This window comes from Brassica napus, chromosome A10 (assembly GCF_020379485.1).
Source record: "Brassica napus cultivar Da-Ae chromosome A10, Da-Ae, whole genome shotgun sequence".
Lineage (NCBI taxonomy): Eukaryota > Viridiplantae > Streptophyta > Magnoliopsida > Brassicales > Brassicaceae > Brassica > Brassica napus.
The window spans coordinates 10,255,928-10,395,880 of NC_063443.1; the positions used below are offsets into that span (position 1 = coordinate 10,255,928).

The 139,953-nt window shown below is 34.9% G+C and overlaps 20 protein-coding genes and 1 pseudogene across 23 annotated transcripts in view; 13 read left to right on the forward strand and 8 right to left on the reverse strand.

The window, feature by feature from the left end:
- The first annotated feature begins 2,803 nt into the window (after positions 1 to 2,803).
- On the forward strand, positions 2,804 to 4,650 carry LOC106397287 (protein NOI4). Its single transcript, XM_013837871.3, has 3 exons — positions 2,804 to 3,055; positions 3,984 to 4,178; positions 4,255 to 4,650. Exons 1-3 carry the CDS (start codon positions 3,050 to 3,052, stop codon positions 4,297 to 4,299), a joined length of 246 nt encoding a protein of 81 aa, XP_013693325.1. The 5' UTR covers positions 2,804 to 3,049; the 3' UTR covers positions 4,300 to 4,650.
- Positions 4,651 to 13,893: 9,243 nt separating this feature from the next.
- On the forward strand, positions 13,894 to 16,769 carry LOC106401955 (WEB family protein At5g55860). The gene is made up of 3 exons (XM_013842580.3): positions 13,894 to 14,189; positions 14,512 to 14,726; positions 14,792 to 16,769. The coding sequence occupies exons 2-3, from the start codon at positions 14,544 to 14,546 to the stop codon at positions 16,568 to 16,570; spliced, it is 1,962 nt and encodes a 653-aa protein (XP_013698034.1). The 5' UTR covers positions 13,894 to 14,189; positions 14,512 to 14,543; the 3' UTR covers positions 16,571 to 16,769.
- A 1,257-nt stretch (positions 16,770 to 18,026) lies between these two features.
- Positions 18,027 to 19,956, forward strand: LOC106400889 (altered inheritance of mitochondria protein 32-like). Its single transcript, XM_013841291.3, has 5 exons — positions 18,027 to 18,454; positions 18,701 to 18,786; positions 18,876 to 19,181; positions 19,273 to 19,356; positions 19,437 to 19,956. Exons 1-5 carry the CDS (start codon positions 18,128 to 18,130, stop codon positions 19,804 to 19,806), a joined length of 1,173 nt encoding a protein of 390 aa, XP_013696745.1. The 5' UTR covers positions 18,027 to 18,127; the 3' UTR covers positions 19,807 to 19,956.
- Positions 19,944 to 22,504, reverse strand: LOC106400888 (serine/threonine-protein kinase D6PK). The gene is made up of 3 exons (XM_013841290.3): positions 22,255 to 22,504; positions 21,078 to 21,817; positions 19,944 to 21,002 (listed from the first exon to the last, which is right to left on the reverse strand). Exons 2-3 carry the CDS (start codon positions 21,710 to 21,712, stop codon positions 20,135 to 20,137), a joined length of 1,503 nt encoding a protein of 500 aa, XP_013696744.1. The 5' UTR covers positions 21,713 to 21,817; positions 22,255 to 22,504; the 3' UTR covers positions 19,944 to 20,134.
- A 3,548-nt stretch (positions 22,505 to 26,052) lies between these two features.
- LOC106400887 (25S rRNA (cytosine-C(5))-methyltransferase NOP2A-like) lies at positions 26,053 to 30,393 on the reverse strand. 2 transcript variants are annotated; one of them, XM_048742863.1, is made up of 17 exons: positions 29,757 to 30,392; positions 29,613 to 29,676; positions 29,397 to 29,530; positions 29,213 to 29,296; positions 29,055 to 29,129; positions 28,910 to 28,981; positions 28,749 to 28,822; positions 28,604 to 28,656; positions 28,418 to 28,502; positions 27,739 to 27,763; positions 27,545 to 27,613; positions 27,392 to 27,466; positions 27,197 to 27,289; positions 27,021 to 27,100; positions 26,827 to 26,926; positions 26,420 to 26,697; positions 26,053 to 26,309 (listed from the first exon to the last, which is right to left on the reverse strand). In XM_048742863.1, exons 1-17 carry the CDS (start codon positions 30,315 to 30,317, stop codon positions 26,261 to 26,263), a joined length of 1,971 nt encoding a protein of 656 aa, XP_048598820.1. In that variant the 5' UTR covers positions 30,318 to 30,392; the 3' UTR covers positions 26,053 to 26,260. The 2 variants fall into 2 exon arrangements, with proteins under 2 accessions (XP_048598820.1, XP_048598819.1); XM_048742862.1 differs by having other exon boundaries at positions 27,021 to 27,289; positions 29,757 to 30,393.
- A 325-nt stretch (positions 30,394 to 30,718) lies between these two features.
- Positions 30,719 to 32,593, reverse strand: LOC106397381 (ER membrane protein complex subunit 8/9 homolog). Its single transcript, XM_013837965.3, has 5 exons — positions 32,214 to 32,593; positions 31,783 to 31,929; positions 31,634 to 31,693; positions 31,081 to 31,247; positions 30,719 to 30,988 (listed from the first exon to the last, which is right to left on the reverse strand). Exons 1-5 carry the CDS (start codon positions 32,427 to 32,429, stop codon positions 30,958 to 30,960), a joined length of 621 nt encoding a protein of 206 aa, XP_013693419.1. The 5' UTR covers positions 32,430 to 32,593; the 3' UTR covers positions 30,719 to 30,957.
- Positions 32,594 to 32,623: 30 nt separating this feature from the next.
- Positions 32,624 to 35,220, reverse strand: LOC106397598 (nucleotide-sugar uncharacterized transporter 2). Its single transcript, XM_013838215.3, has 7 exons — positions 34,792 to 35,220; positions 34,434 to 34,585; positions 34,152 to 34,360; positions 33,965 to 34,058; positions 33,725 to 33,891; positions 33,469 to 33,639; positions 32,624 to 33,179 (listed from the first exon to the last, which is right to left on the reverse strand). Exons 1-7 carry the CDS (start codon positions 34,868 to 34,870, stop codon positions 32,855 to 32,857), a joined length of 1,197 nt encoding a protein of 398 aa, XP_013693669.1. The 5' UTR covers positions 34,871 to 35,220; the 3' UTR covers positions 32,624 to 32,854.
- Positions 35,221 to 35,416: 196 nt separating this feature from the next.
- On the forward strand, positions 35,417 to 39,054 carry LOC125579162 (annotated as a pseudogene).
- Positions 39,055 to 49,248: 10,194 nt separating this feature from the next.
- On the forward strand, positions 49,249 to 51,762 carry LOC106371368 (transmembrane protein 245). Its single transcript, XM_013811435.3, has 2 exons — positions 49,249 to 51,258; positions 51,334 to 51,762. Exons 1-2 carry the CDS (start codon positions 49,399 to 49,401, stop codon positions 51,427 to 51,429), a joined length of 1,956 nt encoding a protein of 651 aa, XP_013666889.2. The 5' UTR covers positions 49,249 to 49,398; the 3' UTR covers positions 51,430 to 51,762.
- A 1,417-nt stretch (positions 51,763 to 53,179) lies between these two features.
- On the reverse strand, positions 53,180 to 55,948 carry LOC106370285. 2 transcript variants are annotated; one of them, XM_022687439.2, is made up of 8 exons: positions 55,774 to 55,948; positions 55,604 to 55,690; positions 55,108 to 55,147; positions 54,959 to 55,002; positions 54,676 to 54,837; positions 54,540 to 54,593; positions 53,743 to 53,880; positions 53,180 to 53,662 (listed from the first exon to the last, which is right to left on the reverse strand). In XM_022687439.2, the coding sequence occupies exons 1-8, from the start codon at positions 55,867 to 55,869 to the stop codon at positions 53,267 to 53,269; spliced, it is 1,017 nt and encodes a 338-aa protein (XP_022543160.2). In that variant the 5' UTR covers positions 55,870 to 55,948; the 3' UTR covers positions 53,180 to 53,266. The 2 variants fall into 2 exon arrangements, with proteins under 2 accessions (XP_022543160.2, XP_013665777.2); XM_013810323.3 differs by having other exon boundaries at positions 54,959 to 55,147; positions 55,774 to 55,946.
- A 6,717-nt stretch (positions 55,949 to 62,665) lies between these two features.
- LOC106369586 lies at positions 62,666 to 65,036 on the forward strand. Its single transcript, XM_013809723.3, has one exon. It carries the CDS (start codon positions 63,147 to 63,149, stop codon positions 64,131 to 64,133), a length of 987 nt encoding a protein of 328 aa, XP_013665177.1. The 5' UTR covers positions 62,666 to 63,146; the 3' UTR covers positions 64,134 to 65,036.
- Positions 65,037 to 66,040: 1,004 nt separating this feature from the next.
- On the forward strand, positions 66,041 to 70,491 carry LOC106369585. The gene has a single exon (XM_048742864.1). The coding sequence runs from the start codon at positions 68,347 to 68,349 to the stop codon at positions 69,319 to 69,321; it is 975 nt and encodes a 324-aa protein (XP_048598821.1). The 5' UTR covers positions 66,041 to 68,346; the 3' UTR covers positions 69,322 to 70,491.
- Positions 70,492 to 75,412: 4,921 nt separating this feature from the next.
- On the forward strand, positions 75,413 to 77,805 carry LOC106371367 (E3 ubiquitin-protein ligase At4g11680-like). 2 transcript variants are annotated; one of them, XM_013811434.3, is made up of 4 exons: positions 75,413 to 75,966; positions 76,179 to 76,698; positions 76,780 to 77,134; positions 77,328 to 77,805. In XM_013811434.3, the coding sequence occupies exons 2-4, from the start codon at positions 76,211 to 76,213 to the stop codon at positions 77,469 to 77,471; spliced, it is 987 nt and encodes a 328-aa protein (XP_013666888.2). In that variant the 5' UTR covers positions 75,413 to 75,966; positions 76,179 to 76,210; the 3' UTR covers positions 77,472 to 77,805. The 2 variants fall into 2 exon arrangements, with proteins under 2 accessions (XP_013666888.2, XP_013666884.2); XM_013811430.3 differs by having other exon boundaries at positions 75,432 to 75,966; positions 77,325 to 77,805.
- Positions 77,806 to 102,619: 24,814 nt separating this feature from the next.
- Positions 102,620 to 106,318, forward strand: LOC106371366 (leucine-rich repeat receptor-like serine/threonine-protein kinase RGI4). The gene is made up of 2 exons (XM_022687440.2): positions 102,620 to 105,556; positions 105,639 to 106,318. Exons 1-2 carry the CDS (start codon positions 102,757 to 102,759, stop codon positions 106,100 to 106,102), a joined length of 3,264 nt encoding a protein of 1,087 aa, XP_022543161.2. The 5' UTR covers positions 102,620 to 102,756; the 3' UTR covers positions 106,103 to 106,318.
- A 2,244-nt stretch (positions 106,319 to 108,562) lies between these two features.
- Positions 108,563 to 113,241, reverse strand: LOC106371365 (uridine kinase-like protein 4). Its single transcript, XM_013811429.3, has 15 exons — positions 112,190 to 113,241; positions 111,688 to 111,856; positions 111,504 to 111,595; positions 111,190 to 111,259; positions 110,840 to 110,952; positions 110,516 to 110,612; positions 110,353 to 110,432; positions 110,078 to 110,272; positions 109,899 to 109,982; positions 109,747 to 109,807; positions 109,583 to 109,643; positions 109,388 to 109,481; positions 109,235 to 109,307; positions 109,047 to 109,129; positions 108,563 to 108,954 (listed from the first exon to the last, which is right to left on the reverse strand). The coding sequence occupies exons 2-15, from the start codon at positions 111,839 to 111,841 to the stop codon at positions 108,805 to 108,807; spliced, it is 1,407 nt and encodes a 468-aa protein (XP_013666883.1). The 5' UTR covers positions 111,842 to 111,856; positions 112,190 to 113,241; the 3' UTR covers positions 108,563 to 108,804.
- A 1,374-nt stretch (positions 113,242 to 114,615) lies between these two features.
- On the reverse strand, positions 114,616 to 116,052 carry LOC106370284 (NDR1/HIN1-like protein 10). Its single transcript, XM_013810321.3, has one exon. The coding sequence runs from the start codon at positions 115,676 to 115,678 to the stop codon at positions 114,833 to 114,835; it is 846 nt and encodes a 281-aa protein (XP_013665775.1). The 5' UTR covers positions 115,679 to 116,052; the 3' UTR covers positions 114,616 to 114,832.
- Positions 116,053 to 119,351: 3,299 nt separating this feature from the next.
- On the forward strand, positions 119,352 to 122,831 carry LOC106369582 (uncharacterized protein At4g26485-like). The gene is made up of 2 exons (XM_022688226.2): positions 119,352 to 120,935; positions 121,305 to 122,831. The coding sequence occupies exons 1-2, from the start codon at positions 120,785 to 120,787 to the stop codon at positions 121,895 to 121,897; spliced, it is 744 nt and encodes a 247-aa protein (XP_022543947.2). The 5' UTR covers positions 119,352 to 120,784; the 3' UTR covers positions 121,898 to 122,831.
- Positions 122,832 to 127,316: 4,485 nt separating this feature from the next.
- LOC106370283 (nicotianamine synthase 2) lies at positions 127,317 to 130,419 on the reverse strand. The gene has a single exon (XM_013810320.3). It carries the CDS (start codon positions 128,490 to 128,492, stop codon positions 127,530 to 127,532), a length of 963 nt encoding a protein of 320 aa, XP_013665774.1. The 5' UTR covers positions 128,493 to 130,419; the 3' UTR covers positions 127,317 to 127,529.
- Positions 130,420 to 130,554: 135 nt separating this feature from the next.
- Positions 130,555 to 132,760, forward strand: LOC106371363 (cold shock protein 1). The gene is made up of 3 exons (XM_013811427.3): positions 130,555 to 131,041; positions 131,185 to 131,382; positions 131,816 to 132,760. The coding sequence occupies exons 1-3, from the start codon at positions 130,661 to 130,663 to the stop codon at positions 132,482 to 132,484; spliced, it is 1,248 nt and encodes a 415-aa protein (XP_013666881.2). The 5' UTR covers positions 130,555 to 130,660; the 3' UTR covers positions 132,485 to 132,760.
- Positions 132,761 to 133,094: 334 nt separating this feature from the next.
- LOC106371362 (L-arabinokinase-like) lies at positions 133,095 to 138,583 on the forward strand. The gene is made up of 28 exons (XM_013811425.3): positions 133,095 to 133,378; positions 133,462 to 133,569; positions 133,670 to 133,738; positions 133,821 to 133,904; positions 134,004 to 134,080; positions 134,210 to 134,276; positions 134,349 to 134,406; positions 134,505 to 134,572; positions 134,648 to 134,710; positions 134,784 to 134,837; positions 134,927 to 135,029; positions 135,104 to 135,213; positions 135,318 to 135,437; positions 135,522 to 135,578; positions 135,639 to 135,790; positions 135,867 to 136,017; positions 136,102 to 136,185; positions 136,262 to 136,378; positions 136,449 to 136,582; positions 136,665 to 136,746; positions 136,829 to 136,916; positions 136,995 to 137,134; positions 137,221 to 137,297; positions 137,366 to 137,536; positions 137,618 to 137,783; positions 137,890 to 137,961; positions 138,030 to 138,233; positions 138,336 to 138,583. The coding sequence occupies exons 1-28, from the start codon at positions 133,262 to 133,264 to the stop codon at positions 138,459 to 138,461; spliced, it is 2,919 nt and encodes a 972-aa protein (XP_013666879.2). The 5' UTR covers positions 133,095 to 133,261; the 3' UTR covers positions 138,462 to 138,583.
- Positions 138,584 to 138,702: 119 nt separating this feature from the next.
- LOC106371361 (cytochrome c oxidase assembly protein COX15) overlaps positions 138,703 to 139,953 on the forward strand; it is a 2,178-nt gene continuing 927 nt past the window's right edge. The window contains exons 1-4 of the mRNA XM_013811424.3: positions 138,703 to 139,089; positions 139,170 to 139,468; positions 139,563 to 139,788; positions 139,877 to 139,953. The exon at positions 139,877 to 139,953 is cut by the window's right edge and continues 169 nt beyond it. Coding sequence (XP_013666878.2) covers positions 138,916 to 139,089; positions 139,170 to 139,468; positions 139,563 to 139,788; positions 139,877 to 139,953 — 776 coding nt within the window. The 5' untranslated portion in view covers positions 138,703 to 138,915. The remainder of the gene's footprint in view (positions 139,090 to 139,169; positions 139,469 to 139,562; positions 139,789 to 139,876) is intronic.

Consider the following 139,953-nt stretch of genomic DNA (forward strand, 5'->3'; position numbering starts at 1 on the left):
TATATATAATTCTTTACATATATGTATATATATGCATATAACATATCGAATTATATATATATATATTCCTAAAAATATTGGTATTTGTGATTTACTTCTTTTTGGATATTGTATTTTAGTATTTGATTTGTTTCGTAGAGTTTCGAATTTGAAACTAAAACGGATAACAAATCAAATCAAAATTTATGAATATTTTGCTCAACTTTATCCGTTAACAATAAAAATAATATATATATAGTTTGGCTTTTGATTCGTCATCTATTTTTATTCGAACCGAAAAATCCAGAGTTTTATTGGAACCATATATGTGAGTTTTATATTTTTTAAAACGCAAAGTATATAGTGTGAACATATTTATGATTATAATGTAAACACGTTAGCATAATTATTATCAAATCATTGTGAAACTGTCACGTGTCTATTATAATATGAATGCATTTATTACATTGCTTCTTTTTTATTACCTAAGGGATAATTATTAAAATATACCAAATCTGTATAGTTTATTGTTGTAGCTTATGTAACTACAGATGTACAAGAAACCTAAAGCTAGTGGATTAAGTGGTAGCTGATTGGTGGCGGATCGAGTATAATTTTGTCAAAATAACAATCGTTGTTAGGAACAAAAAAGTTATTTACTCATTTCCATAAAATTAACATAAAGTAATCATATTTATCAACATAAATAGGCCAGTTGATAAATTCTACTGCAATGAACAACTAGTGTCATTATTTTGACAAAATTATTTCTGACATCTTGTAAAACTCATGATGTTTATATAAAAAAGGATTAGCGTATTGATTTTCTTCTTTGGCAAACAATCCAAATTAATATTAATATTAGCATATGCTTATCAATCCATAGATTGTCCATAGATTGTCCGTTAGTCTTCTAACAATGTTTATGACATTCATATCAATTTGCGTTTATATCAAATATTGTACAGAAATTGGTTGCAACCCTTCAGGAATAAACAAAGGAACGTACGGATGCATGTCACAACTTTTACTAAACACATAATTATAAAAATATACCAAATACTGTATAGTTTATTGTTATAGCTTATGTAACTAAAGCGATACAAGAAACCTAAAGCTAGTGGATTAAGTATAATTTTGTCAAAATATAATTTTAAGGGGTAGGTGATTGATGGCGGATTTTAAGTATAATTTTGTCAAAATAACAATCGTTGTTAGGAACAAAAATATTATTTACTCATTTCCATTAAAATTAACATAAAGTAATCATATTTTATCAACACAAATAGGCCAGTTGATAAATTCTAGTACAATGAACAACTAGTGTCATTATTTTATTTTTATTTTTTTTTTTTTTTGGCTCAACAACAACATTTCATTTCACCAATTCTTAGTACAAAGCTTATGACCACACAAGATTTCTACCACATATACAATGAAGTAGTCTAGTTTCACCCTGATTCACTACTTGGAACCAACGCAACCTAACATCCTTCATTGTATTTTTCAACCACAGTGGGATGAAATCACTCCACGACCCGAAGCAATCCACCCCTTCAACCACCTAAAATTCAACCTCATGGTACAACAATGTTTACTAACACAACCGGAACTAAGAACAACCCCCGAACCAATTAAAAACAAACTAAATGATCCTAAAGCTTGGCTTCAAAGTACATGGTCACTTAGCTTCTTCACCATAGGTGCATTATCGAGGGAGTCTCATCCTGTTGGTCTTCAATCACTGTGACCCTCAGCCTAAAACGGACACGAGATCCGAATGAAAGTCGGGTTTCAGCTACAAAAGGGCGGGTTGGTGTACCTAATACGAGCTTTTAGAGAATCGGTGCCATCCATTGGTTGTAGCTTTCTGCTCTGGGGAATAGAAACCACCACCACGAAACGCCGCTAATGTAATCTCATGTTGTGTACCTTGTCCGCGTGAGTCGTGATTCGTGTGATCTCTGAGAACCGGTACTTATACCTGGAGATCCTTCTCTGTCAGCTCACCATCACAAACCTTCTCCTTTTATCTCACCGTCGTGAGGGACCATAGATCCACGGTGGAGGAGACGTCTCCCGAGGCCACGCGCCGTCGCTGAACCGGAGTCACCGGAGATCTAGAAAGGGGAAAATCAGATCTGGTTTCTCCGTAAGCCCTAAAAGCCGACTCCTTTCCACACCACCGTCAAGTTGGTCTCGCCGCTACTCCAGAGACCGGATCTCACCACCGTTTGTCTCAAGAAGAAAACTTAAGGTGGATTTGCCGAGCCAGAGCATCGAGCATCTCGACCAGCGTCAAGTGGGGGGAAGGGAGCAAAAGAAAAAAAGAAAAAAAAAAGGGAAAGAGGGGGTCTCCGGCTCCGGAATAAACCGGGCCGGAGTTAGGGTTCGTCGTTAGAGAGAAGCGAGAGCTTTTGTTTTTAGAGAGAGGCACTAGTGTCATTATTTTGACAATCATTTCAAAAATCTTGTAAAAGTGATGTTTATATAAAAAGGATAAGTCTGTTGATTTTATTCTTTGGCAAATATGCTTATAATCTTTTCCAGAAAAAAAATGAAATATGCTGATAATCCATATAGTTTTGAAAATTTGTATATAAGATAAGAAGAATAATTACGAATAAAAGATTATTGAAAAATTAAAGGATACGGAAACGGAACAAAACAGTGCCAGCAAATCACTTGCTATTGCATCGGTCTGAACCAACATATATGCTCAAAATTAACAGCCGTTAGAGCCAGCTCATCTTTCCGTTTAAGAAACCTAAAGACGTCGCGTCACTGGGACTAACTCCGTTTATATAAAAAGAGAAAGAGAGAAGAAGAAGGAAACAAAAGTATAGAAAGAAAGAAAAAAATCTGAAAAAAATCAGAAAGAGAGAAAGAGGAAAAAGAAAAGTCTTTCTCTTTTTTTTCTTCTTCTCCCAGATTCTCTCTCTCCTCCTGCGATCGTATTTTCTCTCACTTTCATTGGTTTTCTCGGCGGCTCCATCTCCTCTTTTTTTTTTCTCAGAATCGTTCGGTTCCATCTTTCTTGGGATAAATCTTCCTCCTCTCTGCAGACGCCATGTCGGTACGTTTAACATCTCTATCTCCGTATTCGATTTGAAGAGTTTGGAGAATTTAGTTTCATTTCTTAAGTTAGATGCTGTGTTTCATTTTGATCGGAGGGTTTTTGTTTTTTTGTTTTTTGCTTTTCTCTGTTCCTTCAGCTGAACAGTTTTGTCGGAATCGTCGATGGTGTTCGGTAAATAGATGTGATATTATGATTCTGATGAGCTTTTGTCTTGTTGCTGGTAACTCTTATCCTGGATCTCGCTTTTTTCACTTTTAAAGTTTCGATCTTTGGCTTCTATTCAATCTGAATTTGATTGATTTAAGCTCAGTGATTTCTCTTTTAGCTTAGATTTTGATGGGTTCTGATTTTGGATTTGAGATCAATTATGGTGAAGTTGGTTTTTGTAATTCTCCCAGATTAGTTCTGGACATGTGAATATTGTGTGTGACATGTTTTTTTAAGGACAGGCAGAAGATCTTTTTATGCCTTGTGAATTTGTATTTACTTGTATTAAAGTTGAATTTTTCTTATGGTCAGTTTCGGTACCCTTTTTGAGTTATGGTGTATAATGTTGGCTAGAAAATGGAAACTTTGACTAGTTTGGGCTATTACACAAACCTTTTTCATTACTTAACTCCTTGTTCCGTATGTGCTTTTATCTTTGTCTCTTCTCCTTTGTGTTTGCTCCCACCTGTGACTGTTGCTTACACAATGGGAAAAGGCTAACTAGTAATCCTTTATCAATGAATGTTGTTCTTCTTTTTCAAGAGTTTAGAGTTTACTCTCAATGTAGAAATGTCATGCACTTGAACAACATGTGAATATACGTTCACAGTTCATCTGACTGGGTCAAAGACTCAAAAGGGATTGAGTTTGAGATTTTTAACTTATTTTTCTTGATGTTTTGGTTTCTCACCATTGTGTGTTTCACCACATGGAACAGGACAAAGGTCGTCCCTTGCCGAAGTTTGGAGAATGGGATGTGAACGACCCAGCATCAGCTGAAGGTTTCACAGTGATATTCAACAAAGCTAGGGATGAGAAAAAGACAGGTGGCAAACCCGGATCACCCGGTAAATCCACTGAAGGTCATGCTAAGTCCGGAGGAGGAGGAGGAGATCCTAGTAAACCTCAGCCTGTAAGTTTCTTCCTCTTCTTTTTTAGTCTTCTCTTTATCGATCCATCGTCACACAATACTGTCTCTTTGGTTTCAGAAAAAATGGCTCTGCTGCATGCAATCTCCTGCTGTGGACTCTTGATTGGCACAAAGATGGATTTGTTTGCTGCGCGTAAAAAAAGAGAGTCACGTTGCTTAGACATCTAAAGCAATGTTCTTTTTTTTGTTTTATTGTCTTTCTTGAAGTACCCACAACAACAACAAAAAAAGTTTCTAAGATGAGTTTGGACTTTGGAGCCACCCCCTTTAGTATCACGATTATGATTCCTTCTTCTTCTTTGAAGTTGTTTGTTCTTCTATATAAAATGTTGTAAAATCGTGTTGTCACTTTTATTGGAAAACCAGAAAGGAAAAGAAAAGAAAACATAGTAATTGTGTATGTAATGATTCTTATGGGTCGTTTTTGGGTTTAATTTTATGCTGTCTTTTTCCTTGTGTGTTTTGCCTTTTTATTACACCAAATCAAACCAATTATTATGTTATATTCATTTGCCATTAAAATATGTAGATGCAGAGTGAAAATTTTGCAAACCCTTTGTTTAAAATCGCACACAGAATATAACACAAACATGAATCCAACACACATGGGATTTTGGGTAGATTATGGGCTTTTGGTTAGCTCATGCTGGGTAATTAAGCTAAAGCCTTCATCCTCTGAATCTTATAAAACAAAAGACGTGAAACGTTTTCTACCAAGAGTAGTTTTTTCATCAAATCGTTGCAATAAATTTGAGTTTTGCTTCTTGCGGTCCAAGTGAAGATAAAAAGAAAGAAAAGGGTCCATCAAATTTTGTGATGATCAATCAACACTATCAAGAGTGGTACTCAATTCCCAAGAAAAAGGTCAAAAACGGGAACAGAAATCTAAAAGGTTTAGTTTACAATCAATTTACTGATATATGTGATTCATCTGTATCTTTATTCTCATTTATTCTGTGCATACCGTGTGTGTGTACACGTACATAATGCATGAAAGATGTATTTAAAAAGTCGAGAGCAAATCCAACTATCGAAGAAAGAAAGAAAGTGAAGATATGTCGGCATCTGACAAGAAGAAGTCGTCGGTCCCGTCGTCCCATGTTACCCTCAAAGTTAAAAGTCAGGTACTTGAATATATATTATTACTCGTACATGTAGATGTTACAACCATTAGATAACATGGATTAACCATCATTGTCACTATTTTACGTTAGTACATAAGGGTTTAAAAAGAAAAAAAATTATCTTAGTTGTATTATTTAACCGGCTTTGAAAGATGGATCAAATGAGGGGAAATCGGCCAATTCCTACATCAACAAGGACCAACGGTCCCGATCAGTACATAAACATGTTACCTGTGCGAAAACATACATCAACTACTAAAAAGTTTAATTTTCATACGCAAATTTTCAAAATTTAGTTTTATCATACATTGACTTAATTTCCGTTAGTCAAACGTTGAGTTGTCGTTAACCAGTAACAGAAAATCGGCTAATTCCTACATCAACAATGATCAATGGTCCAGATCAATACATAAACACTTCACCTGTACAAAAACATACATCAACTAATACAAAATTTAAATTCAATACATGAACTTTCGAAATCTGTTTTTAACATACATTAAAGCTTGACATGCGCGTCCGTGCGAATATTTGTTGTTAATTTTTTTATAAATTGTTTAGTGACATTCCTAAATATATAAATTTTTGTTAATTATTATGTGCCTATACATAAAAACCAAAGCCATCCGGATCTGAAAGACCCTATTCGAATCTCACCCAAAATTTTATAATACCCGAACAAAGCATAATTTCAAAACCTAAAAAAATTTGATATCCGAAAGAACCAATCCATACCCAACCGTATACTTGATATCCATATCTTAATGAAGTAGTTAAGAAGTATAAAAAAATGTAAAAGATATAATAAAACACTTAAAAATAGGTAAGTTCTGTTTTATATTTTTATAAGACATGCTGTCAAATTATTTGAAAAAAATGCAATTAATGAAGTAGTTAAGTTGAGTGAAAATAAGGAAAGAAAAGATGTAATAAATCTGTTGAAAATAATGTTAGTTTTATTTTGTAATTAAATTTAATAAAATAGATTTACCTAATTTCTACTAGTCAAATAATACCGAAAATAAATGGTATGTCATGTATTGATTAAGTAAAGTTTTTTATTGTATTATGTGATAATTAAACCATAGTACGTAGTAATTGACAGAGAGAAATGAAAATGTTTAGCTTATCGAAGAAATTCTCTTTTCTTTTTGTTCAATTTTGTCTTCTTTCATTTTTTTGGTGTTAGTGTTTTCTGTTGTCGTAAAAGTTGAAGAAAAAATTAAAGAGAAAAACTAACTAATAAATTACACACAAAAAAAATCGTTTGACATACATGATTTATTTTTCTCATTCAATTACCGCGTAATACAGTTTAATTACCACATAATACATTAAAAACCTTACTTAATCAATACGTGACAGACAATTTATCTTCGATATTATTTGACTAGTTGAAGTTAGGTAAATATCAAGTTTTAACGTATGTTAAAACCAGATTTCAAAAGTTCATGTATTGAATTTGAATTTTGTATTAGTTGATGTATGTTTTTGCACAAGTAAAGTGTTTATGTATTGATATGTATCATTGGTCCCTGTTGTTGTAGGAATTAGCCGGTTTTCTATTACCGGTTAACGACAACTCAACGTTTGACTAACGGAAATTAGGTCAATGTATGATAAAACCAAATTTTGAAAGTTCATGTATGAAAATTAAATTTTGTACTAGTTGATGTATGTTTTCGCACAGGTAACATGTTTATTAACATGTATAACATTTAAAAAAAAAATGTTGTATATAAAATATAATAGGATGATGTAGATGTGTACTTCCGGATTAAGAGGAACGTTGAGCTCCGTGAGATGATGGAAGCCTTTTCCCACAAAGTTGGAAAACAAATGTCTGCCTTAGTCTTTCTTTTCGATGGAATTCGTATCAAACCCAATCAAACTCCCAAAGAGGTATTTATTATTGATATGAGATTTGATCTTCGTTTATGAATAATTACTCTATATATATATATATATATATATATTGAGAAAAGAAATGAATTTGCAGCTTGACCTTGAAGAAGGAGATGAAATCGACGCACTTGACCACCAGACAGGAGGGCTCAGCTTTTGTGCGATACCAGAACTATCTTAGTTATTAGTACGGTTCACACAATATTTATATTTATTTTAGTATTTTCATCTATCTATCAATACAAAAGTTGGATTCTGATCAACGTTAAAGTGGAGTAATTTATGGATGAATGTGCTTTTTGATATACAAATTCATACAAAGGAGATTGGTGGATATGTTATATCTTCGAATTAAATGTGATATACAAAAAAAGAGTACAAGAACAAATCATTGTCAATATGATCATCCTTACATTGGCCCCCCGTTATGACTAGTCAATATATTAACAAAATGTAAGTTACAAAAAAAATATGTTAACAAAATGTATATAATTAGATCTATTTTATAGCCTTACATTTCATCTAGTTCAAGTGCCAAAATTGTTTATCTGCCCATCAAGCTCCACGCAATTTTGTTTTTCCTCTGAATTTTACGAATTTTCTCTTAATTATATGGATTGAGCCATACATATGAATAATGATAGATAATTTAAAACAAAGACTTGATACTTTTGGACTATATATATTTTTATTGTTACCAACTTGTAATTTTCTGTATTGGACTGGACACACTTTCAAATCCACTAATGAATATACTAGTATCTATACTATTAAAACTGAAATATATTTTGAAATTTCTCCTTGATTTTTTATAGTATTTACAGCAGTGCTACTGTCTTTAAATTTTAATTAAACTTGAATAATATTTTTATTTATTGCCAAAATCAAAGCTAGGTAAATGTAACCTTTTCTTACCTTAAATACAAATGTCTACCAAAACAATAGATTGCTCTATTATGACTAAATCATTCAACCTTATACAATAAACAAACGCATTTATGAATAAATCACTCGACCTTATTTAAGTTCATTTACTTAAATACATAATACAAACATCCCCTATATATATATTAAGAGAGCTAGGAGCATTACAACTTTTTTGGTTGTCACATGTCATTACCACACTAATTCTTATAATCTTTAGAGAAATATGTTAGTCGATATAAATATAATGATTTTTTTATTAAACTAACCATAAATTAATTATTAATGTTCTCAATTATTTTCTTAAATAAAAACTACAAAATTTCTTAATATGGTTAAGGTATATATATGACAATTAATGATTTTAAATAATAAAAATTTGATACAATTTAGTGCACCTTTTATCGTTTTTGTTTACCTTTAAATTATTAAAATATAAATTAACAATCAAATTAATCATATAATTAAAATTTAAATTTTTCCGAATATATTGTGTTTTGAAAATTTTAAAAAGTCTCACATTAATTTTTTTATGCTCCATGGTTTTTTTTTACGACAAGAAGCAATTGATTACAAATCATATAAGTAGGAAATGTCTTTTAATAAATATCATGATTAAAATATACATATATTAATATATTTTAAATTAAACTATATACAATAGAAAATACATAAATATTTTAATTTTGAAATTTTCTTTAAACAATTTTTTTTATAAAAGTTTTTAACAAATAATGACAACTTAATATTTAAATTTAAAAATTTGTATAGAATGTTTTTAAAAATGATAAATTATTAAAAATTTTAAACATTACACAATGAAACAAATGAGTAGAATGCATCATTTAACATATATCAATATTAAAAATATACTATATATCTATGTATATATTATTTAAATTTAATTATATACAATATAAAATAGAAAAAGTAATTGTTTTGATTAATAAAATGTATTTATGTATTTGCACCAATTTAATTATATATGTAATAGTTACTAATTATATATATATATATATATATCCAATATATTATTTTATAATATATAAAATAACATATAATACATAAAAATAATTTGAATATACAATGTTCATCCCGCGCAAGGCGCAGATCTTAACCTAGTATTAAACTATACGTAAGCACTAGCACATCTATATATACTATACAATAAATATCTTCCATACTATCATCTTCATTCAGAAGACCAGGTTGTATCATACATGTAAATAAATTAGTTGAACATTGAGCTGTATTATATTTTAAAAATATTCAAGAAAGCTTTATCATCTACTATATATTTCATGTAACTGAACTTTATATAATGTTACCACCATGAAATGTTTCACATATATGTATATTTTAGATATTAATATCTTGATTTATATGAAATATAATTAAAAACTCATAGTTATAAATATCAAAATACTTACTCAATAATTTTAATGTGATAACAGTCCTACAATTTTGTTTATAAAATCTATCATTAAAAATAATTTTAAATCAGTTGTTTATCAAATACAAGACATAACAAAAAAAAAAGAAACCAAACAAAAATGTTTTTTATCCTATTAAATTTTATCAGTTATTTATAAAATCTATGTAATTATATTTAGTTGTAAATTTATCAATGTTCTAAGAACATTACTTATAAAAGGAACTATAAACATAAACTGGTTTATCCTACTAATTTTTATCTGAAATATTCAAAATTATCTGATTTTTTTTATCAAAAATCCTAAAAATGTGATTTTAACATGAACTATTAAAAATTATCTGAAACAAAAAATCGAACCAAAACCAAATTGAACTAAAAATTTTATCGCGTACCTAACCTTGTTATCCTAACCAAACCAAAATCAAATTTGAATTCATAAATAACTTAACGGTTCCTATATCTCTTGAAAAAGTTGAAAAAAACAACATAACCAAAACTGAACTAAAAAAACCGGAACTAAACCTAGAGACGACAAAGACGGAACGTCCATACATAAATATATAAGAGAACAACCAGGCGGATTAACAAATTTGTCAACAGAAAAATAATCCTACACTTTCAAAACGCGGATCAAAATCTAGTATTCAATTAAGAACATATCCCTCTAGGCTCTTAAAGGCAGAATGTATAAAGTTAAATGGAATCAGGAGTTATGCTAATTCACAAAGTTAAATAAAGTAAACTACAAATTTACTCACAGTCAGAAGATTTACTAACTTAAATTAGAGTAATAGGTTAACAGATGACCAACCAGAAAACATATTGAAAGCAAAATATAGTGCTTGGTTGAGAACATAGTCCCCTAGGCTCTTAAAGGCAGAATGTATAAAGTTAAATGAAATCTTTAGAGGAATTATGTTAATTCATAAAGTTAAATAAAGTAAACTAGAAATTTACTCACCATCACAAGATTTACGAACGTAAATTAGAGTAGTAGGTTAACAAATGACCAACCAGAAAACATATTTATTGTGTATGTAATGATTCTCATCGGCTGGTTTTTGGAATTAAAATTTATGGTGTCTTTTTGTTTATTTTAAAATATATAAAAATATTGTTCGACCTTAATTATTATACACTATGTTGGGACGAGGTTCTTTTTGTTTTGCCTTTTCTTACATCAAACAAATTATTTTTTCATCCGGATTTTTTTATTTACATCAAACAAATATATAAACGAAAAAATTTACTTTACAACTACAAACACATACTCCCTCCGTTCCATGTTCGTGTTGTTTTCTCTTGTGTTTTGCCTTTTTTTTACATCAAACATATTTCAAGTTCAAATGATGAGGAAAAACACAAAATTATTATTTTGAAAGGAAAATTTTACTTTACAACGAGAATTAAACTGAAACGGAGAGAGTACGTGTTTTTCTTCGTCATTTGCCACGAAAAATTTGCAAACCCGTCGCTCAAGTTGCTCTTACTCGCACACACAAGAGAAAACAACACGAACATGAATCCAAACCTGTGGAAGTTGGTATGTCGATGGGGCATGTATTGGGCTTATGCTGGATATAGACCGATAAATATAGTAAGGGTATAAGTGTAAATAAGAGTAGAGTTACCTTAGTATTGTACAAGTATAAATACATGTAAATGACGTATTCTAAATCAATAAGACTCATATTCTATACTGGATACGAAGCTAAGACCTTAGTCTATACTGGAGGGAGACCTTTTATGTGATCCTCTGAATCTTAACAAAAGATGTGAAACGTTTCTATCAAGTGTAGATTCTATAATTTTCAACAAATTGTTGCAATAACTTTGAGTTTTTGCCTCTTTCGGTCAAAGTGAGACTAAAAAAAGGGTGTGCGTCAAATTTTGTGATGATCAACAACTATCAAGAATGGTACTCATCAATTCCCAATAAGAAAAATCAAACGGGAACAGAAAACAAAAAGGTTAAAATTTCAGTATAAATTAATCATGTGATTCATCTGTATCAATATCCTCATTTATTATGTGCGTACCGTGTGTGTATATATACGTACACAATGCATGAAAGTTACATCTAAACAGTTAAATAAGCGCAATCCAACCATCGGAGAAAGAAACAAAGAAAGTGAGAATATGTCGGCGTCCGTCAAGAAGAAATCGTCGAACCATGTTACCGTCAAAGTCAAAACTCAGGTACTTGAACAAATTATTCCTACATGATAAATGTAACAACCATTAGATTACATATGGATTAACAATGACTGAGTATTACTGTACGAGTAGACATTAGAGTTTTCTAAAAAAAATTTATCCGTAAGTTGTCACTTCCACAATTAATACTTTTCGAAAACGAAAATTGTTCATTTCCGTAACAAATCTTAGTAGTACTGTAGTATTATTTAACCGGCCTAGAAATTAGAATGATGGATCAAATGAGTATATATTAACATTTAAAAAAAAATTGTTGTAAATAAAATATAACAGGATGATGTAGATGTGTACTTCCGGATTAAGAAGGACGTTGGGCTCCGTAAGATGATGGAAGCTTTTTCAGTGAAAAAAGGAGAAGATATGTCTGCCTTTGCCTTTCTTTTCGATGGAGTTCATATCAAACCCGATCAAACTCCCAATGAGGTACTTATTATCAACATATGATTACTATTTTTTTCTTATGAATATTTTAATTACTCCATATATATATTGAGAGAAAAGAAAAGAGTTTGCAGCTTGAGCTTGAAGACGGAGATGAAATTCAGGCGTTTCTTCACCAAATAGCTGGAGTGCTCAGCTTCTGTGCGCCATCACCACTATCTTAGTTATTATTCATGGGTTATTATTAGTAGTAAGTAGTAACTGGTACGGTTCACACAATATTTATAATATTATGATCTTTCTTTTAATGATTTTCACCTATTTTCCAATATAAAAGTTGGTTATAAACTTATGATCAATGCTAAAAATGAATAATGGCGGAGTAATTTATGGTTGAATGCGATTTTTTTTTATGGAGTTCATACAAAGGACAGGTGGAAATGTTATATTTTCGTATTAAATGTGCTATACTACAGTCTACGTACACGAGTAAAAGAACAAATCGTTGTCAATATGATCATCCTTGGAGACCTTGGCCCCAGTCCTGACTAGTCAAATATATTAGCAAAATGTATATAATTAGATCTATTTTTTAGCCTTACATGTCGTCTAGCTCACGTGCCAAAATAGACTTATTCGCCCATCAAGCTCCACGCAATTTTGTTTTCCCTCTGAATTTACTAATTTTCTCTTAGTTATATGGATTGGGCACTGGCCATACCATACCAACGATGATAGATATCTTTTAAACTAAATACTTGATACTTTTGGAGAATAATTTTTTCGAGTTACCAACTAGTAATTTTTTTTGTATTTGACACACTTTAAATCCACTAATTTCGTAGCAAATACTGGTCGATTAAGAACATAGGTCCCTAGGCTCTGTAAGGAATAATGTGTAAAGTTAAATGGAATCTTGAGAGGAATGATGCTAATGCATAAAGTTAAATAAAGTAAACTAGAGATTTACTCGCCGTCACAAGAGTAAATAAGAGCTCTGTTCGAAAACGCGGACGCCTAGCCGATTAGTCGGCCGACTAGACGCTCGGCGGAACCAAACCGCGGCGATTTCACCAAATCGGTTCAACAAATCGTTAAACCGATTAATCAATAAACTAACCAATTAATCGCTAAAAAATCGGATTAAAACCGATTTAAAACGCCTAATAGTTAGACTTTGTTGACAAATTTTGGGCCTTAAAACGAAAGCCTATTTGTCCGTGAATTGAGTAGACTTTGTCCCTGTATTTATAAAGGACATCAACACCTCTCTTCCTCATTGTTAACCGATGTGGGACAAGTTAAGTTTTTTTTTTTTCAAAATCGTACATGTAAAAAGAATGGAAAAGAAATGTTGCTGGAGAATCGAACACACTACCTCTTAAGATTACATAAACGTCACAAGCCGCTGGACTGTGACGCTTCTACGTCCATCTGTCACATATATTTGTATATATAAGCATGTATTAAAACTATTATTATCATGTTTATTACATAAACATATTATAAATACATTAAATTGTATTAAAACCTAGGCTCCGATTAATCTCCGTTTAATCCCCGATTTTTTGATAACTCGCTAGGCCCGGTGTTGCCGCCCGACTAGCGTCTAGCGTAGTTTCGAACATGGAATAAGAGTATTAGGTTAACCGGTGACCAACCAGAAGCTGCCAAATGTCAACCGAATACACTTCCCCTCTCTCCTCTCTGTCTCTTTCTATTTCTCTCTCATCGCCACTGACTTTGCTCCTCTCTGATTAAACAGAGGAAGAAATTCAAACTTCATCTCTTCCAAAGCTCTAATCTTTTCTTTTCCCTTTCCTTTCCTTCTCATAGACGTCGAGACTAGAAGATATCTTTTTTTTTTCTCTGATCAAACGTGTTTTATTTTTGGTCTCGGTCGTCTTCTCTCTCCCAGAGCAAATCATTCATTTAGATTCTTTTCTTTATTTTCTTGGCGCGTCTCTGGGTTTTCATCTTCCGTCTCAGACAACGAGAAAAGATCAGGTACTAATTCGATCGTCGCTTCAGAGGTTGTATGTAGAGAAGCTCCATCATTTTTTCGATTAGCATCTTTTGATTATTGATTGATTAGGGATCTGTGCTGATTAGATTTGAACAGATCATTTAAAAAAGGGAAAATCTTTAGTCTTTTATTATAATCTTTCCCTTAATAACCTCTTGTTAGGGTTATGTGTACTGTTGATATTGCTTAATTAGTGGAATCATCCCTTAATCAACGGAGAACTGTGTGTGTGTCTCTCTCTCTCTCTCTCTTGTCTGTGTTATTTATTAGGTGGTGAGTCTTGGTTCTTCTCTGTCTTTGTAGCTTTATAAAGAGAGAGAGAGAGAGCATGCAAAATGGTTGCTAAGAAAGGACGTAGAGACTCTTCAGATTCTTCCCCTTCTGTGGAGGTTGGAGAGATAGACACAAGCTCTCCTTTTCAATCTGTTAAGGATGCTGTTAGTCTCTTCGGTCGTGAAGCTGCCTTTTCCGCTGAAAAGCAGCCTCTCCTTCGAAAAGCTAGTCCCCAATCCGCTGAGGTAAACAAACACTTTCTTCAGCTTTGATTCCCAAACAAGTTCTGAGTTGTGTTGTGGTTTTGCAGAAAGTTTTGGTGAAGCAAACAGAGCTTCACTTGGCGCAGAAAGAGTTGAACAAGTTAAAGGACCAGCTTAAGAGTGCTGAGACAATCAGAGAGCAAGCCTTGAGTGAGCTCGAGTGGGCTAAGAGAACTGTTGACGAGCTTACTCGCAAGCTTGATGCGGTTAATGAGTCGAGAGATTCTGCTAATAAAGTGACTGAAGCTGCTAAGAGTCTGATCAAAGAAGCGAAACCAGAGAATGTTTCTGTGTCTAGCAGTGATGATGCTGAGGGTTTGGATATGGAACAGTATGGGAAGGTGTGCAAGGAGCTTGATACCGCAAAGCAAGAGCTGAGAAAGATCCGTCAGGTTTCTAATGAGGTTTCTGAAACAAAGACTGTTGCTTTGACCAAAGAAGAGGAAGCTAAGGAAGTGACTAAAGTTTATTCTGAGAAGATCGAGTTGCTTAGAAAGGAGATCGCAGCTGTTAATGAATCAGTTGAACAGACCAAGCTTGCTTGTTCTCAAGCTCAGAAAGAACAGTCTGAGATTTTTGCAGAGAAGGAGATTCAGCACCAATCCTATAAAGCTGGCATGGAAGAGTCTGCCAAGAAGCTGCTCGCTTTGAAGAGCGAGTTTGATCCTGAGTTTGCTAAAAAGCTTGAAGCGCAGTTGACTGAAACATACAACGAGATCGATGAGTTGCAGAAGCAAATGGAGACTGCGAAAGCATCTGATACGGAGTCTGTTAATGGTGTGAGTTTGGAGTTGAAAGAAGCAAAGGGTTTACTAGAGAAGTTGGTTGGAGAAGAGAAGTCTTTGCAAGAGTCAGTGGAGTCTCTCAAAGCAGAACTAGAGAAAGTGAAGACAGAGCGCAGTGAAGTTGAAGGCAAGGAGGCTGAGATCGAAACTGTGGCTGGAGATCTTAATCTGAAGCTTAGCAAAAGCAAGAGTGAGCTTGAAGAATGCGTTGCAGAGGAAGGTAAAGCAAAGGCTGCTTTGGAAGATATGATGTCAACCTTGAATCAGATCACTTCTGAGACAGAAGCTTCTCGAAGAGAAGCTGACGCAATGAGAAACAAAGCCGAGGAGCTGAAGAAGGAAGCAGAAACGGCGCATCTCGCGCTTGAGGAGACAGAGCTGAACTTGAGGGTGGCCCTAGATGAAGCTGAAGAAGCAAAAACTGCAGAGGCAAAGGCCCTTGAACAGATAAAGTCCATGTCTGAAAAAACCAACGCTGCACGCAACTCCACGTCATCCGAGTCTGGACCTCAGAGCATCACGCTGTCTCAGGATGAGTTCAAGTCTTTGAGCAAGAGAGCTGAGGTATCTGATAAGTTAGCGGATATGAAAGTGGCGGCTGCGCTGGCTCAGGTGGAAGCAGTGAGAGCTAGCGAAAACGAGACGCTGAAGAAGTTGGAGACGACGCAAGAGGAGATCGAGAAGCTAAAGACTGCAACGGAGGAGGCACTGAAGAAAGCAGCTATGGCTGATGCCGCAAAGAAAGCGGTCGAAGGAGAGCTCAGGAGGTGGCGGGAAAGAGATCAGAAGAAAGCAGAGGAAGCAGCGTCGAGGATTCTTGCGGAGGCTGAGGCCAGGATGTCTGTTGAATCATCACCGCAGCATCTCTACTACAAAGACACGAAACAGAAACCTGTTCACAAGAAGAAGCTGGAGAAGACGAGAACTAGTGTGGTGTCAAAGAAAGTGTTGATGCCGAATCTAAGTGGAATCTTTAGTAGAAAGAAGAATCAAGCGGAGTGGGGTTCTCCTTCTTACCTCCCTGGAGAGAAACCCTTTTGACTGTATTGCTTCTTTTTTTTTTTTTAAAGATTTGAGAACTTTTGTTATTGTGAGCAATGAGAAAATTGTGTGCTAAAAGGTTGTTGTGGTTTGAGTCTTTGAGATCAGAGAGGCAGTTGCAGCTTTTTGGTCTGTAATGTGAGAGAAACTGGTGTGTTGCTGTAAATTTGGATCAAATCTATATAGTTTTTTTTCTCTTTTTGTGATTTGTAAATGTTTTTTTTTTTAGTTTCTTACATCTACAACTTTGAGATAAAGGTGAAAGAAAAAACATTTAACAATACTGACGAGGTTGGTCGATCTCAAGAATTTTGTCGACCAGATGGGTCAGCATTCGGTGCCTGTCACAAAGCGACGGATGCTTTCTTGAGCGTGAAGACTGTTTTAGTTAGTGTTCTGATGATGAGGAACCCAAAATTTTATCCCAAAACAAATCATTCTAAACATATTTACATATCCTTTTCTGAACAAATATATATTTACATATCATTTTAACAATTTTTTAATTGCTTTATTAAAAGTTTAAAACTGATTTGAAACATATTATTTTCTCTGTTTCTTAAAAACTGTCATTTTAACATTTTTTTTTTGTTACATAAAAGTATCATTTTAGATTTTTAATTTAAATCATATTTATTTTTAATTTAATATTAATTATAAACTGCATTGATCTTATAAATAATTTTATTTATTTTAAATACTATTAGTTAAATATGTGTAACTCATAGGAAGTTAAATGCATTTAATCATTTTAAAATGTCAAAGTTTAACAAACTTTAGATAATCACCAATGTGGCTGCTTTAGAGATGCAAGAGTAACTTTGTATGTCATCACTGTCGTAGATCTGTTTTGGAAATCAACGGTGACGTTTATCATCAAATTAATCCAAATTATCTGCATAATATGTTGCTGAGAATATATATCAGTGATATCACTAATTTAAAGACTCTTTCTTTTGTATTCTTTACAACATGAGATATGCGCTTGCATTTGAACTACCAAAAATTAAACTTTGTAATTTTTTGAAAGATCTAGCATCTACCTGTTATTCATAAAACAAACAAAAAAATCTAAAGTAGACAAACTCGAACAAAAAATGTTTAAATTAGACAAAATCATCAATCTTCTATATTAAAAGAAACTATGTTAGAGTTGGATTCAACTTCCAAAAAGAAGAATCATATTATAAACATAAGAAAAAAGTGGTTTACTATCCAAGAAGTGGTAACAAAGTTGCTGATAGAATAGCGAAGGAGACTGTTACGTTTTCTACTGTCCTTAAGTTGAGTTGAAAAAAAAAACGAACCACGACCCGACCAAAAATCCGAAACTGCGGAGGTTTGAGTTCTTTTTTTTTTTCAAATCACATTTGGTCGGTCTATCTAATTAAATTGCAAGGGAAAAAAACAAATGAAAGTGTCGAAACATGGTGTCACCGCCGTGTCAGCGATAATTAATACACACTTAAAACTAATTTTTATTTATCTTTAATAACTTTCTTCTCCAAACTTTCAGTTCCGATCTCTCCACAAAAAAGATACGAACTTTAATTTCAAATGGGAAGCGGAAGAAGAAGATACATGGACGACGACCCTTTAGCCTCCTCCTCCTCTCCCATCACCGTATCCAACCCCCTCGACAGCTTTCTCGGCGAATCGACCTCTCGCTCTGGAAGCTTCGAAAGTGAGAGCATCAGCGAAGCAGAAGCCGATTTTGGACCCGAGAAACTCGCCGGGACCGTAGAGTTCTACGAGAGACATGTCTTCTTGTGCTACAAAAAGCCCTCCTTTTGGCCGGCCAGGATCGAGGCCTCCGAGTTCGATCGGTTGCCGAGGCTTCTCTCTTCCGTCGTGTCTGCGAGGAAGTGTGATATGAAGAAAGAGGTGAACTTTCTTAGCCCCTTTGAACGGGCTCCTTTTGAATGTTAATCCCATAACTACTTAGGTTTGCTCATAGTTGTAGTTTGATCCATTGGTTTGTTGTGATTCTAGTCATGAGTTCAGTGAGTTGTGAAAGTTGTTGCTCCTAACTCCATTTGCTATTCTCTGTTTATTTTGATGCTAAAGTTTACAATGTGTTATTTCATCAGTTATGAGTTATCTTTTGTTCTTTCTTCCGTTAATTTGCAGACTCTACTCACAATATGTGAGGGCCATGATGGGACTGAGACATCTAATGGGGATGTGTTGATCTTTCCGGATATGATTAGATACAGGTAACTTGTATAATTTTTTTTATGTGCAATGATTCTTGATTTAAAAAAAGGCAAACTCATTTTGATATTTTCAATGTTGAATGTTGCAGAAGGTTGACTCATTTTGATGTGGACACATTTGTTGAAGAGGTGCTTGTGAAGGATGTTGTGTGGCTGCCTGGGAATCCTGAACCTCTGAGTGGCTCATATGTCTTTGTATGTTGTCATGGATCCAGAGACCGGCGTTGTGGGGTTTGTGGACCCTCTCTGGTTAGTAGATTCAGAGAAGAAATTGAAATGTGTGGTCTTGAAGGTGAAGTTTCGGTCAGCCCTTGTTCCCACATTGGTGGTCACAAATACACTGGAGATGTTATCATCTATGGATCAAACATTAACCAGAGAGTCACAGGAAACTGGTAAGTAAAGAACACCATATTTAAAATAAATAAAAAAAGATTGAGTTGTGTTACTGTTTCTGTGAGTTTTAAGTGATTCTTGTTCTGTTAGGTATGGGTTAGTGACTCTAGAAGATGTACCTCAACTGCTGGAGCAACATATTTACAGAGGCCAAATCCTAGACCGCCTTTGGAGGTAACATAGGCTCTCTTTATTGACTTAGTCTCTATACATTTTTTTTTGGTGTTTGAACACTTTAACTTATTGGTTTATAGGGGTGAAATGGGTCTGTTAGAAGAAGATCAGAAGATAACTCAAGAACAAAGGTTCCAAGAACGAAATGCTGAAAAGATCAACAACGGGGAGGTGTCCCTCGTTGTCCAACAAAATGGGAATTCATCTTGGTGTTTAGAGGAGGAGAATCACACTGAGAATAATACCTCGGAAAAAGAAATCTCTGTTAAAAGTGCATCTTCTCGGGTAAGTAGCAGCAAGAATGGATCTTCCTGCGGATTCAAGGTTTGTGCTGCGATGTCAATGTGGTTGGAGAATTGGGAGAAAGAAGATACATATGCTGCTTTATCTGTTGTTTGTGCTGCTGCATCTGTGGCTATTGCCTATAACTGCTACAAGCAATTGAAATGAAACCGTTTGTTATATATTTTTGGAACGGTTATTATTATTATCTCAGCCCATTAGAATGATCCTCTTCGTCTGTATAGAGTTGGTAGAGGATGGCTTATGTAAGAACTGTCTGTTGATAATATATTAGACATCTCTGGTTTGGATTCTTAATGGTTTGTGTCTCTTAACATTTAGCTTACGAAGATGGTACAGATACTGTCTAAGATGTTTGAAGAATGATACAAATCTCAGAAGCTTGTTCAGAAAAGAAAAAGACAAGAGAAATAACACACGTTTCAAATAAACTAAACAAGAAACAATAGGAGAATCATCAAATTGGGGACACAGATCAGAAGAAATCAAACTCAAGATAATTGCTCTGGTCAGATCTCACGCTTGTAGATGCAGCAGAAGCCGGTGTAGCAGGAGCATGTTGTTTCACCGGTTCAAGATCAACCGGTTTAGGAACCTCAGGTGGAGTGGCACACCGAACCAGAGCCCAATTCACTCCTTCAAAGAAAGGATGTTGCTTCATCTCCGTCGCTCCACGCTTGTAAGCTAACCTATGCTGTGGCTCCTTCACAAGCAAACTCCTTATCAAATCTCTAGCTGCAAAGCTAACCACCGGAGACTCAGGGAACCTCAAAGGCTGACCAACCACATTGAAGAGCGTTGCTCTATTCCCTGAGCCTTTAAACGGTGTTTTACCAAACAACAACTCATAAAGAAAGATCCCAAAAGTCCACCAGTCAACCGCGCTTCCATGTCCTTCACCTTTGATGATCTCTGGAGCTAAGTACTCGTGTGTCCCCACAAACGACATGGAACGAGCGCTTGTTGGCTCTGCAACGAGCTCCGGTAAGGGAGTAACTTGGTGGTTACCGTTATCTGTTTTGGCTTTCTTGTCTTTCTTGGACTTAGATGAGAAGAACCGAGGACCAAAGCAAGATGTAGGAGCCATTGAGATGCAAGATGGCTGCTGGATGCAAGCGGGTTGCTGCGAGCAAGAAACTGAGTTCTTTGACAAGCCTTCGGATCCAAGATTGGTTGATCTGACTATCGAGAGACTCACAGTACATCTCAGGGAGAGATCAAAATCCGAAAGCATCACGTGTCCATCATCTCTCACAAGAACATTCTCAGGCTTTAGATCACGGTAAATGATACCCAGCATGTGTAGATACTCCATTGCAAGAAGCACCTCCGCTACATAGAACCTGACATCATTAAAACAAAGTCAACACACACACAGAAGAGCTGTTTCGTAGATGTAAAGAAAGTCTGATTCTTACTTTGCAGCTTGCTCGGTGAAGCGTTTCCCAGGCTGTCTCTGTCTCAGCGTATGCAAGTCACCTCCAGGGCAAAACTCCATAACCAAACAAGAGAACTTCTCAGTTTCAAAATGACTGTAGAGTGTGGGAAGAAACGGGTGATCAAGACACTGCAGTATCTCTCTCTCGGTCTGAGCTCTAAGAAGCTTTTTCCTGCTAGCCAAAGCTGTTTTGTCCATAACCTTCATGGCAAAGTAACACCTCGTCCCGTTCAACTCAGCGAGATGGACAGTTCCGATATCACCACATCCTAACCTCTTCAAGAGCCTAAAATGGTTCAATCCCAAACCGCCGTGTTTGGTTCTAACGGCTTGAATAGCTTCCCACCTCACATCGTTGGCCTTGTGAGGCTTGTTGATGCTGCTGCTGAAGCTGCTACAAGTGCTCTCGTCGCTTATGTCACTGCTAGTGCTCGGTCTACACGTGCTGCTCTTCCCGCTCTCTCCTTGCTCGCTGGTCTTGTTGTTGTTAGCGGTTTTGGTGTCAGTGCTTGGATCGGCGAAAGACAAGGTGGAAGAGACTTGATCTGCTAAAGTACTAACTGACATACTTTGACTGGAACTGGTAAGTGATCCTTCTGGAGTTTTGGAGGCCATGGAGGAAAAACTAAACAGAGCCAAAGCTTGGTTTGTGATTTGATTTGAGTAACGTTTGTTGACTCTACTAATCAATATTGCCCACAGACTTCCATCAAAGCTGACCTGTAGCATCAGTTGAAAAAAAGCAAGCTTGTTACTAAAAAATCATGAGACTAGTGATCATGGATCTTACTAAATATGCACAAGTAAGATCTATAAAGAGAAGGAATTTGAGATGTTATGGATCTTGAATTCATCTCCAAACTGAGAGTCAATTGAATCAAAATCAAGCCTGAAACTATTCAAGCTCTCTTGGTTCAGGTTTAACTTTAACTAAACCAAAATCAGATTAAAAATCGAGACTTTTTCAATGCAAAAAGGTGAAGTTTTTTTCTTTTCTCTCTCAAGGGTTGGTTGGTTACACAGATCTCGTTAAAGTAAGAACAGCCAAATAAAAACCTTTTGGATCTACCAAGAATCAGATAATCTAACCCAGAAAAAAAAAAGAATAGAGCTTTAGAGAGATAGAGAGAGAGAGGAAAAAGGCATTAAATTGTTACCTGAAAAGTTCGGATTTTTGAGTGACAGAGAAGCCCTTTTCTCCAGAAGGAGTAAGCAGGAGAATAGTCAGTGTTGATGTAAAGATAGAGAGAAATGAACACATCTCCTTGCTTCCATGGAAACAGGGATAGATAGAAGAGAGTTCTGTGAAAGAGAAGAGAGAGAGAGAGAGAGAGAGAGTTTGGTCAAAGAAAAAGTTAGAATACTTTTTTATTTTAATATTTTTTTAGGGATTCAATTATTTCAAGGTTTTCTCCAAAATGGAAGACAAATGTTTACATCAATGATCCCCTCGTGAGCTGTAATAGTTTGAGCCTTTTTAGACACAAAATAAAATTTCATAAAGATTATCATCTATTCTTTGATAAAAAAAATAAGATTATTATCTATTTTTACAAATTTGTTACAAGAAGAAACATAGAAATGGATAGTTTGTAATTAAAGTTTTTGTTTACGTGATATAAATTTTGACATTTTTCGCATGTTATTTTGTAAGTATGATACTGATTTCACAAGGAAAAAATCGCTTATGTGTTTGGAAAGTGTAGCTCTATCGCTTGCCAATTTAAATTAAGATCTGTATTTTAGAATCTGAATTTTGGATACATTTGCCTGACTTAGCATTTCATATATCCTTCCAATAAATGTACAAAGAGATATTATAAATCTGTATTTATTATAGTTTCCACAAATAGTTATACACTCCAAAAAAATAAATGTCTATGTAATCTTAGTGAAATCTCACTAATAATACATGCCTGAATGATATGTATAAAAATGTGTAGAGCGAATATATAATTATAAATTTCACCATCATCATTTTATAAAGCTAAGGAGTTCTAACTTAACGATGCCCAAAAAGGGTTGAAGCAATTTCTGATTTATTTCAATATCAATCTAAGATTGCATGCCCCATGGTTTCTTGAATACTTTACCAATGAATCGAGCAGAAACAATGTTTTTTGTGGATATAGTTCAACAGGATGTTGACAAAACAGAAGATTGCTCAGCATAAAGAAACACAAGTAGGTATAATTTGTTCAATTTAGCTATCTCAATAATTCATTTTTAATATGTATACTAGATTTTAATCTGCGTTTTGAAAATGCGGGATAAGTTTTTGATGAAAATTTTATATAATCGTTATTTTCTCTTTATTTAAAGTAGGTATGGATATAAAATCCGTAATCCGAAGTCCCAACCGAACTCAAACCAAAAAATCTAATCCATACCGATCCGGATCCGAAATGTATGAAATATTATACGCTAGTAAAAAACATATCCGAATCCAAAATGTTATTAGCCAAACTCAAACGGATAATCCGAAAAAACCTGAAAATATCCAAAAACCGATCCGAATGTCAAAATTAATCACAAATAAAAATATTTGACACATAAATATGTACTTCAAATATTCAGTTCTAAGCTTATTTTGAAATGATATATAAAACAAGTATTTAATTTTTAAATGAGTACCTTAAATATCTAGTTTTATATAAATAAGTATTTATTTCTTATGTTTTGTTTATAAAGTTTGGATTAAACTTCGAATATATCCAAAACAAACCAATATAACGCAAATCCGAACTATATATTGTCATTTTATGGATTTTTGGATGTGATACAAATTAGAACCAAAATTGATGTATTATATCCCAACTCGTAAGTGTTAATATAAATTGAATTCATTATTTTAAAAACATTAGATTAGTTATTTATTTGTTTAATTTTAGTATAGGGTATATAATTAATAATAAGAGTAAATTTCATGTTTACCATTTTCAAGGTACCATTCTTCATTTTAACCACCATTAAAGAAACATTTTCAAAAATACATTCTTCATTAAGTGGCAAAAGATTCTTATACCATTGTTCTCTGTATATAATAAATAATTATTTAAATAAGATATATATGTATATATATATATTTTGATGTTTTCGAATTATACTTTTTTAAATTCGACCTTTTTTATAAATTTATTTTTTTGAACTTTTTTCAAATTTTTGTTTTTCTTTTTGAAAATCAAAAATTATGTTTGAAACTTTTTCAAAAAAAATACTTTTTTTTAACTATTTATTAGAATCTTAAATTTCACACTCCAAAAATCTTACCACCCCTCAAATTTAAATCCTAACTCTCGATTAGTTAACTCTAGAGATATAAATGTCTTTTATCTTTCGTTAAAATTTGTGTGTTCACTAAAGTCAACCAAAATAATTCCCTATGATGAGCGTGCTTTTATAACGTGTACATGTATATATTTTTTCCCAATTTACTTATGTGGTAAGATACTGTAATGTTATATCGAGTTAATCACTGTTTAATTATAGTTTATATCCACTCTGCTTTATACTTTATACTTTAATTAGTACAACCCAAATGTCAGAACACAGTCCACATGATTTTGTTTGGCGTCAAGAAAATAAAAATACAAAATAATTGTCCACCTGATTTAATTATATCCACTTTCGTTAAAACATAACCTATCTTATGTTTTTAAAAAAACATAACCCATCTTTTTCGCTTCAAAAAATGTTGTTTATGCTGTTCAAAAAATGTTCTTTTGAACAGCAGACTAAAAATGTTCTTTCGAATATAATTAAATCACCAAGAAAGTAAACAAATCGTATTGAATTATTCATGCCATTACAATACAAAAAGAATTTGTTTGATTGATTCATATAATCGACCGGTTAGATATCTTTTATGATTTGAAGTATTTTTGTATAAGAAAATAAATCTGAGTAAAACAATTTTTTATTATTAAAAACCACAAAAGAGAGTTAAGGATTAATAAAGGTGATATTAATACTGAGAGGTCCCAAAAACAAGATCTGAGTATCTGACAGAGATAGATGAAGAATGGGTTGTCATGTTCGCCAACACAAGTCCCACTTCGGAAAGAGATGTGATGAATCTCTCTTAAGTCTCTAACTACTTACAAGTTACAACCAATCAACAGCTCACTAGACAAATCCCTAATTTTAATCATCTTCCTGTAAAACCAAAAGCAAAACGATAATGAACTAAAAATCAGAGCCTTTTTCAACTTTCAATATATTGTTGTTGTATACGATTGTACAATTTGATTTCAGTTTGTTCTTACAGAAACTAAAACCAAGTAACACAATTTGTACTTGAAATTGGATCGGCTTGATTTGCCATGAAGTCTAATTCATTTATATTAATTAGGGGCGGACATTTCGGTTTAATTACGGGTTTGGTTTGGATTATTTGGGTCTAAAAAAACTTGAACCAAAATCAACTCAAATTAGTATGGTTTGGGTTAATAAAACCAAACCGAACCGAACCATTTTGGTTGATAAAATTTTGAACCAAATGGATTAGACATATACTTTGATTTGGTTTGAATCGATTTGGGTTCGATTGGATCGGTTTGGTTCGGTTTGGTTTTTTCTGCCTACGCCTAATATTAACGCCATGATAAGTTATCGGATAATTTTAATTTCAGCTTAGGCAGCATTTTAAATTCTTAAATATTACTCTTTCCGTTCTAAAATGATTTATATTTTAAAAAAATATTTTGTTTCTAAAAGATCAATATTTTACATTTTCAATGTATGTATTAATGTCAAAGTGTAAATTTCAAAAACAATAATTGTGTTTACTAAATTTTGATTAGTTAAAAATCATAAAAATAGCTAAACATGAAAATTAATATATTTATTATCAAAATTTTACGTATTTTTTTAGGAGTAATTAATACTGTAATATAACTGGTTCGGTATTCCGGTTACGCCGACTAAAGTGTTAGAAAGATGGGGAACTTGGTGACTGGCTCAAGACTCCAACTCAACTTCACTGACTCTTCGTAAACAAAACTTTTGGACATAAAAGATCTTTCCATTGGAGTCTAAGAGAGTGTAGCTCTCTCTGGCTTCTAGTTTTTAATGTTACACAAATAATTCGTGAAATAATAAATGAAAACAACAAGCCAATATATGGCACCTTAAACTTCACCATGATAGATAGTGTTTGTTGAATTATTGCTTCTCCTTCGACTTCTCTCTCATTGCTTTCCTTTTCTCTTCCCTGCACATGTGTTTAATAAAAACATTGTGAAGCAAGAAATCTAAGACAGCCCAAAGCGTTTTCTTCGTTCAGTTAATGGTTTTTGACAAGAGGTGAGAAAACTTTCTTACCTAGCTTGAGAAATCTCCATCCTCATTTCAGTTCTGTTCTTCCTTTGCTTCTTTATTTTAGGTGGATCCTCACCTTTTTTAGATTTTGATTTCTTGCCTTTTTTGCTCTCCTTTGATTTTGCAAGTCCCTCCTTGCTTTCTTTAGTTTTCTTGGGTTTCTCCATCTCTTCCATGGCCTCAGCTTCATCATCATCACTGGGCACATCAGCTTCATCTACAGTTCCTAACGCCTCGTCATCATCTTCTGAAGCTTGTTTCATGTTACTCATTTTCTTTAGCTGTACAAAGAAAAACAAGCGCAAAACATGAAAACTTGTAGATTTATCAATCTCGGTTTATTAAATATAAAACTTAAGAGTAATGACAAAGACACGGTCGATATCATTTACAGGGTTAAAAGTGAGTACCTTTGCAACAAAGAATCCATCCATGTTGTGTACATGAGGATAAAAACGTTTGGTCTTGTTTAAAGATGGATGAAATCGATGTTCTCTAAATCTTACAAATCTGATGAAGACATGGACAAAGATTTCGAAACGTTAACACAGTATCATTGTAAAGTTCCTTTACATATCTCAATAGATGGAACTTTGTACATTACCCGTCTTGGCCGAAGTCGAGTCCAGTTTTAACGAGTTGAACACTCCTCTTTTTGAGAGCATAATCGATGACAGCTTCGTTCTGCGCAATTTTGTTTTCATGCAACATAAAAAAATAAGAGGATGCATAAAGACATAAGGGAGACAAACATGGGCGGGAACATATCAGGACACTAACCTCAGCAACCATAAGTGAACATGTTGAGTACACAATAAATCCACCGGTTTTGGAAGTGGCATCCACCATATCAATAGCAGCAAGTAAAAGTTGCTGCCGGTAAAAAAAGAGAGGTTATATTAGCTTTTCTTTGAGAATGTAAAATTTGTTTGTTCAGATATATTTGACGTTTGCCAAGAGAAGGTACTGTCATACCTTTTGCAAGTGAGCAAATTTCTTAATTTCCTCCAGAGATTTGGAAACTTTAACTGATTCATCTTTCGAAATGACCTGTATGCGTAGCAGAGAAGAGAACATTTAGTTATAAATATCTAGAGCTTAACAGAGACTAAGCTCGAAGTTTCTTACCCCAGTTCCACTGCAAGGTGCATCCAACAGTACTCTATCAACCGACTTCTCACCTAACACCTTGGGTAGCTGAAAGCAACAAGTGTAATAATTCTAGTCTTGTCAGTATGTAGATGTTATGAAGAAGTATCATAAATTCAACGATCTCGACTTTCTATGAAGTTAATGAAATAATAAATGCTCAAGAAGCTAACCTCTCTTCCATCATAGTTACAGACTGTGTTTAAAAAGGCGATCGCCTTTTGCGCAAAGGCGCAAGGCGCAGTAAGGCGACGGTCCCACCGCCATAGACCTTTAAGGCGAGGCTAAGTCCGTAAGGCGCTCGCCATACTGCGCCTTTGGCTTAACTACAATGCGCCTTAAGCGCTTCGAAAGCGTGCTTTGTAGTTTCTATTAAAAACTACTTTCACCAAACCCTTAAAACATCTTGAAAACCATGTAACAACTACTCTGACCAACCCTTTAAAGACCCTTACAACATGAAGCTTAGATTTTTAGTTTTCAAGTTCTCTGTTTTAGTTATTGGATTTTATCAATGAGTATATAGGTGACTGTATTAGTGTGTATATGACTAACTGGTATAGCTGACTATATTAGATTGTACACGACTCTAACTGTCTGAACTACTCTATAACTATCTTTTGTACATAACCATACAGTTATAGTGTGTAGAGCTACCACGTACACATGCTTCTAACCTAGGAAAACTATCAATGCATTTCTAAGTTCCTCTGTAGCTCTATACTACTATTATATGTTTGAATGTGTACTATCTATAAGGCGAGCGCCTTGGACCGCCATGGCGCAAGGCGCATGGCTCCAACCTCATCGCCTTAGAGCGCCATGCGCCTTTTAAAACACAGGTTACAGACTATGGTATTTGTGACGCCCATGCGGTGCAGATTGGCAGTCAACGACTTGAGCCTAGGTACTTTCATCTCGTTCGCAAATATCAAGCCTGGTTACAGCATTTACAAAATTAATCATTATAAACAGTGTTTAATCAGCCTGAATCTGGGGAAAGGGGATAAGAAGCACAAGAAATCAATGAAGACATACCGGTATTTTTCATTAGAGCAGCAACGTATGTAGTTTTACCACCAGGAGCAGCACTGCAACATAAAAAAAAAATGAAACATTCACACAATAAGCGCGAGAACAAAACTCAGATTCGTCCACAATTTAATAGGTGACAGTAACTTACGCTACATCCACAATACGCTCATTCTCTTGAGGGGCAAGGGCCATCACTGGCAAAAACGAACTAGCACCTTGAAGCTACAATTTCAACCAAGTACAGACTTACGCAAACAATTTACATTAACCATTAATGGTGAACAGAGAAGAGAACAGAAGATCACTAACCATGTAGAATCCAGACAAATACTCAGGGGTTGCACCGATTGGCACTTGTGAATCATAAACAACAAGTCCGACCTGCAATTTTTATCACATATTAATGATGGAACATTACTAAAACAGGGTTATGGATGGGTCAAGATTGAATTACTTTTGACCACTTGCTTAGTGGGTCAAGATTGACTCCTCTGTTCAGAAGCACATCAGCAAGATCCCTTCTTCGAGTCTAAAACAAAACAATCATTTCGATCGAACAATAGAGCTCAAAAGTCATAAGCTATAACCAAGCAACACACAAACCAAGTTCACCTTAAGTGTGTTTGTCCGGATAGATGTAGGCCTTTGCTTTTCAAAGGCTTCAACTAATTCCATAAGTTCAACAGGAGGAAACAGCTGCAAGCAAGAGAGATATCCCAACAAAATATCCATAAGTGAAGAGTACTGGGAACAAACATCAAATGAAAGAGATGAGAGAGACTAGAAAGAGAGTAACCTCAAACAAAGCTCCAATAAGAAAACTGTTGTAGCCATAATAAGAAGCAATATCAGATTTGAGCTGTTCAACACAATCTTTCCTGCTGGCTCCATTTGGCCTCAAGACGCTAAAGTTTGACAGAGCTCTAACAACTGAAAAACATAAAAAAAAAAATCAAAACTTTGCAACACCATTCAACAGCAACAAAGAAACAAACTTTGGAAAGTTACTCACTCTCTTTAATTCTACTTTGAAGTAGAGGTAGATCTGGTGGCCCACGAGCCTCTTCTTCAAGTTCCTAAACAATGAAAGACAGGTTCTGTTAGATATTGCCTCATTCCCACAACTAGTGTTGTAATCAAACACAGAGCATTAAACCTCTTCAGTTGGTAACCGAAACGCATCGTCTCCAGCTTCCTTGTTGAAATCAAGGAGCTCAGCCTTAGCGTCTTCCTCCTCCTTTGCTTCTTCCTCATCAATAAGTTTAGACTCCTTCTCAATATCGCCTTCGTCGGAGTCAGAATCCGAACCCGAACCCGAATCCGAATGCTCCTCTTCATCGCCGCTACCTTCCAGAAAGTCATCACCCAAGAGCTCCTCACCGTCGTCGTCGTTCTCTTCTCCATCGTCATCGGAGAAAAACCCGGAAGAGCCTAACCCTTCTTCCTCTCCATCATCAGATTCTACATCGGTAGAGGCTGCTGCATCATCGGAAACTTCTTCGTCGTCGTCTTCGCTAGGATCTTCCTCCACGACGACTTCCTTCTTCTGCTTCTTCAGCGGAGGTGTCTTCTGGGACTTGGCTCCTCCCTTCTTCAACGCCAGAGCTTGGGGCTTCTCCGCCTTCCTCTTCAACGCCAGGGCTTGGGGCTTCTCCGCTCTCTTCAACGGAGGGGTTTGAGATTTCGCCACCCTCTTCTTGCTACGAGTGAGAACCATCGCACAAAAATTAGGGTTTGGGTTTTTCTCGCGGCGAGGGTTTAACACACAGGTAGGTGATGAATTTTGGAGTAGCAGCAACTAGCACCCCATATATTGTTTTTGTGTTTACGGCATATATTAATGGGCCTTGATCCAGATAATATTAGGCCCAATTGTAATAATGTTAGCTCGGAGGTTGGGGTTTGGAGTTGCCAAGGCTGTGCATTACTCTGGTCATGGACCACCGTTGGGGTTGTGTTCAAGTTCAACTACTACATCTTCAGGATTTTTAAAAGTTGGTGGCCAAAAGGATTAATGTTGATAATATGGTTAAGCTATGCAGGCAATGTAAAGCACTAGATTTGATTTCATGTTCTATTAGATTTAATTATGTACTTCGTATGTTTAAGTACAACAGCTAACAAAGCAGAGCTTTCATTCCAAGTTTCCAACTATATAACCAAAAGTGGAACAACCAAATAGAAAAAAACTGGATCACGAGAACAAGACTCAAAAGACATCATTCAAGTGATAAACTCGTGTTTAAGATATAAAATTGTAAACAAGGGTCTCTTGAGAACTTTTTTGTTTTTGTTTCTCAACTGAAGATGGAAGCAAAACTCTAATTAACTAACATCGCATCGCATACCCGTCGTCTTCAGTTGAAAAGTCCAGGGTTTAACCAGTCCCTGCCATTAAAGTGAAATATATGTGAGATGTTAACATCGTGTACACAAAAGGTTGTAGCTTTTTCTTTCCTCGGTTTGTGTATCTAACTTACTTGGTGATATCATCCAGATGATCATCAACATCAGTGACGTCCTTCCATTTCTCAGATGAAATGTAATCTGACAAAACTACATTGGCCGAAGGCTCTTTCAAGAGTAGCTTGCTTCCTCCATCTGTTCCAACCACTCTCCAGTTCTTGGATCCGTCTTTCACACAAAGCTAGCATGTAATATATGGACAAAAGTATTACTACAAATTGAAAAAGTGACCTAGTAACTGCAGCAAAAGTAAATTCCATCAAGCAGAAGGTAGCAAAAGAAAAGGGACAACACGAGTTTGATGTCAAGAAGGTTGCTAGCTCAATTCAAGTAGATAGTCTGGATATGTTAGTCAACTAGTATCGTCATTTTTTATATCTTAACGTTGACAGTATAGGTTTAGGATGCAGTCAAACTAAAAATCAATGCAACGATGAGATGAGAGCCGGACTACCAATAAGTTGTTAGCAAATACTTAAAAATCGACCTTCTCAGTTTTTCAATATTCTATTTCTCTCTTAAGCTAATGGTAATAAGTCTATCGACAGTGTATTTTTAAATACCAACCTGCATCACAGGGCTTCGATCTTTACCCTTTGATAAGGCTTCAAGCTTTTTGTTGTTCAACTACAAAACAGCATAATAAAATGGCTACTTTAGTTAGTGATTCAAGTAGAAACTGCTGCAGTTAGAATGTAAAGGGACAAGAAATTCACCAAGAGAATAGGTGCAGGAGGGAAATAGCGAGAGATGTGATCACCAATGTTCTTAGCCACACCACAGAGCTCTACATCATCGAACCTCTCGTTGGCGTGAAAGTAGCCAACAATACTCAAACCTTGAGCCACGTAATGCTCCTCTATCTAAAACACATCCCAAACAGCAAACATATACACATCTCTCAAACACAGATACAGAAACAGTGTTGTGCTTCTCGTTAAACCCAAACAATCCAAGATCTAAAACTTTTCTATGTTAAAATAGAAACAAGACTGACAATCCAAGTAACAGACATAACAGCAAGAGTGAAACTAATAATAACAAATGCAGCTACTGTTTCATTTAGTAATTAGATATCCAAACTCAATTTTTTTTTTCAATAGTTCAATTGCAAAGCCGATTCAAATCATAAGAAGAAGATGGTGACCATGATGAGGGAGATCTCGAGAGGAGGAAGGAGGGCGAGGTTAGAGTGAAAGAGCGGCACTGAATCGGAGATCTCCACGACTCCTTCGTCCTTAGGGCTGATTCGACCGACGAGGACTCCGTTGACCGCCGCCGTCTTGTGACGCAGCGAGTGGAGAACGAGTTTGATGTAAGCGTTCTGTGAGATCTCATACTTCAATTCCCCGTTACTTCCCATAGTTAACTCGATCCCAGACTCAGTCCTTCAAATCCCACTCGCGGCGATTGGATTACTGGAAGAGACCACGTTCTGAGATCAACTTCGTTTGTTAGCGATAGTGGAACTTGATCGGATCCGCACAAAACCGGGTCTGGGTCCCCTCGAACCGGATTTACCCAACTTTCTTAAATTTTCAATTAAGTTTTTTAAAATGATAGAAAAGGTCAGAAAGTTTATTTCAATAAGATTACTGAGTTAGGGAACTTTCAAAATAAGCACCCTCTATTTCATTATTGTGAACATATACCCCCCAATCAAATCTTCATATTTTGATCTGTATTTGATTATTTACTATAATTCAATTAGATAGCAAAATTAATATGCTGGAACTTCAAATCGAATTTTACAAGCTAAACCCTGAACTTCTAAAAAAGGAACATAATCTATACGATATTTGCAGTTGTCGTCTTCGAGAGATCTAGCTCAACAGAAAGTAGGGCTACTCCGCTCTCTCTTCCCACGTCGTCACTGTCGGCTTTAGGTTTCGAAACGGCTGTGTTTTGCTTCGGAAGCAGCTTGCTCGAGCTGTAGTCGATTGATTTCCCCGGAAGATTTAGCCACGTGTATACAGACATGCCGGCAAGAGCTGCAACAGCGCCGCAAATGCTTATGAATCCGGGGTCAGAGCCAAAGATAACGTAGCCTCCAAGCAAGATAACACATGTCTTGAATTGCCCTAATACTACATGGGACGTTGCCGAGGTTGCCCTGTTACAAATAAAACCAACTTAGCCTACAAGAGTACTACAGAGGTAGAGGCATATAAACTTAATTTAGCTAAACCAAAGTTTAATAAATTGGAACATAATTGATGTTTTAGCACCGGTTCACAACTTTTAGGCTCATCCCTTCCGGTTTAGGTAAGGACTATGAACCGGTTTAGGTTCATTAGGTTTTTGTGCTCTGTTCATAAATGATGATGACGGCAAAATGAAGCACAGGCAAACTATTAAACTCAAGTTTATCTTTATAGCTAAGCAACGAACAAAAGACTAACCCGAGAGCGAGTGCACCAGACCACTGGAGAAGAAAGCCAAGAAGGGCCGAGACGAGGATCGCAGAAGAGTTACCCCAATCCCATTTGAACAGCAAAACTCCAGGTGGGTCAAGCCATGGCATGAGAGCCAATAAGAAGAAGACTGTAAACGGCGTCGTCTTCCACATCAATCTACGTACATTCAACAAAAAAAAAAGTGTATTTATCTTTTAAGACACTTACACCTCAAGTAAAGCAAAAGGGGAGAGATTCTTACGCTAAGGCAGTCCAGTTAGCTTGTTGTTGAAGATTAGACCAGAGGATCTTATTGATGGCACTTGGGATAATCCAAGCAACAGCAACCAATGCACCGAACAAATTGAATTCTAGATCGGTTACTGTCGCGATGGCCACGCCTAGAGACACTACAGCTAATGCCATAACCTGTGAGAGAGAAAACAGAGTAAGCACCCAAAAGAAAACCATGTAATGACATCATAAAAGTTCAAGCGAAAACCTTTGTGGAAGAAATGGTTTTCTTGAAGAGAACAAACTCTGCAAGGACAATGGTTGGTGTCACAGCGATCTTAGCCATCTGGTAGAATCCAACACTGGACGGACAAAAACAAAAGCTTTCAAGTATCAGATAAAGGGAGAAAACAGAGCTTTAGATCAATCAAAAGATCAAGTCTTGAGGAATGAACCTGTTGTGTTTGAGGCTGGTATTGGCGAGACCAGAAGCAAAGGCCATGACAGCTCCAAGAGAGAAAAGAGAGGAGAAAGGTGTGGTCTTTGATGGAGGAGACATAGGAAGCAACGAGAGAGATTTGAAGAAAGCTAGAAGAATCCAAGCAACGGCATAGTGAATGAGCGTTAGAAAGATTGGGAAATTGAATCCAACTCTTCCCATCACCTGCAAACACACAAAGTTTAATAATAACACATAGACACAGGAAGAATTTCAGATTCAAAGAAGTGAGCTTTACAAGCTTATTGGCGAGGATGATTCCAACAGCAACAACGAAATTAAAAGACATGGCAACAACAGGGCCGCAGAATCTCTGTTGTTGTCGTTTAGCTCCTTCTGATGTTTTGAGCTCATTGTATAAAGAGCTTCTGAGTTCTTCCAGAGCTCGTCCTACAAAGAGAATATATAAACAGATCCAAAAGGTGATTCATTTTCTTGAGAAGCAATTCATCTAACAGGTGATCAACATTAAATTCTCAGATCATTTAATGTGAGGAGGATAAAGCATCATTTTTTCAATCTCTGAATTTCAGAAAAAATGTAAAATAAAAAGAAAGCAAATAAAAAATGGAAGATGATGATGATGAGTGATTCACCTGCTTCTGCAGCATCACTGTCTTTCCTTTTGAGAAATTTCCTTGCATCTTTTCCAAACAAGGAATCAACCAGACCCATCACACGCAAATATATTAAAAAAAAATGATCAATCAATCAATCTCCGATTATTTCAATCCTTCTTATGAGAAACCCAGATCACATTTTCCATATTTTGATTGCAGAGAATGAAAAACTCTGACGTTAGATCGAAAGAGAGATATTTGGATTCAATGTGATTGGTATGATTGTGTTCGGCTGAGGCAAGCGCCCTTATAGAGAGAGAGAAAGATGGAGAGAGAGATAGCAGTTGCTTCAATACGCAGTTTCATTTAGCGTATCTTTCTAATTTTTTGAAAAATTATTTCATCTCGAAAACTAAGAAAAATAAGGGAATTTTCAGGGACGTTTGTTTCCCTTTTCGAGAAATTTGTCCACTTTGTGTGTTGCCACGTGTCGGATTGATGTACGTTCATTTGTTACCTCGTTTATCAGAATTATTCTTCAGCTTGGTACGAGGTTTTTATCTTTCAATAGTATTGTTTTATGAGAATCCACATGCGATTACATTCGAAATTTTAATGGTCATTTCAATTTATCAGAACTTTTTTTCTTTTAATCAGAACTCTTTCTAGCCAATAAAACTAAAAATATATTTAGGTGTCTTGTATAGTTTAATATTTATTTTTTGACATTATTACCGATTTGATTACGAACATATCATGACATATTAGCTACTGTTCGTTGAACTAACTATATTTGGATACGTTGTAGTGTTTTCAGATAGCAAAATATTTGTTGAAGTCAAGGTTTCTAAATGTCAAGCAGTAAAGAGAACCTCTAAAATTTCCATAATTAAAAATAAATAAGTTGTACCGTTAAAATTTCCTTTTTCTTTAAAGTTGAGGGTTAGTTACGTTATCCAAAAAAAGAAGAAGATTGTATTAGGTGTTTATTAAACGTATAGCATAAGGATGTGTGTGTTTATGATAAGATGATGCAATTTTGATACTTAATTCCAAGTCTTAAAATGAATAAAAATTGACTTCACATCGACGTTTGGCCCCTTGAAATCGAGAAGCTTTAATTCCAAGATTTCTAAGTCTCAACAAACTCTTGGAGGCAGGCCCCTACGTACTAATAGTCTAATAATAAAACAAAAAGATACATCTCCACGTCACCATCTCTACATAGTTTAACTACATAAAAATAGTAATAGAGCGTGTGTGTTATAACTTGTGGATCCACCACTTAACTACATTTTTTTATTAAGTACGATTAAAACGTAACACCGATATGTTTAGGAGTAGGACCTCGGTTGTGTTTGGTTGACAAAAGCAATCCTTCCTTTCATGTGAAAGTTTATCTGAACGGCCAGCCTACTACTTAAGCCCTTTTTTAATTGATCCAAATCTAAAATCCACCAATTTGTTAGTGGTGGGTTTACCTTCCATATGATATATAAGCTGGTAAGAAAATCCAGAATGTGGATCATCAATTATCATAACATAAGGATAATGCATAGTATAGTGATACTCGTTGTTACATGTAAATACAATTGTTGAGATCTTCATCTTTTAGAAGATATCATGTCACTATACCACTATAAGTCTAAAACTAGGGCTGGACATGTTTACTCGTCAATCAGCTTATATTCATTATTTGTCTCATACCCATTTTGAATAATCAAATGCATAGTATAGTGTCAAGTCCAATAAATGTCGATAAATATAACTATTTACAGTTATTTGTCATTTAACAAGTATCATTATATTTTTTTTATTTTTTTTATTGTTACTTGTTTACATATGAAAATAACACACTACATAGAGTTTCTCTTAAAAAGTGAAGGTTGTTGTTTTGTATATATGACTATTTCCTCCTGCTGCTATGCATGATGCATTTTCCCTTTGGCATCTTTGACTTGTTTATTTAAATAAAATAAAATAAAAACAGTAGGAAATGGAAAACGTAACTTGTGAAAGTCAACGAGAGAATTTTGGCAAAAAGAATATACAAAACTAAAGACCATATAGTTTAGGGACCTCTAGTTTATTCGATGGGAAACTTGGTGAGCAAGTTGCTTCCCCTATATCCTCAATTAGGGCTTCCTGCTATCTCTTTTTCTTCGAAGAACATTCATTATTCTGGATAATATATTCATGTCTCTGCTTCTCAGCCAGCCCTCGAAGCTCTGCTTCTTTGAGAAACCTGTATGTGTAAGATCTTCTCCAATTCACTGTAACGGCTTCATATCTTCTTGCTTGCCGCAGACTCCTCCTTGTGTCATCATGTACGTAGATCCCTGTGGAAATGATATGGGAAAACTGGTGATTAGGAGGGCCGGTGACAGCACTCCTCTGGAAAAGAAGTTGCCCACAAACGAAATGGGAACGATATATCATCCAATGGATGGCTAACTACTTTGAATGATGGCGTGATGGGTTTCCGAGACATTGATTTAAACCCAAAACGTATATCTCTGCCTCCTCTTGTGACTCTTCCTCATTGCCAAATCCAAATGGTCACCAACGTAGCAATGTCCTCATCGTCACCCGAGAAAGAGGATTGTATTGTGGCTGTCAAGTTCTTGGGACCTCAGCTCAGCTTTTTCAGACCCAACTCAGAGTGGATCGACGTCAGAATCCAAAACCCTAGCTTCTTCTCCTCCCATGTAATTTATTCCAAGAAAGATGATCTGTTTCGCATTCCTGGATCTGGTGGCCACCTCATCGCATCATGGAATCTCCACAAAAATGGCGACAAGCCAAGTTTCAGAGGTTGCGGTTCAGAAAGATTCCCTTCATGAGCACGGCCAACAAAACGCTTCTGGATACGTGCTGTAAGAGCGAGCACTTGGTGGAGTCAAGAACCACCGATGAAACTTTCATGGTTAAGTTGTACAAAAAGACCATGTACGGTACTGCTGCGAAGATTAAAACAGAAGCTGTAATGGTATTCATGCTAGATGACAAAGGAAACGCTGTTTACACTCAAGACATCGGAGATCTCTGCATTTTCATCACAAAGTCTGAACATTTCTGTCGTCTCCCATCTAGCTCTTTTCCTGACATGTATCCTAGCCACGTCATAGTCTTGGATGTCAACGAAACTGCAAGTTTCAATCTTGTTGACCAAAAGTGGAATGGTTGACTAGTAGTTTGGAATTTGAGTTTGTCTCTCGAGTCTGTCTTTTTCTTATAACATCAAATTTTTTTTTTCATATTCCCTGTGAGATTGATATGCATTTTGTCTTTGAAATATCACATCTTGTCCGTGCAATCACATTTGATATTAAAAAAAAATTGAATATATCACACAAAATAACTTGTTACCGGTGAGTTCTATACATAAGACATGGTTATGTATAAATAACTACAGATAACATAATTTGTTATGTATATACAAATATATTGATCCATCATCCAGAATAGTGATTATCTACGATCACTAAAAAACTGTCTTTTGTGTGTTTACTCTCAGTGAATTATCTCTTCGTTTCATTTCCCTTTTCTCACAATAGAATCAGTTTCCACAAGTGTACATCATGTATCTATTTTTATAACCAATGGAATTAAAGAGTATATAAAGACTGATATTAGTTATAAAAAATTCATGTTACTCTTTACATAAAAAAAGCTAATGGAATTGATCACTATTAATTAAAACAACAACAGAAACAGAATATGATTCTAGATCTGCCTTAATTCATTTGCATACCATCCGCTAAACTCTTATATGCTAAAATCCAAAAAATAATCAGATTCAAAACTCTACTCTTATCAAATCAAACTCTTCCCACTCTCACAAACTCCAGTGTCCATCATCATCTGTTTTTCAGTTGAAGTGCTCAAGACACTATTAGATGCGCCACCAAGAGAAACCCCAAAAAAGTTTCTTCAACCCACTAGAGAAATCCAAGTAAGATTCTTCAACTCCTTCATAGATGGTGATGGCTTGGTAAAAGGACTTTCTGCTGTTGAGTTGAAGAAACCTTTTGTGGTTTCTCTGGTGGAACATTGAAACTTCAACTGGAAAAACAGATCATGATGACTTGATAAAGAACGCTTGGATTTGTGAGAGTGGTGGTTTTATAAAAATAGATTTCTAGTTTATAGAAAGCCACAGTTTCAAACACGTCATAACCATCATGTCATTAAGAAAAATTAGCATGAGACTCGACTTACAAAACCATTGAGACATAAAAAGAGTACATAAATCTTACCTTTGCATCCAAAGTCCAACTTCCAAACCAAACTCTCGGAAACCGCTACCAACTTCTAAACTTAATGATGAGGCTGCGGTGGTAGCGGTTTCCGAGAGTTTGGTTTGGAAGTTGGACTTTGGATGCAAAGGTAAAATTTATGTACTCTTTTTATATCTCAATGGTTTTGTAAGTTGAGTCTCATGCTAATTTTTCTTGGCAGCTACTCTATTGGTAGATTTTAGAAGTTGGTAGCGGTTTCGAACAAGGGTTGAGTCTCATGCTAATTTTTCTTGGCAGCTACTCTATTGGTAAAACAACCCTTGTTCGAAACTACGCTAGGCGTAACGCGTGCAGTCGATCCGGATCTAGCGCCGAATCACTTATTCAGAAATTATATGGGGATTAATCGGAGCCTAGTTTTTGAACTATTGTAGCCATATTTTTGGGAATATACATGTTACATTTTAATGAATGTTTAAATATGTTATGTGGTGTACTGTTTTTGGAGTTCTTTCTTTCCTTGAGGTATTGGGTTCAAACAACACAGTGTAATTTTTTGAGAATTTTTTCATTTAAACATAAATAAAGGGTAAAATAGATATTTTCCACCATCATCTTCTCGAAACTTATCTCTGTTATTATTTTTAAGCCGTCAACCATTTTTTTGCATGAAGCATGTTTCAGTTTCTTTTGATATTTTGCACAATTGATTAACGCTCTCTCTACTAAAACACATCAATCCAACTATTTGATGAACTTATTACAGTTAATTACATTTAACCAACGGTCCTAATACAAACCATGAAACCGGAAGCAATGAATAACGGAGATACGGAGAGATTGCTGTTGATGGGACCACTGCTTGGAAACGAAGACCGAGACGGCACCAGCCGAGGAGAGAAAGGAGCATATGTAAAATAATTTAGATTTCAACTACTCGGTTTTAGACAATTAAACGCTGCGTTATCTTATTCTACGCTATACACATGGATTAGGTGGGTTACTGTACAAAGCAACCGAATTGATGATAATCGCCACGCTCATCAAACAAACGAGTAGCGCTTAAGCGGCCGCAAAATCGGTAACGCGGCCGCATTTTCGAACAGGTTTACAACAATTGCTAAGATCCCCAAAGATGGAAGTTCAAACTAGTAACGATGAATAATAGGTTTACATTCATATCTCAAAATGGCTTCCATTTTTATGAATTTCCCTCTTATATCTCGCATCAAAATTGGCCAAAACTTCGATCTCCTCTCGGCGGCTTCGCTGTTCGCGAGGCGTCGTCTCTGCTCTGCCGGTTTGATATTGTTCCGGTGGACTCCCCTTTCAAACTCCAACTTCGATCTTACCTTTTAATTCTTCAATCTCCTTCAATGGCATCTTCTCTCCTACCCCAAGATCTAATTGTAAAACCTGACAATGGCTTAATGTTCACCATACTCCGCCGTTCTTCTTCAACTGGTTCTCTGCAAGTACCAGCTTCTTCAATTTGTTTTGATGGGTTTGTTGCTACTGCCGTAAAATCTCCATCAGACCAAAACTCAGGCCAAAACCCTGCTGTTAAGGGTTTTGTCGGATCAGAGCCTCCAAAGATTGATTCTAGTGTGCCTCAAGTTGAGAACTACAAAGATGCAGGAGGAGAAGATGTTAATGAAGACTCTACTGCCACAGTAGCTCCTGTTGATTCAGTTATCGTGCAAAACCTAGTCACTGTTGAGGGTTCTTCTACTACAGAAACTATTCAGAAATCTGATGTAGCCTCTTCCCCTTCTCTCGGAGCCTGGGAAAAACCTTTAAGGATTTATCTATCCTCTCCATCAGCGGTAGATGTTCTGCATGAAGCTGGATCAAATCTTCTTCAGGAACTATCATCCCCGTCTCACTGGCCTTCTCTCTCTGATGGCCAGCATCGCTCTGCAAAAAATCATACTAGAGCTCCACAATTGACAAACAGAGTTACTAACAAAGCTCTGGTCAAGCCAAAGCTACCTGCTCCTGAAGTAAAGGAAGATGGAAATCTTCGATTTCCTTGGGCCGCGAAGATGAATCCGTCTACCAGGAATCTCTACAGAACAACATCTCCCTCATACTTGGAAGATGGTACTCCAATGGTAACAATCCCGAGCAAACTTCTCCTTCATGGTCCTGAAAATCAGAAAGAGTACATTATTGGACAGTTTCATCGCTGTTCCATTCCGTCAGGTGGGCTCGTTCATGCCGTAGTTAATAGGATTTGGGGTAAGAAATGCAGAATCTTTTCTAGGAAACTAGGTGGATCTTCTTTTTTATTCCACATTCCAGATGAATCTACGCGTTCTTGGATTCTTCAGAGGGGATTATGGCATGTGGATGACTGCTTGATGTTTGTAGCTCCTTGGAGTCCTGCAGCTTCATTATCTCTTCCTGAACTTTCCACAATTCCAGTTTGGGTAACTCTAAACAATATCCCCAGCAGGTTATACTCTATTACAGGAATAAGCCGAATTGCTTCTGCCCTGGGAGCTCCAATGCTGACAAACAAGCCTAGACTTGATCCTACACTCATGGGTGAGGCCAAAATCTTGGTGGAAGTCGAATTGGACAAACAATTTCCGCAGAAAATCGCTTTGAATGAGAAAAGAGGTACTATACAATTGGTCGATGTAGAGTATTCATGGATCCCAACAACATGTGGTAAATGTGGACACTTAGGCCATAAAGACTCAAGATGTCTGCAAAAATCTGCTCAGCCTAGGAACTCGACTCATTCGTCTACTGATCAAATGGGAGCTTCGCTTCCTGCTGCAAGTGTTTACCCTTCTGTTTTTGTCCCTGAAGTTATTCCAGATGGTACGAGTATCTCTGCTTCTGCTACTGTGGCAAATATTGATTCAGCCACTATACTGACAGTTTCTACTCCAGTTGTTGCCGTTGCGTCAGTCACAGGAACTCCTGATGTTGCCATTCCATCAGACACAGAAAATATCCCTACTTTTATGGCTCCTTCACCTACTGTGAATATTGGTTCAATCCATGCTCCACCCACTTCAGTCTCGACCACAGTCATTCAAGCCATGGAAGCATTGCCTATTTCATCAGTTGCTACTTTGAACTCTACATCAGTATCTGATGGCCAAGTACTAGCCTCTACACCTTCATCCTTTGTTGAGATCCTCCCAACAATTACTGAGTCAGAACCATCTACTCCAGCCACCATATTTAAAGCAACAGTAACAGACACTCCTTCTAGCAATTCAGCCTTGTCTGAAAATGCTCCGCTTAATACAAACCTGTAACGACCCAGATTTTTCTGGTGGGCCAGTTTGGCCTTTATTAAAATTAAAGTCTAATTCTCTCTTTTTACTTTGTCCCACATTGGATGTTTAGAAAACCTACCTCCCTTCCCTTCTTCTATATAAGAAACTCCATCCTTTCTCTTTATTCTCATCAAGTCAAAGTATTTCTTTGCGTGTGACGAGTTGTTGTTGAATTATTCGACGACCAGTCACTAGTGAATTTTCCGGTGGGAGTTCCGGGTGAGCTTCCGGCGAGATTTCTGGACGAGCTTTCGGTGAGATTTCTGGACGAGCTTCCGGCGGATTTTCTAGTAAGTTTGTTGCCTCCTTATTTCTAGTTATAGGAATATTTTAGGAAAGTTGCCATTTTAGGAAAGTTGCTATTTTAGGAAAGTTTCTATTTTAGGAGAGGTTTCATTTTAGGAAAGTTTCCATTTTAGGAAACTTATTTCCAGAGAAGCTGAGCTTAAGTCGTTGATTCTCGTGTTGCAGTTGACCTCAGCTGACCGCATCTTCCGTTGTTCATTTCAGCCTGTGGCTAAGGTGAGGGCTATCCCATTAAATCCCAAGCTAGTTTAGTACTACTATTATGGAAAGTTTAGTTTCGAAACATGATCCGTCTCTGTGAATTGAGTCTGTTTGAGAGTCTTGTTTGTTTATTATTACTATTGATTGTTAAACCGGAAATAGGATAATAGAGGATTCAACGGTTGACTGAATTGAATGAATTAAGAACTGTTATTTATATATGTATATACATAAGTCTGTTATGAGATTGCGGGGCACAAAGATGTTGTGCTAACGGCGCATTGTGTGGAGATTGCGGGACACAGAGACGTTTGTGTTAGCGGCGCATTGTATGGAGATTGCGGGGCATATAGACGTCTATGCTAGCGGCGCATTGTATGAGGGATTGCGGGGTACAAAGACGTTTGTACTAGCGGCGCATAGGTGATTGCGGGGTACAAGGATGGACTCTTGTACTAGCGGCACATAGAGTTATATATTTATATCCGTATAAGGAGAATGCAGGGTGTGTGATCTAGTTATGCACTATCAGCGCATTTGATGTTTTATGTGGTGTATTAGACACTGTGTTTGTTTCATGCTAGAGCTAGGCCTACATAGTCGTAGTGCTATGTACTGAGTCAGTGGTTTGTGGTTTAGCATCCCATACCTCACGGAGTAACTCTCCTGTTACTCACCCCTCTTTCTTCCCCCTTTCAGGTGAGACCGACGAGCAGGAGTGATTACTATCGGATTGGTGCTTTGGGAGTTTTATCTCTTTAATTTCTAGACTTGCGGTTTTTATGATTTTATCGATATTTTCAGGTTTTATTATATTATCTGGATTTACGACTTTGGAGTTGACTTTAGAGAAGTAATAAATAGAGATTTTGGACTTTATATTTATTTATTTTATTTTGGAAAATACGGGTGTTACAATTTGGTATCAGAGCGGGGTTCCGTCCCGGCTCTGACCCGGGATGGCGATTTGTTGGGACGTGGTTTCGACTCGGTTTTTAATCGGTTTTAGACAATTTTTAAAATATTTTGGGAATATGGGGATTTTAAAACTAAAAGTAAATAGCACCTTTCTGTTTGGTATTGTGTCTAGAATCGTTGGTGTTCGGTTTCGGCAGAAGTTTATTGAGGTGTTTTTTCCTTTCAGATGCCGCCGCGTAAGAGAGTTGTTCGCACTCAGTCCGCTAGTGCTTCACGAGAGGGTGGAGATGAGAATGTGCCGCCACCGGCTCCACCGATTGATGAGGATGCCCTTAGGCAGATGGTGCAGGATGCTGCCAGACAGGCTGCACATGAGGCAGTTCAGCAAGCTGTCCAGGAGGCTGCTAGAGTAGCTGCACAAGAAGTGGTTAGGCAGATGGCTGCAGCTCAGCAGGTTCCGCCAGTTCAGGTTCAGGGGCATCAGCAGCTCCCTATTCATCTGGTTCGACCAGTTCAGGTTCAGGGGCAGCAGCAGCCCCCTATTCAGCAGGTTCCTGAGGTTGATGAGACGCTTATGCAGGTGATGAAACAGATGAAAACTGTGGATTTGGAGACTTTTGGGGGAACAATAGACCCTTTTCAGGCTTATAATTGGAAGCATAGATTAGCTACGTGTCTGCAGACTATCAATTGTCCGTTGCGCCTTTGCCTTAATATCGCAGAGTTGTATCTGCGTGGGGATGCATTAGTATGGTGGGATGGAGTGCAATCGATGCGTGATGGCGATATGACTTATGAGGATTTCCTCATTGCGTTCGACAAGAAGTATTTTCCTAGAGAAGCATTGCACCAGAAGAAGAATGCTTTTGAGCATCTGAGGCAGGGTACTAGGAGTGTCAGAGAGTATGAGCGGGAGTGTTGCCAACTCCGCTTGTTTGCTGGTAATAATTTTGATGCGGAGGACTTGATCAGGAGATTCTTAGATGGGATGCGAGTTGATCTTCGCGGCAGGTGCAGTATGGTTACTTACACGAGCTTGGAGGATCTGGTAGAGAAGGCTGTTGTGCAGGAGGCATGTATTGCAGAGGAGCAGAAGTACTCTAAGGCCCAACCTAAGACTGAAAGAACTTTAGAGTCACCGAACATGGCAGGGGATCAGTCAGGAACACCCAGTTGTGAGCGCTGCCATCGCTACCATTTTGGAGATTGCGTCATGTGTTTTGCATGTGGGCGGTTAGGCCATGTGGCCAAGTATTGTCGATTTACAAAAGTGGATGGTACTGGTACCGGACAGGTTACAGCACCAACGACACTAGCAGCGGCTTCAAAGAAGTGTTATGGCTGTGGCCAGCCTGGTCACATTTTCAGGGATTGCCCGAGGGGGGGACGTGTAGAGAATTTATCACCAGCTAAGCGCCAGGCTATCGCACCACGAGTATTTGCTGCAAGAGGCAACGAGAGAGTTGAGCCGGCTGATGGTATGTATCTTTTCACTTTGGTAGTTTACGTTTGTGCATGTTGTCTTTTGCGGTTATCATGTGTTTAAGAAAAAAAGTTGTGCTTAAGATCAGTAGCGGCTGAGTATGAGAGATTTCACCTTATTTGATATGGGAGGACCACATAGTTTGGAGTGTCTACAACGAACAAACGTCTTTATAACAAAGTTAATTCATGCTGAAGACATCTTATTCCTTTTCTCGACTCAGGATTTGAATTCGGGGACGAATTCCTTCTTAGTGGGGAAGAATTGTAACGACCCAGATTTTTCTGGTGGGCCAGTTTGGCCTTTATTAAAATTAAAGTCTAATTCTCTCTTTTTACTTTGTCCCACATTGGATGTTTAGAAAACCTACCTCCCTTCCCTTCTTCTATATAAGAAACTCCATCCTTTCTCTTTATTCTCATCAAGTCAAAGTATTTCTTTGCGTGTGACGAGTTGTTGTTGAATTATTCGACGACCAGTCACTAGTGAATTTTCCGGTGGGAGTTCCGGGTGAGCTTCCGGCGAGATTTCTGGACGAGCTTTCGGTGAGATTTCTGGACGAGCTTCCGGCGGATTTTCTAGTAAGTTTGTTGCCTCCTTATTTCTAGTTATAGGAATATTTTAGGAAAGTTGCCATTTTAGGAAAGTTGCTATTTTAGGAAAGTTTCTATTTTAGGAGAGGTTTCATTTTAGGAAAGTTTCCATTTTAGGAAACTTATTTCCAGAGAAGCTGAGCTTAAGTCGTTGATTCTCGTGTTGCAGTTGACCTCAGCTGACCGCATCTTCCGTTGTTCATTTCAGCCTGTGGCTAAGGTGAGGGCTATCCCATTAAATCCCGAGCTAGTTTAGTACTACTATTATGGAAAGTTTAGTTTCGAAACATGATCCGTCTCTGTGAATTGAGTCTGTTTGAGAGTCTTGTTTGTTTATTATTACTATTGATTGTTAAACCGGAAATAGGATAATAGAAGATTCAACGGTTGACTGAATTGAATGAATTAAGAACTGTTATTTATATATGTATATACATAAGTCTGTTATGAGATTGCGGGGCACAAAGATGTTGTGCTAACGGCGCATTGTGTGGAGATTGCGGGACACAGAGACGTTTGTGTTAGCGGCGCATTGTATGGAGATTGCGGGGCATATAGACGTCTATGCTAGCGGCGCATTGTATGAGGGATTGCGGGGTACAAAGACGTTTGTACTAGCGGCGCATAGGTGATTGCGGGGTACAAGGATGGACTCTTGTACTAGCGGCGCATAGAGTTATATATTTATATCCGTATAAGGAGAATGCAGGGTGTGTGATCTAGTTATGCAGCGCATTTGATGTTTTATGTGGTGTATTAGACACTGTGTTTGTTTCATGCTAGAGCTAGGCCTACATAGTCGTAGTGCTATGTACTGAGTCAGTGGTTTGTGGTTTAGCATCCCATACCTCACGGAGTAACTCCCCTGTTACTCACCCCTCTTTCTTCCCCCTTTCAGGTGAGACCGACGAGCAGGAGTGATTACTATCGGATTGGTGCTTTGGGAGTTTTATCTCTTTAATTTCTAGACTTGCGGTTTTTATGATTTTATCGATATTTTCAGGTTTTATTATATTATCTGGATTTACGACTTTGGAGTTGACTTTAGAGAAGTAATAAATGGAGATTTTGGACTTTATATTTATTTATTTTATTTTGGAAAATACGGGTGTTACAATTTGTTTCCACTTATAACGCCCCGACCCGTCCACGGCTAATGGGCCACCCACGCCCGCTCTCTCGACCCGTGGGCCCCATCCCACCTGACGGCCGGTCGTTAATTTTCCAAGGCTCGAAATCATTGTTTACTGACCCTGCAATCACCACCCGACCTTTTCCCATGCTTTGGCCTCACTCGCACGCTAACGCGAATCACTTCCCGATAGGTCACCCATCCTTCCACTACTCCAGCTCAAGCACGCTTAACTCTGGAGTTCTTTCAGGATGTGTTCCGGAAAAGGTAAGTCAACTTTGGTGATATAGGTAGCCAAATCAATTCTCTTAAGCCTTTTCACATATCACAACTCGGGATGTTACAATTCACCCCCTCTCAAAGAACGCAACGTCCTCGTTGCGCCCCCGACAGGTCTCAAGATGCCTCTCAGGTCGGAACTGAGATAGCTAACCAGCTCTGATACCACTTATAACGCCCCGACCCGTCCACGGCTAATGGGCCACCCACGCCCGCTCTCTCGACCCGTGGGCCCCATCCCACCTGACGGCCGGTCGTTAATTTTCCAAGGCTCGAAATCATTGTTTACTGACCCTGCAATCACCACCCGACCTTTTCCCATGCTTTGGCCTCACTCGCACGCTAACGCGAATCACTTCCCGATAGGTCACCCATCCTTCCACTACTCCAGCTCAAGCACGCTTAACTCTGGAGTTCTTTCAGGATGTGTTCCGGAAAAGGTAAGTCAACTTTGGTGATATAGGTAGCCAAATCAATTCTCTTAAGCCTTTTCACATATCACAACTCGGGATGTTACAAAACCATGCAGCTATTTTGGGAGATTTTCCAGTCACTGAGAGTGTTTTATTAACGCCCCCACCCAAAGTTTCAAATGATATTCCACCATCTACTTCTGGAGGTTTGTCTTTTACTCCTTTCACAGGTGATTGTACAGGTTATTTTAATGAATATGAAATGGCTCAACGATCACGACATGGAAGAGAGTTGAAACCATCTCAGAAGGTCCAAGATATGCAATGGCACACGGTAAGAGGTCGCAAAAGCCGGGGCTGCCGAGGCAGAGGTCGTCACGGAGACCAAAACTAAAGTTATTTAGTGAGCTAATCCCTCTCTCAATTTCTTCAAATGCTCAGAGTGTTTTGCTTTAATTCTCTAGCTCCATATGATTTTGTCAATCATTTTTCTTTCCCAAGCTTTACTTTGATCTCTATGATGTCAAAACTCATAGCCTTGTAACTTTATTTTCAGCATTGCAATTTAAATATGAAAGCCTTTTTTCAAAAAAAAAAAAACAATGGCCAAAACTTATTTTGATGATAATAAATCAATTGTAAGGAGAAAAGGGAAAAGGGAGTAATTGTTAACTGTTTATTTTTCGTGACAAAACGTATACAGAAAACTGTAGAACAATCAAAGATTTTAAAAGCCTGAAACTCTGAAAGGCCAAAACCAAGCCTTCCTTTTTATATGAAAGTTTATTTGGAGTATAAGAGTACTGATTAGGCCTGTTTTGAATTGATCCAAATCTAACATTTTGTCAGTCAACTGGGCCGGTTTACAAGCCATCTGTTTTACCGGTGAAGAAATTCCATGATGAGGACCATCAACTAAGTCATTACATAAGGATACTGCATGATACATTGATACTTCATACTTGCTACCTGTAAATACAATTATTGGGCAATTTATCTAATAGAAGATTTCAAATGTCACCAGTATCGTCTTTAATATAATTTTATATTTTTATTGGGAATTTTTTTTTTCTTCTAATTGCTTTGCACTCGTGTAGAAATGAAACCATATCTTACACTACAATCACTAAAAGGAGGAACTTCGTGCAAAGATAAGAATAGAATGGTAAGCACACGTTTTGGTGTAAAAGGTGGTAAAGAATGCTTGTTTTGGGATATAGTCATATAAAATACTTCGCTTTATTACACATCAAAGAGACACGAGAACGTGTTAGATTGTGACTTGCCTTAAATATCTGGCTTTGCCGTGTTTAGTATAGGCTAGCATGTTCGAATCATGTGGCATTCTGGTTGACAACTTGTGTTCAGTCAATTGATATAATTTAAATTTACATTCTAAAATAGTTACAAACATCGAATAAACATATAGGTTTTACCACATTCTTATAATGTTATCTAGTTACCGATATTGTTCAATCAGGGAACTTTATAAAGTGGTCGTCTCGTCGTGGTCACAGACTACGTCGTCGGTAAGGGCACTTCCGTAATTCCGAGTTACTAAAATAATTCATCTCCTTCTGTCTCCTCCACTAATAGCCAATCATAAACATTCAATTATCATCTGGTAAACTAAAAAAAAAAAAGAAAAAAAATAATTATCTGAAAAACATCTCTCAAGCTTGAAGGCGACGCATTTTCTTTTCAAAAAAAAAAAAAGAAACTTCTTTTTGTAAATCAGACGGAGGAGAAGAGACAGAGAAGAGAGATTTGATCGATTGATGGAACTGGTCCCGTACGACTCGGAGACGACGAAATCATCCATCCCGGAGAACCTCGCCTGGCAAGACATGTTCCGCTCCGCCTCAACGCGTAAACCTCAAGACCCCTCTCCTCCTCCTCCGTCTTCCTCCTCTTCTCCGCCGCCGCGAAACCCTCCCGCCGCCGACGGGAGCCCCTCGCTATCCTCCGTCGATTCCCAGGCCCGTCTCGCAATCTACATAGCCATGGCCCACGCCGGCCTCGCCTTCGCCATCCTCGTCCTCTACTTCGTCGGAAAACTCCTGCAGGAGTATCTCCGACCGATCCAGTGGGCGATCCTCTGTTCGATTCCCCTGAGAGGCATCCAAGAGACCCTCGTCGATTTCTGGAGCGAGCCCTTGAAGCTAGGTCTAACCGAAGTCATCCTCGCCGTCCCCGTCTGGGTCTTCAACGTCTTCATCGGATCCCTCGTGGATGTTAAAAACGTCTGCTTTAGGGTTTTTCTCAGGAGATCGAAGCCCAAGAGGACGGCGAGGAAGAGGACCGGTGGGTTCTCGAGGTTGGTTAAATGGTTAGTCTCCTTCGGTGTGTTTGTTATTGCTTATGAGAGGATTGGTGCTATTGGCTCTCTTGTGATTCTCTCTTTAGGGTTTCTCTTTAGCTCCAAGAATGTGGACTCGACCTTATCTGCTGTTTCTTCCCTGAGGAGTAACAGTTTCAGGAGAAGTCATTTCACTGCTTATTTCACTAGAGGGATCATGACGAGGCTGAACACGATCGTTGCTATTGGTTTGATTGTGTTGATGATTCTTGGCTCCTTGACTGGTGTCATCTTCTTCTCTTATAAGATCGGTGTTGAAGGGAAAGACGCTGTTTATTCTTTGAAGTCTCACGTGGAGGAGAGCAATTACGCTGAGAAGATTGGGATCAAGCAGTGGATGGATGAGAACGATGTCCCCGGGATGGTTGATATGTACTCAACGCAGTTCTACGAGACGGTTTCTGAGCAGATTGATAGTTTGGCAATGCAGTATAACATGACGGAGTTAGTCACTGGGATTAAGCATTTCGTGATCGGGCATCCTCAGAACACGTCGACGCCGTCCACCGCGCTTATAGCTCCGTCTCCGTACACTGAGAAGCTCATGAGTTTGAGGAACCGGGTTAAGAACCGGGAGTGGAGTCAGATATACTCGGAGGTGGATGTGATTTTCAGGGAGCTTATCATCACTAGAGAGGATTTAGTGGAGAAAGCTAAAGGCTTTGCGGTTAAAGGCATGGATGTATCGCAAAGAGTGTTCTCAAGCAGCGCTTCCGTTGTTGGAGGCGGCGCTAAGTTCGTTTTCTCTATAGGAACCTCGATCATTTCAGGAGCTGCGGAGTTTTTCAACTTTGTCTCTCAGCTAATGGTTTTCATTTGGGTTCTCTACATTCTTATCACGTCGGAATCAGGCGGTGTGACTGAGCAAGTCATGAACATGCTTCCCATCAACGCGGCTGCTAGAGTCAGATGCGTTGAAGTCCTAGACTTGGCTATCTCTGGCGTGCTTTTAGCTACAGCGGAGATCGCGTTCTTCCAAGGATGTCTCACTTGGCTATTGTTTAGACTATACAATATACATTTCCTTTACATGTCGACGGTTCTCGCATTCATCAGCGCTCTGTTACCGATCTTCCCTTACTGGTTCGCCACGATCCCAGCGGCGTTGCAGCTCGTGTTGGAAGGAAGATACATTATTGCAGTGACTTTGTCGGTGACTCATCTTGTGTTGATGGAGTATGGCGCTTCAGAGATTCAAGATGACATTCCAGGGTCTAATGCTTACCTTACTGGACTAAGTATTATTGGTGGAGTGACTCTGTTTCCTTCTGCTCTCGAGGTAACACAATAAAAAGTAGATAAAATCTTTAGGAACTTTACTGGCGCTTTTGTAATGTTTTCTTTGTTGTTGCAGGGAGCTATAATGGGACCGTTGATAACGACGGTGGTGATTGCATTGAAGGATCTGTATGCAGAGTTTGTCTTGAATGATCCGAAGAAGATCGATTAGCTGGTATTGGTTTCTTTGATAGGAGCTGCTTCAATTGCTTCTGCCATGGCTACTTTGTATTTGGGAGAAGAATCATGTAGATTAGTTGAGAGAGAGAGAGAGAGAGAGAGGGGAGTCTATATTGTTGATTGTTTGAGATTTGTTTGCTTTGGAATGTAATTTATAATGTGTAAGTAGTATGTTTCTCTGTTGTATTCTATGAGGTCTGATTCTTTGGGGGAAACCGTGTAATAGTTTTTGGTTTATACTATTTGTGTTCTCTTAAAATTGAAGTTCTTCGAATAGCATATGGAATTGGATTTTGAGTCGATGGAAATGATATCATTTGATGTACTCCCTCCGTTCATTTTACTTGTCGTTCTAAACTTCACACACGGATTAATAAAACATTTAAATCTATCTTTTTACTAGATAAAAACATCATTTACCAAATTTCAATCAATAGAAAAATAGACTAAAATAAAAAATCAATAAATTTTGTATTGAAATCATAAAACGATACTAATTTTGAAACGAAAATTTTGCTCTAAAACGATATCTAATTCGAAACGGAGAGAGTATTATCTATAGCTGAAGACATGACAGATAAGTAACATTTTTGTTGTTGGAGGTAACTTCGGACTTTTTCAAGGATCTATGCAATTGATCTCTTTTCGATAAGTACTCTAGAAGCATTCCTGAGTGTTGGTTGAATTCGGTTTTCAACGATGAGAGACACCACGATAAATTCCTGAACTTCAAAGACTTAACAAAGACGCAGAGAAATACCGCGATAAATCACCAACTTTTCAATATGCAATTGAACACAAATAGACGCAGAGAGACACCGCGATAAATTCGGTTTTCAAGCCGATGAACCTCTACGGAGTTCTATCGGACATCGAATGTCTCTCTGCGTCTTTTGAATTCTGTTGTTTTTCCTTTATCCCTAGAGAAGAAAATGGGCCTGCGGGCAATCTGTCCAAAGCCTGCTTATATCACGCTGCTACCATTTGGGCCTGAGACCGGTTTGAAGTTTATAAAATATTTCAGTTGTTCAAAAAAAAAAAAGTGTAGTTGCTCGCCTTTTTCTTTTATCTCTCTCTGACTTTTCGGTTGACTAATATATTTCCCTCTCTTTTGTTTGTTAAGTCATTCATTTTTTTGGTTCAAACAAAAGCAAACTAATATGGACCATCATGCGTATATAGTCGAACAAAAATATAATTTCTAAAATGTATGGAAGGAATCATCGACTCTAAAATGTATTTTTTCACCAACTCTTACATTTATAAATTTACATTTCTATTTATCTGTTGACCCCTTTTTATTTATCATCTCACATACTATTTGATAATATATCCAAAACACATTAAGTTTTCCAAAACTTTTAAAACTTTTGATAGATCTATGTAATATATCTTCTTCTATCTCTTTGGTTAGTTGGTTTATATATCCAAAACACATTAAGTTTTCCTTTTATAAACAAGTATTGAGTTTTTCTTAAAAGGAAAAAAAAACAAGTATTGAGTAAACGTACGATTATAAAAATTATTAAGTACTGACTGAACATATTTAATTGTAAAGATAATTGATATATAGCAATGTCTTTGTTTTAACCCGATCTTCAGTTTTGTAATATTGTAGTTGCATCAAGAAGTTAGATACTTGATACAGTTACAATCATATACCATATCACATTGATAGTTCACAGACAAAAAATATTTAATATTTTCTTTACACATAAATAAAAAATTTAAATACTTGAATATGAAACATAAATTCCAAATTATTCATTATTCATTATGATAACCGAAAACATTACTTTGTACCATTAATTAGATTCAACAAGTTACTACTAGATTCCACAAGAATCTCCCCCAGGTCCACCATATGTAAACAAAATGGATTCTTTGAAGGAAATACCTTTCTTACCATCCTTTAAGCCATAACATTTGTTGTTATCTAATACCTTTTCTAAATTATATTTGTTACTTTCTTGGACTATAAACTCAGAATCTAAGATTTCAAGGTTTTTAACATGTGCAGACGCTTTTTCATCTTCAGTTGGTAGAAGACCATTACCCATCGGCGGACTTATACCAGATGATGAAGCCCGGACTGCTCCCGTAACTCCAACCATATCCACACTATTAGCTATAAGATCAAATAGTTCTTTTGGCCAATAGCCAATATGTGTATCTGGTCCACTGTATTTTACATCTGTTGTCCACCAATTTCCTGTTATTTTATCCTTTAATATATTCAAAACTACACACATATTAACTACTAGAAAACATGTTAGTAACATAAATTTAAGTATATTCATCTTACTTGTAAAATACTAGTATAAACTGCTCTTTCTCCTTGTCCTTTGCCGGGATAAGGAAAAGGTGCACTTAAAAGATCAGTTTTTGACACTTGAACAAAACCAGGACATATTGTATTATAACAGCCTGCTCCATTGGCACCCTAACAATATTGAATTTGAAAATATCAATATAACTTAGATGACAATTGACAATTAATTCAAGCTAATGTACATAAAAGTTTAAAAGACTTTTAAAAAATTATACTATAAGAATAACTATGCATTAAATTAATTACTGATGAATATATTTGTTAGTTATTTATATTTCAAATACTATAAAATATTAATAACACTGTCCATATTTTTATTTTATTTTTTTGTCCATATTTTTATTTTTCATTTAGTATTAACCTGCATAATTATAATAACTAAATTGTTTGGTTAGTCAAATAGGAAAAAAACATAATTTACGAGACAAAATCAAAAGAGTGAAATCTAGTACTATGTTTCAAATAGTTTGGCTTAACATTTAAACATAAAAAGATGAGTATTCATTCCATTTAGTATTGTTACTGTTAGTTTAATTTTTTATACTTTGAATGCATATTTTTAATATAATATTAATTTAATATTTTGAAAGAAGATTCAGGAATAAAAACTTGTAATGTTTCACTTAAGAAAAATTAGAAAATTATAATTTACAATTACTTATCCCTAATGAATATGAAAAGCAATCTTGTAAATCAAAGAAAATTACTATTAACACACTTATCCATGGTTTGAAATATGCTATGCAATAATGTATAATATATATATTCACCTTCCAAAATCCATAACTCCATGTGCGATTGTCACCAAATAAACTTGGATTCACCTATATATATCATCAAATTAATTAAAGCATTCTACATTTTAAAGTAAGAAGGTTTATTAAATAGCATCAACATTGATTTTACCATCCAACCAGTTTGGATAGAGTTAACTTTGTTGTTAACTCCACTTTCTACATATATGGCAGTGTAGGAAATCTGGTCGTTACTAACGTTCAAATCATGCACACTCATCCAAGCAGCCAAACCATGGTAAGGGCTTTTATCTTGTGTTCTAACTCCGGCAAACTTCAAAATTCCAAATTTATATCAAATATATATATCAGATTATAGATTTCTGTTTCTGTAACATAAATTTTTCAGATTATCGATATTTGCAAAATTTAACCATTTCAAAAGTTGTACTTACATGTGTTTCATGGCTTTCGACCGTAAGTGGAGTAGAATGTTTTTCTGCCCAATATTTACCATTTGCAACATATTCATGTGTGTTCCTTTGTATAGGAACCATTCCATTTGGACAGTCGATGGTTCTTTTAATTTTATTTCCTTTTTTACCTTTATATTTTGGGTTAGGTATCGAAAAAGATGGTTCCATCTATTCAAATTAGATAGATACACAATAAGTATATTATGTGAATCAAACTATATTAGATTTAATCCAAATAATACAGAATACAAGTTAAAACTAACATAAAAACACAAAGACTTATTTTATGGAATATATTTTGTAAATATATTTCAAAATTTTGACTTTATAAAGTCACTTAAAATCTTCCAAATTCAATATATATATAATATAATGTTGTAGCCATACAAAATTAATTTACAATTAACAGAAAATAGTGTTTTGTTTAAATACTAGTTAAAATAATTATATGACCTTTTCATTTACAATTAACAGAAAATAGTGCTTTGTTTAAAAATATTCTAAAATAAAATCAAAATCAGAATCAAAATATTTTAAATATATCAAATGTAATCTAATTGCAAATATAAAAATAAAAATCTTAAAAGAAAAAACATATAAGAATAACATTTTACAGAATGAAACCTGGATTTTATGGTTATGGAGTAGTGGGTGACTCAACGAAGGTTGTTTATGTATATCCACACAATCGTATATGACCTTTTCATTTAACTATGACAAAATATATTGAGTACCATAAGATATTATACATATAATATTAGTTTGGTGTTTATAAATATAATACATCAATGTACCTTGAAGAATTTCACATCTTCTTCAATTTCTCTCGATCGAACTGCAGAAATTGTGAATATAAATATGAACGCGAGGAGTTTAACAACAGAATTCATGAGTTATATGTCAATGTTTTAATGTTTTGAAGTTTTATGTGTGTTAGATTTCCTTGCACGTTCAAATATATAAGTCTTCTTTAACTGAAATATAGGTCTTTATAATTGTGAAAGATGTGCAATCTACTTTTTCCATTTTTATTACTTTTATTAATAGTACTATAAATATATTAAAAGTTTTGCTTTTTTTCATATGAATCCATGGGAGTTTTAATAATGGATACTAGTCCACTTGGATTTTATTAGTTTCTTTTTTTTTTATCATGGATTTTATTGGTTTCAATTAGTTTCGCTTACTTATTTTAGTTATTTTTTTTAATATTATTACTTTGATTTTCATATACTTTAAAATATATAATATTTTTCTCAGAGTCCAAATGTCTTTTTTTTTGTTAATACTAGTCCAATTGGCATTAAAAATACATTTTTAAATATTTTAAGGGTCTACTTTAAAGTTTAAAGATATCCGAGTAAAAAAATTAGAAAAAATATAAATTTGCTCAGATATTTTAAAACAAATGTCAATTACACGTTCATATGAGTAGATTTCAATTAATCTACTCAGATAGTTACACACTTTATTTTGGTTGATAAGAAACAGTAAAAAACACTAATCTACTCAGATATGTTTAAAGAAATGTTAATTACACGTTAATATGAGTAGATTTCAATTAATCTACTCAGATACACACTTTTTTTTGGTTAATGAAATGTCAATTAATCTACTAAAAAACATTAACTACTCAGATATTTTTAAAGTACTGTGTCGCACATGGCCTCGTTGCATGGTGCAAACATTCTAGAGTACTTATCGAAAAGATAAAAAGCTTGTTAGAACTACACTGTCAAGATGGTTGTCTTGTTTAAACATAACTTTTTCTTAATTTAAAGAACGTTTCTTGTTTTAGGTATTCAACACATCTCTTGTGGTGAAATTTGTTTGGGCAATGGATGCAGAACAAGATTTGACTGATTATTTTCACAAACGTTGAAGACCCCCATGCTTAGAGCATAAGCCACTGACATTTCATCATAAGCATGTTTAGCTCAAGGAAAAACTTCTGAAAATACTTAGCAAAGTTAAAGACTTTGAAATGATAACCTTCTCAACGTTTTGGGAGACAAATTTGATAACTTGTTTGAATTATATATTAGTAGCAGATTATTTTTACAAACGTTGGGAATCCCCGTGCTTTAGTATATAAGTAATTGACATTTCATCATAAGTTGGTATTGATTTCTTTAATAGGGAGCTTTGTTTCTGCCATTGCTGCTTTGTATTGGGAGAAGAATCATGTAAGATCATTGAAGAGAGAGAGGCGATTGTGCGAACTGTAGAAACCCTAGATCTACGGCAAACCGTCGGACGGCCTCACGCCGTTCTGGCGAGAATCTTCCCCTTTTTCTCCTTCTACTGATTTCCTATGTCTCCTAAGAAGAAGCGTCGTAACGCCCTTCATGGGTCCTCGAAGATGGCTCGTCTCCAGGTTGCGTCAAAGCCGCCAGCCTCTGTTCATTCGCTGAAGAAGAAGTTGAAATCGCCGGCGCTGCGTGCTCCGTTGCTGAAACCGCCACTGAGGTGGCTATTGAGTCTGCTCTTTCGTGCATTTCGGAGGTGGAAGATACCATTCAGGAGGGTCCTGTGTCCGTGATTACGGGTTCCTCTGTTCCTCTGTCGGCGTCCCAGTTGACGGATTCTACTCCCACTACCGGTGAGGAGGAAGGTGTTGATTGTTCAACCCCAAAACACTCTACTTTGGTTCTTAAGGCGACACCTACGGGGGAGACGCTTGAGAAACCGAAGGAGTCGAAGAGTTATGCTAGCCTTTTGAAAGCTTCAGCTGAGCTAGAGGAGATCGGAACTCCGTCGGAGCATGTCTCGGGAGTCCCGTTTGTTTTGATTCCGGACGAAAACATTGCGGCCGCGAAGGAGGAGTTCAAGGAGTTCATATATGCGAGATTCCATGGAGATTGGCCAGCCATGGGTCGGATTATCGGTGTTGTTAATGCTATTTGGGCGAAGAATGGTCCGAGAATCTTTGTTCATAATGTGGGGGAAGGTGAATTTCTTTTGAAGGTCACAAACACCAAAACCAGGGAGCACCTGCTATCTCGTACTTGCTGGAACGTTGCTGGCTTTCCAATGTTTGTGGCTTCGTGGTCACCTGATTTCACTCCGGATGAGGCTCCGTTAACGCAGGCTGTTGTCCCGGTGGAACTCAGAAATGTTCCTTACCTCCTATTCAATAAGGAAAGTCTGAGCAGACTGGCTACGGCGGTGGGGAGACCTGTATCTCTGTACCCGGAAACTGAGCGTAAAGAAAATTTTAAGGTAGCCAAGATGTATGTCAAAGTGGATCTTACAAAGCCGCTGCCTAGAAATATCATCTCTGGGTTTGCTAATGGGAAAGAGACTTTGATCGAGGTGACCAATCCATGGCTCCCCTTGAAATGCGAGCTATGTAAGAAGTTTGGACATCTGCAGGAGAAATGCAGAACTCATAAGGTTAATGATGCTAGAAAGAGATCAGTCAGTCCTGCTGGTAGTAATAAGATCAGGAACAATTCCAGACAAGGCCGTGCACCATCAGCCTTCAAGGTTACGCCTCCCTCAAGTTCAGAGAAGTGGGCTGATATGGTAGAGATAGAGGAAGGTGAAGTGGTAGAGGACAGACAGTCGAAGGGCGATGCAGCAAGGGATGGGTCCAATAGGTCTCAAACTGATGTGGAAACAGTCAACGGGTCACGTTCTAGACCGGACATCCCTAACCAAAATTCTGAAGGATTGGCTCATTCTGGATCGGTAGACATGCCTGATCAGGTTGGAGGTTCAGAGCGACATCCTCTGCACCACACCGAGGCTGATAGCAAGACAAGAATTTCGGGGCGAGTTATAGATGATCCTGAAAAACCCTTCTTCCTGGTTAACAACGGGAAGAGCGGCCGGAAGGCCAAAAACCCCCAATAGTTTATTATGTCAATGTTTTTTGCGTGGAATGTACGAGGACTGAACAGTGATAGACGCCACACTTTTGTTAAGGATTGGATTACTACTAATAGACCTCTTTTTGGTGCTTTCTTGGAGACGCACATTCAGAGTAGTAATGCAGGGAGAATTCGTAATGCTATTCCGCTAGGATGGCAGTTTTTTGGAAATTATGAGCAGCATAATGCTGGACGGATAGTTGTAGTCTGGGACCCTTCAGTCTCAGTCTTTATCTACAGGGCAACAGAGCAAGCGGTTACTTGTGGTATCTATATTATGGCACAAAACGTGAATCTCACCATCACTTTTGTCTATGGTATGAATGATGTTGGAGATAGGCAGGCTCTCTGGAACGACTTGGCTCACATTCACGGTACACCCTCTATGCTGCACTCTCCATGGGCAGTTGTCGGTGATTTTAATCAGATCCTGAGGTTGGCTCACCATTCAGGCTTTCCCCATCGAGTTGTTGATACTACTGGTATGGATGATATGAACTTGGCTCTGCAAAATGTTGAACTATTTGAGGCAGTGGCGAAAGGAGTCACTTTCTCGTGGATGAATAATAATGACAGCGACCCGGTGTCAAAGAAGATAGATCATGCTCTTATTAATCAGAGTTGGGCTGCCCGGTTCCCTGATGCTTACGCGGAGTTTCTTGAACCCGGTCAGTCAGATCATGCAGCTTGCATATATAAGATTCCCTCATTAAGGACTCACTATCGTAAGCCTTTTAAGTTCTATCATCATATCATCGATCATCCGGAGTACCCTAATGTAGTAGCAGCAGCTTGGAACCCAGGGAATGTTATAGGCTCTAACCAGTTCAAGCTTGTCAGGACAATGAAGCTGCTGAAAAAAGATTTGAGGAGGATTAATACAAGACACTTCAGTGGTATTTCTACAAGAGTGAAGGATCAAACAGTCAAGGTTGAGGCTTTGCAACGAGTACTTTTGACACAGCCTGATGCAGCGACTGCGGTGGAGGAACACAGCGAAAGAGACAAGCTCAATGTCCTATTGAATGCGGAACAGAAGTTCTTCAGACAGAGGTCTCGGGTCAGATGGGCAGATGTTGGTGACAGGAATACAAACTTTTATCATAGCAATGTTACCCAAAGGAATGCGCGTAACCACATCCACTATCTACGTGACGACCATGACACTTTCTTGGGCACCTCGGAGGAGATCAAGTCTCATGCGGCTGCCTATTTTAAGAACATACTTGGTGAGACCGAACTCCCTGTGTCTCCAGCTACCTTGGAGACGTTACAGGAGTTACTAGCGTTCAGATGCTCAGATATTCAGCAAGCTTATCTGAAGCGTCAGGTACTAGCAACCGAGATTAAAGGAACTATTGATACAATGCCTAGGAATAAAAGCCCTGGCCCTGACGGGTACTGTATTGAGTTTCTCCGAGCTTCTTGGGACGTTGTCGGGAATGATGTAATCTCTGCTATTGAAGAATTTTTCAGGAACGGCCGGCTCCTTAAAGATTTGAACACTACCACCATTGTCCTAATTCCCAAGATAGATACTGCTACTAAGCTTGGTGAATTTAGGCCTATCAGCTGCTGCAATCTGGTCTACAAAATCATCACCAAAATCATTGCGAATAGACTAAAGCCGATCCTTCAGAAGAGCATTTCGCCGAACCAGGCCGCTTTCTTGAAGGGTAGAAGCCTTGGGGAGAATGTATTACTCGCTTCAGAGCTGATTAGGAACTATAATTCTTCGTCTTGCCCTCGGAGCTGTATGTTGAAGGTGGATATCAGGAAGGCTTTTGATACTATATCCTGGGATTTTGTGGTCAAGAGCTTGGAGGCTCAAGATTTTCCTCCCCTTTTTGTCACATGGATAAAAGAGTGTATCACTTCTCCACGGTTCTCGGTTGCCATTAATGGAGAACTGGCGGGTTTCTTTCCAGGCAAGAAGGGTCTTAGACAAGGTGATTCAATCTCTCCATATCTTTTCATTCTCGCCATGGAAGCTTTATCTCGGTTACTGGAGGAAGCGGTGAATAGAGGAGAGATCCGGTTGCATCCTATGTGTCACGAGCCACGAATTACACACCTCCTCTTCGCCGATGACCTACTGATTTTCTCAGATGGTTCGCGCCATTCTCTTACCGGTATCAAAAAGGTGCTCTCTTCCTTTAAAGAATGGACTGGATTGGATATGAATGCAGCAAAGTCTGAGATCTTCTTTGGTGGCTATTCAGACATTGAATGCTCGGTGTTGAGTGACATCACTGGAGTTACTCTAGGAAGCTTTCCAACCAGATATTTGGGATTACCTCTCAACCCAAGCAGGATAAGTATGGCTACCTTGCAACCGTTTCTGGAAAGAGTTACCTCTAAATTGCATTCTTGGACTGTAAAGACTCTATCCTTTGCTGGACGGGTTACAATGGTGTCATCGGTGATATATGGAATGGTAAACTTCTGGAGTTCAGTATTTGCCCTGCCTAAGAGTTTCTATGAGAAAGTGGACTCCCTATGTTGTGCCTTTCTCTGGAAAAACAGGGTCTCTTCGGGGGCAGGCGCTAGAGTTAGTTGGGAGAGTATCTGTAAACCTAAGAAAGAAGGTGGCTTGGGGTTGAGGAGACTGGAGGAATTTGAAAAGGTTTTCGCTCTCAAGAGGGTGTGGAACTTATTTTCTGAAGCTGGGTCCTTGTGGGTTGCTTGGTTGCAGGCTAATGTGTTCGATAGGCGTTGTTATTGGGACATTCAGGACTCTCAGAGGCTGTCACCGACTGTGAGGGGTATGATCAGAATTAAGGAAGCTGTGGCAGAGTTTCTTCGATGCTGTATTGGTGACGGTAGAACCGCCAGTTTCTGGTATGATTTCTGGACTGATCTAGGCCCCCTGATTCAAGCTTTTGGCCAGAGAGGGCCACGGGATCTCCGTATCAGACTAGGTGCTTATGTCATTGAGGCCACCGTTAATGGAGAATGGTCTCTTCCAGCAGCAAGATCGGACGTCGCAGAGACGCTTCAGACGGTCCTATCAACTATGACTCCTCCAATCTTGGAGAGAGGTAGCGACAAGTATCTATGGCGTAACGGGGAAGGCCACTTTGTTCCTAAGTTTTCCACTAAGGCAACTTGGCACTCCATCCGTGAGATAGCTCCTACGGTCCAGTGGTACTCAATGGTCTGGTTCAAGGAGGAGATTCCTAGATGCTCCTTCATTACTTGGATGGCTATGCTATCAAGGTTACCAACAAGAGACAGGCTTGCTTCTTGGGGTCTTGCTGTTCCCTTGCAGTGTGTTCTATGCTCTACGGAGTTTGAATCTCATCCGCACCTTTTCTTCGGATGTCCTTATGTTGGTGCGGTCTGGTCACGCTTCTGTGGTCATGTCATTGCCTCACCACCACTGTCGTTTCAGGAAGCTGCTGTTATTCTTTCTAATCACCAGGTGGTTTCTTCTGCGTCTCTTCCTGCGGTGATTAAGCTGCTGCTGCAATGCATTATCTACTGCGTTTGGAGGGAGAGGAACTCTCGAATCTTCCGGCGAGAGTCGTCGTCTGAAGCTGCTGTTGCTGCTCGTGTAGATCGCCTGCTACGTGACCGCCTCATCTCCATCCCGCCGCCTTCTGATGCAGCTCCTTCTCCCCTCCTGGTGTACTTCCGCATTCCACCGCCTGACCCCTAGTATGTTCTGCTCTAATCTGCTCTTTCTACTTATAACTGCTTGCTCTATTTTCTTGTTGTAATAAGTGGATCACCACAAACATTGTAAAAGAAAAGCTTTGGTATGAATTTTAACATTTACACCAAAAAAAAAAGAATCATGTAAGATTAGTAGAGAGAGAGAGAGAGAAGGGAGTCTAAATTTTTTATTGTTTGAATCTGTTTATAATGTGTAGTAATAGTATGTTCTTGTCTCTGTTGTATTCTATGAGAACTGATTCTTTGGAACACCTTGTAAAAGTTTCTTGTAAATACTAGTATCTGTGTTATCTTGAAATCGAGTATCTTTGTTATTTATTTGGTTTTGGTCAATTTGTTTTCCTAATTATTATGTATTACTGATTACAAATAATGTTTTTTTTAAAAGAAACTACGGGCAAATATAAAAGTATCCGTAGAAACTAAAATAAAGAATAGTTGCGAAAAACAGACAGATAATTAGTGGTAAAACAGAAAATCCTATATAACTGCTACTAGTAACTAACTCAAAATGCAACTCTGTTAACATCAGTCGCTCTTCTTCTTCTTCCTTTTCTTCGCTTCATCCCCAAGATACAACCAATTCTTCTTCCTTCTTTCGATTAAGTTTCATCATGGCTTCTGCTGAATATTTACGGATCAGAAACGAACTGATGGGAGCAGGAGACGAGCTGATACTCTCACGTTATCTGAAGCCGATGATCGATGAGGGAGCATCCTGGCCACAACACTTCGACGAAGACTCAGACGTGTTCAACAAGAATCCAAGCGCAATATCCAACACTCTCTTCGTGATCGTTAAACCCCGAACAGAGACGTGTGGTAAAACCGACGGATGTGAGTATGGTAGCTGGAGGACCATGGCAGGTGATAAACTGATCAAGAACGAGGAGACAGGGAAGCTTCTAGGGTTCAAGAAGATTCTCAAGTTCTGCCTAAAGAAGACGAAGACGAGAGGCAGAGAGTACAAGAGAAGCTGGGTTATGGAAGAGTATAGACTTGCGAGTAAATGGAACCCTAAGCAAGATCACGTGATCTGCAAGATTCGGCTTTTGTTCCAAACCGAAATAGGTTTCTTGCTATCCAAGCATTTCTCGTATTCATCTGGTCCGCTTCCCGCAACACGATCGTTGCCATCTTATGGATACCGTTTACGTAATGGAGGAGAGGTGGGTGCATACCTGCAGAACTTGATCGGTTACGGAAACGAATGGCCTAGCTACGTTACCAACGACGTGTACCGCATGCATCCAACGGCGCTTGTGGATCCTCATCAAGATAAGCTGTTTAAACGGTTTGGACTCTGCTTCTTCGCTAACCGGACAGAGGACTGTGGTTATACCGATGGAGGATGTGATAGCGGTCGCTGGAGGATCATGGAGGGTGATAAACCCATCTCTTCGATCGTGGTCAGGGGTGAGAGTACTTTTGGTTACAAGAGGGTTTTCAAGTTTTGCGAAGAGGGTGATAAACCCAGATACGGCTATACTGATCCCAACGGACAAGCTGTGTTCCTGACTTGGATTATGGAAGAGTATAGGCTTGCCCAAGAGGTCATGAAGGATAAAGTGTTGTGCGTTATCAAGCTTCTTCCGAGGTAAATAGCCATTGATCATGATTCATGAGCCCCTCTGTATTCTAACTATGATATAGTTTCTTAATTCTCTAGCTGCTCGATTTGGTTTAGACATTTGTGGTTACAATTTCTTTTACACACTAGAACGCCAATCGTATAAAGACAACAATATTAGCAGCATCGTCACAAATGATTTGTCTTCTGAAGTTTATTCTCTGCCAACAAAAGTTTCACGAAACTATATATAAGAATTAAGAACTAAGACAGACACCAGTAACGTACCTTGTGAAGTAACCGTGTTCAGACGATGCAAGGCCACTCAAATAAATTTAGATCTCTTGCTGGATCTTCAGCAAGCACCAATAGTTTCTTAAAGTACAGAGCCTTTTGAAACTGGGGGAGGGGCAGTGCATATCCAAATCCTGCGGAAAAAAAAAACTCAATATGCCACACATCATGTGTACTCATGTAGGGATAGTGTTTTTTTATGATTTAGTTGCTTCCCAAAATCAAACATGGCAATGGCAGAAAATATTGCACTGGCTAATAGTAATATGCTTCTCTCAACGTCCCAATGATTAACGCTAATTGCCACAATTCAAGAAGATGAGTAAACCGTGAACAAGCGTGATTTTTGCGTGGAGAATCATGACTAAGAGCCACTGGCTCATAATCTTGGCAAGAGAAGATCAATATGGGTGTTGGACATACACTCACATAAATAATACTTTACTTACCTTTATGTTTTGGACGATTAGTTCTGTAATTATTTTTTGAAGGTTGTTGCTTTGTCGTTGATTGTTTGAGATTTGTTTCTTTTGAATGTAATCTATAGTTTGTAGAGAGATGTGTACTAGTATTGAAACCATATTAAAAAAGATGTCCTATATATTAATTGAGAAACATTACAACTTCTTTTGTAGCCAGTGTCATCACTATAATGATTCTTAGAATCCTTAGAGAAATATGTTGGTCCATCTAATTATATAATAATTTTTTTATTAAACTAACCATAATTTTATTATCAATGTTCTTTATTATTTCATTGAATAGAAGTTACGGAATTGCCTAATATTGCTAAAATATATATGACAATTAATGATTTTGAATAACAAAGATTTGATAAAAATTAGTATATCTTATATCATATTTGTTTAGTTTTAAACTATAAAAATAAATTAAATAACCACATTAACCATATAATAAAAATTTAGATTTTTCTGTATATGTTATATTTTGAATTTTTAAAAACGATTAAAAATTAATAAAACTGTTAAAAGTCTCACATTCAAATTTTACGATTCATGGTTTAAAATTTTTGGTATGACAAGATACAAATGATTAGAAAGTTATATTATTAAAAACTCTAATTTAATTAATTATTAAGATTAAAATATATACATATATATCATTTTAAATTAAACTATATACCATATAAAATACATAAATATTTTAATTTAGAAATTTACTTTGAACAATTACTTTTGTTTAAAAGCTTTGAACAAACATTGACAACTTAATTATTTTTTTAAATTATAAATTACTAAGACTATTAATCTCATAATAAAAATTTTATTATCAGTAATTTCAATTTTTGTTATAAAATATGCAAATGATCAAAAAACATATGGTAGAAAGCATCATTTAATAGACATTAATATTAAAAAATATACTATATAAGTTAATATTATTTAAATTTAATTATATATCCTATCAAATAAAAATAATATTTTCTGGATTAATAAAATTTATATGTTCGCACCAATTTAACTATATATGTAATAGTTACTGAATTTTTAATTATTCAATATATATTTATTATTCATAATATATAAAAATATATAATACTTAAAATAATTTATATATAAAATATTTATTCTGTGCAAGGCGCGGGTCTTAACCTAGTTGGTTACTATTTGTGTTATCTTGAACTGAAGTTCTACGGATATCATATGAATTGGACTTCGGTCAAATTAAATGATATAATTTGATATACACATGGCTGGGTCAACACTATTAGAGGTTTTAGGACAAAATTTTTTTTTTTACCTTCTAGAATTTATTTACAGATAATGTTTAAAATATTTTTAATATTTAATCAGTAATACTTTGTACATTTTATAATGAAAATAAAACTATATACATATCAAATTATTTTGGACTCTTTTAAATTTTATTTATTATATTTATAATTTATATATATATATAAAATATAGATTTATAAAAATTTGGATCTCTTAGTTATTATTATATGGAGGACACGGGCTTAGACCCGAAGCGGTTACACCGCTCGTCCACCTTAATAAGCCGGCCCTGGATATACACATGTTTCTCATAAACGCAATATATGTAAAAAAACATGATCTGATTTGTGTCTAAACATAGTGCATGCAAAATCTTCGTGAAAATATATATATATGTTTATACAAAAAATTAAGTTGTAAAATTTTCTATCCACTTGTTGCTTTCGTGTCTTCATCGTATTATATGAGAAAGATAAAAAAACTCAAATAGTTTAATCATAATGTAACAAACACCAAAACCAAAACAAAAGACAGATGAGTTTACAATTTTTTTTAACGTCTTATCAATTATGATATTACAACGATGAGAACTATTACATAGACAATTCTACAGCCGACAATTCTACCATCATATGAGAATGCAAGTCTGACTGCTTCACTCCGAGCTACCCTATGACATCCATGTTCGATGATACGCTGCACCATGTTGAAGACCTCTTGTAATATTTTTTCTCTATAATTTGCATAATTTGCGTTTTTACTGGTGTAAAGGCATTAATGAAACCTTAGTCAAACTACTGGAATAAAGGATCTTCCACAGTTTACAATTACACATTAATATATTATTTCTCATTTTTAATTGAAATAAAGAATTATGATTTGCTTGTCACATGAAAATCAAAAATTGATGATATGTTTCGTGACTTGAGCACAAAGATTTTCATGAAACATCTAGATGAACTTGTACCAAGACTAACATCCAAACTATTCACAATTTATAATGCTTCCATCACTTTGAATGCAATGGTATGTTCAAATCAAAAGTGAAGTGGATCACAAAATGCATGTTTAATAGGAAGGTAAGAAGTAGGTAAAATAAAACTTGCATCACAAAGAGATCAATTGCATGGATCCAACGATCACCGTTGCATGGTGCAAACATCATGGAGTACGTATTGAAAAGGTAAAAATCTTGTTATAAACACAACTTTTTCTTCTTGTAAACTAATTTAAAAATGTTTCTTGTTTTAGGTATTCAACACATCTCTTGTGGTTAAATTTGGTTGGGCAATGGATGCAGAACAAGATTAAATGATTATTTTCATAAAGGTTGGGAACCTCCATGCTTTAGAGCATAAGCCACTTACATTTCAGCATAAGCTTGTTCAGCTCAAGGAAAAACTTTGAAAATAATTTGCAAAGTTAAACACTTTGAAATGATAATCTCTCAACGTTTTGAGAGATAAAGTTGACCATTACTTAACTTGTTTGAATAATATATTAACAGATTATTTATACGAACGTTGGGAACACCCAAGGTTTTTTTTTTTTTTGAACATTGAACACCCATGTTGTGTACATAAGTCATTGACATTTCATTATAAGTTGATATTGTTTTTTTCTTAATAGGGAGCTTCAAGTGTTTCTGCCATGGCTGTTGTTTTGTATTGGGAGAAGAATCAGGTAAGATTAGTAGAGAGAAAGAGAATGGTGTCTATAATGTTGATTGTTTGAATTTGTTGCTTTGGAGTGTAATTTATAATGACCAGTAGTATATTGGTGTGTCTCTGTTGTATTATGTGAAATCTGATTCTTTGGGGGAAACCGTGCAAAAGTTTCTGGTAAATATTACTAGTATTTGTGTTATCTTGAAAATTGTAATCAATTATTTTTATTATTATTTGGTTTTGTTCAACTTTTTTCCTAATTATTATGTAATACTGATATATGTTTAAAGAAAAATAAAAACTATGGGCAAATGTAAAAGTATCCGTTAGAAATAGAGGATAGTTGCGAAATATAGATTAAGAGGTGGTAAACAGGCTAGTAGTAACTAACTGAACTCTATTAACATCACTCGCTGCTCTTACGCTCTTCTTCTTCCTTTTCTTCGCTTCATCCCCAAAGAAACAACCACTTCTTCTTCCTTCCTTTTCTTTGCTTCATCCCCAAGAAACAACCGCTTCTTCCTCCTTCTTTCGATTAAGTTTCATTATGGCTGCTGCTGGTGATTATTTAGGGATCAGAGACGATCTGATGGGAGCAGGAGACGAGCTGATACTCTTACGTTACCTGAAGCCGATGATCGATGACGGAGCATCCTGGCCTCAACACTTCGGCGAAGACGCAGACGTGTTCAACAAGAATCCAAGCACAGTATTCAATCCTGAGAACACAGTCTTCCTGATCGTTAATCCTCGAACAGAGGCATGTGGTAAAACCGATGGTTGTGAGTATGGTAGCTGGAGGATCATGGCACGTGATAAACTGATCAAGAACGAGGTGACCGGGAAGCTTCTAGGGTTCAAGAAGATTCTCAAGTTCTGCGTAAAGAAGACGAAGAGAGGCAGAGAGTACAAGAGAAGCTGGGTCATGGAAGAGTACAGGCTTCTCAACCCTAAGCAAGATCACGTGATTTGCAAGATTCGTCTTTTGTTCCACGCCGAAATAGGTTTCTTGCTATCCAAGCATTTCTCCTATTCGTCTGGTCCGCTTCCTGCAACACAGTCATTGCCAGCTTATGGATACGGTTTTCCTAATCCAGAATACGAGGGTGCATATTATCTTCGGAGCTTGATCGATCATGAAAACGAATGGCCTAGCTACGTTGCCAACGACGTGTTCTGCATGCATCCATCGGCGCTTGTGGATCCTCATCGAGATCAGATGTTTGCAGAATCCGGAATCTGCATCTTCGCTAACCGGACAGAGGCTTGTGGTTATACCGATGGGTGTGATGGAGGTTGCTGGAGGATCATGGAGGGTGATAAACCCATCGCTTCGATCATGGAGGGTGAGACTTTTGGTTACAGGAGGGTTTTCAAGTTCTGCGAAGCGGATGGTACAGCCAAATACTCCTATTCTGATCCCTACGGAGAAGTTGTGTTTCTGACTTGGATTATGGAGGAGTATAGGCTTGCGGATGAGGAGATGAAGGATAAAGTGTTGTGCGTTATCAAGCTTCTTTAGGTAAATATTCATTGATCATTGATTCAGGAGTCTCTGTGTGTGTTTTTCTTCTCCCTCTGTATTCTAACTATGATATAGTTTCTTAATTCTCTACCTAGTCAATTTGGTTTAGACACTTGTGGTTGCAATTTCTTTTAGACACAAGAACGCTAATAGCATAAAGGCAACAATATTAGCAGCATCGTCACATAGATTTGTTCTTGTAAAGTTTTTTTCTCTGGCAACAGAAGTTTCACGAAACTATAAGAAGTAAGACACACCAGTAACGTACCTTGTGAAGTTTCACTACTTATGTAATTGTTTTTGGAAGGTTGTTGCTTTGTCGTTGATTGTTTGAGATTTGTTGCTCTGGAATGTAATCTATAGTGTGCAGGGAGATGTGTACTAGTATTGAAACCATATAAAAGTTTTTGGGTATTATTTGTGTTATCTTGAAATTGAAGTTCTACGAACAGCATATGAATTGGTGGACTTTGGGTCGAAGTAAATGATATAATTTGATATACACACGTGTCTCATAAACGCAATATATGTAAAAAAAAAAACATATGATCTGATTTGTGTCATAAACATAGAGTAGGCAACTTTCGTGTGTTCATCGTATTATATGAGAAAGATAAACAAACTCAAAAAGTTTTATCATAATGTACCAAACACCAAAAACAAAAAATGAGGTTTAATATTACACGTTAAAGAGGCCAGAAAGCCAAATGAAACCTGGTTCATACCAGCATTATATTCTTATTAACAAAATGAAATTTTGTTCTTTTAAATGACTGAAATTTAGAATCAAAAATCCGTCCATCACCTCTACTGAAAAGCCCAAACACTGTCAAATTAAATCTTTGTAGAAAGAACAATTTTTTAAAATGACAAACATATAAACTCTTTAACTCTTAGTGATCCAAAAGTTTATTCACTAAACCACCTCTTTTTTTGGTCGGCCATACTAATCGAAAGACAAAAGACAACGGTTAAGTGTAAGCGATGTCAGGGAGTACATATACCACCAAAAAGAAGGCGAGTCAGAGCCGTGTGGCCAACTGATAATGGGCTTTCAATCTTATTATCAACCCACGTGTCTGCTCTCTTGTGAAGCCATATGTTAGGCTTTGATGTTGCCCTGGTTTTCCTCTGCTCTTACAAAAATAAATAATAATTGGTCAATGATCATGATATATACTCTCGTGTTAAGTATTAATCATGTTTTCTTTTGTTGTTAACTAAGAGCATCTCCAAAAAGAAACTCTATTTTGAATTTTCCAGAACTCTATATTTGAAGTTTAAAGGTGTTTTTCTCCAAAAGCAAAACTTCAAATTCAACTTCAAAACTATTTGTATTTTATAATATGGTCCTTATATTATAAATAATTAGCAGATATATAAACATATTACAATAATATTAATTAATAAAATATTCTATTAAAATATAAAAATTTAAATAAAAATAACTTAATTAATATTGAACTTCAAACAAATACCATATTATTCTATAAAATGATTTTCGTAATGCATATATGATCTATTAGTGCATATCAAAGTAAAAATGGCTCTCCTTATTTTTACTTTGTAGATTACAAGCTAAAATTTGTTGAAATTGGGTGATATTGATACTTGTAAATACATTAGATCAGAACAAGAAAGTAAAAGAGAAACATAAAATATTGCTAAGAGACTAATTTCTTTTCGATGATATTAATACTCGTGAATATATTCGATATGAACAAGAAAAAATTGTACGAAAAATACATCAAAAACAACAACAACAACCATCTTAAGTTACACAAAAAAAATTTGGACAATATTTGAAAATTTTGAAGTTTCCGGATCAAACTTAGCTGACTATTAGTGTTGTTGTAATATTTAAATTTGTGTGATAGTTATGTTTTCATGTAACTTTTTCAAAAAAATTGTTAAGTTTCGTTTGGATATTATTGTTGTCTAAATCTGGTTTAAAATATTTTAAATCTTATTTTAAAGTTTTATTTAATTTTATGTGTAAAATTTAAAATCTGTAAGAAAAATTAAAATATTTATGAGATATATATTTTTAAAAGATTAAAACAATAAAGGAGGAAATATTCATGAATCATAAAAGTGGTGTGAGATTGTAGGGACTAAAATGCAAATAAAATATGAAACTTCAAATATAGAATTTCACTCTTCAAAAATTCAAATTTGAAATTTTGAAATTCTTTTTTGGAGAACAAAAAACTTCATATTTAAAATTATAGAGTGTCTTTTGGAGATGCTATAAGTAATCATGTTTCATAAGTTAAATTTCTCCATTGGTCCCCGAAGCGTCGATGAGGCCGACATATATACACAGTTGACAGTCGTGTATATACAAAACAAGATTTATGGTCGACGCTAAAAAGATGAAGGAACACATGTTTTAATTCTGAAATATTTGATTGTCATGAAATGAAGCACTAATTAAAATTATCCCTATTGTACGTGTAGATTGTACACCATACAAGTGCCGATACTTACTACCAAGTTTTTAATTAGTAAATGCCACCCGTCATTAGGATGGATCTAGAAACGTAATCTCTCTTTTCATTGTTTTAATACTGGTTAACAAATAAAATATATTTTGTCGTTTAGGTAGAGATCAAAATTTGAAATTAAAATTGGATTTTTATGTTGTCAGCGTCAACAGTTGGTACTTACTATTTTAAGAAACATACCATACACAACGATACAGCTTATTCCCTATTTCCAGTCTCGAAAATTCAAAGTTTTACTTATAGGTACATAGATGGTGTCAAATACGTTACAAGACATCAAAATATTAGAATGATAGACCAATTCACTGAAGGCCTAAAAATCATGTGCTAAATACAGAAGATAATGCGCATTATGTACCATTATCGTATTCTAACTATAAGATATTAACTTATAATTTTGTTTTGAGTACTGAGTAGTATACTTTTAACATATACACACGTATAGACATAATTACATTTAAGAAAATGATACACACTTATTGATCTTTGAATTACCTGCAAGTTGCAATGATATTTGAATGAGTCCTCTCTAAGACCATATCCAACAGAATCTTCTTGGTGAATAATATTCAATCTCAACATTCACATTTAAGATAAAATTATTTGGAACTTTACCAATAAGGAAATGTACCAGAACATACGATTGCTTGACCAAGGACCTCCGACATAAACTGAACGTTCTAGAAATGTTAATTTTTTTTCGTCAACTTATTTTTTTGTCAACGAAATGTTAATTCATTTTTATTGTATTCAGAATTGGCTTCCCTTATATTATTTTTCTTCGCCACTGTATATATAATCCGACAAAATATAAATCAAAGATTGAGGGCAAACACAACGTGGAGAATGGGGTCCAGTACTTAGATAATAGAATCTATTCTGGCTGATATTATTAGTTAGCCAACCATCCCCACTCCATCCATCTCCTCCCGCTAGTTTATTAGATTTTGTTGTCAAAATTATTATTTTTATTAATATTGTAATCTCCCAAAGAATGCGTGTGTATATTAGTTATAACCAAAATAATTATGTTTCATTTTCCTTTACATTTTTACAACAAGAAAATAGTGGATCATCGATGCTTACTCTGTTATTTTACTAATTTGAAACAAATATACTCAATATCCTCCAAAGCTATGAAGCAAATTAAATCCCTAATATATTAATTGAAGATCTTTTAAAAAGTTATAACCTAAATTTTATAAAAATTTTTAAAAAAACTCCATCCTATGTGGCACTTGTGTATGTCTTCTAAATCCTATTTCAAAGATTTCTAAAACGCCTTATATAAACTATAGTCTAAAAATTATAATATCTAGCAAAATAATATTTCGAACGCTATAGTTGGTCGCATATATCAAATCCTTATTGTTTCGCAGACTTTCTTTAAATATAACATACGGAATTATCTAATGTGATTAATATATATATATAGCAATTAATGATTTTAAACAATAAATATTTGATAACAATCTGTATACTTTTTTATCATTTTTGTTTATTTCTTTATTATTAAAATAAATTACATAATTACATTAATCATACAATAAAATTCTAGATTTGTTTTATATATGTTGTATTTTGAATTATTCAAAACGAGTATAAATTACTAAAATTATTAAAAGTCTCACATAAACTATTACGATCAAGGTTTATTTTTTTCTATATTAAGATATAATGATTATAAGACCATATGAAGAAATAATTTTATTTTAATAATTTTTTATGTTAATATATATACATATATATATATATATCATATCGTCTAAATTAAACAATACATCGTATGAAGATGTATACTTATATTTTGATATTTGCATTGAACAAATATTGAAAAGTTAATATTTTAATTTTGAAATATTCATTGTTTTTTAAAGATTATAAATTATTGAAATTATCCCACATTAAAAAAAATTGTTGTTGTAAACTTTTGTTACACAAATATGCAAATAATCATAAAATCATATGAGTAGAAACTTCATTTAATAAATATCCATTTTAAAAGTGTACTATATATATATGTGTTAATATCATTTAAATTTAATTATATATCATATACGAAAGATAAGATTGATTTTTTTTATTTATGTACTGTAAAATGATTGCGAATAAACAAGAGTGATAGTTTGATTTATATACACATACCAATTTATTACGTAATAATAACTGATTTCTTAGTTATTTAATATATATACTTATTATTTTATAATATACAGAAAAACATAAAAATATATAAAATATAAAATATTTATTTTGCAAAAGGTGAAGATCTTAACCTAATTATATACCTCTTTAATTATTTTAAATCATAAATTTTTCTAAATCTCAGGTCAAAACAAACAAACGAAATGAGAATAAACTTCAAAATTAATATTTATATCGAACAATAACCAAAATGAAAAAGAAAAAAATATTAAAGATAGATAGGATTGACACGTGAACGTGAACGTAAACTTCTCATAACCATAATTAATTTTTAAATTACTAAATTATGATATAAAAACGAACTCACATAGTTTCATTGTAATCAAATAGACCCGAGATTTTTTGACCTAAACGTTAGGTTTTTATGTGGTAAGTTATTTTTTGACCTAAAATTTTAATAAAAATGGTGGTATCAGGTCATCAGTAAAACAAATTATGTAATTAACAAAAAGTTAAAAAAAATTGTTTTAAGACCAAAATATTAATTAAATCAAGAATATAAATTTATTTTTCGGCATATTATTTTTAAATAATTTTTATGTAAATCAAGAATATAAATTTATTTTTCCGTATAATATTTTTTAAATAATTTTTATATAAATTTGCGCATGTCTTATCTTAGTATTTCGTTATATCACAACCATATATGATTCACTCTATGTTGCATGGAAACTCGGTTGAAGGTATGTTTCACATTTCGGAAACGTTTCGGAATGGAATCTTTCAGAAACTCGCGGAAACGCATTGGAAACTCGTTTCTTAAAAATCTCAGTTTGGAAACTTTGTGGAAACTTGCGTTTCTATTTTGGAAACTCGCGTTTCTGTTCTGGAAACGCTAAAACTTTTCAATTAGTTATGATTTGTTGTTATGATTTTTATTTTAGTTAAACTATTTATTATTTAAGTACTGGATTTTTGTTATTTTGAATTTTTTATATGATTTTGATGTTTAATTGTGACTTATTTTTTTCGTATAATTAAATAGAATGAATATTTGTTTATTTGTATTCTAAGATATAGTAAACATAATAAAAATAAATGCAAATATTAATCAATTATATATATTTATATATATTAGACGTTTCTAAAATGTTTCCAAAGCATAAAAAATCAAAAATCACGTTTCCACGTTTCGAAACGTTTCGTTTAAACGTATCCGTTTCCGTTTCTATGCGACCTAGGATTCGCTATTTTTGTTAAAAATATGTGTGGATATATATAATTTATACAACCATTATAATTCACTATTTTTGTTAAAAATATGTGTGGATATATATAATTTATATTTTATAGGATTAAATACTAACCATACTGGTTACAAGGTAAAGTACCGATGCATTTTATGGGTTTTCCCATATTGCTATAGTTGGGGAAATGAACAACAAGAAAAAGATTTTTCTGTTATAACAAAAAGATCGTGATATGGTGACTTGCTTACTTCATCGAGATGTTCTTCTTATCCATTTCCTTTTCCGATAAGGAAAATTATTAAATAAATAAAAAGTAGAGAAAAATCAAATAAAATTTTACTCTTTCTAGAGAGAGAGAAACAGAGTAGTAGAGAGAGAAGGGTCTGCTTTGGCGGTTGGAAGCAGCAGCAGCAGTTGCTATCAGAACTTTGCTTCATATAAACAAAATCTCAGGAGTTAGATTAGGCCAACTGTTCTCTTCTCCCTTTCTTTAATTCTCTTCAAACCAAAGCAAAGAAACAAAACTAAAGCAGAATACATAAACAATCCTTTTTGTTGTTGTCGTCGTTATGGTTTGATTCTTAGTAGCCATCCCTCGCCCAACTTCACCTTCTCTGACATAATCACAACACCTTCCCTTTTCTTCTATCTGTCCCTATATAATCAGTTAATCACATATCGTGGAGTTCGTGTACGGAACTGCGCTTGCCTCTTTTTTTTTTGGTGGTTGCAGAAAGAAGGTATATATGATTATATATTTATTTACTGAATTTTCATGTGTTTTAATTATTGTTAGGCCATACAAATTTCGTGATTTTTTTTCTAGCCCCTAATCTTACTATGTTCTTTCATGATATTTTCGTTTATATACTTTCACGTTTCACGTGTGTGAACACAACTTATATACTTTCAGAAGATTGATTCTTTCTATACAATCTTTTCTCTTGTGAAGGTCTTAAATTTTGAAGCTTTGGAAAAATTTCAATGGATACTGTTCAGTCCGAGTCACCTTCCAGTAATATCTCCATCACAATTTCATCGTCTTCTTCGTTATGTACCACACCACCACGAAGTGACAACAGTCATGTGTCTCCCTCTGTTGTTCAAGAGAGGCTTCCAACTTCCTTCTACTTGAGATTAGCTATGAAGGTATCTAGAGCTAGATGGTTCATCTTCTTGAGAAGAGTTTTTCACTACCAGAACGGTTCAAGATCAGATCTTGGCTCCAACCCTTTCAACTCCAGCACGTGGATGATGTCTGAGCTTATAGCTCTGTTTATTCAGCTTACTGTCATAACATTCACACTAGCTATCTCCAAAGATGAGAAACCCATTTGGCCGGTGAGGTTGTGGATCACAGGATATGATGTTGGATGTCTACTTAGTCTCATGCTCTTGTATGGTCGGTTTCGTCAGCTAGACCATGACCATGGCGATATTGAGCAGCAACATAGAGGCACAGAAGACAACAGGTAAACTTGTCTTTTCTTTGTTTATGAATCATATATAACCTTGCAAGATCCTGAAGTTGTATTGTAATTGTGAATTTTCAGGAGCTCTCATTTGATGAATAGATGCAGAACGTCGCTAGAGCTTTTCTTTGCGATTTGGTTTGTGATTGGGAACGTTTGGGTGTTCGATTCTAGGTTCGGTTCTTTCAACCATGCTCCAACTCTCCACGTCCTCTGCGTCTCTCTTCTAGCTTGGAACGCTCTCTGCTATTCGTTTCCTTTTCTTCTCTTCATGTTCCTCTGTTGCATTGTGCCTCTCGCTAGTAGCCTCCTTGGATACAACATGAACATGGGTTCTTCAGACAGAGGAGCATCTGATGACCAAATCTCTAGTCTCCCTAGCTGGAAATACAAACGAATCGATGACAATGCTTCAGCTCCTGCAACCGATGATCCAGTAAGTCCTAATACTTTTGACTCACAAATCAAACTAGCTAGTCCCATAACGGTTTATGCCCAGGACACTGAATCATGCTTTGAATAAAAATAGATTCCATACCAAGCTAGAACAGAGTTATCACATAGTAATTACCACTTAAGGATTGAAAAGGGTTAGATTTGATATTTGTTTATTTATTTATTTGCAGCAGTGTTGTATATGTTTGGGAAAGTATAAAGACAAGGATGAAGTAAGAGAGCTACCATGTTCACATAAGTTTCATCTAAAGTGTGTAGATCAGTGGCTTCGTATCATCTCTTGTTGTCCTCTCTGCAAACAAGATCTTCCCAGATGATAAAAGGCAAAAACCCTAAAGCAGACAAGAGCTCATAAGAGTCAGTCTCTCTGAATTTAAGTTATATAGTTTTTTTCTGGTTTGGTTTCTTCTTTCAAAGGTTTTTTGTTTTTTTTTTTCTTAATTTGATATGAAGCAAGTAGGTTATTTGTGTGAGTGTCAACTTTTTTGTACAGAAAGAGCTCACCAGTAATCAAAGTACATTGTGAGGGAGATACATATCACAATGCCACAGCATTTATAGAATCTTGATGTAGACGTAGTAAACTTTTTTTTTTTTTGTCTAAAATAGACGTAGTAAACTTCATATGCTACTTTCTCTTTTTGCCTTATATTTTCAGTTTTCTTTTCTTTGCTAATGAAAACATAAGGGTTAAACCATGTAAGCTCCATAAGGGTTCAAACTAATTTAAAAGTTATCACATTCATAGTATCTAGACGTTCAACTCATGTCGATTATAAAGTTAGTTTGGTTCACAAGGTATCTAAACCTTTTGAGATGACTTTTGACTTTCCAACTATCTGAGGTGCTTTAATTTGGGTTTGAATTTTAAGGTCGTTCCCTGACTAAAAATAGGGTCAAGCCCCAAAAAACAAGCAAATGTTACTGTATATATTTTTAGTTATAAGATCTTCAAATTAGTCCGTTCTTTCTCAGTTTGGCGCTGACAAAATTAGATTTCTCAAAATATTTTCAGTAATGAAAATTTGGGTTTTTCATATACATTCCTATCGATTTGACAATTCGTAACATTATGCTCGCCCAATTGTGCAAGTGTGTAACCAGAAAGAGAAGAATATAACAAAGTAGTCAAATAGATTCCCCTTATTCTTTTTCATTTCTAGAATACTAACCAACTGAATCTTTAAAAAGCAGTTTGCAAACTATTTTTAGCTGCCTCTTCTCACAAGTCAGCCATATAAGTACCACATATACATTCATTGGAAACAACAACAACGAGACCTGGCTGCAAATCATTCTTTATTTTCCATCAAAACCATGGCGAGAGAAAACCCTTCAACCCTAATTCTTGGAGATTCTATAAGTTTAGCCAAGATCAAGACCTGAAAGCGCTGAACATATCTTCTTCCACTGTCATATATGCGAAGGAGATCTGGAGTAATGGACCCTGGAATCGCCAACTAGATACTTCACCAAGATATTACAGGAAAGCTGGAGGTGGATTCCTCTACCACCTTATGGTTTCTCCGGGAACACCTTCCCATGGATCTGCTGGGCTATATGGCTCGCGAGGAATCAGCTTGTGTTTGAGAACAAGTCGCAGTCTCCAGAGGAAACAACTCTTCGAGCTCTACTGGCCCTTAAAGAATGGGAGGACGCCCAGGCCCCTCGTATCAGCACTAACACACCAAGCTTGCGACCTCCTCATCAACATCTCCACCGATCCCGTGAAGACTTGCCGTTTAATAACCAGGAGATCTACTGTAACACTGACGCTGCTTGGATTTCAACATCACGAACGGCGGGTCTGGCATGGATCTTCTCGGACCGTAATCAGACGGAATTGGATCGCGGATCAAAAGTCCAAACAGCGGTCACTTCACCATGCATGGGTGAAGCCCTTGCAATCAGAGAAGCTCTCCTCCACGCTGCTTCTCAAAACTACTCTACAATCTGTATCCGATCGGATTCCCAAGTGCTTGTCCAAGCAATCTCCTCTCGCCGGCATACGACGGAACTCTACGGAGTTCTCTCCGACATCGACGCGATTTCTTTCTCTGCATCTTCTCCCTTTGATTGTTGTCGTTTCATTTTCACCCCAAGAGCCAATAATGGGCTAGCAGATGGGCTTGCAAAAGCCTGTCTCTCATCCCGTATTGCTTTGGGCTAAACTCATTTTAATTTCTGTATGCTTTATTAAAATGAAATGAATGCTTGTTGCTCAAAAAAAAAAGCCAAGATCAAGACCAAAACTCACCGAGTTTACGCCGTTAGGGCTCGTCCTCCAGTAAACCTGGGAGCAAAACTGCCTATGTTCTCCGACGACACACGCTGGTTCTTTCAGGTGCAGACACCACCGTGCTGATTCCTTGACTCGTGTCGGGTCTATCGGGTCGAATCTCGCTGTGCTATTGTCGTCCAAGTCGGGCCGGTTTAGTGACTCACTCAAGGCTCAGTAAACCGCTATAGCGGGATGTGTTCCGTATATAAGGCTCCTAATGGGAAAAGCGGAACAAGCGTTGCGGATCTAGCGTATCAAGCAGATCGAGTGGATCGAGAGTGGATCAAGCAGATCGAGCGGATCGAGAGTGGATCAAGCAGATCGAGCGGATCGAGAGAGGATCAAGCGGATCAAGCGGTCCAAAACATATGTTCGAATGGTAAAAGTGGATAAAAAGCGGTTCGAAATACTGTATAGATCTAAAATAATATATATAATTTTATATTCATTTTTATTATTAAAATTATTTATTTTAATAAATAATATATAAATTCAATAAATATAATTTTATTCAAAATATAATAGAAAATTAATTTAAACATATATATAACTTTCGAGCTTTAAATAAAATAGAGTTGATATTTTACAAAATTAATTTATAAAATGGGATACATACAAAAGTTATATTCAAAATATAACATAAAAATAAATTTAATACATATAAATTTTTTTAAGCTTTCAGCTTTAAAATTAATTAAAAATTAATAATTTTTATATATTTTAAAAAATTCCAAACAATAAAATAATACATTTTAAAAATACAGTATAATATCAAATAAGAATATATACTAATATAGATATATATAACATATATAATGTAAAAATAAAAAATCAAAATTTTTATTTAAATGAACAAAATTGACATATTGATATAGACTAAATGTTGTTTTTAATGAAAGAAGTTTTCAAGATAAAAACTATAATATTATGTATGCATATATTACAAAAATAAATTATCATAAAAATATGAAAATAAACTTCAAAACTAAAAATTGGTTTACAAATAAAATAGGATAGAACACTCCTTTTGATATGTATATTGAAATTAAGTGGTTCCTCCACTTTTTCTTAGAAAAAGACAAAAATATTTAGACCTCTTGTGGTTCTTCCACTTTTTCCAATTCATTTGCAATGTTTCATGAATGGGAAAAAATAGTGGATGCTATGCTTTGGTGTAGGAACCACATTTTATTTCACTTCCCATTCATACTCTAAGAAGAACAAAGAAGTGTCGGTTTTGTGATTGTTTCTGTTGACATTGATCAATATTTATGAAAAAGAAGAAAAGGAATATGAAACCGATTGAAATTGGCCTAAACCGATTCAAGGTAAATTTTTTATCTTTTTTTCGATGGAATCGGAATCTCTTGGAAAACTCAATAGAAACTTGTGTTTCCACTTTAGTAACTTGTGATTCTGTTTTGGAAACATGAAGAAATTTTTTGTTAAACAAATTTTGCAACTTGTATCTTTATTTTGAGTTAAACTACTTAATATTTAAATATTAGATATCTACTGTTTTAAAATTTTAATATAATTTCGATGTTTAACTATTACTTGTTTCATTTTCGTATACTTAACATAAAATTGTTATTTGTTGATTTATATTCTTAGATAGATCAAACAGAAGCAAAAAAAAGTGTACTCACACATTAACCATTCATATATATGTATGTACATACATGTGTATATATTTATAAACGTTTCCAAAACATTTCTATTCTTAAATTTTTTTAAATCACATTTTCTTGTTTTGAGACGTTTCATTTCCGTGTATCCCTTTCCGATTCCATACAACCTAGCATAAAATAATTAACTTAAACCTAATAATATTTATTATACTTACTCACTATATATATTTTCCTAAAAATATGTCCAATAAATACAAAACAGTCAAATATAAAATTTTAAAATGTTTCAGTCATTTTTCAATGACAAATGTTAATAGTTTAGTTGAGTTATCTCTTTCAGATATGATTAAAGTATTGTATATTTAGAAACATAGAAATTATATGGTAATTGTTTTAAAATAATATTAATAAACAAAAATATAATATAAAATTGAAAAATCAGACTAATACGAGACTAGACTTAATACTCTATTAATATAATTTGTATTATTTATTTCTTTCATTAAAGGCATTTTTTTGTAATTTTATAATAGTAACTCTACTTACCTTTGGTTTGTTATGCAATTAATACTCAAATTTAGTATGGAAATATAAATTGCTTTGTATAGACAGAAATTCAAAACAGAAATCCAATTATTGATACGCATTTGAATATAGCCAATAACTCCAATCTTAACAAGATCTTTTTTTTTTCTTGTCATCCAATTAAGATCTAATCTATTAATTTAGAATCGTATTTTTATCTACTATTAACAAATCATAGTAAAATCACTTAAAGATTTATTTAATATGATATATTTGATTATTTATATTAATAATAAACTAACTATAAATTTGAATTTTAACTTAAATTGAATGTAAGAAGAATTAATATTGATATGCATTTTTACGGTATAATAAATTTTACAATGTACGATAACAAATTTCTAAAAAAATATAAAAATAAAAACATGTTTTGATGTAATAAAACTATTGAATCTCACATTAATATTAAGTATATATGTCTAAAATAATGATATCACGTTATTTAAATATATAGATAATATTTTCTGAGATATAGTTAGTTAATCAGACTTAATTTAAATAGGATGTATTAAAGTAATCATTTTTTTAAACGAGAATAAAATATTGTTTAAAATTAAATTATGATTACTTTTAATAAAAATATTGGTCAAGGGAATCAGTGTATGATAAGATAGTATAGTGTGGTGGTTAAATTAATGATGAATTTGTTTGGTTAACCAATTTTGACCTTTATGCTAAACACTAAATCAAAAATTCATGAGAAAGTGATTTGAAAAAATTATGAAAACTTCATAACAAATTTGCATCGGAATAAAATAAAGCGGTAGACAAGATAATGGGCTAAATAGAAAATGTATTTTTTTCATAATCCTCAGATTTTTATTAATCGTAAATTATGTCATAAAAATACTTTTGGAAACTTAAATTAAATTTTATGTAATTATCACTATATTTCAAAACTCTTCTAAAATTATATAATACCAAGACTTTTGATTTTCAAATATTAATTATGGTTATTATTCAGAATTACAAAACTATAAAAATAATACTCCCTATGTTTCAATTTAAGTGTCATTGTGGGTTTGTGCACTCAAATTAAAAAAAAACAATTAATTTTGTATATTTCCTATATAAAAACATAATTATCTATACACCTATCTATATTTTAACCAATAAAATTAATAAATTTTGCATTGAAAGTCGAAAACGATACTTATTTTGTAACGAAATTTTTTTTACGACACTTAATATGAAACAGAACGAATATATAATTTTTATAAAATACCGCGAAATTATGGACAACCCGTTTGATTTAAGTATGCACATGCACTGCAATATTAGCTGGGCCCAAGATAGTCTGATAAAGAATGTTTAGGCCTTTAAATGGATCCATTGGTCAAAAAGACTCGTCAATATTAGAGTCTGGCTTTGATTAAAAGGAACACCAATAATGCAATTAGGTCTTAATTTATGATTAAAAATTCATCAAAGAGAAATCTCACTGAAAAAAGCGTTTAAATGTGACCGTTAGTGGAAAAATATAACTTGGCACTAGTGCTTGTGAGACTCTTCAGTCTTTACTCCCTTTTTAGTGGATAAAGCAAAGGCTATTAGGTTAAGACAAGGGAGCCTATCTAATAACAACATATCACTTCTTTGATTCTTTCCAATAGTCATATTGATTTGCCCCAAGAAATAGCCATATTCGTAATTGTGTTTCTTTTAACGACCTTGTTGTTATGCACTTTTGTTTAGCTGGGAGTATTTACCATCAATTTTAACAGACATTTTAAGATTATGCGAATCTTGGGTATGTTGAAAAAATATTATCTAAAACTGGGTTTGTGAGAACCAGATTAAAGGATTCACTGGAAACTTTTATCCCCAAGATTTTCAAATTTAAAGCAATTTATTTGAAAATAAAATGGAGAGTTGCAACTTATGTCAAAATGAAAATATAATAAATAATTAAATATAGACTAAAGCTTCATATACACCCATGCATGTTTTAATTTTCGAAAAATATTAGACTATCAATATTATCATTCATTATTCAGATAGTCTTATACAAAGTGATCAGAGCCAGTCTTGGAAAAAAAAGCTAAAGAAGTTTTGCTTCTGGCCACCAAATTATTATCTATATTACTGGCTTCAACTGGACAGACAGTTCAAATTAGTGTAGTGGTGGAAGTAATGGTATAAGAGATGCATGTTCCTTTTTTTTTTTTGAACGACGCGGGGGGGGGGGGGGTTTAGGGTTTAGGGTTTAGGGTTTAGGTAGATTATTATACATCAATCAATACTATTAAAACAAAAACACAAAGTTGGATCCAACTTGCTTCTAGGTAGATTATTAAAACAAATTATACAATATAATACTAGATTAGATTAAGATCTGCGTCTTGCGCAGTATGAACATTACATATAAAAATTATTTTATGTATTATATATTTTTATATATTATAAAATAATAAATATATATTGAATAATTAAAAATTAGTAACTACTATAAATATAATTAAATTGGTGTGAACATATAAATCAATTTTATTAATCCAAACAATAGTTTTTTTTATTTGATATGATATATAATTAAATTTAAATGATATTAACATACATAGTATATTTTTAATATTAATGTATTAGATTATGCTTTTTACACATATGATTTTTTTATCATTTGAATAATTTACATCAAAAACTTTAAATTACTAATAACAAAATTTCATTCTGGGATTAATAGTTTTAATATTTTTTAAAAATTTTTAAAACATTAAGTTGTTAATGTTTTCTCAAAGATTTTATCAAAAAAATTGTTCAAAGTAAATTTCAAAAATAAACTTTTTATGTATTTTATATGGTATATAGTTTAATTTAAAACAATGTATATACATATATATATACACTTTTAATCTTAATAATTAATTAAATAAGACTTTTTACTTATATGATTTTGTAATCATTTGTATTTTGTCATAACAAAAATTTTAAACCATGGATCACAAAATTTGAATGTGAGACTTTTAACAGTTTTAGTAATTTATAGTCGTTTTTAAAAATTTAAAATATAACATATACAGAAAAATCTCTTCACTTTGATCGAAATTAAGGAGAAACCAATTCAAGAAGACCTTTAATAGCAAGATCTTTATGCCATTGAGCACATTAACACCAAGATTACACTTCATAGAGCCATAGATGGAAGGGATCCTATTTTCAATTTTGGATCATTAATCATGAAACTAAAACTAATGTGAAACGGGTTAAATAAATCAATTTTGACTATCATATAGTTATATCTATACAATACTAAAAATATATAAAATAAATATATATCATATAGAAAATAAAGGTTATCTTAATTTCCTGACAGAACTGAATAACCTGAATGCTTTTAAATTATTTTAAATTATCTGATTTTTATTCAAAATATCTAAAAATGTGATTTTAGTCGAATTATTTGAAATTATCAGGAACGAAACGATAACCGAATTGAACTCTAAATTTTTCAAGTTTCTAACATTGTTATCCAGATCAATCTGAAAAAAAAATTAATCAAATCGAAACAAAATCTAAATTCGTAAATAACTAAATAGTTTTATATCTCTTGAACCGAAAAAACAAAAACCATAACCAAACCAAAATAAAATAAAATTTTATAATCAAATCCAAACTGAGCGATCATGTCTAAATGTATTAGCAAATAAACTGACGGGTAATATATTTGTCAATAAAAAATAATCTCGCGTTTTGAGAGCGTGCGTCAAAATCTTGTGAACTATCGTATTTCTGAATGTGGGCATGTTTAGAGATTAAACAATGAAGCGAGAAACCCAAGTCCTGGAAATACGGAAGGAATATTTGACCCTTTAATTTACACCTTTCATCACACGTATCATGAACCAATAAACACAAAGGCCCATTAATTTCATTAAAGTAAACATTTCTAAATAAAGGATCACAGATTGCAAAAGCTCAGCTTCTCCACTAATAAGCAATGTTAGTGAGTTTTGTTGTTTATAACCTTTCTACAACATTATTTTATTATGTCTGTTATTTACTCTGTGAAAAGAGATATGAACAGGTAAAAAAGATTAACCAAAAGACTGTTCTAAAAGGCTGAGTTATCGTTTTTTGCACGGTAAGATTTACATGGTTACGTAAAACATAATAAGAATATTAAAATAACTTTAAAAGAAAAAATAGCATGATCAGAAAAAAAAGTTATAGAAAGAAGCGGAAAGGAAAAACAAAAGCTGAAAATTCATAATTAACAAGTTTGAAGAAAGGATACGAAAAGAGTGAATGGGTGATATGCTCATATTATGTATTCTCTAAAAAATATAATTTGTTGACCAAGAAAGTAAAATGTTGTCTCTTTTTATCATTCAAAGTAACACAGTTAAAGAAAGTTAAATGGTTATTGTAGTTATAATCGAAAGTAAAGGAGTATGAAAATTTTGTTTGAATATTACAAAAAACTGATGAGTCAGAATTCAACAAGTGTTGCTATCTTAAATATATTGTTCATAATTCATATCATCATATCCTATCTAACACACACACATATATATATATATATATATATATAGTGAGTAGTTGTAAAACGTAAAACTTATTTTTCTCAAATTAATTAGTTATAAAAAAAAATAGATTACTTAGGTATCTAGAAAATAGCAAATAAACTAATTGAACGGGTACGTAACACCATCTTCAACCCACTTCTATTTACATTTTTATATTTTCTCTAAAATAGAGAATCTTTATTATAAAGGTAGATTTGCTTTTATGTATGACTCTATAATAGAGTTTTTCTAAAATAGCAATTTCTAAACATAAAGTAAAAGTAGAAAAATGTTATTTCTTTTTTTATAAATAGTAAAAAAATTAAGATCTTTGTTATAAAGAAAGAAATAGAAGTGTGTTGGAGCAATTTTGCCTCTAAATACAGTTATAGAGGTCAAAATAACAATGAGTTGGAAATACTCTAAAATCATCTTCAACTCACCTCTATTTCTACCTCTGTAATAACATTTAGAGGCAAAATCACTTTAATCCATCTCTATTTTTATCTCTAATATAGAAATTTCTACCTTTATAATAACATTTAAAAGCAAAATCTAGAAACTACTACTAAATTAACAAATAGATAAAATTCTATATATGTACATATATATTTATATGACGAGGAAACCTATCAGTCATGTTGATGCAAGTTCTCTTCCAGGCCATTTTTTTTTCTTTGAAAGCTGGTTTTCAATCTTCTTTTTTTTTGGAAAGCTGGTTTCAATCTTCCAAACTGTTGTTATTATTACTCATTACGAAAGAAAGACATATCTTTCAAAATAGAGGAGCATAGTGAACATTTGAAATATGTGTTCACAACACTCATCCTTGCTTTTCTACGAGGTTTACAAAGAAAACAGGTGAAAAATGTGCAACTACAGCTGATTGCCCGAGACTATATTTCTGAGTTTTGCTAGGACTTAAACTGTTCACATTTGATTTTTCCCATCACCAATACAATGACCAATGTACATATGATAAAACCGACTTGAAAACATGCATGATTCAATACTTCGAGTTCCGATCTATAAAATCTGATTCGAAAACAAAAACAAAGTGGCTTCTGGAATAATTGGAGTTAAAAGGTGCAACGAAGTGAGTGCAGTCCTTTGGTAGAAGGAATGAGCACGTGTGGTTCTTGTCATCACAAAAGGTCACTATTATGATTCCCCTCTTAAAGCAACAGTCTCATTCTCATTGGGCCCATCTTATTTCACATCATAACATACCTACAAACACATCTTGTCTACTTACACACATTCATGTATATACCAACTTTTATATTTATACACGGCTTCACATATACTTTCCTAAATCTATTATACAACAAACTATATATAATAGGTTTCACACTTGATATGGAGATGCTCCAAAGTAGTAATCAATTAGTTCATCTATTAATATCTACTATATATATGTACATCATCCTATATGTCATATTGACTAATATCTCATATTCAAACCTATATGTGTCTGGTTCATAATCTTTATCGGAGAATTTAACCCAAGTACATAGATGATGTACCATATAAATAGGATTTTGATTTTAGCCAAATGTATATATGTATGACCTCTGATTTATGAGTGAAACTTGTATATTGAGTATACGTAATATGTCACGACAACGAGATTTCGCTAATAAAATAAAACAGTGGAAATTTCTTTTATAAGTTTTATTAAGAAGTTATAGAAGCATCCTTTTGTCTAAAAACATACTATACCATACTTTTTTTAGAAATATCAAGAAGGTTATAAGAAATTTTACAAATGGTAAAATACTATGTAAAAGGTTTACAATTAATGGTTTAGGAAATTTGTTCTACAGATGTATAACTAGGTAAATTCAATTCACAGTTATTAATTCCTACTAATTTTGTTTTTGTTACTTTTAAGCTGTATTGGAAGTTTTAGAAAATGAGACCTGAAAATAGTATTTAAGGGAATTAATAGCATTTTATGTGAAAATAGTAATAATCTAGATTTTCTAAACACTAACCTTACATAATACAATAAACTAGAATCACTTATTCAATTCATTTATTTTCTCAATTTTTATTACTAATTTGATATTTTTGTCGGCATGTAGACAATAGGATTTTATTTCTTCTTTTGCATTCGTTGTGGCGTGAAAGAAATAGCCAACGTCATGGGGAACCATGCATGATCCAACCATGTTGGTAGCTCTTATTGATAAGTATACCAGAAATCACATCGACTCGTTCAAAAGGAAACTGCATGAACGATATGAGAATGCAACAAGGTTTTGATTCGCCACAAGATAATCTCGCATATGGGCAAATGCCCTGCAATAGTTTTTTTGGTCAATTATGTAGATGATATTTCCAGAGAGGTTCTGATGTAGTTCGAGATGTACACTCAAGATGTATGTAAAGACGTATGTCAAGACGTACGGCAAGACGTCGAGTGGAGAAGTTGCTTACAAGAAGATTGTCTAAGGTGATTGTGTATGTAAGTGGAGATTGGAAAAGGAAAGAAAATATATATTTTGTTGAAGACAAATGACGTTTTCCATTAAGCAAAGAGGTTTTGCTTGGAGAAGAAGTGTTACTTGGAGAAGAATAAGAAGTTTCTTTATATGGAAATGGAAGTTCATTAAGGTGCATTTAATGAATTTGGAGAGCAAGTCTACGGTTTATATATAAGGAGGGACGTGCCCTTATGAGAAAAAGAGCACCCAAAGATTAAGTTAAAAGAGAGAGAGAGTTTCATTAAGTGTTGAGTGTTGACCTACGGTCTGACGTAGTGTCCGATAGAGTCTGATGTGGACTTAGTTTGGTGGCATTGGAGTTGGCGCTTTATGTGGTGGAGTTAGCCATCATGTATAGCTGTTGTGAGCTTTGTGTGTGCTTGGGTGATTAAGCATTTTGGTGTGTCCGTTGAGGTGTGGTGACCAAGCTGTGCATTGGTGTGACATGCTTGTTGGTATATGTGGTGTGCGTCTGGTGTTGACATATTCGGTGACGTACTTGCTGAAGTATTCGGTGACGTACTTGGTGAAGTACATGGTGATGTACCTTCTGAGAGGTGGAAGGTTGAAGCCTTGACTCAGAGGGAGTTTAGCAAAGATGGTTTTATTGAGGAGGTCTGAAAGGATTGCAGCTGTGTGAAGACAGTGAGCTCTGGTGCGGCCGGATGAGATCTATGCATGCGTGCTTGATTCTTAATCTTCATAGATATCTATCTAGAAAAGAGTGTGTCATGAAGTTTGTGCCTGATGTATATATTAGCAAATAATGATGTATTTGCATTCTTGTTCTAGTGATCAATGAAATCTGGACAAAGTTCCGGGGATGTAGAAAATGAATCCTGATAACAAATTCAGTGTATCATTTACTTTTGTATCTATATTTCTGACTCATCCACACTTACAAATTATTTTCTAAAGCATCCAAGTTTTTAGATAAAAAACACATTTACTGTACAAATATTTTTTTATTCGAGTAAATTTGACATTCATTAAAAAAAAAGTCATAATAGAATTTTCTCACGGCAGGGGATTCATAGTCGTATGTGTGTAGTTAGTTACAACTTGCAACCAATGGAGTTCTATAAACATGACCACCTTCATCATCCTTAGATATATATAGCCTTATCATTATCAACCATTATATATATTATATTCACTGGATCGACAAACCTAATTAACAAATAAATGATAAATAAATAAATAGTTTAGATCGATGCCCACTTCTTTTCGCACTGTGCTTCTGCCACTACATTCTTGGACTGCTTCTGCTATAAAATACCCCACAATGGACCATTTAATTTATAATTTTATGAAACTAATACAGACAAATGCTTGTACTTATTTTTAAGCAAAAATCGCCCATACTAGTCATAGATCAGATGCCACCTTTGTTAATTTCTAACACTCACTTAGTGCTGATTTACCACTAAACAAAGCTTAATTCAATCCAAGATTCCACATACAGAGACACGTACATACATACAATTATACAATAAATATCGGTTTAAGGCCCTAGACAATTTTACTTATATGAATTTATAGTTTCAAACTTTTGTGGAATTGTAATACGTATCAACTCTATAACTATTGTTTCGAGGCACAATACTGAATGAAATTATATATATGCCATAACTATTGTTTTAGGGACTCAACCAAACTAGTACAAGGTAAAGATTTATGTTTTGTTGCCAAAACATGTGTAATTTTAACCGTAGTTTTAACTAATGTTTATCCTAAATTCAATATATGATGTATTTTGTATTGGTCTATCATCATGTGGTGGAATCTCTGACCTAATCGAAACGTGTTATAGATCTAGATCTTGTTCAACTGTCATATGACTCATAATCAAGTCTATATCTTTTAAAGAAACTTAAATTAGGAGCATGTCCCCGCTTCACGCGGAATATTATTTTATTGTTGTTAAGAGTATGATTTTTTGGATGATGTAATTATGTAGTTGTTTTTATTTGTTAAGAACATTATTTAGTGTTTCAGTGTGTTATGTAGTAGTAGGTGATAGGCTAATACATTTTATGTTTTTTTTTCAATAATGTGTTGTTGTATGTATAGTACTTGTTAGCAGTGAGGTGAACCTATAATGTAAAAGCATATTGAGTTTCAATAACTTTGCATTTAGACATTTGCTGATTCCAAAATTTACGGTTTCAGCGTCAAAATTATATATATATTTTTATATTTTTGAACATTATAACTTTTAAGATTTTTTTCTCTATCTCCATATTTTGATATTGAGCCGTCACCATCTAAATATTCATTTATCTTTCTGGTGTGCGGTGCTTCTCACCATCACCGGAAAAAGATTCACTTCTTGCTTTTGTTCTTCCTTGCCTTCTTCGCCGGTGAAATTATCTGTAATTTGTTGTAGATCGGATTTAAGAGTTGTCAGTTGTACGGTTGTTTCTCACGTCGTTGTAGGCTATTCCACTCAATATTTGATGTTCCTCTTCTTCCTTAGATTTTGGCTGATGTTAGGAACTAGACGTAGGCATATTAACCAAAATCCGAACCCAAACCCGAACCGACCCGAAATATCCGAACCGAAAACCAAAGTTAAAAAACCCCGAATGGGTTTAGGATTCAACCAGTCTGGATACCCGTACCCAATTGGTTATATCTGATACCCGAACCAATTACCCGAAGTACCTGAATATATATATTACTAACCCTAAACTTACATCTTCTATTCTCATTCATGTTTTCGTCTTCTCCTTCTTCAACGTATATGTTCAGTACATATTTAAACTCATTTTATGACCGATCACATGTATGAATCACTATACTTGGCGATTTTGATTTATGTTTGATTACAAGTAGGATTTGTGATTTGTTTTCTCTTTACTCTTTACACATGCATGAGCTCAAACATTCATGATTATCAAGGTTTGATTTATGTTTGATTTTGATGTCTATTTTATTTTGATTTATGCATAGATGGATTCTTTACCATTATCTATTCAAAATAATACAAATAGAAATTACAAGAAGAAAAAGAATACAGGCTCGTGTTCCTCGACGTACAAACAAATCAAAAGATCATATTTTTTTTATATTAAGTTGTTCAATGTTTTAACTTCAACAATATTGTTTCTGGTCTCACAAAGTTAAATCAAGGATACATAGATTTTTTTATTATTTGTTACACAGTTCGGGTTATACCCGAACCCGAACCTTAAAACCCCAAACTCGATCCGAAGTATAAAATAACCCGAACGGATTCTGTAGCTCTCCATCCAAAAACCGGAAGCACCTGAACCCGAACGGTGACCCAAACGCCCATGCCTATTAGGAACTGCATCTCCTTGGGTTGGATCAGATCTTAGTCATATTTGATGTTGTCTTCCTTGTCGTTGGCTTACCATCAATAGTCTTTGCTCATCTTGGTTTTCAAGATCTAGTTTTTGGTGATTTGAATTATATACTTTCTTTCATAGTTCTAATACAGCTCCATAGTTTGCTGATTTTGTTTCGTCTCTCTTTTCCTCTATGTTCTTTCATCTCGTTATCTCGTTGCAGCTTTTATCGCTGCTCGCATCTTTGGTAGTTCTCCCTTTCACCATGTTTCCACTCCTGGATAATGTTTTCGTTCGTGTATGCTATGTGGGCTTGGAAGTTTGTTTATGGTCTCAAGCTTAGTCTATGATTTCTCGGTGATTGGCTTCTATTATCCCTCCCTCATGTTATTTTTCTTCTTCCCCTGTTTCTCTTGTTATAAGTATGCGGAGTTAATCTCTTGGAGCTTTGGTCCCTTCTATCCAGAGCTTTGTGGTTCTTCATTTTCATGAGTGTTTTGTCTGCTCTTGTTTAGTTTTTGAGGTGTTTCTTACCTTTTAGCTAGTGGTTGTGCTTCCGGTGCTTTAGGCATGTATCTTCCTGGTTCTTGGTGACTTTGGCCTTCCGATTATTATGCTCTCTCTGGCCTGCTTTCTTGGTTCTTTGCGTTGATGCTTAATCGCGATTCTCAATATTTAGGGGATTGCTTTGTTTCAGATTTATCTTTCTATCCTTTTTTGATCTCTACTTGTTTTGGCCAAGGCACTTCATGGTGAAATGAGGTAAGTTAGTACTCGGTTTTGATCTCTTTTCAGCTCCGGACTTCTATTGAATTAGTGTTACTATAACATTATGATTGTGGAGGTTTTAGGTTTAAATTTTGTGTTGTGCTCTAGTTTCTTATTCTTAGTTTGGTTATTTTATAATTTTAATAGTAAAATAAATATATAATTTGTAAATAAAATAATAGAAATAGAAAAATAATAAAATGGTGAAAGTTTACGCTATTTTTAGTTGTGAATAAATTGCATATTTAAATTATATTTATATTATTTTACTTATTTCTTGAATTTTAGTGTCCAATAAAATAGATTCTCGAACTATGATGATAATTAGTGTGAGAAGAATTAGATAGTGCATTATTAGAAAGTGATGGGCCAAATTATAATAATCTAAAAAAAAGAATGACCTAAAATACAAAAAAAAAATATATGGACACACATCAACAAATCTCCTTTTCACATGTCATAAGAAGAGAATAAAGTCTACTTTCTATATATAGATTCTTTTACGTATTTCTTGAAATTTAGGACTAACAAAATAGATTTTCAAACAATGATAATTAGTGCGAAAAAAATTAGATAGTGCATTATTAGAAAATGATGGGCCAAATTGCAATAATCTAAAAAAATGACCTAAAATTCAAAACAAATATGTGGACACATGTCAACAAATCATCTTTCCACATGTCATAAGAAAAAAATAGAGTTTAGTTATATATAGAGATAGATAGATGTTATCATCACTAATAACTTTGTTGAAAGTAATACAAAACATCACCCTTCACTGTAATAAAAATCATTACCCCTCATTGTGAAAATTTTGAGATGAATTAATTTTCATTTTCGTTTAGAAAACCTAATTAATAATATTAAAAAAAAAGTGATATTTTAACTAGGGTAACATCTATACTATTAAAACAGAATTTTTAATAGGATTTTACCCTTAGTTTTAGAATTATTTATAATGATATGCCATTTCTTTATTTGAATTGTTTTAATTATTTTTTCCACTATTCTCTCTTTTCCTGTTTTGGTTAAATTAATGCTTCTTAATAGTTTAGTCACGTTTGGAAAGATGTATCCTTTTTATATTATTTGAGGAGCATTAATTTAAACTAACCTTGATCTCATGTATTATTAACCAAATTGCCATTTTTTAGGTGTCAATACTAGAATCACTCTCACACCCTTAAATTAAATACCCTCTCCTTATTAGACTAATTACATATATTGCCATTATTCATTACAATATAGCTTAACATAATATATTATATGACTCCTATCTAAATAACTGATAACTCATTTGATCATTCATTACTCATTTCTCACGCGGCCTCCTTCGTATTAATAAAAAAATATTTTTATTTTTGATTTTCGTAGTCAACTTTATGTTTCTATATCCATCAAGTAGATACAAATATATTAGTAAAAGTAGTATAACACAGGTTTTAGTTCAAGAAATATTTCTCATCTATCTTGAGACGCCTATCTTCTTTATAATATAAGTACAAATAAAAATCAAATATAGCTCGAAACGCCTATCATCTTTGAGAATATAAAAATCTCGAGTACAAATCTGTTTTTATATAAGTAAGAAGGTTCGTCTCACTTAAATGATATCAACTATAAAGCAATTTTAATATCTTCAAAATGTAGAAGGAGCTATATAACTGCTTGATCTATATGGTTTGTATTAATTTTCTTATTTCAGAAATCCTTATTGTCCAATGGTCATATGTTTTTTTTTTTATATCAACCTCACATATATAAACTCATTATAGGTATAGTTATATTGAATATATAAAAAAATGTATTAAGCTATAGCCTTAACCGGTTAGCTACGTATGTTATTATGTTGAATTTGAAAAATTTATTAGTCCGCTTGGACAAATTAAATTAGATATCAATTCAAAATTTTCATTGATTATCTTTTTAAGTGATTAAGTATTTATCGGTAATTACGGTTGTATATAAAGAAAGTTAGATTATTCTGATTGGACAAATTAAATTACATATCAATTCCTAATTTTAATTGATTGATTTTTTATAATCATTAATCATTCATCTGCAATTACGGTTGTATATAAAAAAAGTTAGATTTAAAACTGAGTTACGGCTTTACACCTTCAATCTACTTCAAAAACTAATATTTTTAAATCTACTTCAATTACACCTAACCAGTTACACAAGTTTTTTTGGAAAAAAAACTACATTATATAAATCTGCACAATTTCGTTCAATATTTTATTATATCTAATATTTATGACTACTTTTTTACTTTATAATATCTATAGATTAAAGTAATAATCTCTTTTAATCACTCATTCCGCGCAGGACGCGGATTATTAAGTTGAAGACCAACTTTGAATTGTTAACTACGTCAAAATGGGAATGTGATTGCCACTGATTGATTTTTACATTTAATTTGATTGACCAGCACCACATTAATTTCCTATAATACAACAATCAAATAGTGTATGATAAGGAACAAAAGAAGTAATATATTCAGATTTTGATTTGAAATAGAAAATTTGATTGTGGCAATTAATGATAGCGAGTATACCCTAGACCTAGGCGCCTTGCATATATAAATACTAGGCCTTATATCTACATCTCCTCACCATTCTCTCCTTCTCAAAACATTTTTACTACTACGATCTAACATTCACAGCAGTCATGGAATTGTTTAACCATCAATTTCTAATTTATTTTTGTTTCTGAAGAGTTTTATTAGTTTATTGTTTATGTTTCATTTTATTTCTACTCCAGAGTTTATTTATATTAGTATTTGCTTACTCTTATTATTTATTAATTCGCTTCCACGACCTATAATTCAATTAAACAAACAAAAATACAAGTTAAAAAAATGAAGATTAAATGGTTAGTGAAACATACAATTTTCTTTAAAGTTTTTAAAATAAGTAGTATTTCTTTCTATGATTTCTACCTTTATAATAACTATTAATTAAAAGTGATAATCTCTTTAGATCTACTCACTCCGCGCAGGGCGCGGGTTATTATCTAGTATTCAGTTAAAATCGTCGACCATTATATAATAATGTGAATACAAAACGTAAACCACTTTATATAATAATGTCATATAAAGATCGTCGGGTTTATTTGGTTCGACTACGAGTCTGGATAAAATATGAAAACACTGCTTAAAACTCAAAAACATTATAACAAAACAAATTTAAAATAATTCTTCTAATAAAAACGTATAGATTTATGAATATTTTACCAAAATGATCAACATAAAATATATATAATGGGAAGTTGCTTGATAACAGTCATTAATTGTCTAAGACTGTTTTGAATAATGATACGTGGTAAAGATTTTCTCAAACTTTAATGGATTATGAAGTTTTTAAAATATTATTGTGTAAAAATTTTAAAAATGGTGAATTGCATAAACCATATATAGCTTTTCACGTTATAATAACTGTTCACTCAATTTACTCTCTCAGGAATATAAGAATATAAGCTAATATAATTTTTGTTCAACACTTGTTTTAATGTCATACACAATAAGACAACAGTGTTAATTTGGAGACGATTGATGGTTATTCATTATATTTGATATTTATTTTTAATAATTGTTAACTTCATTTTATGAGTTTTTTATTATTTCAAGAAAATGTTCGTTTTCAAAAGTTTCGAAACATGGGTTAGCTATCAAGTTACATAAAAATTCAGATTATTAAACCAAGTCACTGTAAACTGGAAAAGAAACAATAGGGACCATTTGATGATAGTATTAACTATTAACATTTATCAAATAATTTAATACAAAAATGTGAAGAAATATATATTTCACAAGTTTGGAAAATACAGTTAGTTGCTTGTCTTTTCTCTTGAATCTTTTGTTGTCTTTTCACTTTCCTCTTGTTTGTTGGTTTTTGGTTTTATTGGTTTCCCCTTTCTCCTCTTTGTATCGTTTTTTGGTTTAACTCTTCTCACGCATGTTCTTCACTTAGATATATATGTATAAAATATATTTAAAAATAATTAAATAATTCTTATATATTTACTAACCAAAGTTTGACAAAATAGGGAGCCACTTATACACTTATAATCAACGAAATATTCTTCAATTAGGGATGTTAAATATATTTTTGACCATGCCGCAAAAAGCACATAATAATGAAGTAAACTTCTTAATGCTAGTATTTTCACGAGAAAGAAACTTGTTACCACTGATGTAACTTTTAAAAAGAAAGAATATATGTTGTGTCAATAATGTACAAGAAAAAATGCATACTAAGGCATGTGACTTGAACTGTGGTATACATGTCGTCAATTAAGTAATGAGTAATATCACCATTTATCAAGTGCAGTTTACGGTAATTAGAGTACACACTATTCCATAATCAATTACCTACAGAATAAAACCATGTTGTCGAAATGCTTTCCTTCACATTACTACTATTTAAAATCTTGTAAATCTGTTGATAGACGCACATGACCACCTCTCTACACATCTATTGATATATATATTTAATATTTTGATGTTACTAAGGCATGTGACTTGAACTGTGGTGTTATATCTTAATATATAATCTTCTTGACCTAATGATGCGTGACCCATGATCTTAATTTTAAAAATCATTTCCCATTTTCTTTTTGTTTTGTTCAGTTCCCCTTTCTTAAATATGTAATCAAATATTCAATCGAGAAGTTGGATCTAGACAGTCACCTATCCAGTACCTTATAATTAAACTAGTACAAGTGTAATTAAAAGGGTACAATTGATGCCAAAGAAGGTATAATATAGCAAATCCCAATCATATTATATAATGTTTACAACTTAATCTTCTTGTTAATTTTCTTTGCATCATTTTATAAAAAGAATATTGTGAGAACATCTAGAATCTTTATATCTATAACTTCAACTACGTACATCTGTTGAGTGATTGGTTTTACTTTTGTTTAAATTGTACAAATATCTCATAGTTCTTAACACATACATATGTATATGATGTATGTATGTATACCATCTATATAATTACAGCGAATGAAATGGACCGACAAGATGCTCAGAGATGAGCGATAGTTCAAATTTAACTAATGTTTCACATAAATTCCTAGCTTGCATGTGCATTTCACTCCCTTCAAGATTCCATGTTTCAACTATACTTTTAATATTTAATTATATATCAGAAACCCAAAGTAGATACAGGATGGCCATCATAATTATTTTGTGTGTGTTAAAATCCAACTTAATTTCTTTCGGTCACTAAATTTAACATTCTGAATTGTTATCATACACGCTAGTATATAATATAGCGTCTATAATATATTAGGTTGCACAGAAACTTCATCAGATGTCCGCTTTCCGCTTTAGAAGATCGAAATCAGAATTTTATGCAATCTTACGCTTCCAAAATGTTTCTAAAATAACTTATTGAAAAAAATATTATAAACTTACGATTCTGTTTGAGAATTACGCTTCCGTTTACTTAAAAAATATATCATAAATAATTAAATAATAAAATATAAAATCATGTTTTTACATAAAATCTAAAATTTCATAGTATTGAAAGCGAGATTTGAAATATATGAATTCTAAAACTAAAACTAATACTATAAATTGTCTTTATGCATTAATTTTTTTATTAGAAATATAACATATATATTCAAATATATTGTGTCAATTATTTATAAAAATTAAAAATATTTAATATATTTATAAACTTATTTGTTTTTTTTACAACAAGACATTCACAGATTCATATTGACTCTGTAAACCAAATCGGTAACTCTGCATCCATGTGAACGACGAAAGACGATTGTTTATAAACTTATTTGTATTTTCACAATTTTGTTATTGTAAATGAATAAATGCTTTATTTTTAATTTGATCATATAATTCTTAGTCATACATTATATATATATATATATATACGAACTTCCTAATTTTTTTAAAAAAGTCATTTTTACATTTTTATACAATTCTGATTCTGCATATCCACTTCCGATTCCAGGTAATATAGATAATATATAGTTCAAAGTCTCTCTAAGTTAACAGAGTAACGGAATTCTAATTCTGCATATCCACTTTTGATTCTAGGTAATATAGATAATATATAGTTCCAAGTCTCTCCAAGTTAACAGAGTAACGGAAGTACGAGAGAAAAAGACGCACTTGTCTGAATTTTTCTATGTTAGGATGCTACTATAGATATAATCTTGGGCTTATTGCAGCAATAGCCATATTTGAGATGGAAATTAAGAGAGTAGCCATGATGTTGACATAATGTACTCACTGTCTTTTTACCATCTTACTAGCCGGTTATACCCTTGTAGAGAACAGGTTCCTAGTTCCTTTAACTAAAGTAAACGACGTGGTGATTTACTGACCCATAGTAACAATGAGAGTATTTTGGCAACGCCTGAAATAAAAATGAAAGGAAGGAAAACATTCTAGAGAGATGAAAATATAAAAAAACAGAAGTGTAAAAGAAAGAACGTTACAAACAGAGAATGCATGGATCGTAATGCTGATGCCAAAATATAGAAATAGTTCCACTTCAAATAGAATACACATAGTATAACAATAGTTTAAAGTTTGTCACCGCCATGTCATATGAGAATATTTTCCATTCTATCGGATATAGATCAGTTTATATTTACTAAAATAATCACAACCGAAGACGGTGAAGTGTGCGGTTGGGGAAAGGTGATGATGTCGTTAGTGCAATAAATTTGCAATTGTGGGTTACAGCTCGTCTGTGATGATGTAGTTAGTGCAATAAATTTGCAATAGAAGGTAGTTATATTCCACATAGTATAGTGTATGTTATGTACATTTCTATCACTTAATCATTTATATTCGATCCGAACTACAATTCAACCTTATATAAGCTATGTTAATCAAATAGTAACTGTATAGTATATCATATATACATATATCTAAATAATATAATGGAGATGGGAGACTTGTATTTACATTCCTAATGAGCTAGATTATATACAAAGGTAAAGGAGCTTTGCATTCACCTTCACCCTACGACAAAGGAAACATGATTTCTTCAATTAAAAACTAGTCGATATTATAGGAACTACAAAGAAGTCCCGACCAAGACATGTCGTAAGCACTACAATAATATCGCTTAAACATTACAATAAGATCATTACATCTTAAGAAAGCAGTTAATTATGTCTTCTTCTATCTCTTCTTTCTTGACCAAATCACTACTAAGCTCAGCAATTGTCTTCTTCAATTGTGCAATAATTTTGTTTTTCTCCCAAATTTCGTTTCTAGCTTCAATCAAAGCTTTCTTCTGCCATCCAAAATAGTTATATAGTTTTATATTCATTACATTCCACATACAGTATACTATGTGAGGTGGAAACAAGTTTAATGAGGGCTTGTTAAAACTAGGCTTGAGAGTAATCACTAAACCCAAGTTAGGGGAATATAAACCCCAAGACATAGTAAACGGAACCCAAACATTTTTCTAATTAAACCCACTTGGCATAATAGGGGACAAAGTAATCACTAAACCTAAGTTAGGGGAAATATAAACCCCAAATCCTATTCTGATAGTTATATAGTTTTATATTCATTCCATTCCATTTACAGTATACTATGTTAGGTGGAAACAAATTTAATGAGGGCCTGTTAAAACTACGCTTGAGAGTAATCACTAAACCCAAGTTGGGGGAATATAAACCCCAAGACATAGTAAACGGAACCAAAACCTTTTTGTAATTAAACCCACATGGCATAATAGGGGACATATGTATTTAGATGCTTCATTACGAGGGAGTGTTAAAACTATACTTGAGAGTAAACACTAAAGCCAAGTTAGGGGAATGTAAACCCCAAAACCTAGTTAATGGAACCCAAACCTTTTTGAATAAAACTCGCCTGGCATAATAGGGGACATATGTATGTAGACGCTTCATGAACAAAATCAAATAGAAAGATAGGGGGTATGATAATAGAACACTTGACATCAAATACTAAACCCAAGATAGGAAAATATAAACTCCAATCCAGCACAGGGAAGCGAAATCTATGGTAAACTTATATACAAAGCTTGTAGTGACATGTATATTCTGGTGGACATTTTCCATTCCATATACTGTATACGTCACTTGGATACAAATCTAATGGGAGAGTGGTAAACCTACACATGACATTAAACACTTAACAAAAATTAATGAAAACAAGTACATATGAAAGACTAGGAGGATGGTGAACCGATAGAAGAATGGAAAATAGTATTAGGAGCTTTACTATTTGAGATGAAATGGAATAATTTGACATGTATACTATTTGTCTTGTTAGTGTAGCTGAATTCTATTCCACTTGTTAATTAAATGAACAACAAAACGGACATGACGAACTTACTAATCAAACCACACCAAAACTACACATAATGGTTGAGGCCAATTCTTTTGAACATGCGCATACTACTCAAACAACACGGAAATCACCGGTAGCAAATCAAGCAATTGCAAACTTATAGTTTACTAAATATCATGGGTGAGTGATTCCTGATTACTATGTCATTCGAAGTGGAAATCTAAAATGAAAATACATACCATGATATGACAGGATATAGTATACTACAAAAAATGGTTGAGTGATTCCCGAATACTATGTCATTTGAAATGGATAATTCCAAGCAATAGTAGTATAAACAGCTTCATACGATCTGTTATTGGTTCCTTCACGATGATACAGAGAACTAGTAAAAACTTTAATTTTGACGAGATAGAATAATCAAAACAGAGAAACAGAGAAGAAGCATAAGGAGGCAAGAACTTACGGTCGTGGCAGAGAATTGAGAGCCCCGCGGCGATATGAAGTTGAAGACACCGGCGGTTTTACTTGGCTCCACCGACACTGTAATGCGTTAGCGAAGATGGAGAGAACCGAGAAGCAAAATAGAAGACGGAGACGATCTGAAGCGAGAACGACGGAGACGGAGGCGAGCGGGTGAAGGAGATTTGCGAGAGAAGCGTATGGAAGGGGAAGAACCGTAGATGAAGAAAGTGGGTATGGAGGTTGTGTGGAAAGGGAAGAGACACAATTTACTTAGGGGTTAAAAAAAATGATTTTTCATTTTTTTTCATAGCAGGTGAGCCGGTAAATTAAAGAGGGTCTAACAGTAATATTAGGTATATATCACAGCGTATATCGATCCGTTAGGGTAAAGCGCTAGTCCTCTAACTAACGTTTTTTTCATGGCTACAGGCCCCAATTTCCCTATAATCTTTTTTTTATTTGTTCAAAAAAAAAGATTATATCTTTTTTTTGGGCAACATTATAGATATAATCTTATACAAATATGTAATATTAGGTAGTAATTTACAACAGATACCTACCACACAAGCCGCTAGATAGTGCTATTCAACAAATATCATTATTTTGGTAAACAAGAAATTAATCACTATTGATTTCAGTGTCATTGTCTTCTTTTTGTTTCTTGAAAATATGAATCGAGAAATAACAGAACAATAGGGGTCATTTATTAGTTCTAACGTGTCATATTTCTTACTAAATAACCTCTGTATATCAATTTTTGTTTGAACTTTCAGCATTTATGACTCTTGTTGTTATTATAGTTAAAATTAATACTAGAACAGTATAAATTAATGTCCCATTCATATAAAGCATCATCAGCAAAATGTATTTTTTTTTGTTTTACCACAAACTAATCGATATATACAAATAAAATGTCACTTAAATATTTTACCTACAACTATATAGTATATACTATCTGCTTAATATTTTTTAACCTAACGAATGTAAATGGTGAAAAAGGAAAGAAATAAAAAGTGAAATTAATAATAAAGGAAAAAGGTGGAGTTGCTTTTTTGGGATCCAGATCTTCCTTTGCTACTTCTTACTCTGTCTCTCTCCTTGAATGCTCTGTTTTACTAATATATTTCTATAAAACAAAGTAAAAACCAACTCCATGGGGTTCTTCGCTTCACAATCCCAACGCACCTCTCTCTCTATCTCTCTACCACTTCTTCTTCTCCTCCTCCTCCTCCCTCTCTTTCTCTTCCTCTTCACCAATGCCACGTAACCCTAGATTCTGCTTCTTCCTCTTTCTTTTCTTAAACTCCTCTGTTTTCTTCTTCATCCCCTGTTTCTCTGTAGACGAACAAGGACAAGCTCTGCTCTCATGGAAATCTCAGCTAAACATCTCCGGAGACGCCTTATCTTCTTGGAACGCCGCGGAATCAAATCCTTGCAAATGGGTCGGAATCAGATGCAACGCGAGAGGCCAAGTCTCGGAGATACAGCTCCAAGTCATGGACTTTCAAGGTCCTTTACCGGTGACGAATCTCTTGCAGCTAAAGTCTCTGACTTCACTCAGTTTAACCTCCGTGAATCTCACCGGTTTCATCCCTAAGGAGCTCGGAGACTTGCCCGAGCTCGAAGTTCTCGATTTAGCTGATAACTCTCTCTCCGGTGAAATCCCTATCGAAATCTTCAAGCTCAAGAAACTCAAGACTCTGTCTCTCAACACCAACAATCTCGAAGGTGTGATTCCTTCGGAGCTAGGGAACCTCACCAACCTCGTCGAGCTCACTCTCTTCGACAACAAACTCGCGGGAGAGATTCCAAGGAGTATCGGAGAGCTCAAGAATCTTCAAATCTTCCGTGCCGGTGGGAACAAGAATCTAAGAGGAGAGCTTCCTTGGGAGATTGGTAACTGCGAGAGCCTCGTGACGTTAGGTCTCGCCGAGACAAGTCTCTCCGGTAAACTCCCGGCGTCGATCGGAAACCTGAAACGCGTTCAGACAATAGCTTTGTACACGTCACTCTTGTCCGGTCCAATCCCCGATGAGATTGGGAACTGCACGGAGCTTCAAAACCTCTACTTGTACCAAAACTCAATCTCCGGTTCGATTCCGACAACATTGGGTGGTCTCAAGAAGCTTCAGAGTCTTCTCCTATGGCAGAACAACCTCGTCGGAAAAATCCCGGCGGAGCTCGGGAACTGTCCGGAGCTTTTCCTCATCGACTTATCCGAAAACCTCCTCACCGGAAACATCCCGAGAAGCTTCGGGAACCTTCCCAATCTCCAGGAGCTTCAGCTCAGCGTTAACCAGCTTTCCGGTACAATCCCTGAAGAGCTAGCGAACTGCACGAAGCTGACGCATTTGGAGATCGACAACAACAGAATCTCCGGGGAGATTCCGCCGTTCAAATTAACAAGCTTGACGATGTTCTTCGCTTGGTCGAACCAGTTAACCGGAAATATACCGGATAGTCTTTCTCAATGCGAAGAGCTTCAAGCCATCGATCTCTCTTACAACGCTCTCTCCGGTTCGATTCCCGGCGGAGTCTTCGAGCTACGTAACCTCACGAAGCTTCTTCTTCTATCTAACAACTTGTCTGGATTCATACCACCGGAGATTGGGAACTGCACGAATCTCTACCGGCTTCGACTCAACGGAAACAGACTCGCGGGGAATATTCCGGCGGAGATTGGGAATCTGAAAAACCTCAACTTCATCGATATAAGCGAGAATCGCCTCATCGGAAACATACCAACGGCTATCTCCGGTTGCGAAAGCCTTGAGTTTCTCGATCTTCACTCCAACGGTCTAACCGGTTCGTTACCCGGTTCGCTTCCGAAGAGTTTGCAATTCATTGACTTCTCCGATAATTCGTTAACCGGTTCTCTACCATCCGGTATCGGTTCGTTAACCGAACTCACGAAGCTGAACCTCGCGAAGAATCGTCTCTCCGGCGAGATCCCTAGAGAAATCTCTTCTTGCCGGAGCCTCCAGCTTCTCAACCTCGGCGACAATGGCTTCACCGGAGAAATCCCAGACGAGGTAGGCCGTATCCCGACCCTCGCGATATCTCTGAACCTGAGCTGCAACTCCTTCGCCGGAGCAATCCCGTCGCGGTTCTCTAGCCTCGTCAATCTCGGAACCCTCGACATCTCTCACAACAAACTCGCGGGAAACCTAAACGTCTTGGCTGATCTTCAGAACCTCGTCTCACTCAACATCTCCTTCAACGAATTCTCCGGCGAGCTGCCCAACACTCTGTTTTTCAGGAAACTCCCGCTCTCTGTTCTCGAATCGAACAGAGGACTCTTTATCTCGACCCGACCCGATAACGAGACCCAAACCCGACACCGTTCCGCTGTTAAACTAGCCATGTCGATCCTCGTCGCAGCGAGCGTCGTCCTCGTTCTCATGGCGGTTTACACTCTCGTCAAAGCGCAACGAGTCGTTGGAAAACAAGAGGAGTTAGATACGTGGGAAGTGACTCTATACCAGAAACTGGACTTCTCCATCGACGACATCGTCAAAAACTTGACGTCGGCTAACGTGATCGGAACCGGAAGCTCCGGCGTAGTTTACAGAGTAACGATCCCGTCGGGAGAAACACTAGCCGTGAAAAAGATGTGGTCGAAGGAAGAGACCGGAGCGTTTAACTCGGAGATCAACACTCTCGGATCGATCCGACATCGGAACATAATACGTCTCTTGGGTTGGTGTTCGAATAAGAATCTGAAACTCTTGTTTTACGATTATCTCCCCAACGGGAGTTTAAGCTCTCTGCTTCACGGCGCTGGTAAAGGAAGAGGGGGAGCTGACTGGGAAGCTCGATACGATGTCGTTTTGGGAGTTGCACATGCACTGGCTTATCTCCACCATGATTGCCTCCCTCCGATCCTACACGGCGACGTTAAAGCTATGAATGTCTTATTGGGTTCCCGGTTCGAACCGTTCTTAGCCGACTTCGGTTTAGCCAAACCCGTCTCCGGTGGTGAAAATACCGATATAGATTCATCAAAATCAAGTAACCGGCCTCCGTTAGCTGGCTCTTACGGTTACATGGCTCCAGGTAAATTTCATAAACACTCATATTAATTTCTACGTTATTATAAAAAAAGTTCATAATAGAACACGATCTTTTTTATTAACAGAACATGCGTCCATGCAACGTATAACCGAAAAGAGCGATGTGTATAGTTTCGGAGTGGTACTATTGGAAGTGTTAACCGGAAAGCATCCACTGGATCCGGATCTACCAGGAGGTGCACATTTGGTTCAATGGGTGAGAGATCATCTAGCCAAGAAAAAGGCTCCAGGAGAAATCCTCGACCCTAGGCTCCGTGGACGAGCCGACCCAATAATGCATGAGATGCTCCAAACGTTAGCGGTCGCATTCCTCTGCGTGAGCAATAAGGCAGCTGATAGACCTATGATGAAAGATATTGTGGCGATGCTTAAAGAGATTAGACAGCTTGACGTCGGACGATCCGAAAACGATATGATGAAAGGCGGAAAATGCGAGAAATGGCAACCGCAGCCGTTGCCGCCGGAGAAGTTTGTCACTCCTCGAGGTTCATCTAATTGTTCGTTTGCGTTTTCGGATGAATCCGTATAGAAACCATATAGAACTACAATTAGTGTGAAGACATTTATAAATTGAAAGGGTGTGTGAATATTTGTTGCCAATGATTTGTTCGAAGAATCAGAAAGAAATAATCTCTTGGCTTACTTTTTAATTTTTATGGTTTGAGAGTTTTCATATATTTTATTGAAGACGAGTTATGAATGTAATGTACAATTACTACATTAGTTTGAACTTTGAAGTGATTTATTCTCTTTTCTTAATTTCAGAGTAATATAAACAAAACATAATTGGAGTATCCGGGCCAGTAATGAGAACAAACGTATTTTGATTAATTTTCTTGAACAAAGGCTTCAATGCTAAACAAAAGATTCAAAAAATTTACATACGCCATCATAATTCCGATAACAAAAATCCATATATAGATAATTATTCGTATTAAGTCCAGTTTACATGATAATTGAGAATTTAAGATTGTATGCATGTGCGTATGAATAATGCATATTATAGTTTGAATATTAATCCACTCTTATATTATCTAAAAAGAAATATAGAGTTAATAATGTATATTGAGTATTTTGAAGAATTTAAGATATAATTTTTGGGGGATATGGCAGGTAGTGTTTGGAGTTACATACGGAGGAAAGATTCGTGTTTCTTTTTTATTTAAATCTGTTCAGTTATATAATTGTTTAAACTTTAAAGTTTTGGATGTTTACTGATCTTGTGAAACTGAAAGAAAGGCTTTGGACATGGGATCACGTGGACCCACGCGCCACCCCATCACATGATCATGTGTTGTCTGAAAACAATGACTTTCCAGCCAACAAATCAACCATTTTATCATCTACGAATAATATTCTAAATACAACTAGTATTATTTTTGTAATATAATACAAGATTGAAGATTGAGCAAAACGAAAAAAAACTTTGTGTGCACACAATAATAATACACCACATGCTTAAACCAAGTATAAGAACGACAGATGCAGTTTTATGCGTGTTGCTTCTCTTTGTCTGTGTATTGTCATGCGCGTCTTATCTTGCAGTCCAAGATTTTGATAGTGACTTACAAAATATCTTTTTTTTTTGCTAAACTGTAAATATCATTAAGATGAGTAAAGAGCTTACAAAAAGATCTATGTTCTGAGCCGTCTTGGCAAAAAAGAAGAAAAACAAGATGGATCAAAATAAACTTAGAGAAGAGACTATCTTATCCACAAAGGCATTAGATAGTTGAATAGCTTCCTAAGTCTCCTAGCTGAGATGATGTTCTTCATCTCCTTATTAATGCCGTTAAAGACCGTTGCAGCTGGGATCGAAGTCTGGTTGTGGATGAGATTGTTTCTCTGCTTCTAAAAGTGGAATATAACGGTTTGCGCTGCAAGTTTCCTAAGAAGCGAGGAGTATTAACATTGCAAAGAACATAATCTAGAAATAAAGTTTATTTTCGACTTCTAAATTCTTTATGTCTTGTCTTGTATGATATTATCAATGGTTATTTTACGTATTCACGATGACCAAAGAATACGAAAACAACCACTAGAAAGCAAATTTCACGCACAGTTACGTTCTTTGTAAACTAATGCTAGTATTAGTTTCAACACATTAAATTATAATTATGATAACTATTTATAAGATATGATTCATATCAGAAAAGGGTTTACCGACAAAAGGAACCAACAGCTAATGATGATTATCCGGAAAGTACGGGAACCACTTCGTGTTTCGATTCGATGTATGTATTATGACATACTAACTTAAAACATTACATCATCTCATCATGATTTCACCAGTTCATGTGTTTCCTCAATTTGGATTTATGTATCTAACCGTATTATATAACATTACATCATCATCTCACGTTTTTTACCACTTCATCAGTTCATGCGCCAATGAGAACGTGTTTCTCCAAAATTTATTTGGTTTGTCTTTAACCGTATGATATAATTTTCCTTGAATGAGTTCGAATGAGGCATACCGATTGTGGGGTCCATTCCGGGGAAGGCTTACCGAACTTTTGAGTCCCGACCGTTATGTTATGGCGGTAAATAACAGGTCCAAAATCCATCTTACAACCTCTCTCGTAACATAAACAAAGTCTTATAACTTTTAGCTCCTCCATGCAACGTAGAAACCAACTTTTACATTTCCATGTTATCAAGTACTCCAAAGCATCATTTATAAATTTCAAATGGCAAGTAAAGCAAACGCAAACATAAAGTGGCATGTAGAATCTGCAATTCTTGACTTTAGATACATGAAGATGCTATACCTGCATATTTGCTGACAAAGCCAGCCTTTAGAACATACACAAACGCAAGTGATACTGTGATAGACTCTTAACATCTGTGACCGAGGATGGATAATTAGATCAAGCACCTCTAGTTTTTGAATTACTGACACCAATGACAAACCTGCTTTTATCCATCTGTACTTCTCACACGACACACTTTAGCCGCACTTTGGTGCTCGGAGTTGCATATATATACATGCAATAAACTTAAATCATGTATTGAAAGGATATGGAGTTTTTTTTTATCAAGAGTTTTAAGGATACATAATATATATGTAAGATACACGAGTTCCAAGTTCTGAGTCCGATCAATCAAAACCCCTCACTGTGGTACTCTTGAAGTAAATCAAAATTGTTCCCAGAGCTTGAAGGATCCTTTATATGGGGGGGAACAAGAAGATTTTAAAGATGATTTGGTTGTAACTGAATCACCAATCTTCTAATCATCGTCGGTACCGAAATATCTGTCTCCAAACTCACCCATACCGGGAATGACACGGAACTCTTCGTTTAGCCCGTGTTCAATCTCTGATGTTACTATCTTTAATCTTGGAAACTTCTTGCAGACCACATGAACACCTTGAGGCGCCTGGTTACACAAAAAGAAAGAAAGAGAAAGAATCTTCAGGGGATAGCGAGGGAGTATGAAAGATATGTGAAGGGCCATGCGCGATTTCTTACGCTTATAAGGTTTAGAAATATGATGTTTCCCTCAGGTACACCTTTGCTTATAAGAAGTTTGATAGCTTGAACTGCTGAGTTTCCTGGTAAAAAATTGCAAGTTACAAAACTAAGTTATTTACCACTTAAACCCGAGAAGGAAAGCATATTTGTTTTAAGTGGAAAACATAATAATAAGGTTAAGGAACCTGTGCCGAGGATAGGATCCAACAAGAGGACATGCCTTTCCGAGATATCATTAGGAAGTTTCTCATAAACAAGCTGCAGGACAGTGTTATTAGAGATATAAACAGAAGATCTACAAAACTGAGACAAAGATAATTGCTTATTATCTATTATACCTGTTGACCGTTGTCGCCTTCCCTGTGAATTAGGATCTTCCCTATTTTGATACCTTTGCAACATGCCCGCAACGCATTCTCCATGCTCTCACCACTATGAGTTTTTCATAATAACCGTAAAGTAGATATGAGAGCTGAAGAGGTAAAGTATGTGAAAGTTTTCTTGAATGGACTTAAGTTAGGAGAAGAAAATACCTTCTAATCACGGAGACACCACATAACCGTTTACAGAAATCCACACCAGAATATACAGATCCTGATAACAAGGTACCATAAATATCTCTTAATATTGAAAAATAAACGATATACATATTGCTAGTGAATTCACTAAAATAATTGCAAAAAAAAACATGCTTTACCGGTGGGAGTGATGACCTGCATTTCACTAAAAGGCAGATGACCAAGACCATGCTCTACAACCTATAGACAAAGCAAACACAAAATCAGATGACGGAAATGAGACATGTATAATGAAAAACTCCATCAACTGTTGGTGAGAACTTAGACCTACCAGCCGAATCAATCGATCAGAATAAAAGACAAAATCATGTTTGGTTGTCTGGGAATCACGTATAAGGGTGTGCATCCCTCGTATCTGAAAGAGAAAGGCCAACATAAGTTATATCGGTGGCTAAGAGACGTGATTGTAACCGTGGCTAGTGTTAGAAGGAGCTGCTATATTATTATCACCTGAAATGTTGACTGTATAACATATAGATTAGGGTATATTTTACAGAGGTCATGCTGGCCCAGCTTGGTGCAAATATGTTGCACGATTAAGTCAATAGCTACGTGATTATCCCCACCACGAGGAATGATGATGTCTGCATACTTCTTCGTTGGAAGAATGAAGTCATCAAAAGCAGGCTTCACAAACTTTGAGTACTGCACCAAAAATGGTTTACTTCAGATACAGCCATGTCCGCGAAATCTAAGGCGGTTGATAAAGAGATTCTCGGCCTAACCTGATCGAGTACTGTGCCAATATCTCTATCATTTTGAGACGTATCTCGTTTTATCCTTCTTGCCAAGCGTACATCAGCATCTGCACAGAAAGAAACTCATAAGAATTGTGTAATGCTAGATTTCACAGCTTTATCCAGAGAAGAGGTGATATGAAAGACTGACCAGTATCCACAAAGATCTTCATGTTCATCAATCCTCGGACTCGTGGATCATGGAATAGAAGTATCCCTTCAAGTAATATTACATCCGAAGGGTTTACCTGCCAGATCATTTCCAAATTCAAAGCATCTTTAACAAAAACTTAAGACAATATATATATATATATATATATATGTCTTGTTAAGTCTTCAACCAGATAGAAGCTACTCAAGAGAGTACTATCATTATAAGGAAGTAGGCTTCTCAAGTAGTTTTAATATTACAGTACGGTTTTGAGCCTTCAAATTCTGTGTCATAATAATGCAATAGTACGAAAGAAAACGGTACCCTTCTTGAAACGCTGCTTTTGTAAGTTTTGAAGTCATATTTTGGGATATCCACAGCTTGTCCTTGCCTCAGTTTCTCCATACAGGACAACAAATGGTCGGTGTCAAATGCGTCTACAGGAAGACAGACAACAACAAAAAATCATAAGAATCAAGATCACAAAAAAAACTAGCCGAGGATGTGAAGACAGGCTACATAAAAGAGAAAAAAAAGCAATCAGGAAACTGTCACTAAATAATGTGTTTGTTATGGCTTTAAAATCCAGTGAATACAGAGAAAAGTATATGCTCTAATGAGTATACTCTTAGCATTACGAATATACAGCAGACACATCCCATAGATGTTCTCACCTGGATGGTCAAAGTTGTACTCATGAACCCTAGCAAGTTCGTCTTCAGTCAAACCGTGGTAGAACGAGTCCTGCCAAATCATTCATCGCTGGATATTTAGTGGAGCGATTTGTGGGATATCATGACGTAAAAAGCATTCTAGAACAATATTGATACGCTCATAGAACATTCTATTTAGACTCTGCATGCGCTTAAAGGGTTACTTACTAGCTGGTTATTTCTGCTTTCAACTCCCTAAATTACTTGGAGAATTTTCTTTATACATTCGGAAAACATTGCATTCATGGAAGTGTATATCAGGGGATGTTTAGTACCTGGTTAACAAGAACAACACGCTGATCATGCAATTGCTGAATAATCATATCACAAACAGATGTCTTCCCCGATGCTGCGCCTCCAGCAACACCTAGCCACCACAAAACTCGAACAGTAAACATCTCAAAATCAAGACTTCGGTGAATAATATGTTTGTTCATTAGAAAAAAAAGCAGAAGAGACCAATCACAAAAGGCTGCCTTTGAATGTCAGTAGTTCCCTGTAATGCTGCACTTGGTTCCACTCCATTGATATGACCGTTCATGTGAAAACCAGAGTAATGAACCTTGGAAGAAGCTTCAATCATATCAACAACTGACTTAGAAGTAGAACCCATCTCGTGTGTGTCAACCTACGACAAGAGACAAGAAGAGTTGTTATAAAAAAAAGAGCACCAAATCATATTAATAAAATCTGAATCACAGTTTAAGTTGCATACACAAAACTAAGCTTAAAAAAAAACCTAAAATCAAAATAGATCCAACAAACACAATCTTCTACAAAATCAACTTATTATTCTTGTGAATCTAAAAAAAAAAACAAGAACTGAGATTATCAGTAGCTGCTAAGTTGATAGATCAGTCAATGCACAGCTGCTTCACTTAAATAAATCAGTAGTCGCATGTGGAAAACTAAAAGAAGAAAATTCAGATCCCGATTTTGAAAAAAGAGATTCGATGTTTACCAGATTCAGCACGAGTCTGAGAGGATCTCTGCAAACGTCACGACTTAAAAAAGAAGGAAGAAGAAGTATACTTGATCTGGAATAAATCTAGACAAAAAAATAAGGAAGGAAGGGGACAGAACTTAATTTCTGATTAAACAACTGACCTAACTTTTTTTAATTAAAAATATCAGGGAAAAACAATAAGCTTTTTTTTTTTTTTTTTTTTTTTGTCATCTTATAAATATTAAACATGGACAGAAGTCCAGCAACACAAATAATTACAAGGTGAGGCCCAAAATAAGAAGGCCCAGACAAAGCTAAAGAAATAAACGAGACCTAGACAAAGGCCCAAAAAACTAAGGCGTAGCAGCCTTCGCAGAGGGAAATGGCACGCCGATGATAGGCTAGACACGTGTATAGACGCATAGCTGATGGGGACACGTGCTTTGAAGGTCATCACCTTAATCGCCGGGAAAAGATCCTCGCCGGAGCTCCGATCACCGGAAGACGAAGCCGTCAACACGACCAGGGGAGTAAGCTCAGAACGAGCACCGTAGCGAAGAACTTCCAAGCCGATTGAGAACCAAATGACCAACGCTTCAAAAGATGGATGAATCGATTGTCTTCAATCGATCTGAATAATCGGACTCACCTGAACACGAGAAACAGACATCTTTAAAGATGTAGAAGAGCTCGAAGATGAAACAACCCTATCCAAGGGGAGGAGGAAACAGTCCGATCTTCTTATCGAGAGTCAATCGCCGCAGATACAACCAGGAAGCGATGGTCAAAAAGTAAAACAAAGGAACCGGAGAACCGGAACCAAGCTCACCATCACCATCACAGACGGACGATGAAGCGAGAAGAAAGCCGGATAAGAAGGTGTTTTGAGAACCACCTCTTACCAGAGTCAGAAGCCCGAACTACGGGAATCAAAACCGGATAAGAACCGGTGATAGAGAAGAAGACGAAGCCGGAATGAAGCCGGCGACGATTCAAGTTCTCTCTCTCTGAAAGATTTTTAAGAGAGAAGAGAGAGAGAACTGGGAAAAACAATAAGCTTGTTGGATTCGGGGCTGATTGATTTCGGTGTATTTATTTTTATATAGTAATGGAGCGGAGGAGAAACGACGACGAACGTTACATTATTTTATTTGTGATAAAGAGCCCCTATACTCTGTAAAGTATCATAAAGAGCCCCTATACTCTGTAAAGTATCATAATCAACCCCACCCATCACACTAGTACACGGTAGTTGGTTTGAAATCTTGGTCGGCTTTCTAAATCTTATTGGGGATATCTCAACAGATCCGGTTTAATTTGATTAAAATTGTTTCCAGTTTCATATCGGTTTTACCGGTTACGAAGCTCACGAAGTGACGTCGCTTCGTTTGATGTCGTGATGATGGGGAATTTCAACTTGCGGGTTGTTTCGGATGCTTTCCAAGGCATAGATTGATAGATGACAATAATAACATGTTGCAATAGGAGCTTTAGAGTGGATTGCATGCTCTCTCTCTCTCTCTCTCTAGAGGTTTGAGCCATGCTTCGTTTTTGTTTCTCTGAAATTATAATGAAGTTATGTTCGCTAGTAGTATCTGGGTGTCTGGTGTAACAAGCTCCCAGTTGTCCATCTTCCTAGCTATTTATTGAGATTATTAATGTAAAGTATTTTGTGGTTCTTAGATGAGAAAGTCTTCAGGAACTACGTTGAGCATTGAATGGTATTACTCTCTGACGATTATTGGTCCATTTAGTTAAAAGGTTTTCGGGTATGGTTCCTTGAGTTGGGATGCCTTTAGGTTTTGGATCGTTCAAGTCTAAATTGTAGAGTGCCTGCCTCAGAGATGAATAGGATTGTCCAAGATCGTTTCTTCATATGGCTAAGCCCGAATCACATGGGAGAGTGAAAATTGATAGGCTTGATTACAGTAGAGTAAGAATTTGGTTTCTATTTTTATTTTCTCTGACACAAAAAATTAAAAAATGTGAGAGAGTCTCCCCACAGTTGATCCCTGTTTAAGTCCATCACCTGACATTTCATGTTCCTCAAATCCCCAAGTCTTGATCCTTTTTCTTTTGCTTTTGTCTCAAGATTTTGCTGAGACTTGTGGTTTTCTTTATCATACAATCAACTTTACATCTGTCCTGGGCTAATTAAGCTAGCTGTCTCGTTACCAATCAATTCTTGCTCAACTTTTCCCTCTGCCACGTACGCTGCCTACTGTTGTATCTAATTTGCTTAACTTTCCTGGATATAAGAGTATTTGTTGAATTAGGATTTTGTATTAAAAACTCCATATGGCTGGTGTTAGGAGATGAGTGTGCTTTCTTTTTCTTTTGGTTGAGATACTTTTAATTACTAAAAGGAACCTACATGAATCTACTGTTTGATCCCTCTCTTACTCTTGAGACTTTTCTCTTTTCTTCTTTGAGATTGTGTCTTGTGGATCAAATATGGAATCTGATTTTCGTGATCTTGAAGCAAATTATGAATCAGGGATTATAATCTGTACCCGTAGAAGAAAAAAAAACATCCCCTCTGATTCATTTGATAACCAAACTTACTAGATCTGTCTTTACAATATATAACAGACTCAGATCTCAATTCTTGCATAGAGTCTATTGAATCTTGATTCGTTTTCACATCTTGTGAGTGGGTTACCATTTTTTTGTAGTGCAGTTCCGAGAAATTAAACCGCCGGTTGGTGGACTGGCCAGCTGAAGCTGGCAACTCCCATGCAGCCAATAAGAATAATGAATGATCCCAAGAACAGCTCTCACTCTAAAGAGACTTCTGATTTCGTAGTTGATCTGGTTAGTCATGACCTGCCTTCTGAGCTCCACTAAGTGATTTACAGGCAGGAAGACCAGATTTGAGATCAGCCGAATCGGCTCTAGCCTAGTCTTCCCGTTTCCTTGCTTAAACGGCAAGACACCTTGCGTGGCGATCTTTTTGTCGGAGAACCAGAGCTCCACGGAAAGATGATCAAACCTCACACCTAGCTTCTTGTTCGGGTTGGTGAAGTTCAGCAGCAACAACATATCACCATTGAAATACACCGGTGACTCGAAGTAGATTGTGTTCAGCTTTGCATTAGAGACGTCGAAAACAGGAGTTCTTGGTCTGAGGGCGAGGAAGAGAACCAAAGTAGCAATCCCAAAGATTATTAGAAGTATGCTGAAGATAAAACATAAAGCTGCACCACACCATATCCATGGATTCGTCCGGGTTGTTCTTAGTCGCAAGGGAGCCAATGTATTGTTTAAAGGCTGCGATTCTATACCGTTATGTGAAGGCGTTGCAGGGCTCTTCTGAGACAAAGGTGATTTGGAGACGATCACTTCGGTAAGAGCTTTTGGTGTTGTTGGAGTTGGAGTTGATTGTCTGCTTCTTGGTGTTGTTCTCCATGGTGTGCTGATTGGACTGAACCATCTGGATGATGGAGTGTCCCATGGAGGGGTTTCGGGTGGTTGTGATTGAGGCGTTGAAGGAAGATTGGACATGGGTTTTTTTATGTCTAGATGGTTGAAGAAGTAAGAAGATGAATGAAGAAACTCTTTAAATGTGTCTTGTGAGTTTCTTGGTGATATGAGAACTAAATGTGTGTTTAATTGAAGGAAATTTTGAGAATGTGTGATGGTGTTTGGTTAAATAGCAAAAAGATAAAGGTTTTGTAACTTTGAAAAAGAGATTGTGACTGGTTAAAGGAGGGAGCTTTTGCTTAACGAGATGGGTTTTGGGCTTGCTTGTTTTAAGTGCCTTTTTGTGTTGGAAACTACATGCATTTTTGAGTCACATATTATTTATTTGTTCTTTTTTTTTGTGGTACAGGTTGATTTTTTGTATTAAAACAAAAATTATTTGAATGGAAATTATATTGCATCTACACTTTGTTTTGTTTTGTTTAGCAAGTGGCTTTTGCTTTAAATAAACTAGCACTATGTCAATTGAATACAGCTGAGTTTAGGGCCTTGGGCATATAATCGTTAAATAATATTAAAAGATCAAAAATAATTGGTCGATTTGAGAAAGTCAGTGCTTTTCTTCAGAGTAAAAATCACAGTAGAGCAAAAAAGAGAGAAAGAAATATCATTTTACTTTGTTTTAAAATGCATATAAGGTAAGGTATAAACTCTATTGCGATTGTTTATTTATAATTACATATAGACTAGTAGTATAAGTGTACAACTGTTTTTTTTTTTTGCTAAAAAGACTGATATAATTGTTAGTTTGTTACCAAGAAATTTAATTAATTATGTTAAAAGCATAAGTTAGGATATTTCGAAGAAAAGATCATCTAAGTAATGCAGTCAGAATGCAAATCTACTTTTGAATCTCAGTCCAAGTTTTTAACTCCTATATATCCATTGTTTTGAACTTTAGTTATTGTTTTTTTTTTCTATTAATATCTCCTTTTACTCTTTTGTGATGTTTGTGGGATTAGGTGTGCTCCCTAAACACTTCCTGACTAAGGAATAGCTTTTTATTTTAGTAAAGTTTCGTAATCCTTTTGTTGTCCTCTCAGCAATGATTTCATGTCTTGTTTCTGTTCAAATTAAGTCTGCTGTCGATATATATATTTGAAAATTTAAATATGTTGCTATTACTTAGTGGTTTTCTTTTTGGTTTTGGAGTATATAATTATGTATTTATATATATTTTTTAGTTTGAAAAGAGATGTTCAGTCAAATCTAATGTTCAATAATCGCTTGTAACTTGTGTACGGAGACATATACTATGAAATACGGTGTACAGTGTACTATATTACTGAGTTGCCTTTCAGGTTCAAACCTGATCCTATAATAATCTCTGACAATCTAAACGATAGTTACATGTTAGTGGAAAGAGATACGGAGATTTTTATGCAATAAAAATCATTTAGAACAATAGTTTTTTATAACCGAACCATCTGGGACCGGTTCAATTTATAGTTTTGTTTGGCACAGTACGATACAAATCCGTCACTTAAATTAAACTGTTGTTTTAATGCAAGAAGAGCATATGGATTCGCCGAAAACGAATACTTTCTGATCGTAATTCACATATATCCCATGTATATTAATACAGAAAGATTTAAAAAATTATAACCAGTAGTTTGCACTAATTAAAAATGTGTCATGCTGAGTTGTCACGTAATATGAATGTTAATTTTGCTTACGTGACGGTTTGAAAATTAAGGGCCTGACTGGTTTAACCGCAGCGGTTGCAGTTGCGGTTGCGGGAGTTTGCGGATGCGGGTGGTTGCGGTTTCTAGCGGTTTTAAGAGATTTGTACGACTGGTTCTGTGGTTAGAAATTTGTGCGTTTGCGGGATACTTATGACTGGTTAACTACCAAATGCAGCAGCAGTTAAATAATAAATTAATAATATTTATATTTTATACAATTATAAAAATATCAAAAATAATAATATTATAATAAATATAAAATTTATATTTAGAAAGTTATAGTTTAAATTTTTTAAAAATATAGAAAATATTTTTATTTTAAAGTTTTATAATATTAATTAAAATTTAATTGATATATTTTAGCATTTTTATAATTTCAATTTAATTTTTTTATTGAATTTTTTTATTTTTGTATTTATATTGTTTTGGAAAAAAAATAATTTTTTTTATCCTCCCGCAAACGCCCGCAACCGCAAACGCTAACTGGAACCAGCTTTTGAATTTATGAGTTTCAGAGTGATTTGGAGCGATTTGGAGCGGTTTGAACGATTGTTGCAAAACGCCAGCAACCGCTACTAACCGCAAAAGCTGCGTTTGCGGGTGGTAGCGGGAAAACCAGTCATACCCTAATTGAAAATTTTGTTAGTCTAAAGTTAAATTATTAGGAAATGTTATATTATATAGTAGGTCCATTCATTTATCAAATTGAAATTATTATATATTTTTTTCTTAAATAAAATCTACAGAATTACCTAATGCAATTAAGATATATATAAATACATATGATAATTAATGATTTGAAATAATAAAGATTTGCTAACAATCTGTATATTTTCTATATTTTTGTTTAATTATTTAATTAAAACAAATTACACAATTTCATTAATCATATAATAAAAATTTAGATTTTTTTGTATATATTGTATTTTAACATTTTTAAAACGGGTATAAATTATTAAAGCTGTTAAAAGTCTCACATAAACTTTTGTGACTAAGGTTTAAATTTTTTTCTATAATAAAATACAATGATTATAAAATCATATGAACAAATAATTTTATTTTAATAGGTGTTTATGTTAATATATGAACATATATTGAAAAGTTAATATTTTAATTTTGAAATCTTCATTGTTTTTTTGAAATGATTATAAATTATTCAAACCACTAAACATTTCACATTAAAAAAAAATCGTTTGTGTAAAATTTTGTTACACAAATATGCAAATAATCATAAAATCATATGAGTACTCATAAACTTCATTTAATAAATATCCATATTAAAAAATATACTATATATCTATGTTAATATCATTTAAATTTAATTATATATCATATACAATATATAAGATTGATTGTTTTGATTTATTTCCTTAAAATGATTGAGAATAAACAAGAGCGGTCATTTGATTTATATGCACACACCAATTTATTACATAATAGTATCTGATTTCTTGTTATTTAATATATAATTATTATTTTATTATTTCATGATATGCCGAAAAACATAAACTAAGTAATAAATATAAAATATTCATTATGTACAAGGCGCATATCTTAACCTAAGTATGTATCGCTTTAATAATTTTAAATCTTAAAAATTTTCTAAATCTCAGGCCAAAACAAGATAACGAAATGAGAATAAACTCAAAAAAACGACACAAAAGTGAAAAAATATTGAAGATAGATATGATTGGCATGTGAACGTAAACTTTTCATAACCATAATTAAATTTTAAATTGTTAAATCATGATATAAAACCGAGTTGACATAGTTTCATTGTAACCAAATAGTAGGTCTGAGATTTTTTGGCCTAAACGTTAGGTTCTTATGTGATAAGTGATTTTTTGACCTAAAATAATTTTAAAAATGAGATCAGTTCATCAGTAAACGAATTATGTAATTAACAAAAAATTGTTAAAAATTGTTTAAGGGTCAAAAATATCAACTCGATCAAAAATATAAATTTTATTTTTCCATACGATAGTTTTAAATAATTTTCATATAAATTCACCATGCGTAAGAAGCATGTATGTGTAATGAGCATGTATTATCCTAGTTTTCTTTTATTATTAAATACCAACCCGGTTTTTGGGTATTTTAAAACTCTCGTCTTTGTAATATAATATGGACAGCAAATAATGAGTAGTGCTGGTAAAAAATAAATAAGTAAACTCACAAAATCTGAAGAGCCAAATTAGCAAAGAGAAAACTCTTTGATCCACGGAATTGAACTCATCATATCCGTTTATAATCTACATATGTAAATGCATGGCGAGAGAAGCAAAAGCAAGAAGATGAAATGGAGGTTTCAAATACTAAATACTGTAGTCATTACAATATTAGACAACAAATTAAATTGATTCTCCCAGGTGGAAGGTGACTTCTATTAATTTTCTCTATGTCTAGCCAAAGCAACTTCTTTGGCTACTAATATAACTGTAACTTCTCTTGATACTCGCGAGGTATATAAATACAGAGTGTTATATACGATTTATAAATGAGAAACTATTGGAGAGAAGATCCCACATTGGAAAATCAATGGGACATTAAGTAATATATAAAGGGTTAGGGCCAATCCACTAATTGCCAATTGGTTTTGAGTTAGAAGCCCATAATAAACCCGAATCTAACATGGTATCAGAGCCCAGATCCTAATAAGTTAAACCCCTAATTAATATTAACCCTACCCGACCGGATATATAGGTCATAATTGACTCGCTCGACCGAGTATAACTGTCTTAAAAAAGTTTCCGAGATTTATGGCCGAGAAGAGCCATCATCTCGAGGAGGGGTATTAAGGGATATGTATCCCACATTGGAAAATCAATGGGACATTAAGTAATATATAAAGGGTTAGGGCCAATCCACTAATTGCCAATTGGTTTTGAGTTGGAAGCCCATAATAAACCCGATGTGGGATCTTCTCTCCAATAGAAACCCTAGTTTGGACGTATCGTCTTCGAGGCTTGAGAAGTTGAGACCATCATTGTTTGCTTCCGTTTCAGTTTCAGTGCTTCAGATAATGATTAGGGTGTTAAGATAAGGTTGAAAAAATCATAATTGTTGTAGAGGAAATAGAGCGGAAGTACAAGGATGCCGAGAATAACGTAGAAGAGTTGGAGCGACGTGGGTGCACCGTGGTTCACGGTTTTAAGGTGCACTCCATGGACACGGAACATCGCGAATCGATATGATATAGAATCATATACTCTGGTAAAAAAAGAAGCTTGATTCTTGTCTTCGAAAGGATAAATTAACAGAATATTGAATGCTTTCGAAATACATAAATACTCACAAAGTTCGAAGACCCAAAACTAATCTCGTAAACAAACAGAACCAAACATTTAAGTCTTCTTTGACCCATGCATCCATAGATACATATATGAATGCAGAAATATCATATATATACAGGGTGTGAGAAGTTAAGTCATGCACAGATGAAATGGAAGTCCAAGAAACTAAAAGGTTAAAACACTACAATAACAAACAAAAGATACTTTTGGTTGGAGAAGGAGACTTCTCCTTTTCTCTGTCTCTAGCCAGAGCCTTTGGTTCAGCAACAAACCTTATTGCTACCTCTCTCGATTCTCAAGGTGAATCCATAACTCATGTTAAATGTCTTAATTTTGTTACTATTGTGATCCTAATAGACAAATACCTTTTTCTAAGGTTTATATCGATTAATCGCCTGGTAGTTGAAAGATTCATCATGGAAACTGAAAGAATATGCATGGTTCGAGCCTCCCACCAGTTACGTTATCCAGAAGTTACAAATATTAGTTTATGCTTCTCCAAAATTCCTCAATGTTAAATTAACTCAAAATTTTCGGCAAAGAAATGTTAAAACTTTCTTGGCGTGTACTGATTAAACGTTTTAGTCTACATGGTAAATGAGTCACCAAGTTTTCAGTGATTTAATTTATGATAATTGTTGATTAGTTTTTGAACAACAAATGTTGTAGCGGAGCTAGAGCGCAATTACAAGAATGGGAAGGCGAACGTAGAAGAATTGGAGAGACTCGGGTGCAATGTAGTCTTTGGAGTTAACGTCCACTCCATGACCACAAAGCATAACCTTGGTTGTTCTGCTACATACGATAGAGTCATTTTCAATTTCCCTCACGCTGGATTCGATTATGGTCGTGAGCACGAAATCAAAACAATCATGTACGATAGAGTAACCTCATTTATTGTTGTCTTCCCTTTGGTTCTCTTTGGTATTTTTATATTTTGGGAAGGAAAATACATTTTCGGTTGGTTCAGGAGGCATCAAGAACTTGTGAGAGGTTTTATGAAGAGTGCGAGACTGTTGGTGAAAGACGAAGACAAGGGAGGAGAGATTCATGTGGTTCATAAGACGGAATATCCATTCAGCGAGTGGAAGCTCAAGACTCTGGGTGAGAAAGAAGGCTTAGAATTGGTCAGTGAGATCGAGTTTTGCTTAAATCATTATCCTGGTTATTCCAACAAGAGAGGAAGTAGAGGTTACAATGACTCTAGCTTCCCTGTTGGAAAATCATCTACCTTCATTTTTAAGAAACAGTTCTTTTATTAATTTGGAATCATATTTATTTGTATTGAAATGTTTAATATTTTCCACATGCTAGTACTTCCTCTATCCTATTTTATAAGATGTTTTTTTTATTTTATAATATTTGTGAGTCCATTATTAATTTTTCAGTATTTACGTGGTTATATCTAGCTATGTTTTTTGCCATTATATATTTCGTGCCTTTGGACGAAAAATTAAAAAAACAATAATATATATAATAGAAACCAAAATTATATATAAATATATTTTTGTTTGAAACCTAAATTGTAAACAAATTATACATTACAAAATAGAATTACTTTAAAATAATATGATTTAGACAAAAAGGAGTATTGATTTTGTGATCCAAAAGAGATCAGTGTACAGGTTTTCTTATATTTTAAATCAGCCTCAAAAAAAATAATTGTAGCGGATTCTGATTAAATCATCTTCATTAATAATGTTCAAGATTGTTTACTAAAAATTAAAAGAAAAAACATTAATCAATGTTTGTCTCTTGTATTTTCTCAAAATTGTTGATGATTTCTGAAAATTAATCTGAAGTGAAAATTATCTGGATGTTAGAGCACCTTCAATGAAAGTTTCTTAGCTACCATATTTTCACTAAATAGTAATTTTCTATATATTAATAGAAAAACATTAAAAAAGTTATAACTTGTAGTTTTTAGTAATTAAAAAAATGTTACGCTGAGTTGTCACGTAATTGGAAGTCAATTTTGTTTATATGGCAGTTTGAGAATCAATTGAGAATTTGGTTAGTCGAAAGTTAAATTGCTAGTAAATGTTAAATTATATAGAATGTTTATTATGGATCATTCATTTATCAAATCAAAATTATTATATATTCTTTTCTTAAATAAAAATTACGGAATTAACTAACATGATTAAGATATATATGACAATTAATGATTTTAAATAATAAAGATTTGCTAATAATCTGTATACTTTCTTTCACTTTTTTAAATTATTTATTATTAAAAAATTACACAATTACATTAATCATAAAATAAAAATTTAGATTTTTTTTGTATATGTTGTATTTTTAATTTTTTAAAACGAATATAAATTAATAAAATTGTTAAAAGTCTCACATAAACTCTTGTGATCAAGGTTTATTTTTTTTTCTATAATAAGATATAACTAGATTTTGACCCGCGCTTAGAAAGCGCGGATTTGTTTGTTTTTTATTTATTAATCGAAAACTGATTTTTCAAATTACCATTATTTTTGTGTCAAAACCATAACAATTGAGTTTTTAGAGTTTTATCATTTTTTTTCTCTTCAAAATATGGTATTTTTTTGAAATATGGTAGTTGTTCTATGATAATGTTTGAGTTTTAAGATTTGTTTTCATATTTGACTTAGATTCATGGTTGGACCTATAGACCCGATACATTGTATATAATCCAGTTCGGATTTAATGAAAAATTCGTTAATTAAAAATCTGATATAACCAGGTAAAAATCCAAAAACTCACTATTAACCTGCAATTTGATACCATTGATCCGATTACAAAATATCTAATAGTAATTTTTTTTAAAATTGATTAAATTACTCATATATTTATTAATATTACATAAATTAGTGATTCCTTAGAATTTGATAAAATTTTATTATGTTATCCAAATAAAAAATGATAATACAAAAAACTTATTGATATGACAATATTAGTTTATTTTCTTCATTAATAACCTATTATAAGTTTGTGTTTTTATTTTAGATTTAAAAATTAATTTTAATATAGTTTTTAAAATTTTCTTGAACACTCGTAATTGCCATATCAATATTATGTATAAAATGACATTATAAATGGAAAAATGATATTCAAATATGTATATGATATATGGTGTAGGATATAGGATTTTGGTTTGTATTGAAAAAATGTATATTTAAGAAAATGATATTTTAATGTTTGCTAATTTATTTATAGTTCGTAATATATTTATACATATATTATATTTAAAGTTAGTATATCTTTTAAATATATATAGGCCCATTATTTATAGATCTATTTAGGTGTATATGTAGGCCCAAAAACAAAAGACTTAAATGCCATTAATGAATTTTATTCATCCTTTGTAAAAATAAGGGTATTTTTGAGAAAGTGTAATTTTTATTAAGTGAATGCCTTTTAATGGTATTGATGATTATAAAATCACATGAATAAATAATATTATTTTAATAGTTGTTTTGTTAATATATATATTTCATATTGTTTAAATTAAATTATACATCATATGAAAACACATATTTATATTTTGATATCTACGCTGAACAAATATTGAAAATTTAATATTTTAATTTTGAAATCTTCATTGTTTTTTTAAATGATTAGAAATTATTGAAACCACAAAACATTCCACATTTAAAAAAAAATCATTGGTGTAAACATTTGTTACACAAATATGCAAATAATCGTAAAATCATACAAGTAGAAACATCATTTAATAAATATCCATATTAAAAGTATACAATATGTGTTAATATCATTTAATTTTAATTATATATCATATACAATAGATAAAATTGATTATTTTGATTTATTTACCCTAAAATGATTGCGAATAAACAAGAGTAGTCGTTTGATTTATATGCACACACCAATTTATTACATAATAGTAACTGATTTCTTAGTTATTTAATATATAATTATTATTTTATTATTTAATAATATTCAAAACACATAAAATAAGTAATAAATATAAAATATTTATTTTTGACAAGACACAGATCTTAACTTAAGTATGTATCTTTTTAATAATTTTAAATCTTAAATATTTTCTAAATTTCAGGCAAAAAAAAAATAACGAAATGAGAAGAAACTCAAAAATCAATATTTATATCGAGCAATAACCAAAATAAAAAAACGACACAAAAATCAGAAAAATACTGAAGATAGATAGGATTGACATATGAACATAAACTTTCATAACAATAATTAATTTTTAATTTGCTAAATCATGATATAAAACCGAGATGGCATAGTTTCATTGTAACCAAATAGTAAGCCTGAGATTATTCGGCATAAACGTTAGGTTCTTATGCGATAAGTGATTTTTTGACCTTAATTATTTTTAAAAATGAAATCAGCTCATCAGTAAACAAATTATGTAGTTAACAAACAAAGTTTTTTAAAAAATTGTTAGGACCAAAAATATTAATTCGATCAAGAATATAAATTTTATGTTTCCATACGATATTTCTTAAATAATTTTCATATAAAGCGCAAGGTGCAAGTCTTTTCCTAGTTACAAAAATTTAAAAAAGTAGGAGAGAAGGACAAAAACTTTAGAACTTGTATCTTAAATAAAATGTTTTAAGAACCTCTTTAAATCCTTATAAGACACATCTTTTAGTAATTAACTTTGTTATTAAAATTAAAACTTAAATACAATAATAGAAAAATCAAAGAAAATAGTATTTTTGTTGTTAAGATACTCAAATGACCATCCCCACCATTAAGTTTGCTCTTAAAATCTGGATTCTTACATATTCATTTAAAAATGCTATTCGTTATGCTCTAGAAAAATGCATGCTTAAAATTTTCACAATTACTAAGAAAACATATAAAATTTCAATTACTAACTAGAATTTAACCCACACTATTAAAGCACGTGATATTTAATGATGCAAAATTCTACTAATAACGTTACAAATATTTTGTTAATTTGTAAGAATTTTGTCTATTTAAAATATTGTTTTGCCTTTTAATCAGCTTTTTAAAACCCAATCCAGATCTTCAATCGACCCATAACCACGATCGAACCGGTAAATCCAGTAACTCTAATTCAGTTTGAATTTTAAAAAATATTCATTATTTAAAATTCTGATAACCCGTCAAAATAGCTAAAACCCCACGCTACCAGTTTAACTAAAGAGTGATCAATATGTAATCCAATTTGATTTAGTTTTTAAAGCGCAAGATATTTATTGATGCAAAATTATGTTAACTATGTTACAATTTTTTTGTTAATTTGTAAGAATTTTGTCTATTTAAAATATTTTTGCATTATAATCAGCTTTTTAAAATCCAAGCCAGATCCGCAATCGACCCATATTCAGTTTGGGTTTAAAGAAATATTCATTATTTAAAAATCTCGATAAACCCGTAAAAATAGCTAAAACGTGAGGCTACCAGTTTAACCGAAGACTGATTGATATGTAATCCAATTTAATTTAGCTTGCTATTTTTAGATTTAAAATTTAATTTCAACATTTTCATTACTTAAATGCTATTTTATTTTTATTGTATTTGTTTTTATTATATGTGGTAACTCCAACTTGTTACAAGAACTGTTAAAATTTTCTTTTATATTTATGTAAACGAAAAAATAAAGAAAAAATATTTAAACATTTAATACACTCTAACATAATTTTTATTTTATTTTTAATATTGATATATATGTATAATTATATATTAAATTTATTTTTTGTCATAAATTATATAGTAAATTGATTAAACTATTGACATATGGTTTACTCGTAGTCAACCCAATAACCTAACAACCGAAAATAGTATGGTACAATGTCTCGATAAAGTTTAAAACATTGATTTAAGCATATTATTTATAATTTTTATAAGATACATTTTTATTAAATTTCACCAAAATGATATATGCTTTTATATAATAATTCTATGTATGCTGATCATATATCTCGAAAGCTAATATAATTTATTGGTTGTTTCTGACTGTAATATAATTTGAAGACATTAGACATTGAGCATTAATTTGTGATGAATGTGTTTGTCAATTTATTAATTTTAGTAGTTATATAGAATATTGTTTGTAACCTATAAGACTTCTTGTATGATTATGTCATTATGTGTAATATTTGGTAGTTACCAATTTTTTAAAGATTATCGAATATACTAAAATTTGATAATGTACTAAAATTTATCAATTACCTTTTACGTATCATGTTAACAGGAAAATAAAATCAATCAGTGTACCAAACTTTTCATATTAATAGGAAATATTTGTTTGTTTGCTCAATTTAAATAATTGCCATAATATTTGTTTTTAAAATTAAATAGTAATGACACTCATGTAAATACTTACAAAAACAAAAGAGATGTACAAAAAAGTACTCCAGTTTTAATACTTTAGATACATTGATTTCGTAATTAGTTTTAATAGTATAGAAACATTGATTTCGTAATTAACTATTTTCACAATTTTTAATTAATAATATTTTAATAAACACTATTATACTTTTTGAAATTAACAATTTTTATTAATTAATGTATTGAAAAATTAAAAATGTATTTCTTAAAACTATTTTTTTTTAACATGGATCTTTTTAGAATGGAGGGAGTATATATTATTTTTGATTATTTACTTACCACCACAATTTTTGTTTTATTTTATTTTGAGCAGAATTTCAAGCACCAATAAAGCCATAATGATTTTATTTTTATGCGGGTTCTCAAATTTATTTATTATTGATTTTAATAATCTAAAAGCACATACAATAAGGGTTTTGTGTTCTTCAAACTGATGAACACCAAATAACTCACAAAATTCAAAAACTTATTGTACTTACAAACATATCACACACATCACAAAAACATTAACACAAAACTGAAAAGGGCAAAACATAAACACATACCTCAAGAAAAGAGTCGTGTGTTTGTTTACTCAACGGTACCAAACTCCTCGATCATATTCTTCATCGTACCACGACTGTTCATAATGGCGTGGATCTTCGAGCAATTACAGGGCATAACTACACACCGTCCGATCTCGCTGTTACGAGCTTCAGTCGAGCCACCGAGCTTACGTGCGATCACCACCGAGTTGACCACATCATCGGACGGATGATAAATGGTCAACACTTCAAACCCTTTAAGATCACAAGAGTCAACGATTGGATACAAGAAAGCTCTAAGTCCATGAGAACTCCTTAGCATCAGCACAGCTCCAGGAGCCATATGCTTCTCCAAATGCTCAATAGCTTTGACTTTTGACTCTTTATCCATTCCAACAAGAGCAGCCAAGAAAACGACATCGTACTGGTCTAACCCTTTCTTAGCGTTTAACACATCAGTCGTGTGAAAGATCATGCGTTTAGAGAGGTCAGGGTCGCGAGAAACGAGGCTTGACGCGAGTGTGTTCGCCTGTGAGTCGATGTCGAAGTTGTGGATCGTTGTGTTGGGAAGGTGAAACTTGGCCAAGACGATGGATGTAAGTGGCATCGGACCCGAACCGATAAAAGCGATTTTGGTAGGGACATGGCTTATGTGTTGAGATAGGAGATCGAACTCGAGTTCGCTTAGTTTGAGATAGTTGTTGTAGTAAGGAAACATGTGTAAATGGTTAAGTGGGTTGTCTTCAAAAGAGCCTATGATTGTGGAAAAGTGTTGCTCCAAATATCCTTCGGCTTCACCACAAAGCTTGATGAGATGAGACCTCATATCTTTGACTTTATCATCGTGTATTTTTGTGACATCGATGTCTGTGTCCGTTGGTAAGCACGTGGATACGAGTTGTCCGAACAAAGTGTCGACACTCTTGGATGGTTTTAAACTCTCTAGGTTTGAGATTTGGCTGTATAAGTCGATAATTTGCTTTACAACGAGATTGTTTTCGCAAGCCATGTCGATACTATGAAGAAAGATAGATGTTTTGTAAAGGAATGCTTTGAAGACTTGAAAAGCTGGTGGTGTGGCCTTAATTCTTGCAAGGAGTCGTTATTTATTCACATGTATAGTCCGTTCTCAGCTAAATTTTGTTAATTATTTATTGATTAGATGATTCGATTCACATAATACGTTATAAACATTTCCTTTATAATGTATACATATTGAATTTTTTTACTCAAAATCTTAATATATAAGTTGATTAAATACTATATATAGCTCATCTCTATTAAAATACACAAATAAGAACTGATAACAGATGAATTTAACTACAGAAATTGTGCAACAAAATACATGAACCCTATCCATTTTAAATTTTTTCTATCTCTATTCATCTTCTTCTTCTCAAACCGGGCAAATTTTCTAAAACGCAATACAACAAGGGAAGAAGCTGACAACAAGAAAAGAGCGAAATGGATAAGAAGGAGCAAATAAAACAAGAAACACATGTGAAGCAATCTATATCCGGAGGTACACTGAGCTATTATAATATTTTAATAATAATATTTTAAATAATAAACGCAAACACAACTATTATAATAAATAATTAAACGTTGGATTATATATACACTTAACACTAAAGTGTATACAAATTGGATTAGTGATGTGTGCGTTTACGTATAAGCTTATGCATGAATGGAATCAAAAGGAAACTACTACGATTTAGTCTTCATGCGTGTCCGTGAGACCGTCGTATGGTTAAAGTTGGTAAACTAGGCATGGCTCATAACTTTGTTAAGTCGCCACGAATATGTGCCATATTATATATATATATATATATATAAGTGCGATCTAGTTGGATTTCATATTATATATCGTTGAATTATAAACATCATCGAAATATTAGATTCCTTTCACGCACAAGCTTTCTTGGAAATAAATCTCAATCCTTCTTGGCTTCACTTCGAGCCGGACCTAAGCACATCCATATGAAATGTTTTGATGGGTTTTCACTTCATAAGCTCCACTTTCAAATAAAAAATTAATTAGATATATATTAGTATATTTAAAACTATCATTAGTAAAATAATCAGCTATAGCCACAATTTATTTCATGGCTATAGATCAATTTTTGTGGTTGTATGCAGGTGGCTATATGTAGGTTTAGCCACGAAAAATCACGAAAACTTTGATGTACGTTCGTATCTATTTTAAATTGTGGGTATCGTGGCCAAAAACCCTGATTTTCCATGACACATTCGTGACTATATACGGCTGTCATGAATATTTTGTGGCTATTCTAGTCACGTTTTGCCACTATAATTTTCGTGGATGATTAGTTATGAAAATGACACAATTTTTTTATTTTGTGTGTAATGAGTTTTTAGCCATGAAAATGATGTGACCATTGCGTGGCTTATGTATAACTAAGTTTTTTTGCCATGATATATTTTGTGATTTTGGATGATAAATGAAAAGTATATATATATATATATTAAAAGCCAAAATTATATAGTATAATATATTTTTTTGAAACAGAAATTGAAATGAAACTATACATTGTTCCAAAATTCAAATAGAAGCAACTAAAGTTTTTGATCATGACACAACAATAATAACATCTAAAATCTGTGAGCTAAATCTAATTTAATTTCCTTAACACACTACCTATCCAACAGATTGTTAATTTGTGGTGCGAGTTGATTTGATGTGAGCTTGAAAAGAAGCTTGAGGCTGACCTTGAGTTTCAGGTTGAAGCAGTGTTGTCGGTGCAGTTGAGGCAAGAAAAAACAGAAGCTGGAGAGCTGGAGAGCTTGCAAAAATCAATTACAAGGCATCATCTCGATTCTCGAATTTCATCAGCTACAGAGAGAGGATTTAACTTGTGTCCAGAACTTTTTGAAAAAAAAGAAGAAGATAATAACCGATACATATCATTACTAATTTAGAATTGCGCATTTAACCGGAGATTATCGAAGATACTAGATAGTTTCGGCCTGAAATAAATGGGCTTGGGCCGATAATTTTCGTCCAAAAACATTTATATATATTTGGGCTATTATTGTAAATTTGTAATGCAGAAATCAAAAATAAAAAGGGGAGCAGACGATAAAACCCCCGGGAAAATCCCTAAGAAACAGTTTCACAAACAAGTAAGAGTGTTTGTTGATCGAGAGAGAGACGAAATGGAGAAAAGCACGATTCAGATCGAAGAGCTCGACGAATCTGATGATTTCCTTCTCGAACTCGCCGCTATCGAAGCGGAAGCGGAAGCGGCGGCGTCGGCGGCGAAACGCCCCAAGGTCGCTGCCGTACCGGAGGGACCTTACATGGCGGCTCTAAAGGGAAGCAAGAGCGAGCAATGGCAGCTGAATCCGCTCAATCCCGCCTCGAAATCTCGCGGCGGCTCCGTGAATTCTAACCCGGGCGGAAGTTATGGATCGGAGGCGGGGGAGCAGGATTTTCCGGAGAAGAACTGTCCCTGTGGAGCTGGTGTGTGCTCGATTCTGACGTCGAACACGCAGAAGAACCCAGGCCGAAAATTCTACAAATGCCCTAATAGAGAGGTTAGAAGTGATGCCCCTAGGTGTTCGATGAAATGCCGCTGAGAATAGTATCTCTCATTGAATACGATTAGACACTGGCTTTCCTGTTACTTTTTGTTTATATTGGTGTGGGGATTGATATAAAGCTACCATTTCTTTACTAGGAAAACGGAGGTTGTGGGGTTTTCCAGTGGTGTGATGCGGTTCAGTCTTCCGGAACTCAGCCAGGTAGTTATGGGAACACTAACGAATCCAAGTTCCCTGATCTCCAGTGCCCGTGTGGTGCTGGATTCTCCCGTGTTCTCACTGCTAAAACTGGGGAAAACATTGGCAGGCAGTTCTATCGCTGTCCTGTTTTTGAGGTTTGTTATATTAATCATTAAGTTTGTATGCTTGTTATTTACCTATTAGTACTCAATGGACTATTGTAATCTGTTGTATATTCTGTGGTTTCTGCTTCTGGATTCTGATTTGGTGAGTCCATGTTGCGTTTCTGACAGAGCTCCATATTATAATTACTCTTGATTAAGTGCTGCCTCTTGTTTTCCATTTTATGTCATTGCACTGACGTACATATAGCCAAATAAGCTGTAAACGGTAGATCAGGAGCTTTTTCCTGTTTAGATGGAGACAGAGTGACAACTTGTAATAAAACTACTTTAGCAAAGATAAAACGAGTTTGTAGATTCATGGCTTACATTTAGTGTTTTAACTGGTTTAAGTGAAACATTATTGTAGTATCTTGCTTAGCTCTGACTGTCTGTGTAATCTAACCTGGCTTCCTCTCGATCTCAGGGCTCTTGTGGTTTCTTCAAATGGTGCAATGATGACGCAGTCAAATCTTCTACTACGTATAGCTTTACCAAAAGCAGTAACTTAAGTGAATCAGATAACATAGGATATCAAATTGCGAAAACAGGCAGTGGCACACCCTGTTATAAGTGTGGGAAGGAAGGGCATTGGGCGAGAGACTGCACTGCTCAGTCTGGTAATCCGCCATATGAAACGGGACCGGTACAGCCTTCCTCTGCAGCTGGACAATGTTACAAGTGTGGGAAGGAAGGACATTGGGCAAGAGACTGCACTGCTCAGTCTGGTATTCCCTCGTATGAAACGGGAACGGCAAAGCCTTCCTCTGCAGCTGGAGAATGTTACAAATGCGGGAAGGAAGGGCACTGGGCGAGAGACTGCACTGCTCAATCTGGTAATCTGAAGTCTGGATCAGAACAGGTGAAGTCCTCCTTTTCAGGTGGAGAGTGTTACAAATGCGGGAAGCAAGGACACTGGGCGAGAGACTGCACGGGTCAATCTGGTAATCAACAGTTTCAGTCATCAGGGCAAGGAAAGCCTGCGACCTCGGGTGGAGAATGTTACAAATGCGGAAAACCAGGACACTGGGCAAGAGATTGCACTGTGGCTGTTCAATCCACAGGCGTTACAGGTAAAAGACAGAGGCAGTACTAGGTCAGGCTTTCTAAGCTCTGAATCTGATCCGTCTTCTACAACTATTTAGGGGTTTTCTAGTGTAGTTAAAGACAACTTTTTCATGTCCCATGGGTGTGTCCAAAATCTGGAAACCTTGTTTTGTCTTTCATCTTATGAATCTTTTCATAATATAGATATGTTTAAAGTTTAAAAGTAGGATCTGGTCAGTCTTGAGAACTACTGCATGAACTACCTTGTTTTGTCCTTCAGTCTTTTTTTTTGGTGATGGTTTAATGTGAATGATTTGGTACTGCACATCAATTTTCACACATGACATTTAGTAAGACTTGAAAATCAATGACTAACACAAGATTTTGATTGAATTTTCAGATCCACAGAGAAATAAATTAGTATGGAAGCAAATCATTAAATATAACAAATATATAAAGAAATTATTTCTGAAACTTCTAAAAATAGAAATATAATAAATACAATTTGGAAGCTAGTGTTTTTATTAGTTTGTTAAAGTGAAAAAAAAGAAGAATACAGCTTCCCCCTGCAACACGTAAGAGGGGAGTTAGAAGAGATAGGTTTGTTAGAATAGATCGGCGGACTCCAGATTTAGCTTATGTAAGCCTTACTACTACTCTCTCTCTCTCTCTCTCTCTCTCTCTCTCTCTCTCCGAAAATCCATTTCGCTTTATCTTCTCATCTCCTCGATCTCTCCGTTTACGGCTAAACAACAAAAACCTTTTTACCATTTTCTTTTAAAAATCAAAAAGTAAAAGATTCATCAGTTTAACATACAGTATTGCAATGCCCACTCTGCTTCAAACAGCTCCAATGTCTGAGTCTGATTCATCTCGGTCTCCTTTGGTTTTCGCCTACTACGTTACTGGCCATGGCTTTGGCCACGCCACTCGTGTCGTTGAGGTTAGATCTCTCACTCTTGCACGAACGAGATCAAAACATTAAAAGCCTCTAAATGAATCTCTCTATTCATGTAACTGACGTAGGTGGTTCGGCATCTGATCTCGTCTGGACATCGAGTTCATGTTGTCTCTGCTGCTCCAGAGTTTGTTTTCACCACTGAGATCCACTCTCCAAATCTCTTTATCCGACATGTTTGTATTTCTCTTCTTTTTTTCATATAAATTGGGTTTCAGAAGATTAATCTCCTCCACTCTTCTTTAAGCAAATGTTATTATTGGAGGTGATGATTAGGTACTATTGGACAGTGGATCTGTACAATCTGATGCTTTAACCGTTGATCGTCGTGCTTCCTTGGAGAAGGTCTCTTCCATTCAGATATATCTTCCTTCTTCTAACTTAGCTTCTTAGCTGCATCGATTCTTTCTTTTCCTCAAATTTGCAGTATTGCGAGATTGCGGTTGAACCTCGTGACTCTATCTTAGCCACAGAGGTTGAGTGGTTAAAGTCAATCAAAGCCAACCTTGTGGTACGTACTTCCCAAATAATGACGCATTCATTGTTGTATATTTCTGAGTGTGAGTGTGGCTTCAAAAAGGATCACAACAAAGAGATATTGTGAAAACAGGTCTCAGATGTTGTCCCCATCGCTTGCCGTGCTGCAGCAAATGCCGGAATCCGCTCTGTTTGCCTCACCAACTTCAGGTACAGTGAAGTTATCTGACCTGACTATTTTACTAGTTGATGACTTAAATTCTGTGGTATTTTATATCATTACATACATCTCAGATTCTCAGAGAAAGTTATGTTTTTGTGAAACTGTGATTATTGCAGTTGGGACTTTATATATGCGGAATATGTTATGGCAGCTGGACATCATCACCAATCCATTGTTTGGCAGGTAATATCTCAACTAATTTGTGAGCTTATATGTCATATTCTATCAGCTTCTAAATGGTAACTACTACTGCAGATAGCTGAGGATTATTCGCACTGCGAGTTTCTGATTCGCCTACCTGGACACTGTCCTAGTAAGTTCTTGTTGGAGACTTGGAGGCAACACATACTTCCATAAAATTTTTCGTTTATGATATAATACCAAAACAAACCTATTTATGATCTTATACAGTGCCTGCTTTCCATGATGTCATTGATATTCCCCTTGTTGTCAGACCATTGCATAAATCTAGAGAAGAGGTTTGAGTTCAAAACACTTTCTTCAGTTTTCTTAGTAATAGACTTTGTCTTAGTCAACCAATTTTTCTATTACAGGTTAGGAGAGAGCTTGGAGTTCCAGACAATGTGAAACTACTCATCTTTAACTTTGGTGGTCAAGTAAGCATATTCTCCTATAGCTTTTCAACCTCAAAATGCAAAGTTTTCTTATATTGCTGATGTAAATTTGCAGCCCACTGGTTGGAAACTGAAGGAAGAATATCTCCCAGCTGGTTGGATATGCCTGGTACTAATATCTGAGTTTATGTTACTTTTCCTAGTTGATTGATTTTAATATAAGATAATCATATGAAAGTTTCCCTGCAATATATGTAGGTCTGTGGCGCTTCTGCGAAGCAGGAGCTTCCTCCAAATTTCATAGGACTTCCAAAAGATGTTTACACTCCTGATGTGATTGCTGCTTCAGACTGCATGCTCGGTATCACCTGTTCCTCTTTTATCTCTGAGTCTTTCACCGTAATAATATTGTGCTAACTTACTAGACAACTTCAGGAAAAATTGGATATGGAACTGTGAGTGAAGCACTTGCATGCAAGTTACCTTTCATTTTTGTGCGAAGGGATTACTTCAATGAAGAACCATTCTTGAGAAAGATGCTGGAGGTGAGACCGTGAGAGAGCATATATATATACACACAAAGTTGATCTTCATATATGTTATTGTTGCTTTCTCTTGAGAATTCTTTTTTTTTTTTCATGTGTGAAAGTATTACCAAGGAGGTGTTGAAATGATCAGAAGAGATCTTCTTGCTGGATGCTGGGCGCCTTATCTTGAGCGCGCTGTTACATTGAAACCATGTTACGACGGAGGAATTGATGGTGGCGAGGTAGACCATGCAAACTCTTTCATAGTACATGACAACTTCCCCCTTGTTGATGATGTAATCACTGCTGCTCGTTTCTGAATCCAGGTGGCTGCTAAAATACTGCAGGACACAGCTATGGGGAAGAAACGTTCTAAGCTCAATGTGAGTAATACAAGAAAGAACATGTTAAGTACTTACCTAATAGAAACATTGATAATGTAGCTTAGCGGGGCAAGGAGACTTCAGGATGCAATAATACTAGGCTTTCAGCTACAGAGAGCTCCTGGGAGAGATCTTTCAGTTCCAGAATGGTATCAAGTCACTGGAGACGAAGCTGGAACTCCTCTTGTTGATCAGACTCAAAAATCCCCAAAGTGTGTTTCCTTGTGGACTCTTAATCTTTCAGTTGGGAATCTTTTGACTCACCTCTTATGTGTCTTTATTTAACAGATTTGTAGAAGGCTTTGAGATTCTTCATGGAGATCACCATGGCCTTATAGATACAATCAGTTTCTTGGATAGTTTGGCGACGTTAGCTAAAATAGGAGGGCATCATCAAGAAAGGGAGCATTTAGCAGCAGCTGCACTTTTCAACTGGGAGGTTTGTTTGTTTTCCATTATTTGGATTCAGTGAAGTTTGTGTGTGTTTGAGGACCAAAAATGAAGTTTGTGTGTGACCATTCAGGAGGATATTGTTGTGGCGAGAGCACCTGGTAGACTTGATGTAATGGGAGGCATTGCTGATTACTCTGGAAGTCTCGTCTTGCTGGTTAGTTCCCTCTTCATCAAGACCAGTTTTAGATTCATCTATAACAGAAGTGTTTTTGTTGGTGTTGATTGGTTAGATGCCAACGAGAGAGGCTTGCCATGCAGCTGTCCAGAGGAATCATCCAAGCAAACAGAAACTCTGGAAGCACGCCGAAGCACGACATCATTCAAGAGACACTCCCATACTTGAAATTGTATGTTATGGTTTTCTTCCGACACTACATTGCCTTTCATTTCTGTAACACTTGTTTCTGAAACTTCCAGGTTTCATTTGGATCAGAGTTGAGCAACAGAGGACCAACTTTTGATATGGACTTGTCTGATTTTCTGGAAGAAGATGGGAAACCAATATCCTATGAGAAAGCCTACCAGTACTTCTCCAAGGATCCATCTCAGAAGTTGGTTCATCTTTTCTCAGATACTTATAAACCATCATAAGCTTTATGATATATATTTATTTAGTGGAGTCCATTTTTCTAGGTGGGCAGCCTATGTTGCAGGTACAATTCTGGTACTAATGAGAGAGATGAACGTTCGTTTTGAAGATAGTATTAGCATACTGGTAACAGAACATTACTGAGTTTCATGTACTATATGCAATGTATCTACTAGTCTTAACAACAGATCTAATACGTTTTTTTCAGGTTTCTTCAACGGTTCCTGAAGGCAAAGGAGTATCTTCCTCTGCATCAGTTGAAGTTTCTACCATGTCTGCTATAGCTGCTGCTCATGGTTAGTACAAGATTCTCCACAACGACTAACGAGTAAGTTGATCATTCGTTTTTGAGGCCTTGAGCTGAATTTTTTCAGGTCTTGAGATATCGCCGCGAGATGTGGCTTTGCTTTGCCAAAAGGTGGAGAATTATGTTGTTGGAGCACCTTGTGGAGTGATGGATCAAATGGCTTCTGCTTGTGGAGAAGCTAACAAGCTTCTTGCTATGATCTGTCAGGTACTTATTAATTCTCCTCTCTCTTCATTCCCATAAAAACCTCGATTTTTCGAGTAATAACTGTGTTAATTTCTATTCAACTGCAGCCTGCTGAGATACTAGGACTTGTTGAAATACCTTCTCACGTTCGGTTTTGGGGGATCGATTCTGGAATACGACACAGGTGCTGTGTATACTATTCATTCGAGTCCAAACATTTTGTTCTGAACACAATTAGTTTCTTCTCTGCAGTGTTGGTGGTTCAGACTATGGTTCTGTGAGGATAGGAGCTTTTATTGGCAAAACTATGATAAGATCTTTTGCATCTTCTGAAACCAACTCAGGAGAGGCTGAAGAGAAGAGCTCGGAGTTGATTGAATACGATGCTTCTTTGGATTACTTATGTAACCTTTCACCTCATAGGTACTTACTGACTAAATCCATCATTTGTGTCTACCCAATTGAATTGGATGATGATAATGAGTTCTTTTGTTTCTGTTGCAGATTTCAAGCTCTATTCGCAAGTAAGCTCCCACAGTCTATCACAGGAGAAGAATTCATGGAAAAGTATGGTGATCATGGTGATTCTGTCACAACCATTGATAGAAAAGGTACTTACCACATAATGGCGCCGACTAAACATCCAATTTATGAGAACTTCCGTGTCCAGGTGAGTTTAATCTAACTGTAATATATAATCAAAAACCTTTTTGTTGTTGTTGAGTTGTGTAATAAGAAGAATGATATGTTTTTTTGTCTTTTATCTTTTTTCTTAGGCTTTCAAAGCATTGTTGACAGCAACTCCTTCAGAAGAACAGGTCATTGGTCTTGGGGAGCTTATGTACCAGGTGAATCATATCTTTCATAATTGTCTCTTATGATCCATAAAGTCATTAACCGTGTGTTTACTTGGCAGTGCCATGATAGCTACAGCGCGTGTGGGCTTGGCTCTGATGGTACAGACAGATTAGTGAGACTAGTACAGAAAATGGAGAAGTTGAAGCACTCCAAAACCGAGAACGGGACACTCTATGGGGCCAAGATCACAGGAGGTGGTAGCGGAGGAACAGTCTGCGTTATTGGAAGGAGCAGTTTGAGAAGCAGTGAACAGATTCTTGAGGTCAACATAATCAAAAACTTTAATAGATGATTCTTGAGCTAGAAATTAATAATAATAGATAATATTAAAGATGTTAATAATGTGATGATGGTGGTTAAGCAGATACAGAGAAAGTACAAGGAAGCAACAGGGTTTATGCCGTATGTGTTTGAAGGATCATCTCCTGGAGCTGGCAAGTTTGGATATCTCAAGATACGCAAGAACTCTGCTCCTCCTCCTTCTACTTAATTAACATTTTTCTCCTTATTTTCTGCTTTAAAGTCTATATATTGTGTCATTGTTGGTAACTAAAATAAAATTCAAGAACTCTGGTCCTATCGTTTTTCATAAAAGTTCATTCAGAAACACTATTAAAAACGCCTTTGTTAGATAAAAGGACAGACCACACAATGTGTTGAATCACAAGCAAAGATATACCAAAGTCGAGAGCTATTGGAACTATGTATACAGTTTTCCAGTTTTCGTTCTAAACACCGTGCCGTTTCATGCTTGCCGTCAAACACCGTCTGGTTTTTCTTGTTCGACAATTGTTAGTGTCTACGGAAGAGCCACAACAGCAAAACTTGAACCCGGAACAGATCCGAACCGGGTCGGAATTGCAGAAAGGAGATCCCTTTGCCGTTCTCTGAACCAAAAACCTTGCTTAAACCCTAGAGAGAGAGAGAGAGAGAGAGAGAGAGAAATGCTTCGTGCGGTTGGATCTGTTCTGAAGAGGAACAAGGAATCGATTTATGGAATCGCTAGAGGATCCACGTCTTCGTCTCATCGCGCTTTCACATCTTCAACTACTGTAAACTCCGCTTCGTCTTCTCCTCTAGCTGGAAACTCCTTCAATGGCTTGCGATCTCTGCTCAAAGTAATCTCCTTTCTTCTATTTGATCAATCACATTTTCAGCTGAGATTACTTGGATTGACCAAGATTATGATTGTGTGTAGGGTCAAAAGGCTCCAACTTTCAGAAAGATGTCAACTTTAGCGGCGAGTAGCTCAGAGAGTAAAGAGGGTTTGAAGCTGCTTGTCACTGGAGGTCCTCAAGCTCGCAAATGGGTCGGAACATGGCTTTTCGGTTCAGCAGCTTGGGTGTTCAGCATGGTCGTACTAGGCGGTGTAACCCGGTTAACTCGGTCCGGTTTATCCATGACTGATTGGAAGTTCACCGGCGAGTTCCCTCCTCTGTCAGACGAAGCTTGGGCTAAGGAGTTCGAGAAATATAAACAGTCACCTGAGTATAAACGGTCAGTAAACATTTTCATTTCCTTGTCTTTAAAACGAACTCTTGATCTTGAGTGTGATGTTGTGGTTTGGGGATGGTGTGTTTTCTTGTGGCAGTGTGAACAAAGGCATGAATCTCGAGGATTTCAAGTTCATATATTGGATGGAGTATGCTCATCGTATGTGGGGAAGAGGGTTAGGGATCATGTTTGCTTTGCCTTTTTCTTATTTTCTCCGTAAAGGGTATATTACTCTACGTCTTGGAGTTCAGCTTTCTGGTTTATTTGCACTTGGTGCTGGTCAAGGTTTCATTGGCTGGTGGATGGTTAAGAGCGGCTTAGAGGTAAAGCTTGTGGAAGAGAAGATCTCATCTTTTTTTTTTGCCTTCTGAATGTTGTGTAACCAGTAATCACTCACTTTGGTCCCTGTAGGAGCCGCCGTCTGAGTATTCTCAGCCGAGGGTAAGCCCATACCGTCTTGCAGCTCACCTAACCTCAGCTTTCGCCAT

Bases quoted from the DNA above. Each gene is read 5' to 3' on its own strand.
- LOC106397287 (XM_013837871.3), top strand. The intron at 4,179-4,254 runs GTAAGTTTCTTC...CTTTGGTTTCAG, and splicing joins ATCCTAGTAAACCTCAGCCT to AAAAAATGGCTCTGCTGCAT.
- LOC106401955 (XM_013842580.3), top strand. From the start codon at position 14,544: ATGGTTGCTAAGAAAGGACGTAGAGACTCTTCAGATTCTTCCCCTTCT. The intron at 14,727-14,791 runs GTAAACAAACAC...GTGGTTTTGCAG, and splicing joins CTAGTCCCCAATCCGCTGAG to AAAGTTTTGGTGAAGCAAAC.
- LOC106400889 (XM_013841291.3), top strand. From the start codon at position 18,128: ATGGGAAGCGGAAGAAGAAGATACATGGACGACGACCCTTTAGCCTCC. The intron at 18,787-18,875 runs GTAACTTGTATA...TGAATGTTGCAG, and splicing joins CCGGATATGATTAGATACAG to AAGGTTGACTCATTTTGATG. The intron at 19,357-19,436 runs GTAACATAGGCT...ATTGGTTTATAG, and splicing joins ATCCTAGACCGCCTTTGGAG to GGGTGAAATGGGTCTGTTAG.
- LOC106400888 (XM_013841290.3), bottom strand. From the start codon at position 21,712: ATGGCCTCCAAAACTCCAGAAGGATCACTTACCAGTTCCAGTCAAAGT. The intron at 21,003-21,077 runs GTAAGAATCAGA...TAATGATGTCAG, and splicing joins TTCACCGAGCAAGCTGCAAA to GTTCTATGTAGCGGAGGTGC.
- LOC106400887 (XM_048742862.1), bottom strand. From the start codon at position 30,317: ATGGTTCTCACTCGTAGCAAGAAGAGGGTGGCGAAATCTCAAACCCCT. The intron at 28,823-28,909 runs GTTAGTGATCTT...TTGAAATTGTAG, and splicing joins ATTTGTCTGGATTCTACATG to CTTCAAGGTGCTAGTTCGTT. The intron at 28,503-28,603 runs GTATGTCTTCAT...TGCTGTAACCAG, and splicing joins TGCTCTAATGAAAAATACCG to GCTTGATATTTGCGAACGAG.
- LOC106397381 (XM_013837965.3), bottom strand. From the start codon at position 32,429: ATGGGAAGTAACGGGGAATTGAAGTATGAGATCTCACAGAACGCTTAC. The intron at 31,248-31,633 runs GTTGGTATTTAA...ATTACATGCTAG, and splicing joins ATCGAAGCCCTGTGATGCAG to CTTTGTGTGAAAGACGGATC. The intron at 30,989-31,080 runs GTAAGTTAGATA...CTTTAATGGCAG, and splicing joins CATCTGGATGATATCACCAA to GGACTGGTTAAACCCTGGAC.
- LOC106397598 (XM_013838215.3), bottom strand. From the start codon at position 34,870: ATGGGTCTGGTTGATTCCTTGTTTGGAAAAGATGCAAGGAAATTTCTC. The intron at 34,586-34,791 runs GTGAATCACTCA...TTCTCTTTGTAG, and splicing joins CAGTGATGCTGCAGAAGCAG to GACGAGCTCTGGAAGAACTC. The intron at 33,180-33,468 runs GTTAGTCTTTTG...TATTTGTAACAG, and splicing joins TCTGGTGCACTCGCTCTCGG to GGCAACCTCGGCAACGTCCC.
- LOC106371368 (XM_013811435.3), top strand. From the start codon at position 49,399: ATGGAACTGGTCCCGTACGACTCGGAGACGACGAAATCATCCATCCCG. The intron at 51,259-51,333 runs GTAACACAATAA...TTGTTGTTGCAG, and splicing joins TGTTTCCTTCTGCTCTCGAG to GGAGCTATAATGGGACCGTT.
- LOC106370285 (XM_013810323.3), bottom strand. From the start codon at position 55,869: ATGAATTCTGTTGTTAAACTCCTCGCGTTCATATTTATATTCACAATT. The intron at 55,691-55,773 runs GTACATTGATGT...ATTTTGTCATAG, and splicing joins AAGATGTGAAATTCTTCAAG to TTAAATGAAAAGGTCATATA. The intron at 53,881-54,539 runs GTGAATATATAT...CAATATTGTTAG, and splicing joins GGAGTTATGGATTTTGGAAG to GGTGCCAATGGAGCAGGCTG.
- LOC106369586 (XM_013809723.3), top strand. From the start codon at position 63,147: ATGGCTTCTGCTGAATATTTACGGATCAGAAACGAACTGATGGGAGCA.
- LOC106369585 (XM_048742864.1), top strand. From the start codon at position 68,347: ATGGCTGCTGCTGGTGATTATTTAGGGATCAGAGACGATCTGATGGGA.
- LOC106371367 (XM_013811430.3), top strand. From the start codon at position 76,211: ATGGATACTGTTCAGTCCGAGTCACCTTCCAGTAATATCTCCATCACA. The intron at 76,699-76,779 runs GTAAACTTGTCT...GTGAATTTTCAG, and splicing joins AGAGGCACAGAAGACAACAG to GAGCTCTCATTTGATGAATA. The intron at 77,135-77,324 runs GTAAGTCCTAAT...ATTTATTTGCAG, and splicing joins CTCCTGCAACCGATGATCCA to CAGTGTTGTATATGTTTGGG.
- LOC106371366 (XM_022687440.2), top strand. From the start codon at position 102,757: ATGCCACGTAACCCTAGATTCTGCTTCTTCCTCTTTCTTTTCTTAAAC. The intron at 105,557-105,638 runs GTAAATTTCATA...TTTTATTAACAG, and splicing joins TTACGGTTACATGGCTCCAG to AACATGCGTCCATGCAACGT.
- LOC106371365 (XM_013811429.3), bottom strand. From the start codon at position 111,841: ATGGGTTCTACTTCTAAGTCAGTTGTTGATATGATTGAAGCTTCTTCC. The intron at 110,613-110,839 runs GTACCGTTTTCT...ATGATCTGGCAG, and splicing joins AAAGCAGCGTTTCAAGAAGG to GTAAACCCTTCGGATGTAAT. The intron at 109,308-109,387 runs GTATAATAGATA...ACTGTCCTGCAG, and splicing joins AAGGCGACAACGGTCAACAG to CTTGTTTATGAGAAACTTCC.
- LOC106370284 (XM_013810321.3), bottom strand. From the start codon at position 115,678: ATGTCCAATCTTCCTTCAACGCCTCAATCACAACCACCCGAAACCCCT.
- LOC106369582 (XM_022688226.2), top strand. From the start codon at position 120,785: ATGGAAGTCCAAGAAACTAAAAGGTTAAAACACTACAATAACAAACAA. The intron at 120,936-121,304 runs GTGAATCCATAA...CAAATGTTGTAG, and splicing joins TACCTCTCTCGATTCTCAAG to CGGAGCTAGAGCGCAATTAC.
- LOC106370283 (XM_013810320.3), bottom strand. From the start codon at position 128,492: ATGGCTTGCGAAAACAATCTCGTTGTAAAGCAAATTATCGACTTATAC.
- LOC106371363 (XM_013811427.3), top strand. From the start codon at position 130,661: ATGGAGAAAAGCACGATTCAGATCGAAGAGCTCGACGAATCTGATGAT. The intron at 131,042-131,184 runs GTTAGAAGTGAT...TTTCTTTACTAG, and splicing joins ACAAATGCCCTAATAGAGAG to GAAAACGGAGGTTGTGGGGT. The intron at 131,383-131,815 runs GTTTGTTATATT...TCTCGATCTCAG, and splicing joins ATCGCTGTCCTGTTTTTGAG to GGCTCTTGTGGTTTCTTCAA.
- LOC106371362 (XM_013811425.3), top strand. From the start codon at position 133,262: ATGCCCACTCTGCTTCAAACAGCTCCAATGTCTGAGTCTGATTCATCT. The intron at 134,407-134,504 runs GTAAGTTCTTGT...GATCTTATACAG, and splicing joins CCTACCTGGACACTGTCCTA to TGCCTGCTTTCCATGATGTC. The intron at 138,234-138,335 runs GTCAACATAATC...GTGGTTAAGCAG, and splicing joins GCAGTGAACAGATTCTTGAG to ATACAGAGAAAGTACAAGGA.